General features: G+C 46.3%; 7 protein-coding genes across 12 annotated transcripts; 3 read left to right on the forward strand and 4 right to left on the reverse strand.

The window, feature by feature from the left end:
- Positions 1 to 14,766: 14,766 nt before the first annotated feature.
- On the reverse strand, positions 14,767 to 30,693 carry AREL1 (apoptosis resistant E3 ubiquitin protein ligase 1). Of its 3 annotated transcripts, none has more exons than XM_088529219.1 (19): positions 30,442 to 30,693; positions 29,140 to 29,199; positions 28,275 to 28,471; positions 26,295 to 26,532; positions 25,102 to 25,271; positions 24,833 to 25,016; positions 23,718 to 23,965; positions 22,772 to 22,849; positions 22,151 to 22,292; positions 21,629 to 21,750; positions 19,594 to 19,669; positions 18,496 to 18,605; positions 17,738 to 17,917; positions 17,441 to 17,566; positions 17,132 to 17,261; positions 16,982 to 17,040; positions 16,705 to 16,794; positions 16,072 to 16,247; positions 14,767 to 15,884 (listed from the first exon to the last, which is right to left on the reverse strand). In XM_088529219.1, exons 2-19 carry the CDS (start codon positions 29,153 to 29,155, stop codon positions 15,782 to 15,784), a joined length of 2,445 nt encoding a protein of 814 aa, XP_088385345.1. In that variant the 5' UTR covers positions 29,156 to 29,199; positions 30,442 to 30,693; the 3' UTR covers positions 14,767 to 15,781. The 3 variants fall into 3 exon arrangements, with proteins under 3 accessions (XP_088385345.1, XP_088385344.1, XP_088385347.1); XM_088529218.1 differs by having other exon boundaries at positions 28,245 to 28,471; XM_088529221.1 differs by lacking the exons at positions 26,295 to 26,532; positions 29,140 to 29,199; positions 30,442 to 30,693 and having other exon boundaries at positions 28,245 to 28,284.
- A 4,510-nt stretch (positions 30,694 to 35,203) lies between these two features.
- FCF1 (FCF1 rRNA-processing protein) lies at positions 35,204 to 38,125 on the forward strand. Its single transcript, XM_088529362.1, has 7 exons — positions 35,204 to 35,300; positions 35,409 to 35,483; positions 35,667 to 35,815; positions 36,208 to 36,280; positions 37,079 to 37,166; positions 37,574 to 37,668; positions 38,048 to 38,125. Exons 1-7 carry the CDS (start codon positions 35,266 to 35,268, stop codon positions 38,094 to 38,096), a joined length of 564 nt encoding a protein of 187 aa, XP_088385488.1. The 5' UTR covers positions 35,204 to 35,265; the 3' UTR covers positions 38,097 to 38,125.
- A 3,868-nt stretch (positions 38,126 to 41,993) lies between these two features.
- On the forward strand, positions 41,994 to 79,292 carry YLPM1 (YLP motif containing 1). 4 transcript variants are annotated; one of them, XM_088529228.1, is made up of 22 exons: positions 41,997 to 42,989; positions 47,767 to 48,009; positions 48,902 to 49,096; positions 49,948 to 50,690; positions 53,457 to 55,820; positions 58,416 to 58,521; positions 61,402 to 61,480; positions 61,559 to 61,645; positions 62,758 to 62,850; positions 63,241 to 63,424; positions 63,559 to 63,704; positions 64,096 to 64,250; positions 64,940 to 65,002; positions 65,364 to 65,483; positions 66,074 to 66,250; positions 66,447 to 66,530; positions 66,792 to 66,875; positions 68,175 to 68,261; positions 71,311 to 71,362; positions 76,512 to 76,642; positions 78,320 to 78,501; positions 78,881 to 79,292. In XM_088529228.1, exons 1-21 carry the CDS (start codon positions 42,036 to 42,038, stop codon positions 78,464 to 78,466), a joined length of 6,294 nt encoding a protein of 2,097 aa, XP_088385354.1. In that variant the 5' UTR covers positions 41,997 to 42,035; the 3' UTR covers positions 78,467 to 78,501; positions 78,881 to 79,292. The 4 variants fall into 4 exon arrangements, with proteins under 4 accessions (XP_088385356.1, XP_088385355.1, XP_088385354.1 ...); XM_088529227.1 differs by having other exon boundaries at positions 61,402 to 61,645; XM_088529230.1 differs by lacking the exons at positions 76,512 to 76,642; positions 78,320 to 78,501; positions 78,881 to 79,292 and adding an exon at positions 75,035 to 75,245 and having other exon boundaries at positions 41,994 to 42,989; positions 61,402 to 61,645.
- A 16,587-nt stretch (positions 79,293 to 95,879) lies between these two features.
- PROX2 (prospero homeobox 2) lies at positions 95,880 to 99,775 on the reverse strand. Its single transcript, XM_088529378.1, has 4 exons — positions 98,213 to 99,775; positions 97,410 to 97,550; positions 96,951 to 97,145; positions 95,880 to 96,065 (listed from the first exon to the last, which is right to left on the reverse strand). The coding sequence occupies exons 1-4, from the start codon at positions 99,773 to 99,775 to the stop codon at positions 95,880 to 95,882; spliced, it is 2,085 nt and encodes a 694-aa protein (XP_088385504.1).
- Positions 99,776 to 106,331: 6,556 nt separating this feature from the next.
- DLST (dihydrolipoamide S-succinyltransferase) lies at positions 106,332 to 120,288 on the forward strand. Its single transcript, XM_088529222.1, has 15 exons — positions 106,332 to 106,445; positions 109,624 to 109,657; positions 110,677 to 110,725; positions 111,548 to 111,603; positions 111,961 to 112,035; positions 112,170 to 112,225; positions 112,923 to 113,034; positions 113,850 to 114,005; positions 114,264 to 114,349; positions 115,014 to 115,111; positions 116,957 to 117,087; positions 117,624 to 117,697; positions 118,485 to 118,568; positions 119,109 to 119,276; positions 119,760 to 120,288. The coding sequence occupies exons 1-15, from the start codon at positions 106,377 to 106,379 to the stop codon at positions 119,892 to 119,894; spliced, it is 1,383 nt and encodes a 460-aa protein (XP_088385348.1). The 5' UTR covers positions 106,332 to 106,376; the 3' UTR covers positions 119,895 to 120,288.
- Positions 120,289 to 123,480: 3,192 nt separating this feature from the next.
- RPS6KL1 (ribosomal protein S6 kinase like 1) lies at positions 123,481 to 130,493 on the reverse strand. Its single transcript, XM_088529379.1, has 10 exons — positions 130,226 to 130,493; positions 129,978 to 130,102; positions 129,076 to 129,168; positions 128,221 to 128,268; positions 127,294 to 127,426; positions 125,034 to 125,882; positions 124,187 to 124,276; positions 123,951 to 124,033; positions 123,677 to 123,772; positions 123,481 to 123,591 (listed from the first exon to the last, which is right to left on the reverse strand). The coding sequence occupies exons 1-10, from the start codon at positions 130,491 to 130,493 to the stop codon at positions 123,481 to 123,483; spliced, it is 1,896 nt and encodes a 631-aa protein (XP_088385505.1).
- A 2,481-nt stretch (positions 130,494 to 132,974) lies between these two features.
- Positions 132,975 to 136,709, reverse strand: PGF (placental growth factor). Its single transcript, XM_088529380.1, has 5 exons — positions 136,644 to 136,709; positions 135,430 to 135,472; positions 134,813 to 135,009; positions 133,430 to 133,509; positions 132,975 to 132,990 (listed from the first exon to the last, which is right to left on the reverse strand). The coding sequence occupies exons 1-5, from the start codon at positions 136,707 to 136,709 to the stop codon at positions 132,975 to 132,977; spliced, it is 402 nt and encodes a 133-aa protein (XP_088385506.1).
- Between the last annotated feature and the right edge of the window lie 2,330 nt (positions 136,710 to 139,039).

Genomic DNA, 139,039 nt, shown 5'->3' on the forward strand with positions numbered 1-139,039 from the left:
CTCACAACAGCCAGCACTTTGTTCGAGGACTGAATCAATACTTCCTCCCAGTGGAAAGTGCATTTTCAAGGTGACAAAGATCAAGTGTGTTCTTCCCAAAGCTATGGATTTTCCTTTGCCTCTTAATCTAGGCAGAGATTTCATAGCCTGCAAGGGCCTTAAACATAGTATGGATGAGCAGAAAAGGACAGCATTTGGGGCGCATTAGGTACAAATGGGGAAAGAGAACATCTTTCCTTTACTACACATCTTTGGGGCACCAGCAATGAAGCACAGTAACAAACACAACCCCACCAGCTACTCCATAGTTATTTTACAAAATAACCCTACCATTGCCACCATCAATTCAGGTCTAATGACAAAGATGATCTAGTGGTTGTTGGCATTTAACTTCCACCTTACTTTATGGCCCTACCTTCTTTAAGGAAGATTGGAAGCAAAACAGCTTCACCCTTACATTGCCTGAAGGCAGGCGTGTTCCAGCAGCTCAGTGTGGAGCATGTCTGCACAACACACACGGTTCCAGGGTCACCCTCCTTTGCCCCGGAGCCCTCCCATACCAGGAGGCTCAGCTAGTGCCAGTCGCAGCCACACACACAGCTCTCCTGCGAGAGGCAGGACGGGTGAGGGAAAGTGCCCTTGCGTGGCGCTTCTGGCTGCTCTGCCTCTGCTGAGGTGATGTCCTAGTGAGAGTGCACAGTGGACTTGAGCAGAGCACAGTGACCCAGCGTGGGCTTGAGCACAGCACAATGACCCAGCATGTTCAGATATCTTTCCTGCAGCAACCTACCCCCAGAACATAGGCACAAGCCTGTCAGAAGCTGAGGCTTTGCTGAACTGGGGTGCCAGGTGGGAAGGAATTTCTGCAAGGCAGAGTCCTCCTTTCTGACCCACAGCTTGCAAGGCAGAGGACAAGGCTGGCAGGCAGCAGTAGGGCAGGAATGTTTTTTTCAGATGCTCCTCTGCTGTCTGGGGCACCACAAGCACAATCAAAGCAAAGGCTGTGCTCCCTCAAACTGCAAGGCACCTCTCCCTGCTGCTGCCCGACGTAGGCAGCCTTGCTAGCAGCCAGCACCAGCATATGCCTCTGCACGTCTTCCCTTCCGCCCATGGGCAAAGGCTGGAGACGCAGGGTGCTCCCCTCCCCGGCCTGGCCACGCAGCTGTCAGCGTGTGGAGCACAACCGGGAGCGAGCTGGGCAGCTGGCTGCACCTGCTGCTGTCCCCCTCCCCTCTTCTCCACCCTTGGCTTCCCTGGCTGTCCCTGTGTCCCAGGCCAGCTGCGGCTCCCGGGCCTCATCCTGCTGCAAGGCAGGTCGTGAAGGACATCACCTGGGCAGTTGGCCCAGGGTGGAGGCACCAATCTCTTTTAGGTCTCCTTCCTCACCACAGTCAGGGCCAATGGGCAGAACAGGCCACAAGGCTGAGTCGAGGAGGGAACAGGCTCCTGTTGTCCTTGGCTCACCAGCAGGCAGACACATTTTCCCCCTGTCCCTGTGCACGCTGGTCGTTGCAGAGCTGCTGAATAGAGAGGAAAGATCGCCTGTGATGAGCACAGACCAGGGTGCTGCTGGCCTTCTTTGATTCAAGGGCGCATTGCTGGCTCATGTCCAGCTTGCTGCCCAACAAGACTCTCAGATCCTTTTCTGCAAAGCTGCTCTGCAGATGGTCAGAACCAGCCTATACCAGTGCATGGAATTATTCCTCCCCAGGTGCAGGACTTTGCACTTCCCTTTCGTGAACTTCATGAGGCTCCTGTCAGCCCATTTCTCCAGCCCGGAGGTGCTCCCAGAGTTGTCTTTTGGAGACGCTTCTGGCATCCCAGCAAGCAGGTGATTTCCAGGATTCAGGGCCAGGCATGGAGAAGGAGTGGTCACACAAAGCAGATTAAGCTCTTAACCCACATAATCTTCCCACGTTCACCTCAGTGTAGACAGAAACCAGGAGGAAGATGCTCCTCTGCCCTGAAATATCATGCAGAGGAGCATCTTTTTCCTTAAGTCAGAAAACAGGCAGGCAGCTGAACTTGCACAGGTGAAATCTGTCACGAATGTTCATGACAGAAGTGACACAAGTGCCATCAGAGTTAATCCCTTTCTAAACAGAACAACAAGAAGGATAATCAGCATTGGTCAAACCAAGTTGGCATACAGTGGACTTTCCTTCATTTTACAGGGAAGGAGAGCCTGTCTCCTAGGCCAAGGCTGTATGTTGGGGTAAGCATGGATGGGGCAGGCTTGTGGATGGCACAGGCTTATGGATTTGGCCACAGCTAGAGGAGCTGCAGGTGCCATTACCTCAGGGACATTGCATCTGCACCATGATCCAAGGGCCTGCGCAGTACTCAACTGAATTTCCAGTGTTCCATCCTACTGGGGTCCTCCCAGGCCAGCACCAGCAGTAGCACCCAAGTTACAGGGCTATGTTATATTGGTTCATGGTTCATACACAGGATTCATGGGGGATGCCCCCTCATGAGTACTGACCACACAAACAGAACAGTAGTAGACCTGGTGCTTGCTGTTCCCTTCCCTTTCTTGCTTTCTGCTCAAAGCATCTGAAGAAGCATGTCATTTGACAGGAAGACTTTCTTTCTTCAGAGTCAAGTGCCTTGGAAATTGAGGAGGAATAACTCCTATAGCCCCTCCAAAAACATCCAGACCCCACACAGCCTTTCCTACCCACCACTGCCCCAGGAGTCAGTGCAGACACATAAAGGTCCCAGGCCCACAGGGCTGTTTTCACTGATCAGTACCATTTTACCTTCCAGTGCTTTTCTGGTTCTAATTATCTCTGCAGAGCTGATGACACTTAGACATTTCATCTCCCTGGTGATTCTTTCTGGCACTTTAAGCCTGATTTATGTGATGTAACCATGGACATCCTAATCACCCATGCTCACCACTCACTTGTTAACACCCTGGCTGGCCATAGACCTGGATACTCCATTGCTTCCTGCAGGCAGATCCAAAGCAACCTGAACCTTTGTACCCACTGGAGTTAAACCCTACCCCTTTCCCTCTCATTAGCTGCTGATCATTAATCACAGCAGCTTCTTTTCACAGGGGAACAACTTCAACAGACCCAAACCTGCCTCGGCAGCTGGCAAGCTAAATCCCAGAGGCAGGCACTGAGCAAGGGCAAATCCAGTTAGCAGCTGTCAGATAACGCTACCAATAACCCCAGCCTGGTCATTAACCCAAGCTGCTCAAAGGGCAGACCTCATGTCCCTCCCAGACCCAGCAGGATGCTTTGAGGAAGGGAAGTGGCCTCTTCTTCACCCTCACCGTCTCTTACCAGAAATGGTTCAGACACACAACAGCTTAGGATCTAAACAGCTCTTTACACTTATCACTGCCTGTCCTCAGAGGCAAATCCAAATCCGAAGTACAGCACATGTATATCTGTTTGCAATACCTCATTGGAGGAATTAAAGAGTGATGATGATACTGTGCTCAGGATACAATGACAACTCTTTCCATCTAGCCGAAAAAGACAGAGTCCAAGGTTGGTCCAGATTACTAAATGGTGCTAGAGCTTCAAGCTGGGCAGGGTACCAAACATTACCATAGAGCCCCTCCATACGGCCCCTAGACATCTTCGCATCTGCAGGCCTGATGACCTTTCCAAGCTTCTCTTAACCATCCTGCTATTCTCTTTCATAATATTTCTCACTCCTTATCCTCACTGCCTGCACAGGCTTTTGAGCAGGGGCGATTTCTCAACAACACATCTATGTCGTAGCTACAGGTACAGTTCGGATACAAAGGCATCTGAACTGCATCTGCAAGGCAAATATTACACCACTGCATTGCACTAGGACACGTGTTTCACTCATGTTTTTGGAAAAGGGACTGTCCAAGTCAACCACTACTCTTCCCTGGAGAAGAACCATGCCCATGCTGAGCACTGTACCGTAAGCTGGATATCCCTCATGTCCCCTCTCAGAAACCTTTGCAGCAGTCGCCTTCAGCCAGGATTGCAGAGGAAGAGGTTCAAAAAAGGGCAGCTGGACAGGAGCCCTGCTCACTAGGCAGGCCTTTATGTATCAGCCACAGAATTTGCATCTAAAGCCGCTGACAAATGAGGTGGAAGAGAAGTCTGGAGCTTGGGGCAAGTCTCATCATGGTTTGAGTTCTGACTCCAGAAAGCTGGCACGGCCTGGCAAGCAATACAAAACTCACCTCTCCCAAACACCATTGCTGGGCTGAAACTTTTGGGGCCAAGTGTGCATCCTTGCACCTCCTTTCCCACTAGGGCTAAAAGAACTATGGATAAGGAAAGAACTCTCTCTGCCCACCTTCCCAAAGCCAAATTTCTGCATCCAGGATGTGACAGGGGTCAAGGCAGCATCTGCCCTAACTGGCTTTCATTTTTTTGCAGCAACTGAACAAACTTCCCCCAACTTGTAGGCTCCAAGACCCCACCAACCTACCATGTAGAGCATAAGCATTTCTCAGCTCTCACCCTGTGAGCCCCCTGATAATGCAGGTGCCCCTTCCTGTTTTGCTCACTGCACTGGGGCAGGCTCTCTTCCAGCTGGATGCCATCCAGAGTCTCAGCTGAAATCTGAAAATCTGAGCATGTGGCGCTCATAGGAGTGAGAGACGGGCCATGAAAATCAAGGCTCAGGCACTGCAAGAACCCATTACTATGCATGTCAGTGCAAGAGGTACTACTGGGTCACATCTTTCTATTACTATAACTTCAGAGATTTCCTTCGTTCCATCTGCCTCTCCACCATCTGCTGAGGCGACTGCAGGGGAGAGGAGTCTTGCAAGGGTCACTCTTGGGCCAACGCAGATGGAAAGAACCTGCTGTAAACATTTTGCTAGAGACAGGCCAGACAGCTGCGACATGCCCCGCAGCTCTCCGGCCCTGCCGACGACTCGCTGGATTGTCCCGCGCGCAGAAAGTACCAGGAGCCTCACAGTCTGGCTCACAACTGCACGCACTGCCCTGGAGGCTCGCTCGGAGTGACTAAGAGTCTGCAGCTGGACGAAGGAGTGAATTAACAAGCTGTTTAAGTCCTTCATCTGAGGCCTGAACAAACAGTTGCTGCCTGGAATTGGTCTCTCCACCTCCTGGGGTACCATCCGGGCCCGCAGTGTGTTTTCACAGCATTTCCCAAGGTGGTGAAGCAGCAGCACCTTTGTTTACCACACAGCCTCGAGAGCCTTCTCCTCCCTCAGCGTCTTTGAACCACCTCCAGACTTCTCAACCCTGCAGGCCTCCAACCTGGCCCACTGCGGACCTAATTAACTTCCTTGTTCATTTACGGTCTTTTGTCACTAAAGTAATTGGTGCACAGTGGGAGCAGATCTGCCTGTTCCTCAAGTGTGCTCACGTGGACCTGAGCACTGAGTCTCACAAGCGGGGACGCCCTCTCCCACCTGCACAGGGTGCACATGCTGTTCCTCTCCCTTACAGCCACTTCAGAATCTGTACAGAGAGCGCATTGCCATCCTCTTTCCAGGAAGCTGTCTAAAGCAGCTTTGCAGCCATCAGAAAAACACCAGAGTCTTCAGTATGACACCCCTGAACTCAAGCAAGGGGGTCTGGCTGGAGCAGAGGTTGCACTGTAATCCTGTCTCTCATGCTAGCACTGGGAACCATGTGGCAGTTTCTCTGTGTTACGTCTTTTTGCTGGGCTCATGCATACACACATGAGCACTCAGAAGCCTCCAGCTCAGCAGGCAAGCTGGTAGACACACATTGAACACCAGGCATAGTGGCAATGTCACAGAAGTTTCTCCCCCGCTGATACCCACACACTAAATGGCCAGAGCTCAGGTTTGCCCACAGCTCATCAGAACACTTTGTCAATGCTCTGTTATCCCCATATTCCCTCTTGTCCCTGGCCTCAGTGGGACAGAGAAGAGCAGAGAGTGGCAGGGTCCTTCACAGAGGGATGGCTGGGCTGGATTGCCTCAAGACTCTAGGACCAAACACCAGCATTTCCTCAACCTTTGGAAATCTCCCTTGCCTTTGCTCCTTGGCATTCCCATGCTGGGGGTAGGGATCCAAATGAACATGTTTGTACTGTTGTTCTTAATGCTGTGTTGTGTAACACAGAGGGAAGTGACTGCACCGGGGACCCCAGCTGAGAACAGAGACTTTAATCCTGCTGCCCAGGGAAAACTTGGAAAAAATATCTACATCTGTTCTGCTGCATTAGGCTCATGGCTCAGAGGCTGACAGCTGACCCTGGCTGTTCATGATGCCAAGGTACAGCCCTTGCCAGACAGTGCCAGGGTATATTACCATGACTGATAGGAAACACAAAAGGCAGCCAGAGAAAACTGGGGAAGGAGCCCTCCTCATGCGGCTTCCTAGAGAGGAAGGAAAGCGCATCAGAGCACAGGGTAAACAGAGCAGTGAAGAAAGAAGGCTTGCATAGAACAGAAGGGTCAGTCAAGAGGCAAAAGCTGGGCAGGAGCTCCTGAAGAACTGAGTGCCTCCCCTCACATGCTCACTGTGGATGATGAGGTACAGGCAGAGACTCCTCCAAAGGAGAGGAGCCAGAGAAGAAATCCCTGCTGCATCCACGATGGTGCTCACCTGGGTGATGTGTTTCAACAGAGAACCCTCAGCTCACTGAACCTGCACTAAGCTGAGGCTATGGTGGAAAAATAAAATGCTTTTGTATCTACCAAGATCTGTGGCTCAGGGAAGGCATGGGGCAGATGTTGGTCCCTTAGAGCCCTAAATCTTCCAGCTCTAAAACTTGTAAAAACACAGGTGTGGGGTTCACTGCCCCAATATTGCAACATAGCTCCCTCCAGGCTCAGATTTGACGATTGTTTCACATCCATCCAACAGTTCAAAGAGGGATATGTGGGAAATTACCTTTTTCAGCAAACAGCACTAGCAAAATTTGGCTAAGACAGCAGTTAACGTGTAGATGCTCTAGAAGCATGCCAATGAAGTCCTCATCATATTTAATCAGGGTCTAAATGAATACAGCACCCACTTGCAACACAGTTTGTGTACTGGGCCCACAGGGCAAAAGGGAGAGCCCCCTTCTCTGTGGTTCTTTACAACCACACCAGGATACAGGGGGTGGTCCTTCCCTAGAGGAGAGAAGATTTCTGCAAAGTCGTTAACATCCTATTCTGTGAAGGATCCGTCTGTTCCTTATCCAAGTACTAAATTAGCTCAATCCTAATTAGCATGAGATTTGTGACAGGATTAGAGCAGATTCTGCCTTCCTCTTCCTGCTTAGGACCAACGGCTGCCAAACACCCCTCCAGGTCAGCATCCTGCACCAAGCAGCGGCGAGCTTCAAGGGAGGCAACGGGAAGCGGAGAGAAAGTCTTGTTCTGAACTTGTCAATCAGAAGCAGCCTTTGGCCCTGAAGCAGGCAGGTTTGTTTGCTTTTTTATTTAACCATGGATGTTTTCATTATCCACATACATGCCAGTCTTTCATCCTCCTAAGCTCTTGCCAGAATCCTCAACCCATCTGTGGAACAGAGCTTTCATGAGCCATGGTCTTGTTGCCTTTCAAGCCCTGTTGGCTGTTGCTTTGAGCTTGTTTGACAAGACAAAGGGATCAGGAGGAGCTGTTTCCTCTGCACTCTTTGCCTTTCCATAAGCCTCTGCTCCAGTATCCCAGCCTTTCATCAGATTCAATCCAGGCCTCTATCCATCTCCACAGGCTGCCTCAGAAGCAGTTCCCCTCCTCCCCCAATCCTAGAGCCCAGCACTGAACCAAGCACTTGGGGATCCGAGATGAGCGTGCAGCCAAGAAACACAGCCAGCCAGTCAATTTCTGAGCCATAAGCATTCAGAAATCAGTTCAATCTGATGAAGCACTAGAATATGCAGGTTCCTCCTAGGTCCAGCCTCACCAGTTCCACAACTCTTTGCCACCTTCCACCCTGTGGTGTTGCTGTTTAACCCGGTATCTTTCCCTCTGCTCTTTACGCTGTCTGAGAGCAGATCTGTCAAGGTCAGCATCACAGGGCCACAGCTGGCATAGCAGCACCAAGTGAATTACACCTCACTAATGTGTTTGGTATGCAGCTCCACTGAAACTCTGCCACTTCTCACTTAAATCACAGCTGGCCCTGCTCAGGAGGAACTGGAGGGGCTGAGGCAGAGCAGGGCCAGCTTCTAGAAAGACGGTCTCACAAAGCCTTCCCAAGCCATGGGACACTGAAGCTGCTCGCCAAAATATGCGAGATAAACTGGGTCAAATCTGCTCCATTCGAAAATCATTCGAGGGCAGAGATGGTCCAAGCCAGGTACAGTCTGTGCAGGGTCCAACTATTCTGAGTTGTCCCCTCAGTATTGTAACAGGGTGCTAAATTCCCTCCTGGCCCGAAACCACACTGCTCCAGTCATCTCCTCCTCCAGCTTCTCCAGGTTCATGCCAATTTCCACTCCCCCAGGCTCTCTGGAAAGGTAAGCGGTGGTATAGTTAGCAGAAAAACTCATTTAGTCAGAAGCCCTAAAGAGAAAATATTAGCTCTGTGTATGCGCTCAATTATGCTTTCCTGGTCCATGCATTAAAATCCCCTCTTCTCTTTCAAACTGATGAATAACCTGTGTCTCAAAACCTGAGGGAATATTTCTAATCTGGTTAGTCTTAATGCTCTTTGTTCAAAGTAAACACATCATGATTACTTACCTATTTGTCCCAAGTCTCCCGAGAAAGCTCTGTGGGTTAATGTTACATATGTAAATCATGCATTCTAAACTGTCTGTTGGAAAACAAAAAGGGAAGAGGGAGAGATGCAACAAGGACTTGCCATGGGCTCTAGGTGTCCCTGCTTGAGCAGGGGGATTGCACTAAATGATCTCTAGAGGTCTCTTCCAACCTCAACCATTCTTTGATTCTGTGACTTGTGCTGAACCAGAGGATGCTTCCTAAATGCTCACTTCCCATATGCCTCAATTTGGGGTTTAGAAGCACAGCAGGAAAATCTGCCAACCAAGCCACCCACTAGATCAAGAACTCTGCTGAAGAAAATACCTGACAACAGAAACCCAACCTTCAGGGTTTCAGGAGCGTTGAAGTTGGCCACCCTCGCTCCAGAGCGGCTCAAATTGAATGACGCTCCCCCTCTGGTGGCCAACTGGCCGCAGTTAGCTTCTGTCAGCAGAGCAGGGCTGCTGCATGGCTATCTGCCCCGGCGCTGGGTCACCTGGAGCACCCCTGAGGACACACACGGACTGTGCACAGGGCTCTTGGACGTCTCACCTCAGAGCACAGAGTGAAGGCAGGGAGCACAACAGAACGAGGCACCAGCCTGCATGTCAGGAACATCTTCTAAAACAAGTGACAGGGAAATGCTGGATGTTCTGATAATGAATCTTAACTTGCCAGCCATAGGGGGCATCTATGCTAGGTCCTCTATTGTTAATAGTATTAACAACACAGCAGCAGGACCCCACATCTTTGTACCAGCAACTATGCAACCTCCGAACAAAGAGGCCACAGGCAGAGCACAACGGATGAACAGGAAGAGGGGGAGTAGGAGGAAGCAAGACAAGGTGGTCAGCATGAGAGCGATCCAGGGAGTAGCTGTCAACAGGTGAGGAAATGCAGCACAAAGGCAACAGCTCAGTGTCTTATTTTTCAAGACACCAAGAAGATATTTTTGTACTATTACCTTTAGCTTTAACAGTTACTACAATTGCTACCAAAGCATTACACATTGCTCCCAAATATTGGAAGGGCCTAGGAGAGGGAAGGTCATGCACTATTGCTGACTGCTTTAATCACACAGACGAGGGAGAAGAGCCTGCCAGTTTTCCAAGTAGGAGTCTGAATCTGAGACCTCCACAAATCTAAGATAGCTCTAAACAGCAAACCACTTCTCCAGACAAATCTGAAACCCCTAGAGCTGGTTTCATCATCCTCCAAAGTGAATGTAGAGAATTGTATTTCCTTGTGTTTCTTCATCACTGCTGTTAAGTGGCACTGTCTCATCTTCAGGCAACCTCACACTTCAGCTACAGAAGCACAAGAAAGCTCTAAGCAGCCATTCATTCTGGTAAGAGATGAGATTTTTAAGATTACTCGCAAAATTGCATCAGTTGACAGAACTTCAGCATTATGTTAGCATAAATCCCTGAAATTAAGGGATGGGTAAGGGCCAACACTATTCTCACAGCTTATCAGAAAACTGCCTCAAGAGGGAGAGAAGAATTTGCTTTTGGCCACTGCAGTCGCTCCTTGCAAAACCCACCCAATCTTATTCTGGCCTTCACATGCCTGGAGCAACATTAGGCCAGTTCCAGTTTCTCTATCCTTCATCTGGTAGAAAAGCTCCACTTCCCTTGTCTGCATTCACTGCAGCTTTATACCAAGAGCAGCTTGGCCCTCAGCCTCACACCCCACTTCCAGCCCAGTGTGCAATTGCCCACACCCCAACTTACTTTGGAGCACAGCATCCCTGCAGAAGGGTAGCTGGAAAAAAATGACTAGAAATTTTGGGTGAGCTTCAGCTACAGCTGTTTTGTTTTATTGCTAAAAAAAGTTATAGTAAATTAAATCTAAAAATGAACAAGTCCAAGCAGTAACACCTCCCTCCTACAATCAAGTTTCGTGCTCTTGAAAGCATGAGATTAAGGCTTCTCACACACTCAATAAAAACAAAACAACAAAAACAACCACACATACGCACGCAAACAAACAAGAACAGTTTAACAGCAGGATTCTAGAGTCTCAGATTCTGCACTGTAAGGTGCAGATGCCAAAGCTGGCTGAGGTTCTGGAGGACTTCACTCTTTCCCGTAAGTGGTTTCCCGTTATAGTTCCCATAATCACATGTGCAAACATTTTTTGGCCTCATGTGCCAGGTCACTAAGACACAAGATGGTAACAGACATCAAAATCATACAAAACCTAGAAAGTTCACTAGGGGAACAAAGAGTCACTGCCTAGTTCAACTGACCAACTCAGCCATAACATTATGAAAGTGAGAAGAAATCTTATCCAAATAAAGCGTCATTTTCCCAAATGCTGCACTCCAGATTTCTGAAGACGTTCTCTCAGTAGTTTCAGGCAAACAGCTTAGCAGAGGAACTGACTGTGCCAAAAATCCAGTTCCCCAAACAGCACAACTACCTTGAAACATCTCAGGTCAAATGTCTGTGTGTGCAGCCGCAGATCCTACGACATGAGGCTACTACTTGCTATTGCTGAAGCTGCAAGTTGGGGCATGCAGGATTGCAGCACGTAAAGCATAGGCATGATTCCTCCCTTCACCCTGAGTCCATGCAAACACAGGTACCAGGATAAGCAGAGGCTGTGAAGCCAGCAATGGGTCACTACATCTCCAAGACATCTAGGGAAGTGGTGAGCAGCATAGAGGACAGAGAGCAGGGGCAGCAAGATGGTGTCTCTTGCTCCACGCTCCACAAAGTGGGGCAAAAACTTTAGAACTGAATAATCACCAGGCTGAGCTCTCCTGCACACCCAAACTGATAGCGTTTCTGAAAGCTCCAGCCTTCGCTTGGCCCCCTTCCCGCGAATACTACTCATGGCATGTCAAAACACGTCCACGTGATTTGTATCATAAGGAGTGTAACAATTCCTCTGTATCATTCCGCTCATGCCAGGTTTGCAGACAAGTCATCCAGCTTTTAATGCCCTGACCTTAGCTCTAGCACTCTAGACTTACAATCTCCAAGATGTTCAGGGGACCTCAAGACTTGAGGCTCTGGACACGTTGCATCACTCACTATTCTCTACCTGACCTTTGGCTTCGCTGAACCAGCTTCCAAATATTACAACCCAGCACAACGCCACAGAGACAATCCCTGAGACTCACATAAACTGTTCGCTCTCTTCTTTAGCCAGCATTCACAGCTTGAAAGCAAGAAGCAAGGCAAGATGCTGATTTCATAATATGCAAGAACATCTGCCTCGTTGCACAGTGGAACACATACAAAGAGCTGCTGCTACAACGACTGAAGAGGGGCTCAATCTTTGTACAGTCCAGGAAACAAAACATGTTTGCGCAGCTTTCTAGGCAGCAATGCTAACAGACATAAGATCATGCTCCAGACTCTTCTCAAGTTTAGAAGATAGGATTTTAATTCTTAAGCCACAAAGAAAATAAGTCAAAAAAGTCAAAGGAAAACCAATGATAAATTCAGAGATTTTCATCAGAGCTGGGAACAGCCCAGAGAATCACAGCAATTTGATACTGCCCCCAATGGCAACCAGCTGTCAATTTATAACTACTTACTTGGGTGTTTCAGCAGAAACTTGCAGGTACCTTGTTTCCAGCCTCGTACAACTTCACAGACAGAAAGGATTCAAAAGCCCCCTCTTCTGGCTTCCTCTAACCCTCCTGACAATACCGCAGAATACAGCGGTACCAACACCTTCAGCTCAAACTAAGAGACAGGCATTACACAGCGGTATTAGAAAAGCTATTCCACCAACTGCATTATTCACTTATACTGGTTACAAGTCAACCCGTTAAAAGCTCTTGCCTGTTTTCCAGCCTACGGCACAAAACGCTCTGAGCAGGCGGCGAGCCCAGCAGAGACCCCCTGGCTCCCTGGGAGGCCCCTCGGGTGGCCGGGGCGGCTCTCGCCCCTGGAGGAGGCCAGCTCCGGGAGGGCCCCTGCCCTCCCGCGGCACCACCAGCCCCCTACAACTGCCCTCTCTACTTGCCCCCAAGAATTCCGAGCCAAGAAGGTTTTTAAATATTTTATTTATTATACAAACTATTTACAAAATCAGCTACTACAACCACAGGCTTCCAAGTTTCAGCTGAATCCTGACAGAAATTCACCAGAGGGAACTCCGATCTGGCCTGAACCACCCACAGCTCCTGGTTTCTGAAAGCATGCAACGTAGCCCACAGAGGCAGGCCGAGGCCAGGCCATTTGCACCTCCAAACAGCTTCAGGAAACATGGAATCTGTCCGAGATGGTAACAGGATCCCAAAGCTTTCTACAGAAGTGCCTCTATTAAGTGGGAATAAAGGATCAAAAAAAAAAAAAAAAAAAAGAAAAAAGAAAAAGTAGCAAGCTTCTGCCAGAAGAAACATACAGTACAGGTGACCACAGCGCATCCCTGCTGCCGGCCTAAGGACAGCACAATGAGCAAACACGCTGGAGCAGGTACAGAGCTAAACACAAATTTAGAAACGTTGTGATAGAGTCCAGGAACGTGGGACCAGCTACAGACCTGTGGAAAAAATATAGATGGGTTTCTTTGATTAAGAGCATCCATCACAACTCTGACTGTGCTTGCGTTACAAAGAAAATCCTTGGCATCTCTGTAGCTGCTGAGAAGTGGTGTGGAAGTTGCTGGCTGCAACACGTTGTAAAACATTTAGGAGCTCTTTCAAGTCAAGGAAGTCTGTCCACCGCCCACCTACTTTGCCCAAAGAGAAACAACAGTCCGGCTCAAAGGAAGAGGGGAGAAGATTCCTGAGGAAGATGCCATCAGCTGAGTCTGCCACTGCCACAGGGCTGGAAACATCCTCGCCAGGTAAAACTGCAGCAGGAGGCTGCACCAGGGGGGCAGCATCAAGCGATGCCTCCCAGAGAGGGGGGTTCAGCCATGCATCGCTGTCCCCCCTTGGTCCCTGGAGATGCAGTGAGGTGGTGGCACAGAGAACACAGGAGCTGTAACTGTACTGACCACACCAGCCTTCCCCAGAGTAAATAAAATGGTACCACACTCTTTACCTGAAGGAGGCTGGGACTTTACAGAAAGGAGCCCATGCTTAAAAAATTAGAAAGAAAAGGGGAGCACAGCCACTACCGAGGTGAACTGTCAGAGCACAACCGTGGCACCTCCCGAGCTGACAAGTCTCCCAGCACCATGGTGCCAAAGAGGGAACGAATTCACAAGACTAAGAAATGCCCCTGAGTAGTCTCAGCTGGCTGTTTTTTTGGCACCATAATGGCTTATTATTTTTGTACAGAAGTGACACATATAGCCCAAGAATAGCTAAGATGCTGTCTTAAAAAAGAGATTTTCTAGATGTAGAATGTTTCCCCAAACTCCTAGTCAATTCAGCTAGGCTATACTGAGGAAGCACACACAGTCATCTTAAATCTATACCATGCAGCAGTCTGCCTGGAAGAGCTCAAGCACAGAAGAAAAAGGGGCTGAAGAGGATGATGTAACTTTTCATCTAACATAGTATTCTAAAATTAGCTCAGAGATGCCGGTTTGAGACCCCATTCTGGAAAAAAAACCCTGTACCTCTGTAATCCAGTAAAGCTTTATGTTGCTAACATGGCAGCAGCAATGCAGGTTTCTCATGCTTGCCAGCTGCCAATAGCGCTTTGGCTCCTGGGACCGCTGAAAACCTAAAGATCTCCTTGGACTTTGCTTTACCGAAGAACCCATCAAGATTGACAGACACCCCTTCCCTTTATATCCTTGGGAAGGACTGACCAGACTGCCAGCAATAACACCCCCCAACCATAAGTTTCTCATGCAGGTTTGCCCACCCTGCTCCCCACAAGCCAGACGACTGCAGTGTGATGCACTACCCAGGCAGGATTCCCTGTGGGCGAAGGTCTAGTTAGCACTCTGTGCCAGACAGCCAGCAGCACGGGATGGAACAGCAAGAAAGGAGAGCTTGAGAAAGAGAAGGTAGGAGATCAAGAGGAGAGGAATCCAGCTGCTCTCCAGGCACCAACATCCCCCTCTGGAAACTGCCTGAAATCCAGTAGAGAAAGAGAAGCCTCAGGCTACCACATGACAGAGGTAGAAGCCAAGACCCTGTGGGATGCCAGGGTGGAGGTACCATGTTCGACCCAGTATCACTCCCCCATCTGCACTTCAGCACAAAGACAAGCCCAGTGCACATTGGAGCTGCTCACAGACCTACCACTGTTACTACATCCGTACATACCCTGAAGGTGAACATGGGATAGGCATTCGTGCTCAGCACTGAGGGATCACACTCATGCCCATCCCCTCTCTCCTGAGGAAGGGAAAGGAAGGCAAGGCCATGGGACATCTTCCTGTGCAACTTCATAAAAACGCTGTCAGATACATTCAGTGGAGGAGAAATTCTTCCAGTTCATTTGCAGAAGCTCATTACCAGCCACTGCTGGAGAAGGACGCTTCTGCTGCTGGACCCTGGTGGAGGTAGTATAGAATCACTGTCAGGGCCAGCACTTGCGCTCTGATGAGACTGTTCCCCGCTTTGGGTTACTTTCTCCAGGAGGTGCTGACCATTTTTGACCTCTGGCAGAGGCAACAGAGAGCAACATCCAGAGCAAGAAGGAGGAAATCCAGAAAAACAGGTGCTGAAAGGAAGGACAACCATGTACCTCTCACAAGCCATTCAGTTAGGTGAGCTATTAGGGAGCATCACAGGGGCACTTGAGCCAAAGCATGGAAAATTACTAAGGCTTCTCACAAGCCAGGTTTCCAGCAGCGCTCCAAACTGGTCTTCCCCCTTCCTCCCAGCCCGCTAGAATAAAGGCAGCTCAGCAGATCTTCGGCACCTCAGTGCAATTTCTGCTCATGGGCTTCATCATCTCATGATAGGAAGTGTGTTCAAGATGCAGGGAAATCCAGTGCAATACCTTCCTTATGGATGCACCACAGTGCTTTTGCTGTTCAACACTGAACCAAAAGGGGAATGAGGGAAAGGAAAAAAAAATGAGCTCTTGGTAAGATATTGTGGATAGGGAAAGGCCACATGATACCTTCTGGATGACAGATTCCTTTACATGTGCTCCACCTCCATTGCCCATGTGAAGGGAAGCAGAAGCAGCAGATTTTACCTTGGCCTGGCCATGAGGAGCCAGGAGACTGAGTAGACTCCTGGAAAGGAGAAATCACAGCATGCCAAAGCCCTCACAACCCTCACTGATAGCTAGCTGCAGCATCTTGTGCACTTCTTCATAGGAGTCGTAAGTTGGGAGGCACAACTGGTTAAAACTGGAAGAGAAAAAAGAAAAAATCCATATAGACTAGACCTGATAAACCATCCCCATCAGCTGCTTGCAAAACAGGCTGACAAGACAGCCACACACATTATATTTTATACACTTCTTACTCACCACAACCAGCTAGTGGTGGCTTCCCAAAGCAAAGGCAGGAAGTTCCTGCAGCCTGGGGTACTTACCAAGTGTGGGCTGTCGGCAATGTACTGTGGGTCGGCGCTGCAATGATCTGGAAAGACGGGCAGAGTGCAGCGAATCCTCCTGGGGGCAGCTGGGAGGAACCAGTTGTGAACTGCAGGAGTCTGGCCAGCTCTTCCTGTGTGAAACTGGAGACCACAGTCCAAAACCACCTCATGACCTGTTCAAAAACAAGAAAGGCAAAGCCAGATCAGATAAACAAACTTGTTCTCCAATCCGTTTTCATCTTAAATGTTTTGGGAATTTCCATTATTTTTCTAAATGAACCTGGCTGCAGTCGCAGGTGCTCCCCTTCCAATCCCACACCACTGTGAAAAGCAGGAATGGGGGCAATCACAGGGTAAAAACTTAGGCTACTACCTTAAGAGTGTCTACCACACTACTTACTCCCAGTACTCCATCTCCATCAGGGTTGCATTCATGATCTTAAAAGCATCCCTCAGAGACAAGCATATCACCAAGAATATCGACTTGATTGGCATAACTCCCACCAGTTCCTCTTGATTCCCTGCTGAACTATTCTTAATGAGAGTTTTGCTGTCTTGCCTTAAAGAGAACACTGCTGTAGTAGGGCTAACTGATTTCTGCAAGCAGGAGGAAGAAACTCTTTCACTTACCTTCTCACGAAAATGCCAAGATCCTCCTACCACTACAGCATGCGCCTTGAAGTCGCAGACATTGATGTCCCCAGTACCACACATAAGCAACTGAAAGGCAAGGGACTGCAGTAAGAAGGTCAGAACCTCATGAAACACAGACACAGCTACTGTAAAAATAAATGCTAAAAGTGATTAAAGAAGAGACCATCTGGCTTTACTCCAAATCCAAAGAGCTCTTTATTTCTCAGAGAGGACAGTAAGCATAGGCAGGAATGCTAAGGAAGACAGAAATTACCTCTAGCTCATTCTCATCAAAGATAGCGAGGAGGTTCTCAGGAACAAGTTCATTAAGACCTGGAAGAGAGGAGGAGGAGGAGGAGAGATCAGGCGAGCAGCAGCCTCCAGGGCGTGAAGGCAGAGGAGCGGGGCGCACGCAGCACGTTACCTTTCAGGAAGTGATCCACTTCCTCCCTAACCTGATTAGCCAGCCTGTACTGCGCGAGCAGATTCAAATATAAGATTTTGTTTTCATTGGTTACAGGCACCTGAGCCCCTCCGGTCACAAGTTCAACAACCTGAAAAGAGGATATTACTTGACATGAGCAGGAAAAGTAGCATCCTCCAAACAAATTCCCTACTGGAATGAACCCTCCTTGCTATTGTACAGAATAAGCTCACTCTTCTGGGCCACAGGTGGAAGGGGCTTCCAGGCAGTAGGGGTTAAACTCTCTCACTTTCAGAACATCTCCCTCACCTTCTCTAGCTGTCCTGTTTTGCTGTACTTCTCTTCAGCAAAGACCAGATCCATCTCACTCACATCATTGTTCAGTATGAAACAAACCTTGGATTTATAGAATTCTGGGTCATCTGTTTCAAAATACTGAGAGAGAGGAAAAAAAAAAAAAAAAAGGGAAAAAAATATGGGGCAGAACGAAGAGAAAAAAAATTAATATACATGGCTAACCAGAATTCTGGATTTTTTCTACTAGAGCAGCATTTGGCCTCTCCCCACAAACCAACACAGGCTTCACACAAGGTGAGGAAGCCTTACCTTGTAGTGCATACGCAGCCCTATGATCTGGGCCAGGAAGGATCGGGTGAAACGAGCTCGCACCAGCTGCTTGTAAGCACCGCCCAGAGATGATTCATAAAGACACTTCCCCACCAGGCGGCCTGCAAATTCATACACTTTCAGCCGTAAATGGGGAGGACGCCCCGGGTTTGGATGAACCTGCAAAATGGAAGGGAATTAAAACATCCAAGCACCAGCAAGATTAGCACAAACAGCAGGAACAGCATCAGCTCAAGTTGCTACATTTCTCACACTGCCCAAGGTGCTATGGAGTAGTATTTCAGAGCCAAGCAGTAGAAATGAAACGCTCGAGCCTGCCTAGGAAGAATAAAAAAAATGCTTCACACGCACAGACCACAACTTGTGAGAGAAGAAATGGATTCTGAAAGATTCAGACCCTAACACAGACCCTGATGCCATCTTCTCTACTCAGAAATCCAACCCTGTTGGCTAACCAGCTGCCCTGTTCAGGCAGCTAATTCTCTGGTGCTTCAGTAGAGTAAGATGATCCGACAAAGCTTTGAGAAAGACACATGAAGGACTGACTCCAACTTTGGGGTTGGACTAGATGACCTCTAGAGGTCCCTTCCAACCTTAAGCATTCTATGATTCTATGACTGAGAAGACCTGCTAAAACAGGGGCAAGGTTGCAAACTTCTTAATGAATTTACCAGTTAGCTAGCAGCATGCCAACACACACAGTTTTGTCCAACCAGCATAGGAAACTGCAGACTCACCAGGGCCTGGTTGTTATCACTAAAACGGGTAAAGAGTTGATTGGTGGTATCAAATAACGCCTTACAGATGAGCTCAAACCACTCTCTGCGTGGACCTCCCCAGTCCAGAGCTACAAGGTAAAACAAGTATGGTCATACATGGCCCACAACTAGTGCTCAGTATTCTCCAGTCTTTGCCTAGATCAGCACTACTCAAATTATTATTTATTTTTTAAGGAGTTTGCTTCCACCAAAGGAATGCAAACACTGCAGCCAGCCTCTTTGCCAGGACTGGGCACCCTTCTGTGAAGCCTCTTGGCACTTTAAGGAAATATCATCCTGGCACAGTTCAGCTGTGGTTCAGATCCAACAACAACCAGACGTGAGCAGCCCCAGTCTTGGCCAGGGATATCAGAAAAACAAAGTCTTAGGCAAAGAACTATTGTTTCCGTTTCAATTCCAAAAATTCTTCCTACTGTTAAGCTATCTGTAAAGTAAACAGGCAGAAACATTTGCCTAATTCATTTTCCTGTAAGTACCTTTGTGTCACATTCTTGCCACTAACAGGATATTTTGTTCTCTCACATGACCTATGGTTTCATGTTCAGATTCTAAAAACAAGGCTAACTCAGCCTTGTTTTTATATAGTTTATATGAGCAGAACTTGTGTCGCTATGCTCATATAAGTAACTACACAAAGAATTTGCCCAACCTTCTTCTTCATGACATTCACTCTCTCTGTAGCAAGTAGCACCCTTTATCAACCTAACCACCATCTACAGGTGGTTTGGGGGAGAACCAGTTAGATACAGAGGAACAATGGCTTTGTAGAAAAAAACAAACAAACAAAAAACAAACAAACAAAAAAAAACAGGGTGCAGACTCAGGAACTCTAGGTTCTGCTTTCAAATCTATGTAAAGTGAGACAGAATAACACCAGACAGATAATTTATTAGCATTTATTAGCATGTGTGAGAAAGTGACAAGGCTGGAGGCTACAGTGAATTGAGGTACCACAAGAAATAACAATTTCAGACTATCAGACAACTCTCTACCATCTCTACCATCATTTTTTCTCCCCTCCCTTCCCAAGCATATTCATAAGAAATGTTAACTCACCTTCTTCATCCTGAAAAATCACTTCAAAGTTTTTGCTCCAGTCAGAAACTGAAAAATTCCGTATTGCTTTGAGAGACTGCAGAAAAAACAAAGGAAAGTAGCAAAAGTTATTACTGCTTGGCACCTAGGAATCAGTATGAAATCCTGCACATGCGGATGGGCAATTTAAGCAACACAAATCTGAATTAGAAAATCCTAGGGTCCAAGTTTTACTTATCTAAAGGCACAGAAGCCAGTTCCTCATTTTCTATTAAAAGAAATAGAAAAACATGATTCACATAAAAACAGTTAATCTTAAAAACCAGTATGTGGTTTAACAGCAGCTCAGATGTATCTCTCTCAAAGTTGCAGTGCAATATTGTTTACAATATTAAAATGCCTGTGGTAGGAGCAATTTTTGTAAAGCAGTATCTGACCACAAGTCAGATTTAAAATAGGAAATGCTCTTTTTTAGAGAACATTGGAAAATAACTTGAAGGATTCACGGAGAGAGGGGGGAGAGGGGGGAGAGGGGGGAGAGGGGGGAGAGGGGGGAGAGGGGGGAGAGGGGGGAGAGGGGGGAGAGGGGGGAGAGGGGGGAGAGGGGGGAGAGGGGGGAGAGGGGGGAGAGGGGGGAGAGGGGGGAGAGGGGGGAGAGGGGGGAGAGGGGGGAGAGGGGGGAGAGGGGGGAGAGGGGGGAGAGGGGGGAGAGGGGGGAGAGGGGGGAGAGGGGGGAGAGGGGGGAGAGGGGGGAGAGGGGGGAGAGGGGGGAGGAGAAGAAAAAAAATAAAAAAGGGAAAACGAACAAAACCTACTTCTGTTCTGATTCTGGGTTCCAAATTAAGAAAAAAGCAAAAACAATACGGCATTCCTGAAGAAAACACTTAGCTTTGACTAGCTGATCTTCAAATAAATTGGAACATCATGCTAGTCATTCCTTTATGCTAAACACGCTAGTCACATTCTTTGCATCTATCAATCTTGTAAACTAATGCTTACATTTATTAATTTAGCACTTAATTTATTTCATCTTAGTATGGTTTAACACTAGAGCTAACGATAGTGCACCGATTTCCAAAATAGCAAGGAAAAGAAGTCATGGAAATACTGTCACATGTGAAGTCATTTTGTAACAAGCTATTAACTGAAACAAAATCTTGTAAACAGTGTAATTTTGTACGTGCAGAAATTATTCCAAAATACAGATTTACTGAGTGTAAATCAAGGAAAATCCTAGCCAGTCCTGCCTCCCCCAGAAATGTTCTTTTCCATCTTTATGGCAATTCTATTATGAGACATGTGAAAACAATAATTCAGGACAACTGCATGTTCTGTGCATGCAGCATTTAGAATGTCAGTCAAGAGCTATATTATGAGTGTCTTTTTTCTTAAGTTCAGTTTAGGAAACACGTCAACTCAGGTCAGCTCCAGGGAAGACAACCCCAAGGCTCTACAGACTATTTTATCATGGCACAGATAGGCTTGTAGCAATGCTTCAGTGCAAGAGTTTCATGTATACTGCTTGGTATTATACGACACAAGAGTTCACCTCAGCTTTGTAGCAAAAACAGTAGAGAGGGACTTGAGAACTAGAAACTTAGTCTCGAGAGATACAGTCTGTCTCCTGGCCTCACGTAAAGTGGGGACAGGAAATTCTGTAGCCAGAGAATTTCTACTTTTATAGGTTATGCAAGCATGTAACAGAGACACCTCTCAGATTCCTTTACTCTCTGAAGTGTTGCTTAAACAATGTAAAAGAGCCAAAGCTTCCTAATTACTTACAGCTCAACCTGATCTTACTATCTGTAGAAAACAAACAGAGCATCCCACAGGTAAGGGCATTTGCCAGGCCTGAGCACAGAAGAGCTACCTTGTGATTTTTTTTCTTCTTCTTCCTGTTTCAAGGCTGACTCCAAGTGCCTGCCTCAAAACAAAATGATCAGACACTCTCAGCGTGGTCACCCTAGCACTTGTCAGTTTGGATTTCTTAGGCACAGAACAGAAAATAAAGAACGGAGGAAGCACTGGCCTTAGGTGACGTGACCCATGCACTCACCGACTCCAGCAGACAGTGACGGCTGACCTTGAGCGTGACCTTCGAATGAGGCCTTTTCATGTGCACCTGACGCAGCTCCCGCTGGAAGAAGTTCACCTTGTCCTGGAAGGTCTCTGAGCCTCCTGAGAACAGTGACAGCTGGGGTCAGGCCTGAGCTGCCAACATCCCACATGTCTAGGGGGCATTTCTAAGGCTAACTGCACAGCTCAGCTTTGTAATTCAGGATGAGTTTGTAACAGCAGGTTTGGGACAGAAGCCTCAAGGCAGCTGCCGTTAGTTTTGCAGACATTCAGCTGCTTACAGGGTGCATTCAAAGTTAGCAACAGGAAAGCCAAGCTGAAAAGGAATAGCTAGCATTATGAAATTCATTCACTGGGAGTGCCCTCAGTTGTGAAACATGAACTGCAAGAAGTACAGAATTCTCAGAGGTCATTCAGTGCTGACAATCTTCATTAATAAGGGAAAATAGCAGACTCGAGTGCTAACTTCCTGACTACTGCACCCACCTCCCAGCCTCTTTACCTATGTTTTTATGCAGAGAGCGAATGAAAGTGGCTGCCAAGATGTTCCTCTCCTTGCAGCTGAGCTCCACAGGGGGCTGGATCCCATCATCCACCACCAGTGTCAGTAGTTTGTGCACAGGGTCAGGACCAAGGTATGAGAACTAGCAGCAAAAAGATGCAAGAAAGGGAAAATCTATCATGCAGAAGGCACAGCATGTTCAGCAGACAGAGCAACACCACCTGCGCTCTCAGACTTCCTCTGCCCACCCATGCAATGCAGTTAACAGTAACACTGCTTTAAGCACTGAACTCCACTTGGCAGCCTGCCTCAAACCTCACTCCCTAGGCTAGGGTCTTCAGAGGGGACAGTCACAGCAGGAACATGGGGAAAACCGAAGAAATGCGAAAGGAATCAGGATTTACGCCTAAGATTGGAGGGAAAAAAGTCAAGAAGGGGTAGCACAGCTCATTCCTACTCATACATATTAGCAGCATTTAGGCACTAAGAGGGAATTCCAGAGTCTGAATCATACTCAGCAGAAAGTCACTTAGTGAGTATAAACCCTGATGAAGAGACTCACTCACAAGGACCAAAAGCCCACGACAGCAGCAGCAATGGTAGCTACACAGAGTGACTCACCTTTGTGCCAGGACACACTCTAAACGTGAAAAGGCGCCAAGGAATTATCTTCAGGTAGAACTCCTTTACTGAGAATTGCTGAGTAATCACAAGAAAAAGAAAATGTTGAAGGTCACATATGTACTTCAAGTATTTCCCTGAAACACAAACCCACTAGACAGACACCTCTTCCAACCCCAGGGGCAGGTTTCTGCTGATTTGTGTGGCATCTTCCTCTGGCATGATACATAAAAACCTTGAAAGGTGGCAACAGCGTACACAGAGCCCCAAACAACTTTTCAGTAAGATTTACTACAGACATCTGTGATGCATGTGGGATACCAGTGTGATAGACTATACAGCAGTAAGCCATGGTGTTCAGCAAAACACTTCTAGTCTCACTGGAGGAGTTCTCACTTGAGAAGTTGAATTCAGAACAAGATTGTAACACATTAACAAAAGGCTCTAGAAAAAGACACACGAAAAAATAATATCACCCTCCATCTATCAGAACTATTGCTATTACTTCCTGATTTTCAGAACAATAATTTCAAGCAATTTTTAGAAAACACCTGCAATTGCTAAATATGGAAGATTTGTGGAAATTTTAGTGTTCGCAGTATTTCTGCCAGAACAGACACCTACCAACTGTGGAACTGTTGTTTTCCACAGATTACTCTAAGACCAGATTTAAGCATCCTTAGACAAAACAGAAAAGCACTTTCTGCACAAGCCTGTTATATCTGCAATAACGGGAAACACAATCAGCAGCATTTCTCCAGAAAGTGAGCAAATATGAACAGCAGAATCTTAAGGAGATAATAGCATGGTAACATTCTGTCTGTCAAACTCTCTTTAGCCAAATCTGAACCATCTACATCTGGGTAAGATAAGGGAGACAAGGAAGCTCTATAGTTGCAGTGTATTTGGACCACATGTCCACGAGTCATAACTTTGTGTTCTTTACCTTAGGTGACACATAGCAGTACACTTTTTTGGGTTTCTTCACTTTCTCGGGAGTTTGGCTGTCAGAGGGAGAATCTTCATCCTCATCCTCGGTTGCCGTAGAAGAGCGGCGCTGGGAGGAGCTCAGGTGTGTGGGCGGGAGGTGCCACTGCGTGTTGGTGTAGCTGGAAGCATTGTACAGGTAGGCTTCAAAGTAAATGCTGACACCCGAGGTGGACACGTTGCGTTCTACAATGTTCTTTTCATTCTCTGTAGGAAATAGATAGAGAAAAGTTATATGCAACCAACTTAATTCAAGCAAGGACCAAAAGGCAAAGAAACCACAGAAGATCACTAAATTAGATTTAAAAACCCTCTACCTATCCAAAGGAAAATCCCGTCAAATTAATCTCTAAAGAGAACCCACGAGCAAGAATGCAGAAATTTCAAGACACTAGTTTCTCTGTCCTGGCTTCAGCAAATAGATGGTTCAAGGAGAGAAAAGAAAAAAAGAGAGAAAAAAAGCCATACAGAATACCCCTCTTTCTCTCAGAATATTAGCCCGAAGCCATAGCTATGTGACAGCCATATATGCTTTTGACTCACTCCTTGAGAAATCAGGAATCACAAAATGGTAAAACAATATATATCTTTCTCCACTCTTCTTCATCCATATAGCTTCAGGTACAATAAGCAATTGGCTCGCTCACTGTATGGCTCTGCTAAACCAAGGACTAGCAAGCAACACAATTTACTCATCTCAGAGGTAAATCCCCCAAGATAAAGGGGGACACATGTGGCTTGGATCTGCTACGGGAATAGAGAACATAAACTTTTAGCAAACTCTCTTGTCAGCAACAAATTCATTTAGATTGTTTATTTGTCTGCTTCAGGGATGGTTGTTCCCTCCAAAACCAAAATTGTCTGCCATTTCTCCACTCTTGTGCTGACCTGTGGACAGCAGCACACCCTGCAGATTGTTCCACGAGATGAGTATTTGAATGAATAGGCATTTTCTTTGAACAATTAAGCATGGCTAGCACACAGCAAAGCCACGTTCAGCTCTGCTGCATGAGTGTGCACAGGATTCTGCAGGATGGCACCTGGAGAACAAATACTGAGCAGCTCTTGACTCACCGCTTAGGACAATGATGTCAAAATCCCCATTGCTTATGGGCTGGTTCTGGTAGGAGATGCAGGCATGGAAACATCCCCTGCGGTGCAAGGTGAGTCGCAAGAACACTTGGCAAGTTTGCCGATTGGACACCACGGACTTCTCAAACAAAACATCCGAGCTCTCGTCATCTTCCTGAGGACCCAGCTAAACAGAAAAAACACATTCTTAGAGGCAGCAGTCTTCTGTAGCTCACGTGAAGACGAGCAGCAATGGGTAAGTTCCCACTCACCTCATGGATGGAGAGGCTGTAATTGTGCTCATCTATCAGGGACACAGAATTGCTGGTGGGATTGTCATACTCGTCTCGTGGAACAATCTGCAGGGTGTGCTGCTGTCCACAGGTCAGCACCAGAGTGGAGAAATGGCAGACAATTTTGGTTTTGGAGGGAACAACCATCCCTGAAGCAGACAAAAACAATTTAGAGTCAAACAGAGTCCCAGGTTCAGCTACAAAAAGGAAAGGAAAAGTAAATAGGTGCACAATACCCTATAAAATGGGTAAAATCTTAATACATTCTATGCCTTTGCATTCTAAAAAACAAAGTACCTAAGCAGTGAAACACACACTGTGGTGTGCAAAGTTTGCCTTGGGTCAGACACTGCATACCAATAAAGTGAATGCAGTTACTACCTCTAAAGAATGCTCTTTCCTCCATTCTAACCGCTAGTTTGAGATCTTGCTCCCACTGCTGGTACAGAAAGTAAAAGCCTGCTAAAATCCAAGACAGCTTGCAAATTCAGTGTCACACAAAACTTATACCAAAGGTTTTCTGAGCAGAATCTGACCTTCCTCTTTCCAAAGGGGTACCTTGGCAAGCTTTGCATCCATTCACAACACAATTTAATAGAGGTACTTTTAATGAACATGTACATGAAATATAAAAGATGATGATGATGTTCAAATAAAACAAAAATAGAGAACACAGATTTAAAATGGATACAAAGGAAACCTTTTCAAGACATATGTAAAGCGTATGCTCTAAGGTATCAACTACTTCAGAAGCTCAAAGGAAGACAGTAGTATTCAAAGAGAGTAACAGGCAACTCAAAAAGAGCATTTTTAATTAAATGTGTAAATAACTCAATGCTTTTACAAAAAGACATTCTCTGACTACTAGATGGATCGTAAAGAACTTAACACAAAAAGGAGAGCGCAATAAATGACTAGACGGCTTAAGAAACACTAATGACTTAGGCTGTAAAACAGTTTCTACTTTGCCATGTGTTGAGAATCACAAGCATGTTTTAACCATGAGTTTATTGCTAGGAACAACATATGGAAAGAGGAAAACGGTGAAGGGTAATCCCTTCCCTGCCACCTACCTATTTTAACTGGAATTAAAAAAAAAAAAAAAAAAAGCCTAACCGCCTGCAATACCTCCAAATCTGCATTAAATCATTACATGCCCCCCTAGACCTTACCTGGCTGAAACACCTTGTAGTAGGGACTGTAGGCCACATTCAAGCCACCGAGTTTTATAGTGATCTCATATCTCCCAGCCCTGCGCACAGTGAAGGCCACTTTCACCACATTGGAATTAGGCTCCTGAAGAACTTCCTGGGTTACAGGAATATCAATTGCTAGCTCCACATGGCAGATGTGAACTCGGAGCCCCACAGGCCGGTGAGCAGGGAAGGGCTGCCCATTCTTATAGAATAACTGCATGGGAAATGGAGAAGTCCAAATCAGCACAAATACGCAGTGCACAAAGAGAGAAAAAACGAGTTGTCTTGTAACAAAGACGCAAAAAGGGCTAGAACCCAGTTCAGCACAGGAGAAAAAGGGGAAAAAAGAGAGAGAAAAGAAAAGAGTCAGCTCTGTCACATGGGCTGTGTTCTCTCAAGTGAACAGGGCACAAGTGGGCATTGAACAACCTTGTCCTCTTTTGTGCTGCGGTTCAAATAAGTGACCCGTAAAGAACATGCCTCTAGGCCTTTCTTCCCTGCACTGTAAGTGCTTATCAAAACAGAAACCAATAGAAACCACTACCAAAAGGAGAAAAAGTAAAGCGACATTCTTACAGAGAAACAAGTAAGTTTTGTGCCTTTGTATCCAGCAAAACTCTGTAGAAACTCTCACCAATCTCTTATAGAAAATGGCGTGCAGGAGACACTAACCTAAGACAGTGATCCAGTCTGTGCTGATATGAAACAGCAGCGTGAAAACAATGTGTTAAACACAGTCACAGTCAGATCAAATACGAACTGATCTGACTAATTTGGGGAGGAATTACAAGGAGGTACTGGTTGAGGTGTAAGGCAAAGGAAAAAAAAAAAAAAAAAAAGGCCCTAAACACATAGCACTTCAGCTACCAGCCTGTGGACCAAATCCTGCTGGTTGTCAGCAAATGGCCTGCAGACAAGTTGCAAAAACTGCTACTGTTTCCTGCTCCTAAATAAAGGAGGACATAGGGCCTGAAGTAGCATGTGCTTTGATTGACAAGGAGAGTAGCTAGTGCATGCAACAGCTACTGCTGATGAATAAGGACTGAGCAAATGGGAGGCAAGCATGGAGTGGACGGGCAGATTTTTGGAGTTTCCAAGAGTGAAAATAGGCGAGTGGACAGAATAAGTGTAGACAGCAGGAACAGAACAAGTCCCTTTCCCCTTGGTTCTTTTTCACTGCTTGCAATGTGGACAGAACTCCTCCTCACTTGTATTAAGCTGAAGGGTTTTCCCCACCTTTCCAAGAAAGGTGGATGTAACAACTTAGATAAACTTTCCTTCTTACTTAGGTACTCTTTTGGGTAGGCTAGGTGGAAGGAAAAGCGCACGAGCCCAACAAAACCTATTCAGACTTTCTCCATATTGCTCCAAGCCCTCAGTATTCAGACTCCTCATGTTATTTGTATGCTTGCCCCATTTCCCTAGACTTGGCCTTTTAGGAATTCGAGGAAAGAAAGGTCCTTGACCAGCTTATCCTTATCACACAAAAAAATGCTCAGTTATGGGGGCACTCTTTTTCTGCAGGGATGGGGAACGGAGGGGCTGCAAGGCTTTGTAGTTCTTGTGTTGGTAAAATGCCCACTCCCAGCCTCCCAACTTCAGCTCCACAACCTGGACAGTGGTAACTGCTGAAGGCAAGGCCTGGCCAACTCACTCCCCAGAGAAGAAAGCAGCAGCCAGGATAACCCTGGCTCCCTCTTCAAAGGATTCTAAAGTGACAGAGATACAATTTTAAAGGAATGTGACTCTCAGGTGCACTCAGAGTTCTGCAACACACTTAGCGGAAGCAGAAGACATTAGCAGACAGCTTTCCTGCTCTTAGTCACATCCAGCTTGGCCCCAGTGCAAATTATCTGAAGAGCCTATCCCTAAGGTAGGCCTCTGTTCTACCCCCGAAGCTGCATGGAAACAGAAACATTCCCTTACATGCACTCGGAAGGCCATGCTATGGCCCACCTCATAGGGGTCCTTCCAATCCCAGGAGATTTTGCAGGACCGGGGATCCAGGTAGTTGCCTCGCACGTAGTCATAAATAGTTCGCTCCCCTCGGCGCTCCCGGTCCTCATGCTGAAGGAAGCTGACTATACGTGCGGCGAGCTCAAAGAAGAACTTAATGGTGAAGAAGAAGGCTACCACAGACACTGTGATCCCACCTGCAGCAAGAAGAGAACAGAGGGTGGTTACAGCAGCGTGGTTGAGTCAGAAACCAAGATCCCCTCTGCGTCAGCCCAAGATAACTTTCTTTTAATGACAATCTGCTTAACCACAAATTAGAAGTTTAATGCAGAAACCACTGAGCAAACACTTCTGGTGTGTTGTTACGCTAAAGTCAGGTTAGAGGATAACAAGAGTCCCTTAAAACTTTGGAAATAACTGCAAATTGAAGAAAAACAGATAAAGGTGGTACAGAATCTCAGGTACGGCCAATATACATCACAACATAAGTGTACAATTCCCACCAAATGACAAACTAGAACTACAGAGATCTTTTTATTTCAGGAAAAACAGATAATCACACAACCCTTGCACATTGCATTAAGACTGGGTTAAGAAGCATCATGGAGGCAATAAACCTGCACTAGCTCTCAAAAGAAAAAGGAAGGGAATGGTTTAGGAGTGAGGTCAATGGAAGGAGTTTGTCTGGGAATGAAAAGAACGGTGTACAGGCAGGTTGCCAGGTGGGGGCACAGTGCAGAAAGACAATTAACTTCATGTTTGTTAGGTAGACTCTAAACTAACACAAAAGCAAAAGCTTTTAAGAAACCCTTCTAAAGCCTATGGAGAGGCCCACAAAGACAGTGGCAGCCTTTCCTTCACTTACCAATAACGTAAAACATCAGGTCCCTTCGGTGAGACACACAGCCGAGGATCACAGCTGCATCTAGAACACAAAATAGGCCAAGTCCAGTCCAATGACTCTTCCTCAGACACATTGGCCTAAACTTAATTCACAATCCCTCAGACAAATGCCCTGGCCCTGCAACACCAGAAGTCTGAAATAAATTCCGCAACTCCTACTCCATTTTAAGTGTCACAGTGAATGCAGAGAACATCTATGTTCCTCTCCAAGGCCTACAGCATTATTTCATCAGGTTGTAAAACATGCGAAGAATTCGGCATGCTGCAAAGAATTTTCTCACCATCATGTTTCTTTTTCAAATTCAGCAGCCTGAAAGAAGGATGATACATGATCTACTGAAACCAGGAAGAGTGTGGCTGGGTTACTTGTTGCAGGATCATTGACTGCAACAGCAGCTGAAAGCCACCTATCCAAACTTTTATACCTACCGGATGTCAAAGATCACATCCTGTACCACAAAGGCAAATCACAGGCAGCAACCACCAAACAGAAAGAAACCGACCCTCAGCCAGCAACCTTAGAAGAAAAGCTACAGAATAAAAAGGGCTGTGGATAAGACCACTCTCGTGTGTTCAAAACAAGCAAAACCCATATAGGGCAGGGCTGAATATTTTTTTGCCCTGGAAGTCTAGTATAGAAAGTTTGAATGCAGCTGGAAAATGGTCCTCCTGTATTTCCCTACTCAAGTCTGCAATATGGAAACTGTCCTCATCTGCAATTCTAAAAGCCTGCGCCAGGCTCTCAGAAAGCCAAGAGGCCTTGGAGATGTGCACTGATCAAAGCACAAGCTAAAACCTTGTTCTCATATGCTATTAAGATCAGAGACACTAATCTAGAATCAAGTTCTCACTGAGGGGACCATTAAACAAACATGTAGTAAAAAGACTTACACCCACAACAACATGCTGTTTGATCAGACATAACTGACAGATGAGAAAAGAGCAACAGCAGTAGCAAGGAACGTGTGACAATCAGACAAACAATTTGGCATACATTCATGCATACAATATAGCCCATCACCTCAACATTCGCTTAGTGAGAAGCTACATTGTGCACGCAAGCTGTCTTTTTTTTTTTTTAATAAACACAAATGGAGAGTTACTCATCAGTTGTCTCAGCAGCAAACACCAGCATGCAGAACACTTAAGATGGGCATCTTCTTCTCATCAGTGGCCATCAGTTCCCAGCCCAGCAAATGCCCTTTGCTGGCCTTCAGTGACAGCTGCACATCTTCTATCCCTCTGACCAGAGGCAATCACATACCTTTATACAAGTGTCCATGTTCTAAAAGCCAAAAGGGGGGTATCCATTCTTCAGCATCCTTCCCATGTGTGCCCAGCACTGGGACTAATGTCAACAAGAGGAGGCCATAGATAAGTTCATCACAGATAAAGAGACTCCTGGGACTTGCATCACAGAATCATCGTTGAAGGGTGAGGTCCTGAGCACAGTAATTTTCTTCCTCTTTGTTGTGGAGGGCTGCAGCGATGCTTCCTGAAGCCTAACGTTTGCTGCCTTTCCTGGAAAAGGAAGAAAAGGAAACAGCGCTTGGACCTCTGCCTCGCTGTGCACAATTTAGCAAGTAGAAACATGCAAGAAGTGTAAAATGCAAGAGTCATCACCAGATGTCAAAGCCACAGGAGAGATACTGTAAAGACATTAAAATGTCATGAAGTGCTTGGCTTCACCTCAAACTCCACATGCCACAACCTCACTTCATTATATGGCTGCCTGAAACTGGCATGTTCAGAGTGGAACAAAATACCAGCTTACCTAGGGTTCAGCAGGCAGACAGTTTCCACAGAGTGAGCAAGTACCTGCGCGCTCTTCAAGAGGAGTGCTAAGGGTCAGGCACTGCTTGAAGCTTTCACACCCCGCAAAATAACATGTACTACCCCAATTCAGTGCCCAAGCTGATTTTGCTCAGATCTAGAGGACTATTTACAGTTAAGAATAGTAAATCTTCAAAAATTATTGTACTCCAAAGCATAAGAGAGAGATTTTCACTGCTGATGGTATTCAAAAAAACAGGCATCCTCATAAGGTGCTTCAGCTTCAGAGGCACCATTCACTATATTACAGTTACTGCCAAGAGTGAGACCCAAATCTAACAGCAAGGATTGAAACAACCCACAAAAATACAGGGCTTTTGCCAGACACAAGCCACAGAGCCTACCAGTCTGCATCTATTCATTCAGAAAACATATCATATAAAGGAGCAAGAACAAAATTAACAACAGGCCAAGGCTCAACACAGTGCCTTTCTGCAAAGAGAACCACCACTTCAGGGGATATAAGGGATGAGCTCCACTTGCCTACCAAGCCACATGGCATCTGCCGCTTTCTCCTTACTCGCCCATCACCCACCTCCCCCTCCGGAAGGTGCCTTCCTTCCTCTCCATCCATTAATCACACGGCGCCTGCTGCCTTCGCACACGTCCTCGCAGACACCAGGCCTCCTGGCTCACATGGAACCAACAGGCGAGGCCGTGCGGAGCTCATCAGCTGTGCTGCAGAAGAAGCCAGACTCCCGCTGTCTTTTCCTCCCTCTCGTCTCAGGATAATCCCACCTACTCTGCTATTTTCTTCTTTTCTTCTGTTGAGCAAACAGTCCCCAGGGCATAAACTCTCATTTTCTTTCTAAATGAAGGTTCAGGCTTCTGAACTCTCTCTAAATAAGTACCAAGAATCACAGACCTGTCCATTTCCTTGAAATATGAGTTATTTCAAAGAGTCTGTGCTACAACACTTATTTGTCCATCCTAAAAACCCCTGCTTGGAACTCTTCTCTGGCTTGGTCCTTCTGCAAAAGTTGTGCACCTCCTCCCTGCACATCAGAGGAATTTCACAGAATTTTACCACTGTGTGGGAATCTGTGAGACCTCCTTCCACATTTTAGAAAACCAGCCTCTTCATGTCACTGAATAAATATCAAAAAAAAAAAAAATCTACCCAAACTATTTCTGCTTTGGTCCATAACTCATTTTATAAAAGATGCAACAAATCAGAGTCTTTATTAGGACAAAAAAAGACCCACAGTTTTAACTCCAAGGCCTTTAAAGCCCATACAAACCTGGGTCACTATACTATGACTATAGAATTTCAGAACTAATTTGCTGCATCCATCCAACAAGGCATCTCACACAATCAGCACAGCAACTTCTCCCTTTATTATCTCTGCATGATAGGGTAGGCCAGGAGCCAAGACAGGTGGCCCCTGGGGCGAGGCGAGCACCACACGCACAGGCAGCTTCCTTCGAGCACTTATCCTGGCATCAGCTTCAAGGCTGCGCTGCCCCAACACTCCTAACTACGAAGAGCTGGTATCTAGGATATGCTGCCGTTCCCTTACCAGAGTGAAGATCTAAATTAAAATAGTATCAGTTCTAAGAACCACCAACTAACAATCTGGAAAACTAATTCTGAACAACAGCAATATAAGATGTCATCATAGTGAGGCAGAAAAAAAAAACGCATAGTTGTTTTACCGGTCTTAGTACCCTAGATGCAAAGACAGAGCAAGCGACGGCCTCCTGCCACCTGCAGAAAAACAGGGATCTGGAAAGCTTACTTTTGCTTTATCTCAAAAAGAACCACCTGCACATTTGGGATAAGCAGCATGGAATCATAGATTAAACTATATTAGTGCCACAAATTCTCAGATCAGCAAAGGAAATAAGGCCAGCAACAGGAATAAGTTTTGCTCATATTATGCATGCTGTGAAGGCAGAGGAACAGAAGGTAAAGCTCCAGAAAGCAGCCCAACACTAACTGTACTTAGGAAAGCAGCACAACCCAGCAATGGGTTATCCATGTGGCTACAGTTGCAGAGCCACACTACACTGAACAGATTTGACAAGGTCCCAGACAATCTTTAATGCCTCTTGTTTTATTGGGATGAATACTTTCTTTTTTCTCTCCCTTGACAATATCCAAAATAAAGACGACAAGATTAAATCCTTTTTACAGTTTGCCACTACCTCATAAAAACAGAGCAGAGATAATCTTTCATCTGTGAAGAGAACACCCTCTCTATCCGAATAGAGAAACATCCGCTACCAATGGCCACAGGAAAAAGACAAAAAATAAAAAGGCCCACTGTTTTCCTCACAGAAGTCAAACATGCAGAAATGGACAAACAAAAATGCCAATGGGAATCTAATTTTCAACAACACCCACAGAAGGTTTAAGAGTCAACTCAAAGGGCACTGGGCAGACTCCAATATCAGCTGTCAAGGACAAAAGCAACATCAGTGGCCAAGATCTACATGAACTGATCCGGCTTTCTCGGATCTGCCATACCCGTTCACGCAGTCCCAATACTGGTAACAGGGAAAAAAATATGGTAGACCACTGCCTAAAGCCTAAGATAAGGACCCTTCATCTAGCTGAACAACCCCTGAGGACTCTGAGCTCCTCTGCTCCTGAACACAGCAAGCCCGCCACACGGTAGCTTTCACGTTGGGCTTTTTCACTTCTTACTCTGGCACCAAACTGGCTTCCCAAGCCAGAGCAAAGTTCAGCCACTTGCTGCTGTATACATGGGTAGAGAGAGCAGGGCGTCCCCTCGATCACTTCTTTCACCAGAACCATTTAGGTTGCCTTGTCAGCACAGGCAGAGCTCCCTCAACTACGTTTCCTCACCCAATGCTTAAGTCCAGTGCTGTCTTCCAGGTGGCAAGTTCAGCCCTGCAGCCTCCTTGGAGCACCTCACAATCCGATTTTGCTCCTCGCCGCAGCTCAGCTGAGGACAGCATCTCAGTGAGAAACTCTTCCACTGTGTTGTTGCTCTCTGTGTTGCTGCTTTTTCTGACCAAGCAAAGACAACACTAGGTTGCATGTGAAAGACACCAACAGCAGCCACTTCTTACTAACCCCAGAAGCCTGAATAGGAAAGATACCACACTGAGACCTAGCTCGCTCTTCACTGTACAGGACACTGAAAACCAAGAGCCAAAGCCTAGTCCCAGAACCATAATATTTCCTTCTATGAGCAGGACAGATCTTTCAGGCTACACTGTGCCCTTAAAAAAAAAAAAAACACAGCCAAAGTTATGCTCATGTGTTCAGATCGCAGGTCCGGAGCATCCACACGAAGTACGGATAACAGCAGTGTACTGGTTTTTATGGAAAAGCTGATCAGCTAGAGCCAAGGTCCTACCAACCCAGGGCACGTTAGTTCTGCAGAAGCATGCCAGACACACAAGCAGAGACAAGAGGCTCCCAGCTCTGCAGGAGGAGGCAGGAAGGCGGCAGCGCAGGCAGCCAGCAGGGCAGGCGCTTCCCTGCAGCCCACACCAGCCGGGGACGACCCGCTGGGGCACCAGACCCCTCTCCTCTCTGCAGGAGACAGCGGCACTGCCGCAAAACCCAACTCTGCACCCCAAAGCGATTTAATACCTCCCCGAAACACGCGACGCCCAACCCACCGTGCAGAGCAGGGCTGGGCCCGGCGGCCGCTGCGGCCCCCCGAGGGCTGCAGGCGCCAGGGCCCGGGGCGGCGCCCGCTCCCCACGGCCGCTCCGCTGGGCTCCCTCCGGCACGGAAGGACCGAGCGCGGCCAGCCCGCGGCGCCGCGGAGCGGCCGGGAGGCGCAGCCTGCTGCGAGACTGCCCCCGGGGGGCTCCGCGGCCAGCGCCGGGCCGGGTCGAGGAGCAGCCCTTGGACCCTCCAGGGCGGCGGCACCGCGGACGCGGCACCCGCCACGCCGAGGGGAGCGGGGGCGAACGCGGAGGGAGGAGGGCAGCGCCGTGACCGAGGTGGCGGCGGCGCCGTTACCGGGGAGAGGCGGCGCCGTGACCGAGGCGACGGTGGCGGCGGCGTCCGGCCCGTCCTGCGCGCGACCGGCGCGGGCTCCCGCTGCCCGAGCCGGCGGCCGGAAGTGACGCCGCCAACGGGCCTTCCAGGTGGGGCCCTGTGACGTGCGTGCGGCGGCGGAAGCGGCGGTAGTGGCGGCGAGATGGTGAGCGGGGCGCGGGAACGGGAACGGGCCGTGGCGCGGGGGCCCGGGGGCTCGGGGGCCCCCGCGCTCACGGCAGCCGCGTGTCCTTGCAGGGCAAGCAGAAGAAGGCGCGGAAGTACGCGGTGATGAAGCGCATGATCAGCCTCCGCGACGAGCGCATGTGAGGGACGCGCACCGGGCCGCGAGCCCGCCGGGGGCAGCCGGGCCGGCCGGGCCTGCCCTCTCCCGGCGCCGCCGCCCCACGAGAGTCTTCTCTGCTCCCTTGCAGCAACGCGAAGGACCGCGCCAAGGGCCCTGTGAAGAAGAAGAAGGAGGATCCCAGCGCCATCAAGGAGCGGGAGGTGTAAGTGCGGCGGGGGGAGCCCCCACGTTGTGCTTGGGGCGTTTCTGAAAACGCAGCTGGGGCAGAGCAGGACGTGCTCGGTTTGCCTGCCCTCCGTGCCTGCTTTCAGTGTGTGCAGGCAGCAGGAATCAATATGGTGCCCATCACCATGAGCTGACACACATTCTGTGTCTTTTCCAACAGCCCTCAGCATCCCTCGTGTTTGTTCTTCCAGTACAACACACAGCTGGGCCCTCCCTATCACATCCTGGTTGATACCAACTTCATCAACTTCTCCATCAAAGCCAAGCTGGACCTGGTGCAGTCAATGATGGACTGTCTCTATGCCAAGTGTGAGTGTCTGCATCATTGCTGCTGCTTGTGGACCATGTGGTGCTGCAGATCCTTGCTAATCACAGAGCTTGCTTCCTTTGGCGCCTGACGGCTGTAACGCTGTCTCTGATTTCAGTCAAACAGTGGTCTTCAATACTAACCTCACAAACTTTAATAACTCAAAACTTTAATAACTTTAGAATCTAAACTCATCATTGCATGCTCAGCTACTCAGTGACTTTACATTCCATCACTTTGCATCCTTATCAGTTCTTACAAGTTTAAAACTAACCAATGTGCTACAGAGTTCAGTGACAGCTAGCAGCCCCTGGGCACGTGAGCAGTGCTGTAGAGCTCCATCAAAGGATACTACGTGGTTCTGATACAGGCTGTCAATGCTTTTCACATACAGGTATTCCCTGCATCACGGATTGTGTAATGGCTGAAATTGAGAAGTTAGGACAGAGGTATCGTGTGGCATTAAGGTAGGTGGAGCATGATTCTCCCTTTTTGTAGAAGCTACCATTCTAGTATGAAGAAGTGGAGTTTTCTCTGATAGTGCTTTTGTTCTAGAGGATTTTTTAGGTTGTTCCAGAGTCCCTGACTTGCCTTTTTTTTCTTTTCCTGGCTGTATGAAATCAGTATTAAGGCCTGTGATTCTATGATTCTATAATTCTAAATCTGAGACAGTTTTTCAAAACTAAGTGCTAGGTAAAAGTGTATAACAATAATATATATTATTATAACATATATTATATAATTTATAGATCTATAAATTGTATAACTATATATATAAAGTGTTCTTCCTGTAGTAGTAGGGAACATCTACTGATAATCTAGAACCAGATTATTCTGCGAGCTTTACAAACTGATCCAATGCAGTTTGTGCTCTCTTGCTCTACCAGTCACATATATTCTTTTTATTTAGACCAGTTGTGTGGTACAGTATCTAAGTGCAGCTCCATAGTAGCTTCCATGTGCCACTTTGGAGAGGAAGTGAAGTATCCCTGTATGTACAGTCTGAAAGATCAGGGACTAGAAGATATTCTAGATTTCACCATGGATAGTGTTTCTAATAAATTTTAGGCAAGAGCAAGGAACAGAACATTGTGGAGATTTTGAACCCAGCCTTTCAATCGATCATTTGCTCATCACTTAAGCACTTTTGTGCTTAAGAATTGCATACCATACATCTAAAAGGGGTGTTCCTGTCCCTCCGTACTGTGATAGTGTTCAGTTTTATTGCTCTGACTGCTGCAATGCTGCCTTATCTATTCCTCCAGAATTGCCAAAGATCCTCGATTTGAGCGCCTGCCTTGTATGCACAAAGGGACCTATGCAGATGACTGCTTGGTACAAAGGGTTACTCAGGTACTCCTGACAGTTCCTATGCTGTGCTAACACTCTAAATGGTACTGAACCCTCCCAACTACTGATAACTTAAAAACTTCCTGCAAAGAAAAGACTAAAATCCTCTTAAGAGGCAGTTTTAGTCCCTGTAGAAGAGCACGATGCTTGCATGAGAGAGTATCAAAGAGCTTCTAGAGTGCGAAGGGCCAGAGGGCTGTACAGCCTTTGGATATTTCTTGGATTCTTTTGATGGATGTTTCTAGTCTGCTGTGGAATTGTGGACATGGCATCCTGGCATGTCCTGGTAGTTTCTCCTGAAAGACTTGTACTCTGGTGCAACGTGAGCTAAGTGAATAGAAGCTTTTGCTCAGCTTTGTCTGCTCGCTAGTTCACTAGGGTTGAATCTGACTTGCCTCCTTTTTTTGCAGCACAAATGTTACATAGTGGCCACGGTGGATAAAGAGCTCAAGCGCAGAATACGAAAAATCCCAGGAGTGCCCATAATGTATATTTCCAGGCACAGGTAAGGGACCGCTCCCCGGAGGGAAGGTTGCTGGGTAGAAGTGTTGCCAGATAGGAGTTTCCTGCCTGCTTGTTCAAACTTTCTCTCTTGCTTTTTCAATAGCATGCAGTAATTTAAAAAGTCTCGTGTCTGCCTGAAGCAGACGTACGCTTGCAGTCACCATGATCACTTGCTTTGACTTGGAAAACTAGCTTCCTTGAGGCCTGTGTTTCCATGGGTTAGTTTTGCTTATCAGCCATGTCATCTGTATTATCAGGCAAATACATGGAACATGTTCCTGAGGAAAAAAATCTGGTTCTGTTCTCTTGGTAGCATTATGTACCCTCAGCTAAGAGACTCAAGAAGGTTGTCTTTATGGGTGTTCCCCTCTTTCTTACAGGTACAATATTGAGAGGATGCCAGATGATTATGGAGCTCCTCGATTCTAGCCTATCCAGCAAGCCATCATGCCAGCATAAGGGTCCTTCTGTTTCCAGATCTCCTGATATATTTTTTTTTCTGTGACTCTGCTCTTATGACTATGGGTGACACTGGACTGACTTGCCTTGATCTTCTAAGAAAAAGCCACTTGGAAGGCTCTGTTTTTATTCATGTTTTTTTTCTGACTGTACCTACGGGCCTACATCTGGGAAAAGGATATGAGAAAAGGGGGGCTGCAGGGCAAAGAGCGTGCCTGAATCCCTCTTCATTTTGGGATCATTGAGAAAAAAAAAGTCCTCTCAGCATCTTGAATTAAATATTGGCAATGGCTGAACTACAGCTGAATGTGGAATCACAAGTTTTGAACCTGCAGCAGGACAAGTATTCCTCTGCATTCTCCCCCAGAGGCAACCTGGAATCTGTGTTCTGGAGAAAAACAGTCAAGCCTGCACCAGTTGGTAACCCTCTCCTGGACCACTGGGCTGAAAGATTTTACTTGAAATTGATGGTCTCTTATTCAACTGTAGCTTAATACAGTGAGTGAAACTTGGTTAGTGTCCTGCTCAGATTCTTGAAACTCAGTGCATCGCTGTGCATCTAATAAAGTTTTCTCTTGCTTTTATAGGTTCTTACTACAACCATAATATGTCTTTGTACCTTAAATACAAGGTGTGTTGGTAAGGTAGCATCATCTCGCAGAATATTTGAGATGTACTGAACCAACTGGCAGCCTAGCCCTCTTCCTTACATGCACAGGTTGGTGGTAGGGAGTCTTTCTGGGATCGGGGACATTTTCCATCCTGTTTGCTTGGAACCTTCATGTCTAAAAGCCCCATCCCTTTCCATAGGTGTCATGAAAATGAAGGTGTCAAACTGTGAAAGGTGTTAATGTGGGCTGGGAGCAGAGTAGTTGGGTGAAATCAGAGTAGTGGCTGCAAGGAAAAAAAATATCTGTCTCATAGAGACCCTGGGCATTCACAGTAACAGGGGAAGGAGGAGAGAAAAGGGATGAAGAAACCGCATGGAGAAATGCTGTCAAAAAAAGAATATTTCAAAGCTGTATCATCTCTGTTCTCTCCAACGCATATTCTGCATTCTCCTGTCTTCTCCATTGCTATTTAATTTGCAAATCATCTTCCAGTCTCTGCTTCTCTGGGGGAAGGAGATTTGTTTCAAGCCTGGAAAACAAGACAGAATGAGGCTCACAGAGTATAGTGTGCTTCATGGCCAAGGAGAGGGAGTTAGTAGTAAAAAGGGAACTGAGAACTTACATTATTGGTGTATTTAAGAAAATTTCCAAACTTTAATAGAGCTTTAATTCTGTGATGCCTTACAATGGTGCAAACTACAGAGAACAGCTGGAAACAAACCTCTTCATGCCAGGCAGCATACAATGAAAATAACGACTGTTCTCCATTAATCATTTCCTGTATTTAGGCAATGCTCCAACATACTAGTAACTTTCCTGCAAACACCCTGCTTTTACAGATATTGCAGGAGATTTTGGGAACACATCAGACTTGCCCATGACACTACTATGTTGTTTCCTGCAGGCTCACCCATGCAGTAAATTAATCCCTGAAATGCATCGTACGGACACTTCCAACATGCACAAGTGCCTTTCAGGCTCTCATAGTTGAAGTTTTATCATTGAACTTTGACTCTGTATGTACTTCTATATTTTAAAATAAAAACAAAATTTTATCCTAACAAAGACTTACTTCTTTAAGTTGATTAGATCTGTGTAGCTAAATTTTCAAAATAATTCTAAGTTTAAAATACTTCTTCAGTACAGAGCTATCAAGGGTTACCTCTGTGTGAGCTTCATTTGTATTAAACTAAGTTGAAGGAGACTGGAAAGAAATTGATTGCTATTTGATAGAATTCTTTCTAACTTCTTTCTGCGAAGAGAATAAAGGCATAACAACATCATTAATTTGGGGAAAGTTTGTACTGGCAAAAATTCACAGAAAGCATTCTTACTGGATGGATTTCACCAAAATACACAAATGGAGCATGAACTGCATATAGGAGTCAAATAAAATACACTTATTTGCAAGGAATTTTAATTTAAGGAGTAAAACATTTATCTAAGTCTACCCTAGTCATTTTAGTAACAGGAGGAGAAAGCTGGAATAGAAGCAGGCTGGAAGATAAGCAGCAGAAAGTATTAACAGTGATTGAAACTGCAAGGAAAACCATGTATTTAGTGAAAATGTTACTCCCAAAATTAGTATAATCAGCTAGGAAAGACTGAAAAGCCCATGTATTAACAAGAAGAGCCTGGGCAGATGATGAACATAGACCAGGCAAGGACCACCCAGGTCATCAGGTCCATTCCCTGCAGTCTTAGTGAGCCCATATTCCACACACTTGGTTCACACAAAAGTATTTGCTCTGTGCACACCACAGCGTCCCAGCCTCAGATTACACTATGTTAAAGAGGGAAAGATGATCTGTTTAATGAAAGGACTTTAGTAAATGAGAAAGTCTGGATGTTCCTGCAACTGCAGAACTCTACCAGTCCAAATCAGAAGAGAAATTCCTTCCTGACCCAATTCTGGGAGTTGGTTTAAACCTGCAAACAAAAATATCCAAATTAGGTAGGCACTGGAAGGGAGAATATAATTTTTTTTTTTTTTTGGGGGGGGGAGTAGAAGTACAAGATTGCTGTATTATAATTAGTGTTAAACGTTATCAGAAAACTATTGCTAATGAAAATCATTGAGTTATGAAAAATGTGCCTAAGAGAAGTAACAGCTTTTTTTCACTGTACTGATCAACCACAGAAAAGAGCAAGAATAGTGTAGAAATTATTTTAGGAAATAACCCTGAATGAACTGACCAAAAATAACAACTAATTCTGCGTCAATCCGTGAGGAGGATAAGCCAAAGGACTTCCACAAGAAAGGACTTTCAAAAGCTTAGCCAATGAGTAAACCAGGCGAAAGGGCTTGGGGATGTAAGTGTTAAGAAAGCATAGGATTTGGGAAGGGGTCTAGAACCGTAGGCACTATCTGGAATTCATGTCTTACAGAGAAGCAAAGGATACTAAAGATTTTGTATTTAAATTGACTGCAAACCCTTCTGTAAGATTTGCTTACAGATGCGTGTTTGTGCATTGCAACTCCCCAGGATTTAACACAGTGAATACAAAGCCTGGTTTTCCACTACACCGGACAGTGCCTTTTTTTCTCTACCAGCCCATCCATCACTGACTTCCCCAACGCACATCTCATCCCACCGGCCACAGATCCTTAGTTTTCCAGCAGTGAACTTGGAAGAACTACTGCACCAATCCTCGTTATGCTGGGAAGGATGGCAAGCAGCAAAACAACACAGACGACAGGACGCAGCTGCGCTGCTGACCAGAACAGCAGCCGCAAAACTTTGTTGTCCAGCTGAGAACTGCCATTCAGGCGGCCCCGGCAGCTCCTCTGTCCTGCGCGCTCAGCGCGTGGCGCAGAGCTCTGTTCGGCGGCTGCAGAGCACAGGGGTGTGCCGGGCCTAAGCGCCGGACGGGGGAAGGCGGGAGAACCCTCTCGGCGCGGCGGCTCCGCTGGCTGCGCCAGTAATGGAGGAGGCACCTCCGCACGTCCCCCCGCCTCAACAAAATGTAGACCGCCCCGCCCCGGAGGGACGCTCTAGCAGCGGTCTCTTTGTCTTCCTCTCTTTTGTCTGTGCCGGGCGGGGGCGGTGCTTAGGCGGCGCTCTAGCCTCGCCTCCGCGCCTCTCTATGCTCCGCATGGCCGCTCTCGGCCCCGCCGGCAATGCCGGCACTCGCCCGGCAGGGGCCGCCGGCGGCGCCGCGCGGCGCTCTAGCGCCCGGCCCGCGCCTCTACTGCCCTAGAGGGCCGGCGCGCCTGGCCGCGCACGCGCCGTGCGCCGCACGCGCCGCCGCCACGGCCTGTGGAAGCGCCGCGCTCCGCTCCGCCGCGGCCCCCACCATGTACCCGGCCTGGGGCTTGTACGGGGCGGCGGGGCACTACCCGCCGCCGCCCACCTCCATCCCGCCGCCGCCGCTACCCATGCCGCCGCCCAGCGTACCGCCGCCCGCCGTGCCGCCCATGCCGCTGCCCAGCTACCCGCCGCCGGGCCCCGCGCCCCCCGCCGCGCCGCCACCCACCGGCGCCTCGGGCTTCCTGAGCCTGCAGGAGCAGCACCTGGCGCAGCTGCAGCAGCTCCAGCAGATGCACCAGAAGCAGCTCCAGTCCGTGCTGCTCGGGCCGCCGCCGGGGCCGCCGCCGCCGGGGCTGCCGCCGCCACCGCTACCCGCCTCCTTCGCCGAATGGCAGCAGCAGCAGCAGCCGCCACCGTCGGTGCCGCCGCCGCCGGTACGCAGCTACCAGAAGCAGTTCGCGCCTCGCGAGCCGCCCGCCCGCAAGGCGCCCGCCCGCGAGCGCGACGCGCAGGAGGCGCCCGGCGAGTGGGGCGAGCCCGTGCCCTCATCGCCGGTGCCCATGGACATGGAGCTGTCGTCGCCGCCGCAGTCGCCGCCGCCCGCCGCACAGCCCTACGCGCCGCCGGCGCAGCCCTACCTGCCGCCGCCGGCCGAGCCCGCCTTCCTGCCGCCCTCGCAGGCATCGCCGCCGCAGCCCCCGTACGCGGCGCGGGCCGCGCAGCCGCCCCCCAACTTCTCCGAGCCGCCGCCCGCCTACCTGGAGCCGCCGCCGGGCGCCGCGGCCGCCGCGCAGCCCTACCTGCCGCCCGCCGCCCCGTACGCCGCGCACCCGCAGCCCTACGTGCTGCCCGCGTCGCCCTCGCAGCCCAAGGCCTCGCAGCCGCCGTTCGCCGCCGCGCCCGCCTCGCAGGAGCCGCCGCCGGGCGCCGGGAAGGAGGCGGCCGCGGCGGGCGAGCCCCACGGCGCCCCGCCGCCCGACCCGGCCGCCATGACCCCGCAGGTGAGCGCCCCGCAGCCCCTGCCGCTTCCACCGACACCTTCATTCGCGTTTCCTCATGGGGTTGTGTTTCAGCGGTTTGCCCCTCAGGTGATTAGTGTAGAATTGCAAACAGTTTTACCTGGCTCAGGCACCAGTGCTAAAGTGTTTCTGCTGTAGCATTTAGTTGCTTTTTGCACAGTTTTTGGAAGTACGTTTTGAGCTAGCCGTGTTTGACTTTGATCTTCCTGTGTAAACTTTTAAGCGGCTTTGAGGGCAGTAGTCTGAAATGCTTTCGGGGTGAAAATCAGTGTTTTTATCTTTAACACTCAGTGCTTTTATGTCTGCGCTGAGGCCTGAAGGTCTGCAGATGTTCACAGGCTTAACTTCATGAAGACAAGTTGTTCTGCTGAACTTGATCTTACTGTTCATATTTGTTAGGTCAGGGCAATCCAGTTGCTTAAGGTAACACGTGCACAGAAGCAGGTGTGTTGGGGTCCGCAGCTCCACGTACAGCCGGTTCGGTTGCCTTGATCACCCAACTTTTGAGGCTGCCTTGTAGATATCCAGTTGCAAGAACAAAAGTGAAGTGCATATTCCAAAAAGTTAATAGACTCTAATTTTAAAAGTTTAAAATACGCTTCTTGCTGGCAACCTGATCCTAGGGTTCTGCTTTGAAGCCAAGTTTGCAAAAATCCCATAGCATCATTTCAAAACCACAGTTATTTTTAAATGCTTGGTCTGTGGGACATCTTTTAAATCACATCTGTACCATTATGCGAATACATACTCAGTGTTATCTTTTTAAATTCGCACCTTTCAGCTAATTCCTCCCAACTGAAGCGGTGCTTTTACTTCACCAACTTAATCCTATAAGGGGTTTTTGAGGTACCAGTTCCCAGTGATAGCAATGGGACTCATTCTTTTTTTTTTTTTTTTTTTTTTGATGATAAAACCAAAAGTTTGAGAGAAAGTAGAAAGCGATGTTAATTCAGTGTTGAGACTGCTTGCTGAATTCTTAAATTGTTAAGATTAAACAATAAACTGTCATTCTGTCCCTTTGCAGATATTTGTCATAAACTAGCCTGAAATTCCTTAAATGTTTAGATTTTTTTTTTGGTATATAATTGTTTCTCAACCAATCTCTTCTGCCCAGTGTAATCACAATTAATGTGTCATTGTACTGCACACATAGAATAGACACAATGGTAGCTGAAAAACATCACCTAAGTTTACATTCTCTGTTTTACGAGCGCTTATGCATAGAATTTAGGTCTTTTGATGACTTGTATGCTGATTTAAAAGGCCTGTGGTACTTTGGTTAGTTTAAAAGGTACTTAAAGAGTTACTTTAGGCCTAGAGTTACTTTATGGTTAGCTTTAAAGGCCCATGGTACTTTGCTGGAGACGTATTTGTTATAGAAGATTGATACGATTTTGTCTGTCTTTGAGTGTAATGAGAGACACAACTTTGGGCAGCAGATCCCTACACAGTAGGAACAGCAAAACCAAAGCTTAGCGGTGCCTTCTTACTAATGATTTTAAAAGCTGCATAGGGAAACATTGTCACTTCTGTCACTTTTAAGATGCTATTATCTTTTTTAATTGATAATAGAGATTGATACCCCTTCTTTTCATCTCATGGTAGCAGTTGCTACAGCCAAATAGTTCACTGTTTTTTCTCCTAGCATAGAAAATACTACATGATTTACTATTAGGTAATATTCTATTATTTCCCTTCCATGTCTAAAAATAATGTATCGTTCTCTGCCATAGCAGTAGTGAGAGTTCAGTGTAGTTTCCCATATGTCTATACAGTTCAAAGTCTTTCTCTACCCTTAAATAGATTTCTTTTTATAAGTGCTGCTAAAATGTCTGTGGTATCCTGCATTTGATATTTGTGTACCGCATGCTGCTGTTTGTTTAGAGTGGTAAACACACACATGGGTGGATGCATACTCATAAATATGTATTTTTATATATTTCTCTTAAAGCTACTTTAGCCTCACTACAACACATTTCAGCAACTGCTGAACTTTTTAAAGCCCTTTCTCTATTTTATGCGAGAGTGCTAAGCTGTTCTTTTACTGTCTTCATGGGGGAAGGACCTGTTGTCCCCAGAATAGACCTGTGTTACAGTCATCAGAGTCAGTGCTGAGAAACTAGGTCAGGATGAAGGTGGGTGCCCTTAGCCCACGGCACAGCAGTGTCCTGCCTTTTCCTTGGGCAGGCAGGAGTGGGAACAGGAGCCAGGAAAGGCTTGCAGGACTGAACAGAGGGGCAGTAGAGGAAACTACGTGATACTGTGATTCGAGTCTCTCTCCAGACTTGCATGAACTTTTAGTGTCACACAGAGACCCCTCTGTACTGAAATTCTCTAGTGGATCCGACTTGGCTGTTTCAGAGTTGCGTTTTTGATGGTCTCTCTCGTGGTTGGGAGCAGATAGCTCTGCGTTCAGTGTTTCCAGCTCAACCTCTGGTCAGCCAAAGGCAGAAGGCAGCATGTATTGGTAGTGATGTGTTACTTAGATTTTTGGGCTTTGGACTCAAAGAATGATGATCATACTGAGGAGCTCAGAAGCCCTCAGATAACTCCACTTTTCACCATCGGCAGTCTTCTGTGCTAATGCTTCCATTTTGTTCAAACTAAGTTGTAGAAATCTACTTTGTAGTTGTTTTTTCTTTTTTACATTTCTCCCTTTTTCAGTTAGAAACTGCTGCATATGTATTACTGACTTTATCTGCAGTGGAAAAAAATACATGACAGGGTGTATTATCAATGTGAAGGTTTTTGTGTGAGCCACTGGTCATATGATTTTCAGCCTTTTATCCATTTGTTAGAATGAGGAGGAAACAAAAGGGATGTGTGGATGATGAGAATTTCATGGCAACAGAGCAGGTGCTTCTCAGCCATTCATCTAGAAGCATCACGTCCAGCACCGTCATGTTAAATTACCTTCCAATGCCTTTTGGAAGGGATCATTGAATCCGCTTTGATAGAGCTGCGGATGGAAGTTGCTTCTTGGTGTTGGACATGGAAGTAGAGCTTATTACAGCACGTTCTTGGAGGCTTCCGAGAGGCTCCACGCTGAAGTGCAAGTGCACATATTCCACCCAAAGCTGTGAGAGCTTTTCTGACTCATATCTGTGTTGCAAAGACTCTTGGCAAAAGTTACTGTGGGATCAACATAAAATTAAGGATCACAGCCTCTCTTTTCATTTACCTCATCTCCAAGTTAGTTTTGCAGAAGTACTTTAAAAAAATAACGGCTGCATATTAAATTACGTCTACCAGGCTGTTTCCACTAGAAACCATCATTCCCATTTTGAGTACAAGGTCAGCTTTTGGGGGAAGTTTATGCTTAAAATACTTTTAAAACTTGTTTTAAGATAAATTGAATGGATCAAAAACAGAGTTTTGAGGAATCTCATCAGACAACACCTCCTAGTGTTATTATCACACTTAAGATATCCTCTTTTCTTGGTTTGTTTTATGTTTTTGAATGGACCTTCTATAGGTCGTTTCTTCCCTGTTCATGGGTGTGTGGAAAAGAAGAGCAGAGAGGATGTGAAAAATATGAAGCAGTCACAGAATCTTAAAGTCATTAGGCTTAACCTAAGAAGATAAGATGGTTAAACTGGGTCACACCAAATGTATGGCACTTACCTGTCTTGTCTTTGTCAGTGACTAGCGGTGACTAAAAGCAGGTGTCTAGAGAAGAGTTCAGTAATCAAGTGTATAGAGATACTTCCCTAGTATCCTCTAATAGCTTCTGTCTTAGTAACTGTCCTAATCACAACAGATGTCTTTATTTTAATACTTGTCAGTGCAATTCTGAAATTTTATGAAGAAGTATTCTGTGTTGGCTCAAGAGCTGCCTGCTGCTTGTTTGAATTTCTCTCGTTAGTCTTGTTTGACACCTGATAGTCCTTGTAGTGAACCATAGGTTCCTACTCAGATCTCTTGCTGGGCACCATCCTACAGGTGTTGAGATACTCTTCCTCCTTTAGTCTGTGGGTCTTTATGTTCGTAGAATCATTTGAAGTTCCTATTGTCTACCAGAAGTGCTTTTACTTCTGGCTTGAAATATTTTGAACTGATTGCTTGTTTCTTACATGGATAATTCTTTGGGCACAGTTATGTTTGTTCACCTTTTCACCTGTTAAATGAAGTTAATCCGAATTCAGATCATAAATAACTCTCAGTATTTTCTGTTTGCCAATTGCTTTGTTTTCAATAGCTTTTATTTCCCCCTGCCTTCCCGAATCTCTGCATCACAATTGATCTGTTGTCATTTTCACTCTACTTGATGTGTTAGTCTCTGCTCATATTCTGGTTTTTTTGCACATTTCTTCCTTATTATTGCTGTGTTGTTCATACTTTGTGCTCTCTGATTTCCCCTCATTTCACCTAATCTCGTAATACATGCATATGGAATACATATTTTAGGAATAAAAAGCGCAAAAAATAGTAATTGTATTACCTTTCACATGCTTGTAGTAATTTGGCTTATTATTAGCCATCTTTCTGCTTTTTATTATTGGTTTTGTACCTTTAAGCTCTTTGAGATAGAAACAAATTCTGCACTGTGTGCTCTGTCTCATATAGTGGTGTCTAAATGTTGATTAGGTCTTTTGACGTTCACTGAAATACTGATGATGATGAAGTGAGTTCTCCATCAGAACACGTATAAACACTTCTCTGGAATATGTCTCCTCCTCATGATTCCAGTGACTATCTTGAATTGATTTTCCTGTCTTTTCACATGAAAGCTGTCTAAGAATTTTTCTGTTTATTGTAGGAACAGCAGCAATACTGGTATCAGCAACACCTACTTAGCCTGCAGCAGAGGGCAAAAGCCCATGCTCAGGGGCAGCAGCAAATGAAAGGTACAGGGGTGGTAAAGGACACATCTGAGCAGAGAAAGTCTGAAGAAGGGAAAATGAGTGCTTCAGCGCAGCAGTCTGAACCGCCTCCACTAAGCGAGTCCCTGCCTCCATCCTCCAAAGAGGACGAGTCTTCTCTTACGTCCACTGAAACTCAGGTAGGCTTTGTAAGGATAAGGAGGTGCTGTTCCATACATTATGATAGCGGAGAAAACACAACAAGCTGGAAAATAATTCCATCAGTCTCGTGTATACACTTTAGTAATGTAATTTGGTAAAAGAATCTGAAAGCACGTTAATTAAGTCTGCACTAATTTAAAATAGTATATACCACTCGCATGTAGACTTACATAATCAACCACATACACACTGAGCTTGACTCGTGTTTTTTCCCAGCGTTGTCATATATGACTGCAAGAAATACATTTTGGATTATGAAATGCAAAATCAAGCATTCAGGAGTCAAGGAATGCTGTATTTTAGACATATTTTTTTTCTCCTTCCCTGGCAGTTTCTTTATTCTGTCTCCCCTTCTTTCTCTGTATTATAATTTGTCTGAAAGTCAAGAGCTTTGCACAGAATTTTTTTGTCAGTGTCCTTATGGACAGTTACAACATAGTGGATGGAGCTCTGGGGTCTGAACAGATTACTGTATGGTTATACATACCTTGTAGTATGTGCTCCACTAACACTGTGCAGCTTCCTACCATGTGGCACTTGAAGCTCATGCCTCATCATGAAAAAGTGCAGCTTTCTGCACTTACATTTACTGTGGGAAAAAACAGCAGATCTGCATTAGTCTCTTACCTGTAGGTAGCTTCTGTTTATATGAAATTCCAGTCAGCCTAACTTTTAGATCTCACTGTTCATATTAAAAATAAATGAAAGCAAAATCAATCTTCCAGCAGTTTTGGGTGGACAGAATAGTGAAATACAGAGTGGCAGAGTAACAAACACTCAGGACATAACTACTAACTGGATAGTGACGGAGCATTTTCTCTTCTGACAAAAGGGACTCTCCCTTTTTATAGTATTTGCCTTTTTCCTTAGCTCAATATTGAACCTCCTGATGACCCTGAGGAAGATTTGAGATTGCAGCAGTTGCAAGCAGCAGCAGCTCAGTGGCAGCAGCATCCCCATCACCGAGTTGGATTTCAGTATCAGAGAATAATGCAGAAGCATGCCCAGCTGCAGCAGATAGTACAACAGTATCAACAGATTATGCAACAGCCTCCACACTTACAGGTGAACCACTGAGGAGATAGCATTTGATAATACTTCCTGAATGAGCTAACACTCATGATCTGCTGAATAATCTGATGTTGTTGGCTCATTTGCTTAGCTGCTTCTTATGCATAGGCAAGAGTTTATATCCCCTTTTCCTATTCTTGCTCGACTTCAAAACAAAAGAAATAAACAAAGAGACACTGGTTGAAGCTTCTATAGGACAAGAAATATAAGACTTTGTGCTTGGCATAAGATTTTCAGATATACCTGGGTGATATAGGAAAAAGCTGAGTGTCGCAATATGCACACAACATTGAATTTGTTCAACTTTGAGTATTTTACTGCTGGAGAAATAATTCATTAAAAAAAAAAAGGTCAGGTAGTGAGACGATAGCATGGGTAGAGTGCCATTTTTTACAACATTATGCAGTACAAACATAATTATATATAATGGTGATGAAGTAAACATAGATGCCAAAAATGTCCAGTTATAATTGAGGAAATCACTGCCACGCTATTTTTGATGCAAATGATCAGTACAAATTAAAAAATGCTTGCTCTTAAGAGCAGGCTTAGATAAATGTATAACTATTAACAATCTTTAAGTGTTTAATTAGAAGTTGGTTGCTCCTCTGTTTGCATAAATTAGTATTAGATAGTTGAGTCATCTTTTTCTGGTTTGGGGGAATCTGTATGTTAAGCATTTCTTTGTAGCTTGGGCTGTTCCCTTGTTTTAAAAAATCTGTTAGAGTAAAATCTCAGATGAGATCAAGTCTGTGGAATATCAGTGCTTATATCTATGTGTAATGAAAGTTGTGCCCTCTTTGGAAAGAGGCTTCACTGAACAAATTCCCTCATTTTTGTTGCAGACAATGTCAGTGGACATGCAGCTGCGGCATTATGAGGCACAGCAGAAACAGTTCCAGCAGCTTCATAAAGATTGGGAGCGATCAATGAACCAACAGTGGCAGCATCAGCTTCAAACCTACCCTCATAAAGACCAGCTTCAGGAGTATGAAAAGCAGTGGAAAGCGTGGGATGAGCAGATGAAGGTGACTCAGTCTCATCTGCAGGAGAAAGTGAACTCACTCCAAAACCTGAAGACTCAGTACCCTGCAAATGTTTCGCTGCCACCTCCATTTGTTCCATATTCTCAGACTGCTCAAGGTGGCATTCCCATGATGCCTCCAACTTTACCTTCAACTACACCACCACTGGTTCCCCCACCTCTCTCCTCTGGGCCTCAGATGTCTAACTCCTCTGTCCCTTCAGGATCCAGTTCTCAAGGCAGTCAATCTACTGAGACACCAAGGCCAGCTCTGCTTCCCACCCCTGGTACCTATGCATCAAAAATAGCTAGTTCACCTGTATTTTCATCTTATCATTCTCAAGTAAGTTCATCTTTTGGCTCTTCAGACCATGGAAAGTCTCAAGTTCACCATAGTAAACAAACTGTCTCTATTTCATCTGAGCAAGGATCTGGGGAACTGAAAACCTCTTCTGCAGTGTCTTCAACACATGCACCTTCCATGCAGGATAAACCAGTGAGATCAGGGGGATTGCTTCCAGATCCTCCCAGAGGAGCACGTTTTGAAGGTCCCAGAGGTCCTAGGTAAGGGTGTTTTTTGTTTGGCTGATTTATACACGTTCCAGGCTGGGAGATTTTCAGTGATACATTAAGCAATTTGACTTGTCTTGTTCTCAGATCTCCCTGGTGCTGTGTGAAGTGCTTTTTTTTGTGGGTTTGTTTTAAAGGTGGGTTTGTTTTAAAGGTGTGTATGCCACACACCTTTATCGGTTTTTATCTTACTAAAGCAAAGGTAGATAAATAGTTGCTTTTCATGTGAGTATTACCTAGATAAATTTCTTTTTTTTCTTCTTCTTCTCCCCCCGCTCCTCACCTTTAGTAAAATGCCTAGGTGCACTGCTTCCATTCCATTCCCAAAGACATAATATCATAATATCCTTGTAGGCATATGATAATGCTTTAATATAGGCATGCTGAAAGAGATGCAGGAAGGTATTCAGCTGCATGTATACCTCAATATCATATTTAGTTATTGCGTTTACTATTTGCGTTTTAAAAACATATAGATTATTCTTGGCTTGCAGTACAGCATTGTGATTGTAGAAGGATGCGACAGGAAATGGGAATTTCAGAGCTGTGTACTTTTAATTTCTTCTATTGTGAGAGAGTTCTGCAGTTGTGTGACTGCCCTGCACACTTTCTGATAACAGAGAACTAGCACTTGTCTTCAGTAGAAATCAATGATTTTCTACATAGCATTCAAATAATTATCACTGAGATAAAGGGGGGAGAGCGAATGAAGATTTTAGCCTTAGCCTTAAGTTAGATTTTTTTTTTTTTGCCATTTTTTGGTTTTTATTACATCATGATGGTCTTGGTTTTGAAAGATAGAGATTTTGGGGTAGATAGAGTTCTATTCAAATTTTGATCTTTGTTTTCTTTGATGGGTGGCCTGCTGGCTTAATTTAAAGCTGCTCTAAAAGCCAGCATTTATGTGGCTTTTTATCTACTATAAGGTTTAATCCAAGATCATGGTTTTAGATTTTTTTTTTCGTGCTTGACACAATACCTGGCTGAAAAAAATATATCGCTCCATTAAATTATTTCTATATTTCATTCTACTAGATTCCACAATCATGTTTTCATGTTGTTTTATCTCCCTTCTCTTTTCTTACATAGTGATCCTTAGTGAATAATAGTTCATGAATTGCTAGTAATGTAAATGATTCCATTGTAACTTGAGGAATTTTCTTATCTCCCCATGGTTTAAAAAAGTGTTGCTTCTGGTCATGATGATTTTTCTGATGTGCAGTTCTTAGACTGTATTGATGATTTGCAACTGCATGTCATTTAGTATGTTGGTTTAGAGCACTATATTTTGTTACTCTAGAACCAAATTCATAGAAAGTACATGCAGTAGCTTTAGTTCTGAGCATGCTTACAGCTTTTAATTAACAGTGTATTTTGGCTGCATGACAAGGCTAAAACTTTGTCAAAGCCTTCCCAAACATCTCTTTACTATTTGTTCTCAATATAGGAATTATAAAAGAGCCCTAATCAATTTTTAATTGGTCTTAGATATTTTAATGTTAAGTGAATTTTCTGGTATCATGTCAGCTTAGAAGTCCTAGGGTAATGATTAGGCATATAAAATGACATTCCCCCACACCTTTTTAGCAACTAACATTTTTTGCCAAGAAGCTGTAAAAAATCTGCTTGAGCTAGCTGACCATGTTTCAGAGGTGAGGTTAGTGTCCAACCTTTTCTCCTATCTGCTCCTTCCATGCAAAAGTTGATCCTGCAAACATAATTTAAAAAAAGAAAAAAAAAACAACTAAGACATCATAGCACTGTACTTTGTAATTTCTTCTTTTTTCCCCTCGTATTCTTCTTGTTTTTTCTTCCTCATTCCAAATACAGGCAATTTGGTTATTAAAAAAATCAATTTCTACTTTGTTTTGAAATATTCATTTATTAGAATTATTAAAACTTTTTGAGGATGTATAAATAATCTCATTTTCTAAAATATTCACCAAAGCAGAAAATTCTACAGCGAGTCAACCGGTTTTGGTAACCAAGAAATAATGAATCAATATTCACCAAGACTCAACTGGATCCTAAACATCCAAGCAATTTGACTTCAGGCATATGTTCTGTATTTGGAATAAAATGAATTTGATTCTTTTAGCCTATAATGTAGATAAGTATTTGAAACGATGTTTAAAAACTGGATTTTTAACTAGCTGGCCCTTGTTAAACATATTTGCATAAATTATTCTTCATGCTGCTTTGCCTGACATTTCCCATAATAAGTCATAATAGTTATAGGTGATCTCAGGAGGCATTCAAAAACGATGCAATAGATATATGTTTTAGGTATGTTCTTTTGTTTGCCAGATTCTAGATCTGGGCAATACCTCTATTTGCTGCGCTTTCTGACAGGACTGGATTCACAGATTTTTGTGCTCATCGCTGTAGTTAAGCAGACTGGATGAACATTATCAAACCAGAAATTTGACAGGAGTTGCTGGGTTCCACTAAAGTTTTGTAAAACGAAAGTCGAATACATTTTTTTTTCTTCTCCAAATGAATTTGCTAACTGTCTTTTTAAGTCAAGTTTCAATGCCGAGATGTTTAAGGAAAGTTTCCTTGCCTTAAGAGTTGCATAGCCCACAACGGGCATAAACTGCTCTTCACTGGGCAGTGTTGAACTGACCACCATGTCTCTGTTACTGCACTAGTTCCATAGGATTTGATCCTAAGGCCTTTGGATATAAAAGTAATTTTCTAGGAAGAAGCTGCCTTTCTAAGATGCTCACTTGACTAAAATTATCATTATTTCATATGTAGGTTTGACGGCCCTCGAGGAAGAGGATATGATAAATTTGAAGGTTCAAGACAGAGGGGGCCTCGCTTTGACTCCCAGCGCTCAGAAGGGTACAGATCACGTTTTGACAGACATCATGCAGATGGACATTCTTCAAGTAGATGGGGGACTATTCCACGAGGACCAGCAGCACAATTTTATACTTCCTCAAATACATCATATGCACATGGGTCCCGACCTAGTGGTCCACGGTGGAGGGGACCCAGGCCTCCTTTTGGACAACAGCATTCACAAGCAGACTCACGATCAGAAAATAAAGAGCCTTTTGCAGACATCACTAGCAATCAGCAGGCTCTGACTCAAACTCAGTCTACTCCTGATACTAAAGGTACAGGTTCTGCGGAGCCCGGTGAGGACCTGACCAACACTGAACAGGAACCATGCAAAGCTGAAGTCAAAGAAACTATTTCAGACCCTCCTAAAAAGTGGACGTGGAGTTCACATGATCCTAACCAGCAAGCAGAAGAGTCCACGGTGACTACTTCACCCGTTCAGAACCAGAAACCAACATCCCTTTCTAATAATCCTGTAGCTTTGCAGTCGGGTATTACAAGAGCAGGAGGCACAGTAACCCCTGTAACAGGAGATCAGGATTTGAATTCCACAGACAGCGAGTTGCTCACTTCAGACAGTGGCCAGGGCCTGCCTGGACCAGAAGGCAGAGGGAAAGGGCAATATATGCATGAAGACAGAGGCAAGGGGCCAATAGGCAGAGGAAGAGGGCAGGGCAGAATGGACGATGGCCGTGGCCGAGGCTACGGAGATGGCCGCGGCTGGGGCATGGGCCGTGGCAGGGGCATGGGCGGCCGAGGGATGGGCAGGATGGACGGTGGCCGTGGGATGGGCAGGATGGACGGTGGCTGGGGAATGGGCAGGATGGATGATGGCCGCGGAAGGGGAATGGGCAGGATGGATGATGGCCGTGGCAGAGGGTATATATACAGAGGAAGAGGCCAGGGTAGGCAGGCGTCCTTCCGTGGCAGGGGCATGTTCAGGAGAGCAGGCAGCAGGGAGAGGATGCCGGAGGGGCGGTCAGGCAGCAGGGAGAGGATGCCAGATGGACGGTCAGGCAGCCGAGAGAGGGGACTGGGTGGACGGTCAGATAGCCGGGAGAGGGTCATGTCCAGCCGAGACAGAGAGCTTGCTGGGCGGCCAGGCAGCCGAGACAGGGGCCGGGCAGGGAGCCGGGAAAGAGGCCCTGTCAGGCGACCAGGGAGCCGGGAGAGGGAGCCCATGCGGCGGGCGGGCAGCCGGGAGAGGGAGCCCATGCGGCGGGCGGGCAGCCGGGAGAGGGGCCCTGTCCGGCGGGCGGGCAGCCGGGAGAGGGGCCCTGTCAGGCGGGCGGGCAGCCGGGAGAGGGGTCCTATCAGGAGGGCAGACAGCCGGGAAAGGGAAGCGGGTAGGGCTGACGTAGGCAATACGGATAAACCCTTTCACATGGAAGACGATTCAGACAAATTGCCTCCGTACCATCGAGATGATCCATTCAGGGGCTCTTGGAGTCATGAAGATGAGGGAATGCAGGAGGAATTTCCTTTGGATAGTCAAGATGCTCCTTTGGAGCATGAACGACTAGATGATTGGGAAAGAGAAGAATACTGGAGAGAGCACAACTCAGATTATCGTGATGATTCTGTAGATCACTATGACAAGGATGACAGGTTACCATCCCACCATTCAGCGCCACCACTATCTCCTCCGCCATTACCCTCTTTATCATCTGATCAGGACAGACGAGATTCATGGTGGGATGAATGGGAAAGGCCAAGGGAACGGGAACTAGCTAGAGATCTGGACAGGACTGGCAGATCCTCAGATGTTTATGATCAAGAAGCAGAGAGAGAATGGGATAGAGACTGGGACATGAGGCACATGGATGATAGAGAAATGGGGAATCGTGACATGGATATCCCCCCTCTACCACCTTTGCCACCTCTTCCACCTCTGGACAGATACCGTGAAGACAGGTGGAGGGAGGGTAGGGATAGGGATCATTATGACAGAGACCTCCGAGACAGGGGGGAGCTAAGGGTTCGAGAGTATCCAGAGAGATACGATACGTGGCGGGAGAAGCAAGACTACCTTCCTGAAAGGACAGACTGGGAGAGAGAACGATTGTCTGAGAGATGGTACCCAGATGACACAGACAGACTGCGACCTCTGGATGATCAGCTAGAGCCATCCCTTCCTCCACCTTCACATTCCTCTGATATGCTGGGAACAGATTCAAACCTGGAGTCTGAGCAGTCGCTGGGGGGAGTGATGGTCCTTAGCCAAAGACAGCATGAGATAATTCTGAAGGCTGCCCAAGAGCTCAAAATGCTTCGGTGAGTTGTCTCGAGTTATTTATTGCTATCACTTTTGCAGGAATAAAAAATTCTGAAGAGGGCTTTTTTTCTTTACCCATCTTGATAAATGCTACATTTATCTTAGAGTTTTGAGCTGGTATGCTTTGGTCATGTGTTACTATGCAGGAGGTAGTAATTTCTTTCTGGTCATCTTTATGATAAATGTTTGTTATGAAGCATTAGTATGTTATAATGGGTGTTAACACTCTTGTGTTCCTGATCTATCTTCCTCTTTCCTTCCAATGAAAATTAAACATTCTGCTTGACCAGGAATAGGTAAACTTTGATGTCCTAAGCTTTCCTTGGGTTGTGAATCCTCCCTACAATTTCAACTGCTAAATTGACAAATCAGTTGTATTGTAGCTTTAACCCGTTTTTCAGGCAATTTGGAAGCCAATGAAGTTTTCAAGGTCTTATCACGATTGAGCTACCTTTGAGATTCTCATCATCTCTTTTTAACTGTTGAGTATGTTCTCTTCATGCCTTTCTCAAAGAGCATTATACACATGCATAGGTAACACATTTATAGGTATTCTCTTGTTTCATTAAATTTCACATACGAAAAAAAATCAACAGTGTCCTGAAGCTCAGTAAAGTGGGGAATATAGGAAGGAAAATAACACATTCTTTCTAACCAGGTGTTTTCATCACTTTTGTTGCATGGGTATAGGTGCACTCAATGTGTTCATAAGAAAACTGGAAAGATAAATTTATTGCTCTATTTTCACTAAATGAGATATTTCAGGGGAGATTGTAAAGAAGAGAGGAAGCACCCCAGAGACAGAGGTTTGTATGGTTGAACCTCTTGATTAGTTATTGAGAGATAGCTAAGAATTGGTAACTAGAAAAGACAGGATTTCAACTTCACAGGCAAAGTACTTATGCTAAAGTAATGGTTTATTACAGTGAATGTTTACAATTGGTGTTATATTTAGCCATATGAAAAGATGCATTTTCCAATCTTACTGAAAATTTTGTTTTCAGACAAGTAAGAAAGCTAACCATCTGTACCATATGGAAGGTCTTAGTTGCACACAGAAGTGTAAGAAAAGTAACTTTAGGAGATAAGTTATTCAGAAGAATTTAATTCATTTCTGTAATTAGGTTGATTCGGCAAGTGTTAATAACAGCAAAACTTGTGTTATAAAGCAATATTTGTCAAATGCCTTGGATAAACGGATCATTTTCAACTTTCTGACTTTCTCATAAGTCCCTAGGTTGCCAGGCATGTTTTTTACTGTTTAATGCGATTGACTGCAAGCCAACACAACAAAGTGGATTGTAGTTTGGGAATCACTGCCTAAGTGCATCATTTATTAAGAGCTGAAATATTCAAACATAGAACCTAATAATGTATATATTATATATACTATATATAATGTGTGTGTATCTATATATGTAAAAAGAGGAAATATACACAAGATTACTGAATAATTTTTCTCCAATTTTAAATTTAATGTGAGCAGAGCAGTCTTTTAAATGGTTAAACTAACACTTCTTACCAGATCCTTGTAAGCGGCTGACCCTGTCTGAATGGTAGGAACAACTTGAAAGTAAGGAAACTGCTTAGAGTGTTTTTGACGTCAAGAGTTATATCAGTAACCCAGTACATAACTACTGTAACATCCTCATCTGCCTTTGCTTTTACTGTATTTTTGCAGCATACTCTGAGCTGCATGGTGAGTTCTGGATCCGTCCCTCCACGGGGAGGCAGGTGTTCGGAAGACCATGTGGAATACTGTTCACAGTTTCATTGTTTGCCTTTTGTGCTAAGGGGGCACTTGGGATTCCTGTCTGTGAGCTGAGTTTCCTCTGTGCTAAGCACTGGGCAGATGCACTGCTGGTTGTGGAGATCTCTGGTGTGCCCCGTACGCAGGCTCCCCTTCTTAGTTTTCTTTAGACACTGCTTCAATATACACAATTAATCTGAACAGAGAGATAGTAACAGTAACTAATGGAACAAAGAAGTAAAAGGAAGGGAAGAATATTGTGCAGAATTTCGTAATCTGGTGGTTTTATTATTCAGTGCTGGTCTTGCTCTCTGCTTCAAAGACTGTGTACAGTATATTAAATAGTATGTTAAACAAAAGATAATGCCAGTGCTTTGGTTTAAAATGTCAGAGTCCTGTGGTGTGCTTTGTTGGTGTCGCTATTGTCAGCATGTAACCCAGATCAAGTCAGTGAGAGAGCACATAGGCACACATCCCCATTGGCCTTCAGGACTGCAGAGGGTTTGGGCAGAAGCAGAAGTCCAGCTTTGCTCTTTCACGTCAGAGTGGAGTGGCTCTGGCCAAGCACAGCAGGAGAGCTAAATGTTTCAAAGAAATTTTATGATTGACAAACAAGACAGCTAGTGTTTTTAAATACCTCCATGGTTAGGTGGGTACAAACCCTGGACATTTCTGAATCATTGTGGTGACCATATAGAGACTGGCTAATTATTTTTTCTTGCTTGGACTTGGCCCTAAACACTACTGCACTATGTTGTTTTCACTGTGAATATTGATCTCCTTAATCTTTTGAGCTTTCATTTAAGCTACACACTGATAACGCTTCCTTGTGGTTCCTGTTCAGAGAGCAAAAAGAACAGCTACAGAAGTTGAAAGAGTTTGACCCTGACCTTTCAACACAGGACTCTCCTCGATCACAGAACACGAGCACAAGGCCAGGTGCCTTTCAGGTAATTTATTCTTATATTAAATTAATAACATGGGCAGCATCACTGTTAATGTGTATCTCAGATCCATTCTGCACTTTGATACTTTCCAACTCCAAAGAATGAAACTAAGCAAAGTGACTAAGATCCTAAGATCCTACTTAGAACTTAGTCAAATTTCACAGAACTGTGCTTTGATAAACCACAAACATATGTCAGACTCTTTTCTTTTTGTTGTCTCACTATTAATCATTTTCAGTCCTTAAAAACTTCCTCATATTGTCCTAAGCTTTAGCTCTCGGATGACAACACCCTCCTGAACTCTGCGGCTTTTTCTTTGGGTTGTTGCTCTATGGCTTTATTCTCCCTGGTCTGCTTCAGACCCTGTGTTATGAGAATGGCTAGTTTTCTAATCCTGATAGCACTGCTGCTGTTTTCATTGCTGGAATGTAGAGCATCCTCCAGGCAGGTGTAACAGATGTGTTAAATCATATGATAAGTGAGGACAGCTACCTCACTTCTGAAAATGACTTTTGGTGAAGTCTGTAAGTTGGGTTTCAGAAATCATCAGTTTGCAGATGAACTACTTAGTGGCATCCCTGAGCTATCTTGAAGAATTGTGCTTAAGGAAAATAGTGACTGGTCTCTTGAAGAAACTTCCATTACTAGAAGAAAGAAATCTAAATTCCAGTTCCTTCCATATTCTCTGAGGCATCTCTGTATGGAGTGAGTACTAAAAGAAAATCTTATCAAACCAGTCATATACTGGCCTTAGGGCTGCAACTCTGTGCTTAGCCTGCTTGCTGAAGCTGTAAGATAAGGGCCAGAAGTCATGCTTTCCCTCTGCTCCAGAAATCCTTGCAGACTTTCCAAGAGATACTTGCTGTACATGTCATGAAAGCAGAATTTCTGAGGGTCAAACTTCCCCATGGAATAACTCTTTAGCATTACTTTCAACCTCATCAGTCTTTTGATGAGAAAAAGTAACTTCATGCTTTCTTTAGATTTTCCACAGCCTTTGTTATTCATTCAGTCTTCCATGTCCTCTGAGTAGGACCTACTAGGAGCAGTGGCTCATGAGATCACAGAGGTAGGGTGATGCACAAGTGCATCAAAACAGGGTTCCAAAACAGGGTCATATGGCACATGAGAAGACCCTCCCACTCCCCACCTAACTAGATTCTGATATTGTGCTTGAATACAAGGTTGCTCTGCTTTTCTCCCTTTAATCTAAAAGCGCTCTTCTCCTTTAACAGCTTAAACAAGAAAGTTGAGGTCTTTACAGTTCTATCAGAAACTCACATATTTCCACCGAGAGTGCATTAACCTTTGCTTGTTGCTGCCTTTACTGGGAATTCTAGTTGCCCTCTGGAATATCATGAAGTGCATGGAGGCTTGTGTTTGTGTGCCTCCAGGATTTCCTCTTCTGTTGCGATGCAAGGTATTCCTCTACTGCCTACCTCTAGGGTCTTATCTCAGCTCCTCACATTTGGATTTTGATAAACCATACCTGATCAGAACTTGGGCTACCAGCAGAACTTGTGCTATCATCTTTACTCACATTTATAAATCCCTGCTCAAAGGAATAAGCCATTTTGTTAAATGTGTGTTGGAGGAGATTTCTGAATTGGTGCGCAGTCTTAAGTATTCTTCATCACATCTTAACTCCAGTGTTACTGAAAAATTTAGTCTTATAGATGCCTGCCCCTGATATTTACAGGCTTTGTTTGTCCTTCCCTCCAGAGAAATGGCATGCAGTGAATGAAGTGGATGACTCTTAGTTTTGCCTAGTTGAGCTCTTCCTTGTTTAGAGTGCCTATAAAGTAAAATAATGAAATAGGTTTGCTGTCAAGAACTGCTACTTCCCTTAGGAAGTGATTTTATTCCCCAGCTTTGGTATTCTATGTCGGACTATATCACCCATTGGCCTAGCTGTATTCAAACATCTATTATCTTTCTTGGGATTCCTGCCTTCACATTTCTGCCAGGACTTTGGCACGCTGCTGTGACGAGGTCTGTCTTGTATCTGCAGGTATTCTCCAATTTTGTTAGATGCTGCTAATATACAGGCAGCTGCCTGTAACTTGGGATCTGCTATGTTGCCAGAGGGATTCTTGTGACACAGTAGTTGGGGTTCCCTGAAGTGGTTTAAGGTTCCCTGAAGTGGTTTAATTTATGAAGGAGTATTTTTCTTTAGTGGGCAGCACCTGCGCATTGCTTACACTGGTCTGATGCGGATTTCATTAAAGAGCTTCCAGGTGATAGTGGTCTCTGGGTAATTTTTCTGGTGACTTCCGGAAAGAAGATGGCCCCCTCCATCCTTTTGTGTCTCCCCAAGCTGTCCTGCTTTTGGGCCTTTTCAGCGTCCTCACAGGCAGCAGGAGTCTTCGGGAATCAAACAGTAGACACTTTTGAACTGAGATAGGTCTTGAGAGCTCAGGTTGATAAGGTTGTTTTGAAGGAGAAAATAGTATTTGGGCTTTCATTTAGTGAATAATCATCACTTAATTCAGGCTGCCAGTTCTTGGAATAGGTCCTCCTAATTGTAGTACCTTGATGGAGGTACTAGGAAGAGCTAACTACAGTTACAGATTGCCACTGCTTTCTTACATAGGAAGAGAGAAAGTTAGTTTACATATCTATATCTAAAGTGCTTTCTGCATCTAGGTTTCTTCTCACCTATCTTCAGAGACACCAGTAGAAGCCCAAGCTATTAAACCTTCTCCTGCTGTTATTATAAAGCCTCCCGTGTTGTTCAGACAGCCCACCCCTGTGACAAGAACAACTGCCCCACTGACAAGGCCAACTACACCTGTGACAAGGCCATATACTCCAGTTTCTGCTCCAACTACAACCCCAAGTAATGGTCAGTCTTTAAAACCATCACCTTCTGCTGTGGAACAGGAACGCTGGGATGAGGATTCCTTCCATGGACTCTGGGACACAAATGAGGATAAAGGAACAAATATGGAGTATGAATTATGTAAGCAAGAATCAATGATGCCTCCACCAGTATCCTCTCCTGTGAAAGTACCTGCTGTTCACACCTCTGTTCCATCAGGTGTACCAGGATCACTTCCTCCAGTTATTCCACCAGTTCCTAAAGCACCTGTAATTCAGCAAACCGTGGATTATGGCCACGGGCGGGGTGAGTATCAGAATGTATTTATTGATCTGTAATAGAGAGCAAGTTAGATGTGATTGCTGCTTCCTAGTGTGCCACCCAAAGCATGCTGTAGCCTGCGAGCTGTATACCTCATGATCTAATGCTAAGCAACTCGATTTTAAGGAGTCAAAAAGCTCTCTTTGATTTCCCCAGCCTTGAGTTTAATGTTCGCTTCAAAGCTGTGAAAATGAGCTGTTTCATGTGGACTGAATGGTGTATAGCCACATCTGCTTCTAATAAACATTGGTTAAGGTGATCACTTCTGCATATTTAGATTTATATTGATAGTTTCTCTTACTCCATTTATAGCAGTATATGGAAATATCTCTGTTTAAAAGCTCTTTGGATTGTTATAGTTATTAGGTACAAAATAGTAACATAAAACAGACTGTGAATACTGTTGCTGTTATTTATATACTGCCTAATGTGTATGGGAGACCCTCCAAACAGGGAGGGAGACAGAGTTCCAGTTCTGAAGAACATGCACCTTAAACAGGTATTTAATGTTCAAGAGTGTTATCAAGGGTAAAATTTAACATTAACTTTTTGATGGAATACATTTCTTTCATTCTTACAGTACTTAACAAGAGTCATGTCATAAAGAAATTCTTGTATTGTGCACTGCTGTTTAGAGAGCTTTCTTCTCTCTGTAAAATGCCATAATGTGAATTAAAGCTGTATCAATGCAATTAAGTAGATATTTTACTGAAAACTGCTAGAAAAAAATGTGACTACTAGGAATCTAAGGGAGCATTTCAGTTAATATTAGTTCTGTGGGTTACTGAAACATTCATAGCCTTTTAGCATTTATAATCTAACTGTGCATGCTACCTGGAGTCCTTTTAAGAATAGAACTTCACCATTTTGGATAAAATGGTATGGATACTTGTGGACACACAGACCCACTTCAGACTTCTGATACCACAGTGTTCTGTGTTAATGTATGACCATTTGGCATTATCCAGTATGATAATTTTTGGTAAGTATTTCAGTTAATTTAAAATCCATTGAGCGATTGCTTTTCATGACAGAGCAAAGGAGATGGAAAAGGGATAATTTAAGACTCCTTAATTTTTCCAATTATTTTTAAACAGATATAACCACCAGTAAAGTGGAACAGATCCCATATGGGGAGAGGGTGACTCTGCGTCCAGAACCTCTGCCAGAGAGGCAAACATTTCAAAAAGGTAAGGAGTGCTTGACTAGCTCTCAGACAGCTAGGTAGCTCTTAAGAGAAGTTGGCAGGCACTAAAAGTGTATTTTAAAATAAGTAACTTTTTAAAGACAGAATTCAGAAGCCTATAAAGATAACACATGATATGGTTAAGAGAAGTACTGTGAGTAATGACTTCACCTTTTTAAAAATGCAGTGTGATAGTTTTAAGTAGAATTTCATGATACGGTTGTCTGTTACAGCTTGGAAAGTGATTCAGTGGCCAACTAAAGTTATTCTTGCCCTGTGTCATATATTTCTGTATATTTTCCTGCACTCCTGTTTGTTATTTTTTCCTTTAAAGAAGTTAAAATGTTCAGGATGTGTTTTACTAGTTTTGTTTTCTGTGGGGTTCTCCTGTCAGACCACCCCAACCAGCGTGATCGTTACAACAGAGAAAGGGATCGCGAGCCGTATTTTGAACGTCAAGGTAATTTAAACACAGATCACCGGGATTTCAAGAGAGAGCGGGAATTGCACAGAGACCGCGGTTCAGTGGACTATGAACGAGAGAGATTTGAAAAAGAGCGTCATCCTCGAGATGACAGGTATGTGGTCTTGGAATACTGTTAAAATCAGTCTGATTCAAGCTGTACTGGTTATCAGACTATCGGTTTTGACTGTGAGGCACATGGTCTTTATCTCTGGAATCCTAGAAATACCCGGAATACTCTTTTGGCAGGGTTCTTCCTACTACACCTACGAGGACTCAGTCTTACCGTGACAAGAAAGATCATCCCTCTTCCAGGAGAGGTGGTTTTGAAAGACCACCATATGAACGAAAGACAGACCGTCCAGCATATGAGCATGGGCCTTCCATGTTTGGAGGTATGGTTTCTCAGTCCAGAAGTCATATTATGAAAAATATGGACTCATGGATGGACTTAGGAGGAGATTGGTTCAATTGCAGTATTTCTTTTAGAGTATAACATTCAGGAAATTTTATTTGAGTAGTGCCATGCAGTTTTCTGTTTCTCCATAGTGATGAGATCAGGAAAGAAACAAATAGATATTCTGCTAAAAAAGAAAAAAAAAAAAAAGTCTTTGATTTGCGGTTGTTCCAGAATTAGAACTTTGAATTGTTTCAGGGAAACATCCATGAATCTCTCCTAAAATATTGAGCATTTGTTTAAAAAACCTTGACAGATGCTGAGTGTCTTAAATTTCTTATTTTACTTGAACTAAGAAAACTCTTCTGTCTAATCACTGAAATTTGAAGGTGATCGCAGAAATTACCCTGAGGAAAGGATTCCTATTTCTGCTCCATCAATGCCCCGCCAGCCACCACCTGCTCCACGAGTGGAAAGAAAGCCAGAATCTAAAAATGTAGATGATATTTTGAAGCCACCAGGACGTGACAGTAGGCCAGAGAGAGTGAGTATGCATTCTGAGCCCAGCAGTCGGTTTCTACAGGGTCTGTATTTAGATAACATTCTTGTTTGTGTAGGGTATTGGGAAGGTCTGCATTTGGGATAGCACTGGAAAGTCTGCTCATTCCTTTGCTTAATGCCTAGAGTTTTGTTGCGTATCTATAAGGAGTCCATAGGAGTAGTAAACCCTCTAGAAATGCTAGGATGAAATCCTTTTTAGTTGGTAGTATTTGTATATTTTATGTGCTTCTGAGAACTTCAGTTTAGGTTTTTAATGTATCAGAGGAAACATTTGGTTTTACAGAGAGTCTGAGGGTTTGCCTTCGCCGTAGGCGAAGATTCAAGATTCAAGATCTGAAGATTCAAGATTCAAGAATGAACAAGATTCAGGCTGTGAAATATTTAAACAAAATTTGTACAGTGAATTTTATCTGAAACATTTTTAGTTGCCGAGATGATTAACATCATGTACTGTTATTACTTCTGTGGAACTACTGCTGTTCATCACAGCCTGGTTTGTAAAACAGGCAGTGAGTGAGGCATGGAGCTGGCTTTGTGATATGCAAAAATTGTGAGCTCAGAGCAGATGATTTTCTAAAAGATTTTTTTTTTCTTTTTGCATTAGAGTTCCTTTAAAATATGTGGTATGTGCAGCACGTGCTCTTACTTTCTCTTATATGATCTTTGTTTCAGATTGTAATCATTATGCGGGGGTTGCCTGGCAGTGGAAAGACACATGTAGCAAAACTCATCAGGGTATGTAACCAGTTGTTCACTCTGTAGTGGTGCTTTCCTTTTGTGCTTGCTGCTTCTTATATTTCCTATCTGATTGTCCAATATGCAAAATAAGAAATTAAGTTAAACTTTTTGAAGAAACAAGATGAAGACCTGGAATTTCAGCCTGTGGTTATTTCATGTTCCATATCTCCATGTGACATGTGAATCCTCTTCACTAGTTGCAAGTATTAGGAATGCTACTTTCTTGTTTTGATTACAGAGCAGGTTAACTGCTCTGTGCTACAGGTATTTTGGGGATCCTTTGTAGCAGAATAGAATTTATACAGGTATGCAAGAGTGGAAGAGTATATGTTATTTGTTTGTTTTGCATTCTTCCCAGGATAAGGAAGTAGAGTGTGGAGGACCTGCACCAAGAGTGCTCAGTCTGGATGACTATTTCATCACTGAAGTAGAAAAAGAAGAGAGAGACCCAGATACAGGGAAAAAAGTGAAAAAGAAGGTACTTTTACGTTGCTTGTCTTGCTTATTTCTCAAGATATTCTGGAACAACACAGTGGCAATTAAAAATTTCAACCTATTGCTTTGAAAGTATGCAAAGGTTGTTTCCAGAACAAGTTAAATTAATTTATGGGCAGACTGTGCAGGTTCTTTAAAAATGACTTGGTGGATGGTTTTTCTCATACCAATATACTTTGGGCTCATGACATTCAGTAATTGAATCATAGAATCATTGAGGTTGCAAGGGACCTCTAGAGACCATCTAGTCCAACCCCCCTGCACACGCAGGGTCACCTAGAGCACGTGGCACAGGACTACGTCCAAGCAGGTTTTCAAGATCTCCAGAGAAGGAGATTCCACAGCCTCTCTTGGCAACCTGTTCCAGTGCTTTGTCACCCTCACTGTTAAGAAATTTTTCCTTAAATTCCTGTGGAACTTTGGTGCTTCAGTTTGCGGCCGTTTCCTCTAGTCCTGTTGCTGACCACCACTGAAAAGAAGCTGGCCCCACCCTACTCACTCCCTCCTTGAAGGTATTTATATGTCGGCATTTTAATATATGTCATCTTTCTTAACTCTTTTTCCTTGATTCAGGTGATGGAGTATGAGTATGAAGCTGAAATGGAAGAGACCTATCGTACCAGTATGTTCAAAACTTTCAAAAAAACCTTGGATGATGGTTTTTTCCCCTTCATTATCCTTGACGCTATCAACGACAGAGTGCGACATTTTGAACAGTTTTGGAGTGCAGCAAAAACTAAGGGTTTTGAGGTAATGGAACCAAGAAGACATATGATAGTATTTCTAAACTTAAACATAGTCCTTCCCGTATTCAAGAAAAATACTGTTGTCTACAATTAGAAATATATTAATCTCAAAATGTTCAACTGCAGAGAATATCAGCAGATAGAAAAATGGTTCTAAAATAGATTTAGAATAGATTTAATAATTGTGTTTCTCTTTCTAGGTATACTTAGCTGAAATGAGTGCAGATAACCAGACCTGTTCCAAGAGGAATATTCATGGACGCAAGTTAAAGGAAATTAACAGGGTAATCATTTACGTCTGGAGTCATAGGATTAATGTTAGGTTTCCTTGTACTTTCAGGATTGCCGTTGTAGGAAAGTGCTCATCCTCTTTAGACAACGTGATGCTTACACTTTTCTTTTAAGAAGAGCTGATAGCAATTTCATGGGATTGATTGAAATGACTTTTCTCAAGTCCAGTTGCATCTCATTCATGACCAGAAACCCAACAGTCCATAGATCTGTTATGTCTTTGGAGATGCTTTATTTTTGTATTTTTTTATTAGATGTCTGATCACTGGGAGGCAGCACCGCGTCACATGATGCGTCTGGACATTCGTTCTCTATTGCAAGATGCTGCTATTGAAGAGGTGAGTCTCTCTGTGCTTGTTGAGATAATCAACTATGTAGGTGTGATTATACTGAAAAAAATAAGTAGAGGATTGTTCTATATTACTGTCCTGTGTGTGTCCTATGTTGCTGTCCTATATTTGGCACTATACAAAGCCAGACTTCTGAAAAACATGAATGTTCTAATATCAATTACCCAAACACAGATTCGCATTAATTTTTTTTTTAGTTGCATTTTTTGGAGTCAATGCTTATTTCTCTTGGAGGAAGAGTTGAAGCTTCTGTGTTCTTTTCAACTTTTGAGTACTAGGAAAAAGAGTATTTTTACTCTCAGGAAACTTAGGACCCAGATTACTGGCTTATTTGAATCACAACTGGAAAATAGTCGATTAATTTTTTTATCATAATTAGAAAATAGTCATTTATTTAAGCATTAATTCCTCTGGGACCCTACTTTTAGAAATCTAGACTTGCTTCAGAGAATGAAGGAATAGATAAACAGCATGTAACTGAAGATATAAAAGTGTGCAACCTTTTTAATCCATTATTCTGTACACCTTGATATGTTAGCTTGCTATATTGTTGCCTTTCCTTTGACAGACATTTCTGGAGCTCTGGCAATAGACTAATCTGTAGATCATATATGTGTCATGGATGTAATAGAGCTGCATGTTAATGTCAGAACATAAACATTTTCTGTGCTGTGGCCATAGAAGCTGGTCTCCTGTTAAAGTAGAAAAACAGTTGACTTTTGCAAGTTTGTCATGAAGTCAGCAGATTATCTCTTAATCTACTGATTATTTGTATTGAAAATTAGTAATTTTAGAGAGAAGATCAAAAGGATCGGCTCTGAAGAAGACTTGGGGAGATGTAGATTTGTGTTTAATGTATGCATCAAGGTTTTACTAATGAAAGTATGTAGAATTTTCCAGGCCTTGGGAGTTTTAAGTATTCTATAATACATGCACGATATCAGAGGACATAAGTTTTGAAGTGTAATTGCGTGTGAAGCAAGGGGAGTGTCATACTGTTACAGACATTGGTAATGCAAAAAATGCATGTGAAGGAGGAGAATAAAATATTGCTACTCTCCCACACAATTTCTTATTTTAACAAAAAGAGATCCTGCTTCTGAAGGAAGCAAAAATGGCTCCTATATTCATACATGATGCATCATTGCACATATCTGAATGAGCCCTGTCATTCCATTTTCCTTTTCTGTTTGAGCTTGGAATCTTCTGCTTACTCTGTGATTAAAAAAAGATAATACTTATTAGTCGAGTAGTACAGCATATGTCTGTCTTTGTACTTTGGAATAGGTGGAGATGGAGGATTTTGATGCAAATATTGAAGACCAGAAAGAAGAAGCCAAGAAGGATACAACAGAGGAAGAAGAGAGTGAACTGGTAGGAGACACATCAACCATCTCTAACAAAATGTTTGTTAGTATGTCTGAGGAGAGTCTCAATTTTATAAATTCAATCCACTGCCATTCCTAGCAGTATGATGTTAATATACACATATCTAGTCATTTGTTTCTTACACATTTCTAAGAAAAATGATGTTTCAGAAGATAATCTGATTTTTTTTAATTATCTATGAATATATTCCACAAACAGCTTTTTAGTGGAACATGGCAAACATGCCTCTTGAACGCATCTATAAATTGCAATACCTAGCTCTTTTTTCAGATTATATAGAAGTGGAACATGGAAAGCAGCAGGTAAAAATATCAGGATGTCTAAGATCACACCAAGTGGAGGGATGGGAAGAATGGACAAAGGTTCCTTTAGCTTATTTCATTCCATGTGTCTAAAGAAATGTTCTCAACTGTCACACATCATGGCAACAGTTATGAAGAAACATGATTTTTTTGGCAAGCCTGCCTAATTTGGTTGTCATTAGCTATTTCAAAGTTGAGGGGTTAGTTCTTTTGGATAAATGAGGGTTAGAGAATTGCCCTGAGGTCTAGATTTTTCAGATGTATATTTAAGGGTCCACAAAGTCTTCCTAATTTAACTTTTTGGTGTGTGTTGGAGCTGCAAGCTGGTCAGTGCTTGATTGTGTTAGACATGTCAAGCCCTGGCGCCCACAATCAAGCAGTTAAATTCTGATCAACAAGAAGTAACCAAAAACTTCTGAGATAAACTAAGTCCATTTTCTTGATAAAAGTTTACTCTTCCTCGTGAGTAGCAGTATAGAAAAGAGTTGAAATACAGAATAAAAAATAAATCATGGGAAGAGTAGATTTTTAGTAAACTTTTTTTTTTTCCCTCTAATATGACTCTTTTATTCTCTTCACTAAATTATTCTTTGGCAGAGTACAATACTGTATGAAGTGTAATAAGGACACTTTAAAGATACATCCATATTTACAAGAATATGGCTGCTAGATTTTTATTTCCTGAAAATGAATTATATCTAAAATAGAAAGTTGTGTCTTTAGCTTTTGAGAGAAACATGTGCATGTATGTGTGTGTGTGTATGTGTGTTTTTATGGGTGTGGGGAGGATCCTAACGTTCAGCACATAAAACAAGTCAAGGAGAAAGCTTGGCGAAGAAAATGAAACACATTGTTAGTAACTAAAAGTAATCTACATGTAAATCTACATATAAAAATGGTTTCTATTCCGATTTGCAAGAGGTGAAAAATAGAAATGTCTGCTGTATATAATTTCTGCTATTCAGTCATGTGGCTAATTTCAGAGAGAATTATGTCAGACAGGAAGGTGGAATAGTACACTGTATTTGGTATCTGTTGCTTCGTTTTGCTGTGCTTCTCTTAATCACGTGGAAAAAGAGAGGTCTGAAGCTCCTGCCTTCTAGGAAATGTCCTTGAAAAATCCAGCTGTCTTGAACCAAGGCATTAAGTCTGAACCTTTTCTTACCCTGAACCTTTTCTTACTGGGATATTAATACAGATTCAGCACGCAGTAGGGAATTTCACACCATCAAAGTCACTCTTTTGTTGCTATTATCAACTCCTATAGGCTTGTTTGTAGTGTTCTGACAATTCTTTCTTTTCTGTGCTTGATGGTATGAATTATTGATGCATTTCACTTAGTGTTCTCACCAGTGTGCCGCACATCAGTTTGTACAATACAGACTTCTAGCTGTGGTTTAATTTTTATGTAGCTTGGTTTAAAAGTATAATATATGAAACATATATTCATTACAATGAAATATTGCAGTGCAAACTGTCTTAGTTCATATTAAATACATGCTTGATTTAAAATATAATAAATATTTTAGTCTGTGATAGTCTCAAATATGTGTGATAGAAAAATAATTGGAAGAGCAATGCTGAATATAAGCAAAAGCAGTGTGACTCGCTGGAATACAGATTACAGATTTAGAATTATACGGAATACAGATTACAGAATTGCAGATTTAGTAAGTCTTAGCATTTATTGATAGAAGTATATGTTAACTACAGTGGAGGTAGTCTCTAAGGAGAGCAGAACATTTAGTGTAGTAAAGCTCTCCAAATGAAGTGTGTTTTCTTTTTGCATTCTTAGAGTAGGTCTTTTCTCTGTTAAAAATCATTCATAATTGATGGCTTTGAATCTCATGGGGGTTCAGGTTCATTGTATTGGACTTTTCATTTGACTGCAGACGAACAAGTAGTTTCATGCCAAATTTCAACTGAAGTTAGTTATAAGTGATTGCTTTGTAAGGATCTACTTCTTCAAGATTATAGAATAAAAAGGTTACAAGAAAATATCTAAAATAATTATTTTCTTACCGAATTTAAGATCTTTATTTTTGTGTGCAATGAATAAATTCACTAAAGATGTTATATATAAAATGCATGATGATAGATTATTTCAAATGTTTAGAAAGAATCGTCGTTTGAACTATAGTAAAAAGATAATTCTAAAATGAACAGTAATGTTTAAATCACACTGATTCAGCAGATACTAACTCTTATTTAAGCTAGAAAAATAATTTTGTTTAGTTCTAGACTTAACCACGTATACAAAAATTTAGTAAGTTCATTTAAGAGGGTAGTTAAATGAAACTTGTGTGTACTAAATTGTTCTGGAAATACACTCTTAAAAATATGTGACTAACATAATCTTTACATTTGTACATATAAGCATTGAATAATGTCTGATAATTTGTGTTGCGTAACTGTACCACCTGGGATAGTGCAATCTAGTAACTGTGCACACAGTTTCAGTGCCATTGCTTTCATGTTTGGCTCAGTCTGGAGCTCTGTGTTTGCAAAGAGCACTTCTCTTGTAGTGATGTGCAAGGGCTTCCCACTGAATGGGAAGTGGATATAGAAGTTGTGAATTACTGAGTAACTTGTTTCCTTCATCTGATAACAAGAACTGTTCCTTACAAAAAGAAATATTTTAAGCTCCCATTTTAATGCTGTTTCCAATTCAAAAGTGATATGCATGTGTGTCTCTCTCTAATCCTCCGAGCTTCTCTCTGTGTATGATTTAGGGTTACATTCCGAAAAGCAAATGGGAGATGGACACTTCTGAGGCAAAGCTAGGTGGGTATTTATTTTTTTTCCTGTTTCTTACAGTTGGTATCTGATGATATTTGCAGAGCTTGAATTGACATTTCTACTGTACCTCCTTACGAAAAACAAATGTACTAATCTCATACACATGTATCTGAAACTATAAAAGCGTTTCTACAAAATGGCAATTTCTGTATTCTGCAGAAGCAAGGGAATTCCGATCTTTCTGACCATCACTGTGTGGTATACTCATTAATTGTTCTTCTGTAAGTTTTAGGAAATAATTTTGTCTCAGATTTTTAAAACGTCATATTTCTATTCTTTATTCATCTCCTCTCTGTTGTAAAAGGCCAAGAATTGACTTACATTACATTGCATTCTTATTCATACTGCATACATTTTTTTATACCTAAATCTTCAATAACGTCTTATGTTACTGAAGATGAGCACAATAGGGAATTGTATTGAAGGTATTTCTTGTTCTCCAAGACGTACAAGAAAAAAAAAGCCATACTTTGAAGTAGGTTCTGAACAATTTGTCTTTGTGTTTCTTTTCAGTAACTTAGATATTGAAAAGTTACAATTTGTTGTGCTTTTCAAAATTCTGGGAGAGTCCTAGGATTCTTTTAGTAGGACAAAAAATGGATTTACAAAATGAGTGTGAGGAGACTATTTTTGTTACTATTCTGTTCTGTTTATTGCTTTGGCTGCATGATACATAGGTGATACCATCAAAGTCAAAAGCAACTTTTGATGGAAATGCAGGCACCAGAGCCATGATGGAGTGTGTACATGTGTACAAGGAGTTTCCAGTCACTATGTATGTTTGTTAGTGAACAGTTATGGAACTAGTTCAAGATGCGTAACAGAATCTGTATAAGATTATTATTTCTGTCACTTTTAGGTTATATAACAAATATATCTGAATGCGACGCGGCATGTCTTAACTCCTTTACTCCTGCATGTGTAACACAGCCCTGTGTATCACTGCTTTCCAATAACCAAAATCACGGTTGCACAATAGGAATAGCACCAGAAGTTCTGGCTTATGTAAAAGAGCCCTTAATTACCTGCTGTTGACCACTTAGCTGCACCACCTCTTCTGCTGCTGTGCTCTTTTAAGTCATTTAAATGTTTATGAAGTATCTGGACTTCTTGACACCTGCGATAGCTTGTACTGCCAGAGGAGCCTTGTGCTCAGGGGATCAGGCATATCAAGCAACTAGGCAATTAAAGACAGAACTCACTGAGGATTTGTCTGACAAATTAGAGGTAATTACTCTGATATCTTAGCTTGTCATTTTTGTTTATACAGGAGATGATAGTACTAGAAAACTGTAGTGTTAAAGAATGTAAATATCTGATGTATTGTCTTGCATTCCAAATAACCTTGACTTTTCTTCGAATCCTGATTAACAGGAGCAAATACCTTCCACTATCTAGCGTGAACATTTTAAAGACATCCCATGTATTTTACAAATCTCACAAGAGTCCAAAGTATGTTCTAAAAATATTTACATTTTATGTGCAGTTCTTAGCTGCATGGCCTGTGTGGCTTATGTGGAAATTTACAGATAATTTTCCAAATTTCCCTGTCTTGAGATAAAATACTGCTAACAAATAGAAGCAAAGAATGGCACTGAGTTTCTTCCCATATCCATGACCTAGAAAGCATTTTTATTATAAATTATAAATACACAATGGAGAGTGTGCAGCACTGTCAGTCTTAATGCTAGAGTTAGTTACTTTCAAGGCTATTGCAATAATCTTTTAACAATCAGACCTCAATTAACAAGTTGAGTGTTAGCATTCTGCACATTATAGATATAAGTGTTGAGAAGATCTTTTCATTAAATTATTAAATCTGTATTTAAAGTTTTATTTGTATTATAACTACCCTCTAAAATCCTTTTTTTTTTCCAAATATATAGAACTACAGATTAAAAGTAAATTGTGATGGAATACACATTTTTAAAAAGCCTGACATCTCAATGTAATGAATATTGTTTCTTCAAAAAATGTTCTGCAAGGACAAACACCTTTTAGCTGGAAGTATGCATTATAAATACTTGCAGTCTGTGAGTAAGAATAATCACAATAGGATTTTGCATTTGGTAATTACAGCCCCTTTCAATAGGTGACCAATTAATATTATTTCATGAATGGCATATAAACTGTTAATATGCATTTGTCATTCCAAAGTAGAGTTATTTCCTGGGACCTGGCTTGCCCACTGTGTTTATTGTTCCATTCCCAAAGGATATGCATTTACAGAAGTAATATAAATCCAGTATAAAAGTAATTTAAATCCTATTGTACTTTTTTGAGTAGATATTGTTACAGGCAAGATTTTACTGATTGTAGTATGCCCCATAGAACACCTGGAAGCTGTGAGTTTTTAGCTCCGACGGTGACTTGGGACAATCGCTGTCCCTCAGAGCTCTTGCTCTAGTTCCCATTTACTTTGGCAGCAATGTGCATTCCCCTGAGTGTATGTGCTGGTATATCATTTCCTTATGTGTTGTGACTGCATGGCCACATTTCTATTTAAAATATAATCACTCCTGTTTCAGTCTGTGCCTGTGCATACTATACACAAGTTCTTTTATTTACATTTATCAGAAATAGACTAATGTTTCTAAAATCAGGCTTTATTTGAAGTGTTCAGCACAATACCCTCTGTCAAGATTAATTCCAGGCTGTACAACTTTTATGGATGGAGAAATGATCTCTGCCATAGCTGAAGTTTTGATACCATTGTAAAATTGGCTCTATAATACAATTAGCATTATACTAAAATCATAGTTTATTTTTTTATAAGAAGTACAAAATTTTGATTCATTTAGTTCAGTGTTTTGTTTTTGAAGAAGCAAAGCAGTGGACACTTTAAGTTGCTTTTATTATTAAAATTCTAAAGGTGAGTTGATGAATTTAAGTTTTGTGGATTTTCAAGAAAGCTGCTACTTCATTGTCTTTAACTTTGAAATGGTAAAATGATTTGTGTGATAGGTTTACAGTGATGATAGTCCATAAATATGCGCAAACACTAAGGTTACGAAATGACACTGTCTCATTTCAGAGAGGAAAAAAAACACTTTGAAAATAATGTTTTGTGCTAGACTTTTGACGTACACTTAGAGTGTGTTTGCTCTATGGCATGTGTACCACGTTAGTGTGGATGGAGGCAGATCTCTTTGGGAAGACAATACATCTTCAAGCACAAAAGGACATAAGCATGAAAAATAAATTCCATGCAGAGATAACAAACTGTTTAAAAATGGGACATGGGGGTATTTTCATACTCCAAAGGCCTCTTGAGCTTCCCTGTTTATATTTGAGTTACACATTTATTGGCATGATTTTGACTTGTGTGCAAGAGGAAGTGGGAGAGTGAATTCTTCCACGCTGGTGATGAGATGGATGCACTTGTATCATAGCATGTTACATCAGATGCTGCCTTCCAGCAAGGATGTGTCTGGGTGTATATAACTGTCAGCAGAGAGCTCCTGAATTTTTGGTTCTGCATGATCCTAAATGCTCCTCAGTGTGTTTGTAGCTCACTCTAACTGTGAAGTGTTCTGGGAACCCTTATGCTATGAATGGTCTCATTGATCGGTCTGTGAGTCATGCTGAAGAACTGTACAAGTACCTGTTATGCTGGAGTAACAGAAGGATATTCTGTACATGACTTTTGTCTTCTAGAGGAAGTGACGTCTTTCTGTGGAGATAGAGCTTCAAATTTGGCAGAATTAACTTAGAACAAAAGAAGAACCTTAACTGAGTCTTGCACAAGATACCATATAACAGATACAAATACTTTTGCGTGATTTTTCTTCAATGACGTTATTTTGGTGGAGGGGATTAATACATTTTCCTAGGAAAAACTCTGTATCTGTTCCAGTAGAATGGGGCAGAGATACGGCTCTTTAAATTTTTAAGAATCTATAAGGAGAAGTGACTTCACTATTTTACAGCGTTTAGATATTACTAGCATGTCTGCATCACCATTGCCTCACATCTCTGTTGTTATTCTCTCTCGCACATTAAGCAAAAAACTCATCTCTGAACTGTGTTTCTTTGAATGCATACTTTTGAACATCCTCTTCTGCTCTCCAGAAAATATGCTGCCTTTTATTTAGTTGTTTCAGAGGCCTTTTGTGGGCAAATTTAACTATGTCAGTGTTACTGTCATCAGTTGAAATGGTTTACAGAATGTACCTAACGATCTTACTATTCCCTCTGCATTTATTTAATTGTTGTTTTTTAAAAAATATTAGCATAAATCAACTACAGAAGCACTAGAGTTTATTCTGCATTGTAAAGCTGGTTTTCATTGTCATGCCATATTGTTCTTAATCTTACGATGAATAATTACTTCATCTCATTAGCAAAAGCAGTTTGCTACCTAATTTCAAGAAGATACTGTTTCTTCACCAAAAATAAGTATGCAAAGAGGAACAAAATTTTAGAACCTAGGAGTGGAATTGTTTCTCCTCGTGCTTTATTAGTTCAATAAGTAAAAGAAGAAAATGATGACTGTTGGACAAACTTCTCAGATATTTGTGACTGAGCTTTGGCATCGTGAAATGAAAGATTCTGAGTTTTTTTTTCAGTTCTGGAAGACTTTTTTGGTGGGGCAAGAGGAAAAGAGGATGGAGGAAGAAAGGGAGGTCAGGTCGGGGAGGAGTTGCTAAGCAGAAGAGTATCTCAAAAATTGGTCTTCAGTGCTTTTAATTATATGATCATCATTTATTCCCTGATATGTTGCATTTGATACAATATTTCTGGGAAGAAATGCTACTGCATTAGTATTGCGTTAAAGTACAGAACAGCTGCATTTGTGGTTCCTTAAACAGCTTTTTATAGCTGTGTTGTACTTGAGGACGGACTCCACATGGTATGAACATCCAGAAAAGCAAGGAAAAGCAAGTTTTTCTCCCTCATACAGAAACAAGATGGAGTGTTAATGCCACAGAGTTAATGTGAAAGATCAATAAAACTTGAAAATGGTGCTGAGTCTTCTCTAGTTTCTTTCAACTCTCATCATTCCACTTACCAAGGCAAGCTGGATGTACGAGTTGTGTTCATTCTTTTGAAAATATTACCACTCTTGCCTTTTTTGTAAGAATAATAGAAAAAAAAATCTCCTTTAACTCTGAGGCTCTGTGTTTGTTCACAGACAAGCTGGATGGTTTGCGGACTGGCGCTAAAAGGAAGCGTGACTGGGAAGCAATTGCCAGCAGAATGGAAGATTATCTACAGCTTCCAGATGACTATGATACACGTGCTTCTGAACCTGGAAAGAAGAGGGTAATAAATTTTCTAATGACTTGCTGTCTGTAAATAACCTGTTTGAAAGTCTCTGAGCAAGAGTTTGTATCAGGACACCTGGTGCCTGTGAATATAGGAATTTCATTCCCACTTCCTTTAGTTCTGCCATTCCATTATATTCTGTATTAATACTCTTTGAGAGCAGGGTCATCCAGAGGTAAACAGGTGATGTATTAATGAAATGTGAAATTAAAAATAACAAAAATTAACTATGTATGGCATGATTTTGAAATTGAGGAAGGTGCCATGCACAAATGACACACTTTAGAGGAACCTGAGAGTGTTGTTCTTATGTTGTGTTCTCTGATGAGATAGTATGATTATAGAATGCAGATTCTGAGAAATTATACTATTTTATTAATCTACCTTTTGTTAGGTATATTACAGCTATTGCATATTAAAACTTCTAAGAAGTGAAGCTTACACAGCTTATAGCTGGATTTGGGTCTTAAGATTTAAAATGAAACTGATCCGAATAACTTTGGTCTTCATGGTATAACACTTTTTTTAATGAATAGCTTAACTATTCATTAGTTAAGGAAAATTAGGAAATGCAATTTGTTGATTTTTGATGCTTGTTGATTTTTTTGATAAATTGAGTTAATTATCTATGTTTGATCTTTGCTTTGTATTGTCAAGAAAGCCTGGATAGTACTAGAGAGTAAGCATGAAGGGAATGGAGATACTAGATGTTTGTAGAAATAGTGATGGAGGAAGAAAGCAGGTATTGCTCATCAGTAGGAATGTCTGAGGAAATTCAGGTAGTGTGATGCTGACAAAAAATGAGTAATAAATCTGTGTGAATGGGAGTAAACAGGATGTCAAGGAAGAAGCCTGTTCCAGCTTTGTTTCAACTAGAGTGTAGCCCTTCATCATCACCTTCTCCCTTCCCCACTTTGATATCGGTGTTCGTGGATGAGGGAGTGACTGTAGCTGCTGGTACAGGATGAATGCAAGCTGTCTGCTTCATCGCAGAGTTGCACATGCAATGGCTGCAATTGTAATGATGCAAGTTAACAAATGGATGAAGTTACTTAACATGAACTAGTATTAGAAAAAAAAATAGAAATATATCACAGAAACTAGAGAATAAAATTCTGCCGTCATTAACTCATTCATTGCCAAAATATCCTTTGCAGTGATGTCCTCTAACTTGATAATCTACTTCTAGGTTTTTACATTGTGTAATCAAAAAACAAGTCTTATAGAAAATAAAGACAGGAGTTCAGTATGTGTTATATGCCCTCCTGTTTCAGTTCACTTAGGACTAAAATTCTGAGTTTTGCTACAGTACTGTACTTCAGTGAACAATATATAAATCTTTGATCATTCTTCATGCAGAAAGTGCTGTTTTAAACAGAGAAGGAAGAGTGACAATTACACTTTGACTCTCAAAATTATAGCACAGAAATGGAGTATGTAATCATCTACTCCATTTTTCCCCTTCATAGAACACTCAGGCTATTAAAAATTTAAAAATAGTGTAACTGCTATAGTTTCCATCTTTATCTCTCAGAAAGAAAAAAAATGTTTATACTTACCTGACAGAATTAAAATGAGTACCAATTAAAATTCCTTTTTTCTCACCTGCAAAAGTCTTAGAAGCGTATCATAGTTTCTTAAGAGATTGTCCCACTGATAGTGTGTTTTCCGTAGGTGCGGTGGGCCGATCTAGAAGAAAAGAAAGATGCAGACAGGAAAAGGGCGATTGGTTTTGTGGTTGGACAAACAGATTGGGAGAAAATAACAGATGAAAGTGGTCATCTGGCTGAGAGAGCTCTCAATCGCACCAAGTATATATGAAAAAGTGGTTAAATGGATTTTTTGTGCCTTTTAAGGTAAATATTTATCTATCTTGTGTGCTTTTGGCTTTGGGTTTGGGGGATTTGTGGCAGGGAGGGAAGGGAGTGGGTTAAGAGGTTAGGATACAATTCATATAATGGTTAGAATTCTCCTAAACAAATTCCTTCATTTGGAGCTTTGTATACTAGGTGTCATCTGGGTACATGACAATCTATACTCTCCTGTATAGAATCTAAATATTAAAGGAGAAAGATCCCCAAACCTTGTTAACAAAGAGTATGTATTCTTTGTACAGGGATAGTTTAGCTGGGTGCCTAGTCTTGTCTAGTTCACATTGTGCTTTTACTGTATCTTAACTCTGACTATTTTAATTGCAGTTTTATTTGGTGTAACTAACGTTTCCTTTCTTTACAGGCCATTTGCTCTGAGGAGAAGTGAACCAAGGTGTCATGAGCATCTTGCATGGGTCATGTCACTCCCACTTTCACAGTTTTTTGTTTCTGTTGTTACTTTAGTTTCAGCAATTTTCTTGAGATATTGGCAGATAACCATTGCCCTCAAAGAAAACAAAAAAAGATCCCACTGCTCCTAAATAAGAGAGACAGTTTCCTTTTTAATATTTTTGGAGGGGAGGGAAGGGGAGGGCCTGTAGTTTTAGCTGATGTTTGTAGGATAAAGTGGAAGGATTAGACAGAGGATGTTAGCTCCACTGTACTGTCACAGATTGTCTACCACTTTTGCTTTGTGGCCGTTCTCGTTTTATACTGTATGTACCTTGTAGCTTATTGTATTAGGAAGCAGAACAATAAATTTCACTATAAACCCAGTTTTCTTGGTGGACCATATAGCATGGTTTTTGTTTGACGTTTTAAATGTGGTCTGTGTTCACATGTTGACAGTGCTCAAAGCTGTCCTCACCTGGATGAGTGCTGTGCTCGTATTCCAGAATGTGTCCTGTCCTCTGGATTTATCACTTGCTCTGCCTCTTGTAGTCAGCTGCATTAAGGCCTGTGATTTTGTTGGCCTTTAGTAGTGATACCCCTCTCCTCTTGAAGAACAGGCATGATTATGTTTCTGCATCTTAGCGTCTTGGTTTCCATTGCTACATTAAGTAGAAATTTTGTTGGATGGCACTGAAATGCTCAAGGCAGTAGTGAATGTGAAACATTTTTTTAATGCTAAATGGGAAAACAAGTACTACAGAGTTCTCTGGAGAGCCTAGAAAATTCACTTTCTTCTCACTATGTCTTGTAGTCAACACTGTTCCCTGTCAGGGCATTTCATTATATTCATAAGTCAAGTCTACTGTCTCACAGAGAAATATCGTTAAAAGAAGCAACAATGACTAAAAGTTCTACCCATTAGTTCTGCCAGTACATGTGTCCAGCTGTAAAAAAAAAAAAAAAAAGATTAACCGTCCACACTATGAAAAGTGCTATTCTTTAGATATGTTGGCATACCACTTCTGCACAGCATCACAGGTTGGCAATGAAGTCTTGGGGTTTTTGTCCTTTCAGGTTTTGAAGCAAAGAACTTGTGTTGACAGTGTCATAACAAGGCAAGGTGTTTACATCTGAAAATAATTGTTGTGTTATTGGTTGAATGAAATATTTCTGCTGATCTTTTTTATGGAAAGAAAATGAAGTCTTGAATTTCCTTCTTTCTATTTTTTTGTTGCTCTGCTGAGTGATTACATTGCAAATTATTTCTAGGCTGATTAATCAGCAAATATTGATGTGTTTATCATTTATGCAGTTACAGGAGAGCCATGATGCTAATGATTTTTTTTTTAACCATTCTAATGTGTTTCAGTTTGTTTGACATTTCTCAGTTTCTGATGCATGATGACAGGTCCTTGGCAAAAGAGAAGAGTATCTGAATTTGTATCATACTTAATATAAGAGAAACAAACTCTTTGAACACAACGTTTTTAAAACAAAAGGTAATAAATTTGCTTTTTGTGTGTGTGCAAGTATACTATTATGTGCATATTTTTAGGAAATCAGAGACCTTTTGTACTGTTATGGAGATCAAGTGAGTTCACCTCAAAGAAGCTGCTCTATTATGTATGTACTGAATGGCTTTCAGTTTATCATGAGTTGTCCATAACTAAATCTGAGTTCTTGTGGCTTGCCATTGTTATGGCTTGCTGGTATTTCTTGACCATTTTTTAAAAACTGATTTTTGTTTTGACTCTACTTTTGGTAATGTAAGACTTCCTTTCTAGGGTAAGTAATATTTCTGGAGCATGAAAATGGATACTATGTAACAAAGGTGATAATGTCTGCTGTCTTTAACAGTTTGGAAAAAGTCCCACTCAGTTTCTTTCTGTGATGAACATACAATTAAAGAGAGATAGACAGTGAATACACAGAGTTGTACTTTATTATGATAATAGAGAAAAAGTACCAATTTTCAAATTTAGAACAGAATTTTGGTTATAAAGACATACTGTTGCAGACTGTCAGAACAGGCTGCAGTTGTTTGGTTTTTCTGCCTGCCTGCTTTTGACGCCTGATCACTTTCATTTCTGTAGTACCTAAAATCATTCAGTGCTCTTTGCTCTCTGTTTCAGTTCCCTTGAGTGTCTAGCAGGTAGGTGCATGATGGGAAGTGGGTCTCAAAAATGATGCCAAAGCTACCACTTACAACAGATTCCACAAATTTTAGTCCTTCAGAGAGTGAAAAAAAAAATGGAGCAAAAGTAAGAAATTGATCATTGTTACTGGAGAACTGAGAGTATCTGGTAATATTGTGCTTGGTTAATCGTCAAGAAGTTAGTAATCGGTGATTGCTTTTTTTGTGTGGAAAACCACTATAGCCTCTAACAGGATTTGATCCCGATTTAAATCTTAATCATCATCTGTTCACAGCTGTTGGGGTTACAGTCTCGCAGCACTGAACTTAAAAAAAAAAATTACTGGCTTTCACTGATAAGTAAATAGTAAAATCAGCCCCCACCTCTCCCAGGTGGTCATTCACCTTTGACTATGCATGTCGTTTTAACTTGAGATTGGACTGTTCATGTTCAGCACATCACAGTTACACATGAAACATAAATAAAAATCAGCTGCTGCATAATTTAGCAGCTTCCTCTTGAGCAAAATTGACTGTTAAAAGAATATTTTGTATAAATTACCATTGCCTATAGCAGTTCCATTTTTCTCAAGACCCTTTGCTTTGTAAGAATACTGAAACTATTTACACAGAGAATTAATGTGCTTTTTACAAGGGAACATGCAACCCATGGACGTTTATAAACAGCAAAGATTTGCTGCCGGTCTGTGAATAAAGCTTAGTCGTCATCTTCAGTCATCTCGTATGTTTTGCTGCAGAATTGCTCATTAAGCATGGTGATCTGACTGTAGTATAACAGGAGTAAAGTTATAGCATAGAACACTGTATCAGATTTAGAAATTCCTTTTTTTTTTTTTTCCTTTAAATACATGCATCAATATGGGTAAACAACTTGCCTTGCATTATCAGTTCCCTAGCCTTACAAGGGAAGAACTGCTACTGGTGCCTGTTTGACTTTCCTTTTTGATCCATCAGGTAGGACTTGGTATTTCGGGGATTTGCTTCAGTCATCTCTGTGTACCCTGTTCATTAAACTCTGTTCTTTAACCTGTCTACTGGTGAGCATTTTGCTGTAACTGCTGATCTGTAAGACATTGCTTTAGCTATTTTTCTGAAGCTTTTTGATTGTGAACAATCATTTAGATGCATCTGGTTAGGATTTCAGTAGTTATTTTTATGAAAAGGTTGAATTGAAAATTTGAATTTTAATGTTATGCTACGAATGTTATGAAACAAATTTATTAAGCTACACCCCCAAAATCCACATCTAATCCAGCTGTTGGATAAAATTTATGAGGAATTGGGAATTTTAAGTTATATTAAAACGTATAGTTTTTGCAGAAGAACAGTCTTTGGCATTAGTATGTTTTTAAATTAGAGGGAAGACAATGACCTTTTAAGCCAATATCTGGGGTTTTTTGGGGGGGAGGGGGGGACTTGTTCTGTTTTTGTTTTTTGTTTTGCTTTGCTTTGTTTTGTTTTTTTCTGATTTAGGACTTCAATACTGACTCTAAGATCCTTTAAGAAAGGAATGAGGTATTTTAGCTTGTGGAACAGATTGTTGTGATCAGAATGGGTTTTGTTGTTACCCAAATAAAACTATTCTCTGTAAATACTCCTTCACTATTAAAGCGCATTTCATTGTGGATATTTTCATGTCCATTAGACACAATTTTCCATAGCATCTTGTGCCATTTTGTTAGCAATGGTGCTGTCCATGATATTATGAAAACCCGCACAAGACTGAACAAAACTCAAAACCTGAAGAAAAGATTGTTGATCTCAGATGGGGACAAAGTGTCCTTTTTTGCTGTGAAGCTTCTAAAGTATTTGGCAGTGTGTATCCTAGCTAACTGTGATTTAACCAAACAGAAACCCACAAACTGTGTTTTCAATTGTTGTAACTTGGTGTGCAGGAGCTGGGAAGTGGAAGCAATGCTGAATATTTTCATTGCATGTGGAAGGCACATATGGGCTGCAGCCGCAGGAGGGCAAGTACTAATGAGTAGACTTTTTTTTTTTTTTGGTGTATGCTTCTCTTCATTACTTATTGTTTCCCAGTTTATTTCTGAGAAACAAGGCCTCAATATGGAATTTGAGATCAAGAGATGACTGGGGGTCAAGCCATATCCAGGACAGCCTTCATTCTCTGGGTTAAAGTATTGGAGGAGTAGAAATGGCTCTCTCATTTGAGATGACCCTTCTGCACTGTTTATCGTAAGTGGATAAAACATAATTTAAGTTTTCATAACATGGTGCAAGATTGATTATACTTAATTTTCTTAATAGTAGAAATGAGAAAGAACAGAAATTCCCTAGAATTTAAACAAGAGCTACATAATTCTTTTTATACTATACTTTGAGTCGCTAGAGCAGTCTTCATTATTCTCATCAAAACTGAGTAAAAATCGTTTACTGGTTCACCCATTTTTACAGGTGAGAGTCAGAATCTTACAGCATTGTAATGGAACAGTGAGTGATTATTCTGATTTCTGTTTAAGATTAATCTCTTTTCATTGTGAAACTACTTCATTCATATCAATGAGATGTTCTAGTAATTGCTGTTTCTTTCTGCCACTTCCAAACTTGCATAGTACAGGATCTGCAACCAGACGTCTTGAATCTTCTCTTTCTAATGTGCACAGAGTGGACAATCAGTAGTGACTTAATATTTCCTTTAGGTGGATTGTCGCTTTCTAGATGATTTATACTGTTTGGAAGCAGAATATGCTCTTCAGTTCGTAGTTTTATTTAAACCAGGTAAGCGCAAGTACTGTTACCAAACAAAAAAAAAAACAGCAAGATATACCAAAAACGGGAAGACAACCAAAGATGTTAGAAAAAAAGCCTGCTTTTTCTGTTCTGTACTAGGTTTCTACTTGGGAATCTTTTGTCTCTTTAAATTTTAGGATTTAAAAGTTGAATACGGAAAAATTCTAAAGCCGCATGGAGGAAAATAGCACACTGTCATTTCTTACATTTTTCTGGCTTGTGGAAGCCTCGGATCTGTTTTTGGAGTTAACCTTTGTCTAAGATTTGTCTTCTAGAATGTGAAACACTCCAATATTTCTCCATCCACTTCCATTGTATTTGTGTAATGGGACAAAATATGTTTCCTTAATTGATCTATGTAAGAGCATATGAGTAGATACCTTTACACAAGCAATTTCTGGCGCACTAGGATAGCATCTGAAACTCTGCTCTAACTAATATATTCAGATATGATGCTTCAGTTAGTGCTGTTGGGCAGGTACATGAAGACTGCAAGCCAGTTATCACTTCAGTTCCTGAAACTTTGCTGGCTTTGAAGTGTAACTGTAGAGTCCCTTAAAAAAAAAAAAAAAAAAAAAAGCGAATAGCAGGAATACCATTAATTTTACTGTCGTTAGCTGGAATTTGTCTGGCATGGCAAGAACTTGTGAGCAACCTCAGCAAATGGCTGCCTATACATTTGTCAATGAGAATCAGAAATAATCCCTACTACTTTAGTCATTGAGCAAATTGATTTTTGAAAGCAGTTCATCTTGGAAAAAAAAATGTTAAGGGTGATCTGAAAATACTTTAACTGAATAACACTTTAAAGTCATAAACCATTAACAGATTGTGTGTTAAATGGAACATTGTAAAACAATGGAAATATCTTTCAAAAACTCAGATTTCTTTTGTTTAAATGTTAGACTGTTCCATTTCTTCTCTGAGGGTTAACACAGAACTAGAGCAGGCTTGTATTTCTTCCCACTTCAGAATGTAAATGAGTTTACCTTACAAGTAAAATGCAAAGCTCCTTTTGACAGGTAGGTAATGCAGACAGTGACTTCATTTGGTACAAACACAGTATGTTAATGCTTTGGATCCTAGAAAACACCTAATTATTATCCTTTTATTCTGTTTTCATAAATCTGATCCATAGTAAAAATGGAACTTGTTTGATCTCTGTTGTTGATCCGGGTGATAGCTCCTGGTTTTTGGCAATACTATGTTATTGTTAGAAGCATAGAAACACATCTTTACTGATTGAACACCTACACTGTTTCCATTTATTATTCATCTGTGGGTGCTCGGAGCATCTGTGTAAGTGATCAGCCCTTAATGGTATTTTTCTAGGTGCTTGTTTTTCTGTTTCCTTTGAAATGAGGTAGCCAAATTCTTTCTTTGTACAAGACATGGATGGATCAACTCGTCCAGTAGCAGATCTCATTGTCATCTTTAATTATATCGCATAGAAATGAAGATTTTTAGATAATGGCAACCAGATGGCACTGAAGCTTGGATTTCACATGAGGATTAAACTGGAAAAAGTTTGAAATATTTTCCACTATAATTGAATTCTTGTGGTTTCGTATTGCCTAATACATTTTTAAACCATTAACTTTTACTTCATGAAAGGAAAAGTCACCACTTTTCCATGGAAAAAACATTCAGGAATTAACATTGGAGTGTTCTGTAGAATATCGCTTGCAGGCCACAGTCAAGATATTTATTCCATTGAGCCTACATCCTGCATAAAGATCATAAGTCTGTCTTAGAGAGAGACATCAAAATTAAATGCTTTTTTAAATCTTGCTAATAAAATATTGACAACTACTGACATCTAATGGGAAACAGAATTTAATATGCTAGTCACTGCTTTTGGATTGTAAAGTCTTTAGGATAAATTCTGTCAAGAAATAATTTCTTTTAAATCTTCTTCCCGGGTTTTTAGTGGATTTCCTGTTTCTGTGTTTTGTTTTTTCCCTTTGAATGGTGGATAAATATTCAAATCACAATAGTAAAGATACTTCTAATCTAATTTCAAGGTAAATCATATTAATGAATGGATTTTTGTTATTTCATATTTGAAGAGACAACATTTTGCTCATAAGAGCTGCAAGATCAAATCTCACATGAGATTACATCGGATAGAAGCAGCACATGAATTAGCAACTGCAAATGCAGTTGAGGCTAGAAGGACTCCTTACCGCCTTTAACAATCACATATTAAGACATATATGTTTTAAATTCATCATCATCATGGGAATCTCAACCATGGACAAAACCAAACTGTTTCCATGGGATTATACCAAGAAGAAAAACTTTGTTCCAGCTAAGGAACTTCAGCACTTGAAGCTGATCAAAGACACCGCCAAGAGCTCTCACAAAGAAATGCCTTTGAAGCACTAATAAAAACTTGAGAATAATTTTGATTCAATGCACAGTTTATTCATGATAGTGCAAATTTGCTCTAAGCTCTTTACACTAAAGTAGAAACATGAATACCCTTTTCCAAAGACTTTACATACTTCTTTAGGAGGAATATGAGGTTTGGGAGATACAAATCTCCTTTCTCCCAACAGACATTGAGAACCTGCTGTATGGTTGAAGGGATGGTCCTGAAGTAAATTCAGAGGTAAACTTCCTCACTGTTGCTTGTAAGTGTGCCTGCTTCAGTCTCATTGCAGTGTATATGTGTTTAAGTCATCCTTGGAATAACATAAAAATCTGAAAAGCTAGGTTCAGCTGGGGAAATCGGAAGTGACCGGCTCTGAGCAAGCTTGGGGAATTGATGAAACTCCTGACCATCAATGATAAATATTTCTCTGTGCCAGCTCCTGTGTCAGTTGTGCTCAGTACTGAGTTGCAGAAGATCTGCTCCTGCTGGTAGAGCTCCAGGTGGCGGTGGCATTGCTACTAGCTGGGAGGGAAACAAGGCTGCCGCTTTCCAGCAGATAAAAACCTTCCCATAGAGCCCATGCTTCTCTCCTTTCTAAACTAGACTTAGAAAGTGCTGTGTTGACTTAGTGTGCTGTGTTGAAGGAAATGAGGTTCGAACTACTGCATTTTGCTAAATCAGAAAATGCTGACTGTATTGCATTGCCACTTGGTGCTCTGCTTTGATAGTTTATTGGAATTTTAAGATAAAGTCAGTCTTGACTTTTGTTTTTAAAGCTACAGTTGTCCTGGAAATGCCTCTCTCAAGGGCTGTCCGGCACTCTGCCCTGTTGCAGTACCTTGGTTGTGAGCATTCACGGGCAGTTAGAGGGTCTTGGAGAGAACCATCTCAATAGTGTGTTAGCTGAACAGTCTCCTATTTCTCAAGGCACTTGGTGAAATTTCTTGCTTCATCCAGATGTTTCCTATCATTATCTGACCTTTTTGGTGACAAGTTCTGTAAAAAGAGAATTTGTTAGCTATGTTGTTGCTGGCGTGGGTATTTTTTTTTTATTCCCAATAAAAAAGAATTTAAGATACAGGCATTATTTATAAATCTGCAGAACTGATATGTAGTCCAGGGTTGGTAGCGAGGCAACCACATTTGCACGGGACTATAGTTTAATTATGTGCTTCATCTGGGTATTTTCATAGACTTTTTTATTCTGAGCAACGTTTCCTTGGAAAATAGGATTTTGTTCGTCTGTGGGTTTGTTTTTTTGTTGTTGTTGTTTTTTGTTTTTAATTATTATTTGGCTGGAGCAGAGTCCTAGGGGTAGTGACTTTAGATATGCCGCTTCTTCTATATTAGGATATTTATTTTTTCTGAGAAAGGTACATAGTGGGTTATTTCTTGTAGTACTTATTAATTTTCCTTCTCTAGTCTATTTTGGCAGTTACCTTGTCTTAATTTGTCTTCGTCTACATGCATCAAGATCAATGAAATCCTTTTACAACTGTGGAGGCTACTTGTTATCTTAGATGTGTCAGAGATTTTTTTTTCCTTTATGATAATTAAATTGAATGATTCCTCCCCTTTTATTTTTCTTAATTTTGTAGCACAGATCATGACCAAAAGCACGCAGCATCTCTTAAGTATGTTATATACAACTTCAGTGAATGTGTGATGCTGAAATCACTTGTCTTTATGTTCAGTTCTCCAGCTGGATTAGTTCCTCCCAACACAGATCTCTACACGACTTCCAGGGCCTTCTACACTTTTATTTTTCAAATGTCAGTCCAGTCCTTGATTTTTTTTTCCCCCTTCTGTATTTCAGTATTAAGTCATGTAGACCTGAAGAGCGTGGGGTTCCTTAGAGCTCTTAAGTGTACAGGCAGAGTACACACAAATCACTTTTACCTTTTCATAGACTAATGAACATGATCTTTACCTTGGGATTTACCCTTGTGTGTCCGTGCTTTTGCATTTTGCAGAGGGGTTGGGAGATGCTGTGTGTTAATGGGATGCAGCCTAATGAGTGATGGTTTTCTACTGTCTGCTGTGGATTCGTGTGCTGGGGCACGCTGGCCGCGTGGAGCTCCGGTGTGGCCACACATATCGATAGCATATTTGTGTGCTAAATCCTTGCAGAACAGAATGAGTTGTCATGACGTGGGATTTTCCCTGTACTTCTTCAGTCCTGTTTAAGTGTCAGACAGCAAAACTGGTAGACACTGGGGAGATTTCTTCATAAAACCCATCTCCCTCTTAATATCAGTGCCTTTTTAATTTGTACCAGAGTTTAGGGCTATTGTATGCAATTTTTTCTTGTATAGAATTGGAGTGGGGGTATGCTGCTTGTTGGGGGTTTGTTCATCCCACCCATTCATACTTGCACATCCCTCTTCCAGCTTGCCTTAATTGTTGTTACTTTATATGTCTGAGAATCCTTTTTTAACATTAGCTTTCAGCATGTACTGCAGTATTTTGAGCACTTAACTCAGTGGTTTACTTTCAGCAGAAAAAGACAGTGGACCCCTGTGAACACATGACCATTCAGTAATATATTGAATGAAGACATTTAACCTGACACCTGAAGGCTTATAAGCAAAGCTCTTCCGAGCTGAGGAACAGAGCTTTCCAGATGTCTCCATTCACAAGGCCCCGGGCTCACTGCAGCATGTCCTAAGGGACAGTGCAAAGGCCAGTAATTTTACAGAAAAAAACCTTTGGGGCATGGCACTGCTTTCAGCTGATGTCGGTGCCATGCATCCCAGGAGCACCTTCCTTCCACACTGGTTCCAGCGTTTGCGAAGAGGAGCTGCTTTGCAGAAGATGGGTGCTGCTGCTGCCCCAGAAAACAGCTCCTTCCGTGAAGGCGCAGCCGGGTGCTTCGTTGTGGCTGATGTTACAGGGCGTACAGTATCCAGAGAGGTAGGATCCTCTGGTGGGAACTGCCAGCCTTGCTGGCTGCCCTGAGCTGCCTCCTTCATTTGGCATAAAGAAGCAGATCTTCAGCACGGTAGTTAGGCTTTTCCAACCTGGATGTTGGCCTGTGGCTTATGGCACAGCCAAAAGCTAAAACTTTTTTGCTTAACTAGTGAATTTGTCTTGAGGCAAATGGTTGTGGACATGTGCGGTGACCTCAGAAAATGATACCATCGGGAGATGGTGGGAATTATTGGGAGCATACCAGTGTATGTAGACTGTAGGCTGTTATCAGGGAATAGGATGGGACACTGCTGTTTCTCTGTGCTAATGACATAGGTGCTCCCTTCTGCTGAATCATGTGCTGCTGCTTTATGGGAAGGAGCTTAGAACAACTCAGGAGAAAGGGTCTGCAGTTTGGTCTTGGTTATTGGAGAGTTCACATGACAGCAACTCCTTCAGCACTAAATACAGCTTATCAGACTTTCTGTGCCATTGCACTCTTCTCCACAGTAGCTGTTCAAACCCTGCTGTTCAGAAGATAATTCTTTCCAATGTAAAGTGGCCTCATCTAAAATGAAAAGCAAGCATCTAATTAATGTACTTCATATCTGCAAGCATTTTTGTTACCTGATTTCCTTGACACTTGAAGTGCAGAAATTGCATTGCACCCAGAATCTAACTGCATAGCAAGTACAGCAGATGCTTGTGCAAGAAACTGAGCAGTCTTGGAGTACAGTGTTAACAGACATGTCTCTGGTTAAGTGCTAACACATGGGTGAGTACAGAGATGTCACTCCTTTACTTGCAATTAATATTTAAAGCTCTGTGAAGTTCCTGAAATGGAACATTTGCAGATCAGACAGTCCTCCTTTGGCCTGGCTTTTTACAGCCCCGGGAAGCCAAGGAGGATTACCTAACATTCCTCACAGAGATGACGTTTCCTCTTCTAGATGCTGCTCAGATGCTGCTGCTCTCTAGGTCCTGTTCACACCAGACCAGTCGCTTCTCAGTTTCAACAGCTGTTCAGAGCACGCGCAGATAGTCTGATTATACTGGTCAGCACTAAGTACATTTTTAATAGTTCTTACAAAGAGATTGATATGGTCTTCTAGATGGTATTGTTTATTCATTAGCCAGAAATGGTGATGGGATTCCTTTGAAGCTCCGGGGTTAGGAATAGTTGCAGAGTAATGGTTTATTTGAAGTGGCAACATGATGAAGAAAAATACCCCAAAGGACTTTTAACCCAAGCAGGAACAGCAACAGTTGTTCACCGTGAGCTGTTGGGGCTTGCTTTCTACTCAAAGGTTATTTGCTGAGTTCTTGGAGAGGACACTGGAGCAAAAAGTGCACCACATCCTTTGCCACCTTCAAAGTACCACGCTCAGGATACCACCTTCCACACAATAAATATATAAATTAAAAAAAAAAAAAAAAAAAAAAAAAAGCTCTGGGCTATGGACTTGTAAGACAAAAATAAGACTCTTCTGCTATTTGGCCGTAATGGTCACAGGTGCTTTGTAAATATAACATTTGTAAACATGACTAGGTTGTATTCTGCTTTGTAAAGATTCTTCAAAAGGAGGGAACACAATGACTTTTGTAAGTATTATTTCTGCACTGCTTTTGTGCCTGAAGTGATTTATTTGAAAGGAGCCTTGATAATTGCTTTTGCCTGAACACAGACTGTGCTACCAGTTATGAGTACACAGGAGATGTGCACGTGCATAGGGAGGGCCTCATCTTTCCCTTGACCCTGAATGTGTTTCCAAATTTTGTCCTTGCTTCTTCTTTTTTCTTGTTCGCATGACTGCAAGTTAGAAATGGAAAGCAGTTGACTGTTTAGTTGCTTCGTTTTCACTCTGAGAACCAAATTAGGATTGTGTGTGTATACATGTATATATTATACACCTAAGTCAGCTTTAAAAGCAATACTTTTTTTTTCTCTTTTTTATAATTTATGTACTTCATGTGAAGTTGAGAAATTTCCACATATGTGCTTTGGGAAATCCTGTAAAACGTTTGCTTTAAAAAAAAAAAAAAAAGTTTCAGCTGTTTTGCTCTATATACTCTTTCTCATACTCCCCTTAAAGCTTTTCAGTTTACCTCTTGCTAGTAGTTTCTTAATTTTTATGATTGCTTCAAGAGAAAAAAAAGATTGATCCTGTCAGTCAAAAGAGCCAGCTTGTAAGAACACCCGTGTTTATCTTGTGGAACAGACAATAATAAAAGCTGTAGGTGCCGGAGCAGTAAGCAACACCAGGGAAGCTGCTGGTTTGACTCATGCAGACTAGGCTTGTTGCTCTGTTGCTACAGTTAAATTATAATAATGGGAACAGCCCCAGGAAGTGCTTGTGGTGCCCATTTACTGGAATAGCACAACTAGGAAGAACATTTGGCCCTAATTGGATAAGGGTAGATGTACTCAGGATGGGCCAGAACATTGTATCAAGGAGAAACGAGGTGAAACTGCGGAAGGAAACGGGCAGGCTCTTCAGAAGCGCTGGTGTCAGAGGAATAGCGAGGAGTGGAGCTGCGCGAGCTCGGAGGGAGGCGGCGCCCTGTGAGAGACGCCCAGCGCCAGGCCGCACAACGCGCTGCTGTGCTCAGGGGTCTGTCTGGGAGGTCCTCGTGTGGAGTTTCATCCTTGAGGCGCTTCTCCAGAGTTCTTGATCTCCCCCTGAAGAGGGTCATGAGGGGAAAGTAGTGCGACCAGGCCTGCCACATGGGGCAGTTTTGCACAGGGGAGCCAGGGGAAGGGGTGGCTGTTCCAGCTGAAAAGGGACTGTGGGTCTCCCAAATGTGTTATTTCTTGCTGCAGGCTGAATTCATCTGTCCTTCTGGTGTGTGCTTTGGGCAGCAAGTGCTGCTGAGGTTTCATGAGCAAGGGCCCCTGGCTCACCATGGGATGTTTATTTGAAAAGAGCCGCTATACCTGAGATACATGTCTGAAGGAAGCTCCCATTCAAGAACATCTTGATCTGGGAGTCTCCAGGACTGGCTCAGTCACTGCAGACATGACTGAACCATTGACAGCAGTAAAGGAGAAGGAGAGATGTTTTACTGCGTGTCAGAGTTTCCCCCCCCCCCAGGCTATTACTCACACCACACTGGATGAATATTCAGAAGGACCTTTCTTAAGCTCTAATTAGCTGTACTCTTAATGGCTCTGGGGACCCACCAGCTTAGTGAATGTGGTTACATCTCCCTCTTTTGGCTACCACAGGACAGTGACAGCCTGGAGTCAGGAAAACTGTGGGGGGTTTTTTGGTTTTGTTTGTTTGTTTGTTTGCTTAGCAATCTATATTTGCTGTTATTTAGCTATGGGGACTGTTATGTTGCTGCGATAGAGTATAACTCTAATTGGATATATAGAAGGTTAGCTCTAAAGACTTGTTCCTAGAGGAGATGGTTAGTGATGTCTGTGAGGTTTTTTCTGCATACTACAGACATTAGGACAGCGGCAAAGAAGGGATTTTTAAGGCAGATGAATTAGCAGTACGTGAGCACAATACTCCCGTTCCTTCCTAGGGCAACTACTGGAAAACAGTGAAGCAACCTAAGTGATGCATGAGGTGGCTCATGGTTGCTATGTGGTAGCACCTCTTCCTTTTCCCTCAGCCCTTCAAGTGTACACACTTTGTCACTAGAAATATGCCTGGGATTGGCAGCTATTGTTTGAACAATCTGCTGTATTTTGGGCACTGCTGGAATATAGGCCATAGCCTGAACAGCACAACCAGTGAAACTTCAATTTCTTATGAATTCATACCCTGTTTCTCTTGGGCATTGGACTCCATCATCCCTAGAGCAACCCCAGGAGTGCCCAAGACCCACTGGGACCCATTGGATGTGCTGCTTTCTCCTAATTCCCCCTGCCGCTGCCAATGCCCCCACCTGCCTGGGTGGGGGGAAGCCAGCGTCTCCTTCTCCCTCTCCTCCTGCCAGCTGCTTCTCTGCAAGGCGCTCACAGGAGCACGGGAGTCCCTGGGGCCACTCCAGTGCTGCCTACCCATGCTGTGCAAGCCTGTCACTGCATGCCCTTGCCCTGGCTCTGGCAGGTGAGCCCCTCGAGAAGGGGGGAGCTGTGCACGGGCTGCTCTCTGTGCTGAGCATGCTGCTCCACATCTCTTAAGAGGCGGTGTGAAGCACAGCTCTGTAATTCCTATTTCCTTGCAGCCATATGGCAAATACAGTAGCAGAGACTTGCAGCATTGCCTTGCCCTCAGCCCCCCACCCTGCAGTTTTATTGGCACCGGGAACCTATATGTTAGCAGAAGAAGAAAGCGAATTGGCTGGACAAGAAGCTGCTCCCTTACGGACTGTGCAGGCAAAGGTCTTGTTTTGCAGGCCCTGTTCAGTAAAGTATTGCTCCAATAGGATGTGGTCCATGTCTTCCATGCCCTAGCTGTGTAGCTGCAACCAAAAGCCTTTAATGTAATGCATGCCTTGAGCCAGGCTACCACCTCTTTTTCCAGTGATGTTAGTTTTGTTTTCTCTCAGGGAACCTGCTGCATTACTTGGGCTCTGAGATGGTTATTGCGTGCAGGAAAATAGACATTTCCTTACAGGAGCCCTAGGCAGCCCTTTCCTAGATGACATGCATGTGAATCTGGGGTCCACAACCTTCAGGATGTGCTTCCCTCTGCCCCTGAGCCCTCTTTCTGATCCTCCTCATGGCCATCATGTAGTGGGTGCCCAGAATGGCTTTGCATGCCTCTTCCTGACGGCCTGTCACGAATCCAGCAGGAATGGGAATAGCAGGAACAAGGATATGGGAAGGCTTGGGGATGCGGTGGGTTTAGATGAGTGCATTGTTAGTAGGATTGCTCAGCTCTGCAAGAGCATCAGCAGGAGGGATAAGCCCCTGGCTACACGGCAAATCCTTTCCCAAAATAATGAAATTCCCAGACCAAATCTTTAGAGAGGAAGTTACCCAGTAGGTCTCTAGGGAGGTGAAGTGCTAATTTAAACTGTGCATTTATTTTTGAAAGGATTGAGTAATTTTAAAGCTAGGGTTATAAGATATACAAACTTCAAGAAATTAACTTAAGGACACAAACAGGAAATCTGGTTCACCACTCTCACAACAGCAAGGATCACGGTAAACCTGCCCATACTTAGTAGACACCATCCCATCCTAATATTTAGTTATCTCACATTCCCTTAAAACTGAAAACCTGCTGCCTGTGTGCGCTGCGTCCCCTGTGCTTGTCAGATGCTGGAGCCTGGAGTTCCCCACCCCGTGGAGCTAACTGTGCTCAAGTGTCTGGCTATCGCACGCCTTGAGTCCGTGAGAAAATTCCCAAGCTCCTCTCCATCCTCCCCTCTGCATCGAGGTGTAGTTGTTCGTATTGGGTTATGTGGCACCTGCCCTTGCGTTGCCTTCCTCACGCAGCTTTCTCAGGAACTTGCCCCTCTCCATGCAGCACGTTTCCTCCCTGCATCGCTTCCTGCTAGGACTGCAGCGCCTGTCATGCAAACCACGCCACCACGGATCACCTGGTGTACTAGTGGCCACTTGGTTCTGGTCATGCATAAGACAAATGTCTTTGTTTTTTCACGTCTATAGAAACAAAGTCGGTAGGCAAAGTTCGGAGGCAGAAAAGGGAGCTATCCCCTGCCCGTGTCCATGCAACCCCAGGAGCCGGTCAGAGGCATGTCTTGAGCAGCAACAGGTCTCTGCAGCCCAGCACTCACCTGGAGGATCCATGGCTGCGCATGGAGCAAGATCCAAATGGGAAATGGTGCTGCGATGAGTGCGCAGACTCGTGTCACCGGCCGTGTTCGCAACAGGAGGCCGCTCAGGCTCTGCGCGCCCCTCAGGTCGGGGCTGCCCGGGTCCAGGGCTGTGCTGCAGCGGTGCCGCTGAGGGGCTGCAGCGGGGGCAGAGCCTCTGCCTGGGTCTGGTCTGCTGGCCATGTCCATCCTGCTCCACAGCCAGTGCCTCTCCCTGCTCCTGAGCTAGCGGCACCATCGCTCGTGCTTGCATTGAGAAACCACCATGCTGATTCCTACAGGGATACCTGTGGTCCAGCTCATCAGCAGCAGGGATAGTCTGATATTAAAAAAGGCACAGGGGTATGGGGCTGGGAGATCCCACATGATGTGTGGCCCCCATGCAGCACGATGCGGGTGCCACTGCAGGCCCAGGGGAGGGGGCCATCAATGACAAACACTTTTATATCTCCAAGACAGGGTTAACCATCCTCACAGGGCGCTTGTAATGCTGGAATTCACCAAATGTTTTCTTTGGACATAGTCATATTATATGTGGACAGAAACCCAGGAATGCAACAGAACCGAGCACAGGACGTGGGGCTGCTGTGCCAAGAAAACTGCCCACTGCTAGGCCTGCTGCCTGCTTTACAAGCAGAAAGGCTGTTTGTGCTGGCTTGCAGCCCTCCAGACAAGGAGCAGGAAGGTCCCTTGCCCAGGGTCATGGAGAAAGCGAGGACAAGGCCAGAAGGAGATGTGATCTCTCAGGCTCCAGCCTGGAGACTTAATTCCCATCTGTCCCCTCCATGGCATGAGACCTTGCTGGTTTTGAGCAGCGGAGCAAAACATACAGCCTGAAAATCCTGGCACCTGGAGGCACCTAATGGACCTCACCCAAGGAGACCATGCTATAAGCCAGACTCAAAATAGTCTTAACATTGGGTGCTATACACAGTGCTCAAGCGGCACCCCAGCAGTATTCAGCACAGCCAGCCTCTCCCCTGCCCCTTGGCCCTGTTGTACAGTATTCCAAAAGCCTCAGGCCACCTCCATAGAGATTCAGCTCCTGAGCACTTCCTGGGAGCCGCCAGAAGATTTAAACGTTTCTGGAATGTCACTATCCAGTTTCGAAATGATCTTGTAAATGGGCTTCTTCCAGGAGGGGTCGGAGTCCTTGCCCGCCCTGACGGCGCTGAAGAACTCCTGCAGGGTCAGGCTGGCCACCTCCAGGAAGCGCGTGGGGACCTGCAAAGACACAGCGGGCACCGGAGGCTGTGGAGACCGTGGGCAGGCAGACCGCAGGAAATGGCCAGTCCCAGCCACCACACACCTCAGTCCTGCCAGCTCCCTCTTGAGGAACAGCTCAGGTTCTCCTGCACAGGGCCCGGCTCTTCGGTCCTTCAAGCTCCTATCCCTGAGCATGTTTCTCCATAGGAATATGAGGTGCCATCTCAATTACCCGCTCCAGTTTCAGAGGACCAGAAGATCCTAAGTTGTCCTGGAGTGCCTCTGATTTTCCTCTAAGTGCCACTGGGCACTTGCCAAATCTCTGCCCTCAGAGAGTGCCTTCAGGAGTATTGCAGGCTTTGCAGAGGGATTTGGCCCACTAGAATGATCAGTCACCCCTGAGATGTGGTCACTGCAGAGGGAAAATCTCCCTCCAAAGTAGGAAAATCAGAGAGGCTCATCAGCAGAGGACACTAGGAAATCCTTATATTGTTTTGGGTACACATCCCACCCCCTCGTCCCTTTGGCATAGCACAGGAAGGTGCAGAAGGCCTGACCCTTCCTGAAGTGCATGGCTTGCCTTTCAGGTGCCATACAGTCGGTTCAGACAGTCCCTTTGCCTTCCTGGCTACTGTGAGGAACAAGCCAGAGTTATCAGAGATCATGCTCTTCTTGTGCCCTAAAATCATTAAAAGCAGCTCTGAAAGAGAAGGGAAGTAGTTACAGCCACCACAGGGCTGACACGAGTGGGACCGCCTTCCTCTTCCCACCTCTGTGGTTTTGGTCAGCAGTATCCCTGAGGCTGGAGCTGCTCCTTCCCCAGATAAGAGTGCTAAAGGGTGCCCCATTCCCCACAACTGGGCTGGTTCGCCTGGCCTCTACCCTACAGCTGCCCCTTCTCACCTCAAAGTCATTCCCCTTGTTATAGTGCGTGTTGAGTGCATGGAAGAGCTCTGAGTCCCGCGAGACCCTCAGCACCTTGGCATCCACAACGCCCTCCAGCAGGGCCTGCCGGGCAAACTTCTCCACCTGGATGTAGTAGAATTCGCGGAAGTTGCTGAACCACTTGATGAGCTGGGAGGTGATGCAGCGGCTGAACTGCGAGCAGGTGGGACCAGGAGAGCAAGCGTTACGCAAGGCCCTTTCCTGCTGGCCCAGGTGAATAAAACACATGCACACACACACACACACAAAAAAAAAGAAAAATCTTTCCAAAGAAAATAAATGTGGAAATCCCCCCCACCCAAGGTGAGTTATGGGGGGTGCAGGTGGGAGAGCCCTCCAGCCCCATGCGCCTGAGCTGCACAGCATGGTACAGCACCAGCTCCTGCTCAGGAGCAGCCCCGTGCGACGCAGTTTTACCTGCACATCAAGGAAGTAGGTTTTCAGCAGAGTGGAACTGGGGTAGCGGGTGAAGAAAAACATCAGTTTGGCCTTCTTCAGGTGGCCGGGGGTCAGCGCCTCCTGGATGTACCTCAGAGTCAAGGAAAGTCTCCTCACAGCCTGTTAGGCTGGCAGAGGGCACCTGCCCTGGACTTCTACTTGTGGCAATGGCTCTCCATTGCCTGGCAATGGAGACAGAGTGGTGGTGAGGAATACTGCTCCCTTTGGCATCCCAGGGAAACCAGGGTCGAATGCTATGCCTTCTGGCATGGGAACAGGGATTTCTGAAAGACATTGACTCCCAGGGTAGGATCATGGGTCCACCATCATGACCCCAGAATAGGCCTGGGAGCTCCTAACTTCTATTCTGTGCTATTTTATAGCATCTAATTAGTTTGAAGAGCATCATTGCCCTTCCACAGTTTGCAGTCAACCATGTGGGAAGGAGAGGCAGGACTGGGGGAGCAGTGCTGGACAGGCATCCTGTGGCTGCCAGAAACATCAGGGGATTTGTTGTGTGAGGCAAGAGAGTTCTCTGGCAAAGCCATGTCCCAGTAAGCCTGCAGGAGGAACTGGACACAGAACCAAGCTGGAAGACCCTCACACCCTGACCCTTGAGAAGGACTCAGGTCAGGACATGGATGCTGTCAGCTAAGTTGCTTCTTGACCCTGCATGAAAGGCTCCTGCAGGGAACCCCCCCAGTTATGCAGGTATCCCGCACTACCCCTCACTCCAGAGTGTGTGCGAGGGGCCAGCAGTGTAGCAGAGGCAATCCTGGCACCTCCAGCTGCCAGCATCTCTCAGCCCCAAAGGATATATGGATGGAGGCGAAGGGCGCCCCATCCATCGCGGGCTGCAGCTCCCTGCAGCCTGCCCTGGCAGCTGGCAGCAGCGCCAGGCTGTCCACCTTGGCAGGGCTCAGCGTCAGGGGGTGCTGCTGCTGCCTCACGACCGATGACCTGAGTTTGATGGTTCCCCAGTGCAAGTCGAGGGACTCCGGAGGGCCCCCCTCTGCAGCAGAAGGGCTCCCACGAGAGCTGCTGCCCCAGGGGTTGTGCTGGCCATAGCCCAGCAGCTGGCTAAGGAGCTGATTGTCCTGAACAGGGCCTGTCATGCCCAGTGGATAAGCAGTACTAGCAAGCTGGCAGGGTTTTCTCACCCCTCTTGAATTGACGGGGCCAGGGTGAGAGTCTGGGCTCTTGTCTGAATCTCCTGACAGAGTCTTAGCCTGGGCTCCCCCAAGGGAATTCAGCATATCCTTGGGGGGAGGCTTAGGGAGAAGTTTTCTGCATTTCCCAGAAGCAAAATGCTCTCTCCTGTCTCCTTCCGTGGGCACTGGGAGACTGCAGTGCCACTGCAGGAGGTGGCCGGCCACCTTTGGCCACACAGTCTTCAGAACAGAGTCCACCGCCCGAGACGTGGCCCCAGCCAGCTCGTGCTTCAGCATCTCTGAGAGCACCGTGGCCTCTGAGGGCAGCCCACCTGTATTGCCTGCATCTTCCTCCTCCTCTGTCACCTCGGGGACATGCCTCCAGTAATGCATTTGGAGTGGGTCACTGGCCTCAGCGTCACTGTCCTTGTCCAGTCTGCCTCCAGATTCTCCATGTGGTAAATGTGCTTTCTCTGTCCCTTCCTGGATGTGAGCAACATCTCCAGGGTCACAGAACTGGAAGAACTTCTCCTGGAGCTGCCTCAGCTGCTGCTCTAAGACAAGGAGTTGCTCCTTCAGCTGCCGGCAGCCCTCCGCCTGGGAGCTACAGGCGCCAGCGATGGTCTGTCGGGCCCCCGCATCGCCCTGCTGCTGCTGCTGGGGCACCCTCGGCTTCCTCTTGTTCTCCCGTGGCGTCTCCATGTGGTGTCCACCACCTCTCTCCCTGCTGCTGTCCCATGTCAGGGGATTCGGTGGGAGGTTCATGCCTTGGATGATGCTCTCCACCCTGGCCCGCTTGGCTCGTAGGTGCTCGTTGGAGAGCCGGTCTCTGTCACTGGCACAAGGCAGGGGATGCAGGGCACAGTGCCCAGGGAGAGTCAGGGCTGGCTCTCCTTGCCCAGGAGACACACCATCCCCAAAGCCTTGAGGCAGGCCAACCACTTGGGAGGAAGGTAAAAGGATGTGAGGATCCAGGCCCCTGTTAACCACTGTGTGGCTGAGGAGGTGGGATATCAGGGACGCACTGGGGGAAGGCAACAAAGAGTCTTTTTGTAAACAGGGCTCCTTTTTCAATCCCTGGCCATGCCCTGACATGGCATGGTTTCCACCCTGTTCAGAGGCAGTCCTGTCATCCATTGCGTCCTCTTTCTCTCTGGAAACTGGATTGCTGACCTGCAGCAGGGTTGGGATCATTTCTGGTGGTGGCCTGATGGACTGGCAGGCTTCCTGGACATTTGATATTTCTGCTGGCTAGAGATGTGGAGCTGAAGAAAAAACAAGAAATGACACCAAGCAGAGCTAGGACAGCAGCTCTTCCCACACATAGATTTTTCTCCCAGAGTCCTAGGGCATCTCTGCTCACCTGCAAAATCTATTTCAGGGAACGACACATGCAGAAAGCTCCAGCCACTGCAAAATATGTGAGCAGATTGTCAGATGGTGCCTGGAGTTCGTATCAAATAGTCTGAGCTCTGGATGAGCTGCTTCCTACGTAGCCAGCGGTACCCAGGACAGTGGCACTGCTCAGAGCACTCTCAGCCCTCGAGATCACCCCTCCGGAGGGCTTAGAGCTCCATCTTGCTGCACCTCAGCCAGACCTTCTCCAGAAACACCACATTAGTATTAAAACACAAATATTAAAATACATGTATCAGGAAACAGGATCCTAGGAGTGCATGCAAGCCAAGGAAGTGCTCAGAGATGAGTAGAAATGGAGATCACCTTTGGCTAGGCTTCCCTGTAGGCTTGTGGACTCCAGTACAGGGGTGGTGAGCAGAGCCTGCTTCCTCACACACTTGGGCACAGGGGTTTTTAGGTGCTCCTGGGGGCTGGCAGGGTGCCCAGCTGCCGTGCACAGAGCACCCCTATCCTCAGAGGGCAGCGCTCCCTGTCTGAGAGCTGAAGGGGGAGAAAGGAGTCCCGGACTCTCTGCCTCCCGGGCATCCCCCAGCCCCTGCACAGCAGCAAAGGGACCTCATGTCTGTGAGCGGGAGCTCCCCTCTCCTGGGGCACAGCTGTGCAGACGCTGCCGCACGGGGCACTGCCCCATGGCACAGCTGCATCCCTGCTGCCACGGGTGCTGGGGGAGAAGCGGGCGCCTTTCCTTGAAGGGCAGAATTTGCAGATCCCACTTGCAGATGTGCCTGAGCAGCTACGTCATCGGTGAGGGCATTCACGGCACGTAGCAGCCAGGGCCTCGGCATGGCTCTGCCTGCTTCTGCCAACCCCAGCCCTGGCCACCAGAGCCCCAGGGACGCTGTGAGGGGCAGCAGTACTTGCTGGCCCAACATAGCCCCTCCTCAGGGCTAGCCAGAACACGCTGGTGGGAAGGGGCACGGCATGGCCAAAAGCTTTCAGGGATTCGGGAGCAGGGCAGGTGCGATGTGACCTGTTACCGGCAGGACATAAGGGATGCTCACGTTAACACAGCATGGCACTCCTCAGTGGTTATTAGAACACAAAATAACAGGCACAGGGCTGGGGGATTACCAGAGAAGAAGATAAACCATGGAGCCAGCAGCCGGCGGCTTGGGAATTGTCAGTCTGACTCCTGGCAGTGATGCACCCGCTCTACTCCCTCGTTCCCGCGGCTTCGCTGAAGAAGGAACAAAAAACTCATAAACTGTGTGATTATGGAATAATTATTCCCATGGGATGTTCCTTCCTCAACCACATTAATTAGTGGTGGATTTGCATCCTAGAAGAGGGTGTTATATTTCATTTCCAGACATCTTTAGTCCATCTTAAATATCTGAGACTTTTTTTTCTATACTCAGAAATATCTGACACTTTTCAACACTATTAATCTCCTATCCTCATGATCATCTCCTTCACAGTGAATCCAGAGGATAATGACACGCAAAAAATGTGTTTCCATTCACTGATTTTCATCATTTTTTTCTCTCTTTTTTTTTTTCTTTTGGAATAGCCCTCTATTCCAGGCAGTCTGCAAGTGTTATGCTACCTTTTCTAAACTGTGTATAGTTCTTTATCACTGCAATGTAGATCTAAGATTTATATCTGCCCTAAGTTACACAGCCCTATCATTTCAATGTCATTGAGTTCTCTTTCCCCCTTCTCCGTGATGCCTCCCTGAATCTTCTCTGCTTTTGCTCCAACCTTCACACAGAGAGTGCAGAAAACTGTCCTACACCCTGATGAGAGGACACTGTTGATTTAAATCTCTCTTTTTTATTTTATTTTTTTTTTTAAAAAACACAATCTCACACATTATATATCCCTCTTAACCCACTTCATTATGATCACCGGTTTTACTGAGCCGACTACTGACTATCCACCAGGAAAACTTGGATGCGCTGGGCTGCTTCCTGCAAGCTGTGCAGCAGCAAGGGCGGCCTTCCCCCAGCTGGCAAGGCCTAGCGCCAAGAGGATCGGTTGACCCTGACCCAGTCTCTTGCAAGAGACTTTTTGCGAGGCTAGTCAAAGTGTATCAGCTATTTTGCTGACCCTTGGGCAGTGTAAAGACTGAGCAAAAAACCCACCAGGCTTCCCATCCTACTCTGGTCAGCCAGTGCTTCCCTGCTGTGTCCATGCTGCCAAATGTACCTGAGAGCAGAGCGCAGCTGGGATGGCTGCAGGTCTTGGGGTCGCCCCCTCGATCCTGGACCGCTTCTCCAGGCCTTCATCTGCTTTTAGCAAAGCCATGTAGCAAAAGCAAGGTATTTCTATACATCATCCACTCTTAAGGCTTCCCACACAGCCAATCCCACTGTCACTTTCTGACATAGCACTTTGCTAGTGACAAACACCTTTGCTGGCACTTTGCTCTTTCGCAGTTCCTCATCTCACGCATGCTCAAAAGCGAGGACAGGGAGCTCACCAGCTCTTTACCCTGAAGCTCTCTAGCCCCAGAAACAAAGGCAATAGACTCTGCATAAACACAGGAGATTGCAATAAGCCTGCCCAAAAGTGCCACACCGGGATGTCCTGCCCCAGGCAAGTTGCTCCTGGGGACAGAGCCTTTTCCCTGCTGAACCTGCAGTCGTGTGCTCTGCTCCAGGCTCGTGCTGCCCACCTTCACCAGGACTATCTTCCAAAACACTAAAAAGACATCTAGGCTCCTCTTAACTGCAGGAAGAGACCAAGCAACAAAATGAAGCTACTCAGACAAGAAGTCGAGCATGCCCTCTCCGAAGGGCCATCACCCCAGGTGCTCCTCAGCAGGAGTCATGCACCGGGCAGTCTGCCACCTGCACGCACTGCAACCCCCCAAGCACTCCGAGCTCCTGGACCCCTCCGCTTGTAGCGAGGGCTGCCAGGACCCGAGCTGCCTCACGTCCCTGCCCCAGCAGGATGCGACACTCACCTGGGCTTGCCCGGGAGCGGAGGATGCGGTGCCCGGCAGGCACCACATCCCGGGCTGAGCGATCTGGGATGCCCCAGCGCCAGCCCAGCGTCACCTCCCTCTGTGCTCAGGCCCCTTAAAGAGGGAGTGGGGAGGCCGGAGGCAGCCAACCAGCAGGAAACAACTGCTGAATATGCAGATGGTGGCCCGGGAGGTCAGACACCTTCCTCACTGCTCTTGCGCCCACTCTGCTGCCTCCCAGCTTTGTAGGCACCAGGGCGGCTCCTTGCACCAGGCACATGAGCCCTGGTGTCGGAGCCGCCAGCAGAGGCGGACAGGCAAGGCTGCTGGGTGCTGTCCCACAAAGCTGGGCGCAGCAGGAGGCCGTTGCCGTGGGCCTGCAGAGCCGCGTGGCGTCGTGGACACGTCTCTTTGCAAGCAGGCTTGCCCAGCCCCTCTGTTCCTCACAGCTGCCGTTACACTTCCCCACACCAAAACAGTGCAACGCTCGCTGCTGCGTGGCCACGGTGATGCCTGTTCGGCTGCTGCCTCTGGAGTCTGAGGCTCGGCTGCCCCAGGGCAATGCAAAAAGGAGGCTGCTGAACACGGCTCTGGGGCCGGGTGAGGGGCAGGTCCCTGCAACAGGCAGCTCCAGGCAGCCACATCTGTGCCACCCTGCAGTGCTGCCCTACAAGACCTGAGGGCAGGCAGGGGCACCAGGCACCACCTGGAGAGGGTCGGGAAGATCAAACTTGGCCTCAAAACCCCACCCAGAACCCAGCATGGCACACAAGTCTTGCAAATATCCCGGGATAAAAGCAAGCCAGACCTGTAGGCAAGGAAGATGCCGCTCCCTGTGCCCCTCAACCTTCACTAAAGGTGCCCAGACGTTTCTAGTGTCCCAGGTACCGGGACATGGATGCATTTTGGCTGGCTGCCACATGCAGTAGCTGGAAAATGGAACGATGCAGGAAAATGGGCAAAATTTAGTATCATGGTTATTGCATAATCTTTTATAAACATTCTACAGCCATGGGAGCTGGCAGCTCTCACAGCTGATAAATTCATGTCCTGACCTCAGTGTGGGAATAATCTTTCTGCTCCAGGGGCATGTTTACAATGTGTTATGTGCTGGAGATGTGGGGCAGGTGGAATCTCCCTGGAGCAAGACAAAATCTGGCAGCTCGTGCCATTCCTAATGCTTGGTCTGATTTACCTCCACATACTTAATATTAACTCAGGGACGTTTGTTTTATTCACTCGGTAGGCAGGAGGCTGTGGTTAAAGGCAGTTTACATCTGGTGGTCTTGTTCAAGGATCTTAGCCCTCAGAAGACCGACCACAGAGAAATTCCTGGCAGAGAGCTGTTCTGGCTCAGTTGCCTTTTTTAAAGCAGTCAGCACATCTTCAAGGCCTCCTATTGATTTTCCTTCAACTATTTTTTTTTTATTCCAAGGATATTTGTTACACATTTACATTAGCAGACTATTTTGAAAATTACAGTACAACATATTAAGCAATGTCTATATTAAGGATGTGTGCATAATCTCAGCTTGACTCCTTGAGAGATGCCTGCTTGCCAGATGGCCTTTTATCTCTATCCCAAGCTAATTCCCAGGTTCTGCAATAGCTTCTTGGGGTTTTCTTCTGGTGACGGTTGCCCATCTGAAACTAGCCAGAAAGCAGAAGGTAGCTCAGGATTCACAAATCTCTCAGCACGTGGACCACACCTGAGGAACGGGGCTTTCATATGGACTTGTTTCTCTGTTTGCAGCTGTGAGATGACTTCCCTGCCCCTTTCAAATCATGTAATATCCCACTTGCTGGTGCTTATAGCAATATTATCAAGATCAGCCATCCCAATCCTGGGATTTTTCCAGGTAGGCAGGAAGACCACTAACACAGCATTCCTGCAGCAACATAACTTAAAATTAGAGTGCAGGGCGGGCCTGTGATACCTCACCCTTTGCTTTCAAATACCGGGAAACAGACAACACAGCTGAATTATCAAGTGCCTTGCAGTTGTCAGAAGGCGATGGTCCTTCAGAGGCGGCTTGTAGTGTTATCAGCTTAACTGCAAGGGGAACCTCACCCCGAGGCAGCGCACCGGCCGTGCCGGCAGCACATGAAGGTACTGGCAGCTGAGGCCCAAAGCCAAACCCAACCAGGTACCTGTCACCTGGCTCAGCAGGAGTGTGTGCAAGGTATTTTTCTTGGGTGGGATTCACTAGGAAGTCTCTATGGCAATTTTGTATATTGAATGCAGCAGCAGAATAGTTTATTGCAGCAGTTTCTGCAGGTGAAAACATATACATAGATCTCAAGGGCTGATGCTAGCCTGGTACTTTTCCTCAGCAATGGGCTGGACAGCGCTCTGGTCAAATTTGTGGATGACACCAAAGTGAGGGTGTGAGGGAGCAGTTTATAAGCTCCCATTTGGAGGGACCTTGGTAGCCTGGGGCAATGGGCTGACAGGATCCTCTCAAAGCATGAGAAATCACTGCAAAGGCCTGGGTCAGAATAACCCCATCCAGGGCAGGCTGGGGACTGGCTGCTTGGGAGCAGTTCTGCAGCAAAGGATCGGGTGTCCCTGGGGGACAACTTTAACACAGGACAGCAACATGTCCTCGCAGCAGTGACTGCCAGCAGCAGCCGGCAGCTTGGAGACAAGTGATTATTACCGTTGCAGGGTGCTTGTGAGGGCACATCCAGAACGCTCTGCCCAGTCTGGGGACCGCAGGATGAGACACCAACACACTGGAAGAGCCCAGCAAACAGTAGCTCCCCGGAGGCCCCGTCCCACCACGCGCACCCTGTCCCATCCCACTTGCTGGAGCTCAATGGCCACAGCGAGAGCTCCTCTCTGTTCCAGCACTCAAACCAGTGGCCATGAGACCTGGTCAGTCTCCAGCCTAGCTCTGTGCATGACGCAGAGCTGAGACTGCCTCCTCGCTCACCTGCAGCACAGAGGTTGCACAGGAGATGTTTGGGGTCTAAATGCCACCACTCCACTGCAGCCCCCTTGGCCTGGCGCAGCCTGATGGCCCCATCCCTGGGACCGCCTGGTGGCCCAGGCCTGCCCCACTGCCTGTCCCCACGTGTGTCCCTTTCCCTCCCTGTGTCCCAGCCCCTGTCCCCACGCCTGTTCCTGACTCATGGACTTCCCAGCCCCATCCCGACATGTGTCCCCGTTCCCAGGCGTGTCCCATCCCTGTCCCTCCCCGTGTCCCCGTTCCCAGGCATGTCCCAGCCCTGTCCCTCCCTGTGTTCCCAGGCGTGTCCCGCCGTGTCCCCGTCCCCACGCGTGTCCCATCCCTTTCCCTCCCCGTGTCCCCGTCCCCACGCGTGTCCCGCCCTGTCCCCCCCCCGCCCGCCATGGTGCGCCCCGCGCGCCGCCCCCCCGCAGCGCGCGGTGGGCCCGCCCTGGCGCACTTCCGCCTCGCGCGGGGCCTGGTTCCGGAGTCCGCGCGGGCCGCTCGCGCCGCCGCGATGCTGCTGCTGTGGCGGTCGCGCTGGCTGGGCCGCGCGCTGGGCCGCCCGCTGCGCGCCCTGCGCCAGGTACCGCCGCGGAGCGCGCCCGGCGCCGCGGAGCGCGACCGGGACGGACGGACGGAGGGAGGGAGGGGGCGCCGCCGCCGAGGACGGGCGGACGGGCGGCGCCAAGGGCACCGGGACGCGGCGGCGGCTGCGGCCCCGGGCGGAGCCGCCGCGGCCCGGCCCGTGCGGCCCCGCTCCGGGCTCGCCGCCGCCCCGGGCGCTGCGGGCAGAGCCGAGCCCGCAGGCCCGGCCCGGCCCGGCACGGCGCGCCGCCCGCCCGCTGGGTAGCGAGTGTCCTTGCTCGAGTATGTGCGTCTATACATACACGTATGGGCCGGGTCGGCGGTGAGAAGGGAGTCCTAGGGTTTTTGTATTTGTTTGGTTTTGAGCGTCCTGGAAAAGAGGTGAGTTTAGGAGTCACAGCATGGAGGTCGCTTGTATTCCCCTTGATTTTAGGGACATTGAAAATGAGTTTTGCTGACAGGATAGATACAGCTTTGCAAATGTAGAAGGAAGTGCCAGAATGTGGCAAACCTCTGGTGGGAGAAGTGAAATCAGGAGCCGTGTGGAGTTTGAGAGCGTAGGTTTGAGTCAGCAGGAAACAAACAGGGTAAAGAAGGGACACTTGGAATTTGATGATCTTGTAAAAAGGAGGCAGAGTAATGAACTGATAAATAGAAATCCAGAGCGTACATCAGGAACCAGCTTTAGAGCATGTTAGATGCTGTAGTGGGCAGCTCCAAGTGTTGAGAGACCTTCTGAAGAAGCCCAAAGAGAAGTGAGTAGCCTTGAAGAAGGTCAGTTAGATCAAGAGCTGTTTTTAGTTATTTGAGAATGAAGCTCTGTTTGTCTGGGAAAAGGTTTATAACAACCTTTGTTCCCTGCTCGATCCTCTCTGTGTGCTGGAGGAGTTATCAGCTCGTTGTCTTAGTTACAGCATCCGCTCGGCGATGCCATCCCTATCCTGTGGGCTGCAGGCTGCCTTCAGCCTCTGTATTCCATAATTTATTTCACTGTGTAGGGGCATAACAGGAGGTGACAGCTCCATAAGAAGTGTGGCCTAGGAAGCTGTTTTGCAGGCTGACTTTGGCATGAGAACAGTATTTCCCAATTCTGAGAAATCGTAACTTGGAGGGAAAAAGTTAATCACTTGGTATGTGAGTTGCTAGCAAATGTGACCATGGCTTATTTCTCTAAGGGAAGACTGAGTCTCCAAAGGGACCCAGAGTACTAATGTTAGTTAGTGAGACAGAGATTGTTTCCATTTTTACTGGAGAAGCTTCAGGATCAGTTGCAGAGCAGATTTAGGCAGGTGATGTGAGGAATAGATACAATCGTGGTGATCCCTTCAAGAAAAAGGGACTAGGAAACCCTGCTAGACGTCATTTTCAAGCTGCGTGTGCTGACATACTGTGGTTATAAGGGGAGGACATAAAGAAGCTCTGAAAAATGTAAGACAGAGGGACAGAAGAGGCAGTTTTGGTATCTTTTTATTAGTGGCTTCTGCCTCACATTAAACCACTATCTCTCTCTTCTTGCTTAAAAGGCAAAGGGTAGATAGCATAATACTAAATTTTCCTTAATATTGCAGCAGCTGTGGGACATAGACTTGGCACTTCTCATGGAAGAGATCTGCAGATGTGTTTTCTCCCAGGCATTTATTGTAGGACAGAGCTAAGCTTGCTGCCTTTTTTAAAAAAACAAAACAACAACAAAAAAACTTACAATTAATTGGTTCTGAATAAATAAAATTTACTGTTTCTTTCTCAGTCTGGGCCAGTTTAGGTTTACCTCTTCATAAAGCTTCTAGGAAAATATTAATATGCAGATATGCAGAAGGGAGCCAATGCTGCTTAATATTTTATTTGTAATTAACATCCTGTTAGGCAGGTTCTTTCCACTTTCTGAAGTTATCACAGATAAAACATACATGCTAAGGATCATGGTGCAAAGGCCCTTGGCCATATGGAGTTGAGTCTGTTGTACTCAGTTCAGGTTAGGGCAGCTTCTCCAGGAACCATATCGCAGTTATCCCAGGTGCCAACGCTGAAACCAGGTTAAGCTCGGCTGACTGTACATTAATATCTGAAAAGCCAAATAGGAGGATACAGTGAATGCATCAAGAAGTCTGGGTGGTTAAATTGCCAAGGTACCAATCCCAGACTTAATGTTCATTTTCACAAAATGAGCGTTTTGTGAATGTTTGTGGGATGTAATTTCTTCTACAACACTTAATTCTGTAGATTGCATGACAGTCTCCAACATCTCTTTGGCCCTTGATGTTCATGTTGTCTTCTCACGTGCATCTCCAGATGTTATTTTGGTGTTTTAGGATTAGTTATATCCCATGTTGCTGTTTCTAGCGAAACTGAAGTCAAGGTTTGTACACAAACACCATTCAGAAGCTGAAGATCTGACTAAAACAGTTTTGCCTCTTGTCTTGGCTACAGGATGAGGGTACTTTGAGCTGCTGTTGTTGCAATCCAGAGTTAACTGTGTTTCAGTCATAATTAAAGTGGCATTTTGGTATAGCTTGTAAATAGCTTTAGGTCTGATGCCAGTGGAAGCCAAGGAAAGAAATTGGAATATCTTTGAAGTGTGTTTGACTTCTGAGGAATGTTATGCTGAGTTAGAGGTGCAGTCAATGATTATGTGGGTATTAAATGAAAGGTCACCAGGAGGTGGAATTCCTGTCTCGCTGAAGGCAATAGGAATTCTGCCTTTGAGGGAAAATCTTCCCTTCACCAAGTTCAAAGGCTTCACAGCCTTAAACAAACAATACAGTGCTGTATGTTGGATTTCATGACTTAAGGAGTAAACATATTGAAACACTTTTTCATTGTGCCCAGTACCCTTGGGCCTCTCATTCATAGTAAATTTTAATGAATGGGCCTTTAGAAATCTCTTCCCTCTTAAAGAGAAACATTGGCATGAGAAGGTCAGAACAGGAGCTACAGCTGAAGAACAAGCATATCTGCAGGAAAGTATCCTGCAAGGAAGAAAGCAAGCAAAGAGCAGGGTAGTCTCAAACAGGCTTTGCCGTCTGCTTGTGTGTGCTTTAAGGTATTAACATGCCAGTAGTCTGGAGCATGAGAGGGATGGGTCCCAACCCTGCTCCTGGTCTTTTGGGGAAAAGCGAAATGCTCCTAGGGTGGTCTGTGTTTTTTGCAAGACTGATGGTTCCTCTCCTCTCTGACAGGGGAATTGCACACTGGCAGGATGCTCGCTGTCTGGTGAGTCTTGCGCTTTTATCTGGTTTCAAAGTATCTAGAGAGAATAGAGCTGTTGTGGAAACTGATGATAGGTTTAATGCGGGGTTATTGCTATCGTACAATGAAGAAACAGCTGGTGAAATGAGCTGTGTGCTTCTCTGTGGATGTTTCACTTGCCTAATCTAAATGCTGCTGAACCATTCGGTTAAAATGAAGATTACACTGTGCTGCTGCCTGTGAATTTCAAGCATTGCACTGATTGAGACACATGCTGGTGCAGGGAATAGCTCTCTAATAATTCTTGGAAAATGGTGGGTGAATGTTAAATCAAATGGAGCATACTTTTGAACTGCTCTTCTGTGCTTAAAATGGATTTTCCCCAAAGCTGCTTTTCTTTCTGTTTTTTTTTTTTTTTTTTTTTCTTAGCAATACTGTCTTTATATGTCAGTACAGCAGTTACTCCTGATCCTGCTTTGAGGAACAGATTAAAACCGGTTACCTTTTCCAGCTGTTACAATAGCAGCATTAACTCTTTAATTGGAGATGGTGTCAGTCATAGAACCCTTTAAAAAAAAAAAAAAAAAAGTCAAGTGGGAAAATGGTTCTCCTGCAAGGTTTGTGTAATTGAGATAATTATGTGCTCTGATTGCTGTGCTGATTCCCTTGCAGATCAGTTTGGAAAGATGCCCAGTGCCCTTATAGAGGCAAAGGACAGGAGTTCAGAGTGTGATAAAAGTTGCCATGTCAGGGCATAGGAGCTGTATGAGAAGGGGCAGGGGATATGTAAAAATCTGGGGCTGAATCTCATCTGTCTGAATTTTGAAAAAGAAATGTCCCTGGGCCATGGAGTGGACAGAGAAGAGAGATGAGGGCAACTTGCTACTCTGCCCTACACTCTATTTTCAATGTGTTTTTCCTTTGCTGTCCACACGCTTTGGGGGTGGACAGTGGTGTCCTTTGTGCTGTTTTTCCTGTCACAGACCATTGGGTCTGTATGGCTGGATAATGGTCCTGTGGGGTAACGCTGTTCTCCATTGCAGGTGTGGCTGGGAACCAGGGCCTGGCTTACACCAACAGCAGGAAGCTTGTGTAAGTATCCACACGTGTAGGAGCTGCTCTAGGCTTGGTCAGATTTAGGGAGTGGGAGGCAGGATCGGTTCAGCCATCGTGAAATCCCTGTGCACATCATGGGAGCTTGAAGCTGGTCCTAGTGAAATAAGCTCTGTTTGGAATCGGGTATTGAGGCAGGGAAGGGATAGAAATGAGGAGTCAGGTGGTAAATTCATCTTTATCCTTTACCTGACTGCAAATCTTGTTTGTTTTAATATTTAATGATGGCTTCCAAGCAGGAATTCTGTTGGATGTGTGAAAATGTGATCTTTTGTAGAAGATGGCTCAGGCAACTCATGTTCATGTGGCAAAATTTGCATTGTGGAAGTTGTGAAGATATTTTCGCAAATAAAATCTTTTCTTCCCTCTCATCCATGAGAGCATGAGATGCTGGAGTGTTTGGTCCAAGTGTTGTAGTCTGTGTTAGAAGAAATGATAAAGCAGCAATGCTTCTGTTTTCCAAGTGGAAAGTTTCCAGTGGGTGTATACTTTGTAATGTTTGGGATTGCTACTTCCTGTGAAGGGCTATGATAGAGAGAAGTAGCTGATTTCTGGAGGGGTTGCCATCATTTCCCAAGCATTTGTAACGCTTTCTCTTTTTGGAATAGTCTAGCAACTCCTGCTGAGATGACAGTCCCTGTATAGAGGCTAAAAAACTGTTTGCAGCGCTACTCTTAGGTGTAGGGTAGGCTGCCTGTACATTACAGCAAATGTAAAGTGTGCTTTAGGTGGGGGCTGGCAGCCCCCAGGGGAACCTGCATTTTCTCTTCTGTGTCCCATTCTTTTCCTTTCTCTTTGCAGAGTAAATAGCTCCAGTGTCTTCACTGTTCGCTACTTCAGAACCACTGCAGTACATAGTAAGTAAAGAGTCTGGAGTTGGTGGGATGGCTCTCATGCTACTTTTTGCTGTCCTGATAAAGGCTGAAGTTTCCGTCTTTGGTCTAGTCTCACTGATGTCCCTCCTCAAGGGATGGCTGAGGGTTTATGTCCCTAGGGCATAAAGGTTTTGTCTGGCATTCCTGCAGCAGTGCAGCTTCAAATCAGATGTGAATTTATTTTGCGTTTAAATGTTAATCAGTGTAGAAGCAAGAAGGCCAGCATTTTATGTTGTTGACCACCCCCTTCCAGGAGAGTCCTGGTAACAAGACTGAAGCGGTGCATGTGTTTTGAGCTCTGACTGCATTCCAGGCTGTCTGTCTGTCAATCTCTCACAGGGGATGACGTGGTTACAGTGAACACACCAGCCTTTGCAGAGTCAGTCACAGAAGGAGATGTCAGGTGGGAGAAAGGTAGGTAGTTGTTTCCTGGCTGCTGTTCTCAGCACCACTGCTGCTGCACTGGTGTTGTGGGAGCCTGCTGTGGGTTAAGGGGGGAGGCCAGAGCACGCCGCCCTCCTCACAGTGCTCTCATATCTGTCATTCAGCTGTTGGAGACACAGTGGCGGAAGATGAAGTGGTGTGTGAGATTGAAACAGACAAGGTAGGCGTTTTATGGACCAAAACTTTCTCTGGTTCTCTAGTGAGTAGCCTGTATGGCTCCTCTCATTCTGAGAGCACCTCGAGCCTGCAGGCCCAGCCTGTGTCTCCTGCTCCACTCATGGAGAAAAACTGTTCTCATGTAGTGTGAATGCTGGCTGTGCATTAAGTGAGAGTTTGTCGTTAAACTCTCCTCATGCCTTTGATGGTGCTGATGTTTTTGCAAGATGCAGTTCTAGTTCATGCATCTTTCCAGTTTAGGGGCTCTAAGCTGGGAAACCCATTTGTTTTTAAACAGGAGAAAACTGCAGTGCCAGAAGTCATCTTCATGTTGTTTTAAAGTTAGCCTGTACGTTTATTTACTACCCAAAGGAACCTTAAGCTGTAAAGTTCTTGCTAAAGCTCCCTGCCAAGTTCTGTTTCCAGTGTTGCTGTCAGGAAGATGCTGGCAGCAAGTCAGTTCTGGACTGTGCCCTGGAGCAGGAAGATCAGGCTACACATCACACTGCCAGCTACAGAAACTTCTAAGTTTTGGCACAAAAAATCTGGTGGAGGCTATGAAAAATGGTGGAAATGGTGTGAGACAGAGCTGCTTCCAGTGCCAAATTACAGTGCACATCTGTGCGTACTGGCATCTTCTCTTGGGCACTTTTTTCTATGCAGTGGCTGAGGGCAGGATTCACAGATTTTCCTTTTTGCAGACATCAGTGCAAGTTCCAGCCCCAGCAGCTGGTGTGATTGAAGCCCTTCTGGTACCCGATGGTGGCAAGGTGGAAGGGGGCACCCCTCTCTTCAAACTCAGGAAAACTGGAGGTGAGTCAGAAATGTATAATTAGCTCAGGCTTTCTTGTTTCCTCAAGCCTTTTCCTGATGATAGAAGCAAAGTGTTTGGGGGAATCCTGAAGCAGGCTACATGTGTTCTCCATCTGTCTCTGCAGTTGGAATCATAGAATCGTATTTGCTCATTAGAGAAGTGTAATTTTAGTTGATGTAATGGGGAGCTTTCCCTTTTTTGCTTCTGGAGGAAATTGCAGCACTAAGCTAAAACTAATTTTTGAGAATTCCCTTGATACAACTCTCCATTCTAGCTGTTTCTCTTCAGCGTCCAGTCTCCTGCAAGGTAAGGAGACTTTGTGAGTTGAAGAAATAAAACAAGGGGGTGTAGGCTCTGTGGTGGATGGTTATGAGCAGACATGCCATCAGAAAGTCACTTCTTGAAATATCCAAGCTCTCCAACAACAGCTGGGAGCAAAGCAGAAAGGATGAGGAACAGTTTGCTATATGTGCACAAATGAAATGGGAAAACTAAATATGAACAAAGTGAGCTGTAAAACAAGAAGTTTTTTTTGCATGTGCCTGTATGGTATCGATAGTTTCTCCTTTGTTCTTCTGCAAGCTTCAGCATGCTCCAATATGCTAAAAGGAGTAAAACGTGTCAGTGTTGCCTTCACCATGGCAGCCGCTGAAGGTGGCTCCTGTCAGTTCTGTAGTGTTGAACACCTAAGGGCAGTCTGATGTCAGAAGTCAATTTTCACCCTCTGGTGAAAGGACTTGAGATTCCTGGCAGTGGAGGCTCCAGTTGCATCTTGTGGCTGCCCTTGCAAGGGTTTTTCCTCCTTGTGTTTCAGCTGCTCCTGCCAAGGCCAAACCAGCGGCAGCTCCTCCTCCTCCTGCAGTCCCCGAACCTGTAGCTGCTGCTGCTCCCCCTGCTGCTGCAGCACCAATTCCTACTACAATGCCACCAGTGCCCCCGGTGTCAGCTCAGCCCATGGACAGCAAGCCAGGTGAGGCAACAACCATCCAAGGGTTTCCCTGCCTGGGGAGGATATGTGAAGTTACAAGTAGCAAACAGCTGTGGTCTCTGTGCTTTGGGCTGGAGAACTTAGCTGTGCCCAGAGCCTACCCAGCCCGATTCAAGGCCGCTCACACGAGGTGGTACACAAGTGAGGGGCTCGAGTGGTTCATCTACCCCAAGGTGTTGTGGTCAGGCTCGGGCTTTTCTGTGGTTGATGCCTTTTGACAGATGTGTTCTTTACTCTCAGTGTCTGCGGTGAAGCCGGCTGCAGCTCCAGCGGCAGCCCCTCCTGGGGAGGCAGTGCCCAGCAAAGGTGCCAGATCAGAACATAGGGTAAGCTGCAGGAACAGGGGCCTCACCAACTGCTGGGTAACAACTTGTTCTGGGATAAACCTTGGGCTTTCTGGATATGTCTGTATCTACATGTTCACATCCAACTCAGTGGGGCTGTGACAGGTGGGGAAATGCTCCATGTGAGGGTACCAGTTAGGGGATAGGGTGGAAGAAGAGCCAACTCTGACACAGGTCATTTTGAGACAAAAGTTTTGTCTTGAGCTCCAGTGACTGAGTGCAGAGGGCTCAGTGTGTTCTGCTCGGTCTGTCTCCAGCCCTTAGCAAAGAGCTGCTACACCTGCCTAACACATTGAAAGAATGTGGCTAAGCAGCTTGGAGTAAGCAGTGATAGGAGTATTTCCTGATGACTGTTCTTAGCCTTGTGCTGGAAACCTACCTATGCCAGGAGTTACCAGGAATATATGTCTGAAGTAACTCTATCTCTGTCTGATTAAGCTCTTCCTTTCAAGGGAACTATTTTTCGAGTTTGGTGACTCTGTAATAAAATCAGCTCCTCCAGCTGTCATCGCTCTCAGGGAGACCTAGAGTGAAAACAGTCCTAGACACCCACTGCTAGTCAGAGAGGTGGGAAGAGAGGCCCTCTGATATTCCTGTGTTTTTTATTCCTTGAATGAACTTGAGACACCTTCTACTCTTTTTTCAGGTGAAAATGAACAGGATGCGTCAGCGTATTGCTCAGCGCCTGAAAGAGGCTCAAAATACTTGTGCCATGCTGACCACTTTCAATGAAATCGATATGAGGTGAGCATCAGACCTCTTCCCCCTTTTGCTGGTAGAAAGAGATACAGGCAGTCATCTTAAATAGAAGCCAAGAGCTTGCTCGTTCTCCTTGGGGAATTTGGCCCGATGTTTTGGGGACCTCTTAGACGTACTGCTTCTGTGCAGCTTGCTCAGGGTTGTTGGTGTTGCAGGGTGAGGGGTGTTTAACTTCCTCATGCCTTGTCACTCCTTGGATGTCCCCTGCTGTTCATAAAAGTGAGCCACCTCATTCCTCATCTGTGCAGCTCTTGTGTGAGGACTGCTAAGTGCCGAGCAGAGGAGCAGCTGTGATGGGTGTCACTTGTGTCCTAGCTGCTAGGAGACACCAGCATGTAGCACCTGCTTTCAGCCCCCCTCCAGGTTACTGCTTTTGGAGGTGGGCAGAGCTGGCCTCCTGTGAGCTGCTTCCCCTGGCTGCAACAGCCTTTCAGGGGAGCTTTGCGCAGGTCTGAGGCCCATGTGTGCAGGTGGTGCAGCCTTCCTGAGGCAGAGCGGCCTCCCTCACAGCTCCCTCCGCGGGGTGGGGGTCTCCTCACACGCAAGTGCTTGCATGGACTGAGTGCACTAATGGCTTTGGAGGGTGGGCAGCTTATGTTACAGTGCATTAAGGGGAAATTGTGCCCAAATCAAATTGCCCTGTGAAATCCTATTCTGCTCCTTAAGACAAAACATGTAAATATTTGGGTCTCAGAACAATAAGGTTGGCAAAATAGTCTTGATTGGAGGGGAAGTGCTACAGCTTTATCTCCTCTCAGAGGCTTATTTTGGTGTCGCTTTACGCTGGCTGTGGGCTCTCGTTGCATCTGATAATCTGTTTTGGATCGACTGCTGTGCTGTTGACTTGTGAGGGCCTGTGCTGGGGCCTCGTGCTCCCCATGGGGGTCAGTGTCTGAAAGGAGGAAGCCTTAATGAGCCCGTCTCTTAGCAAACCTCGTCCTCTTTGCTGCAGTCCTTGCGTCTTGGGAGGCTTTAATTTCTTTGGACAGTAATCCTAGCCCTAAACAAGGTTAGGCACAGGAAAACAAACACTTTAAACCATGGAGACCCCTGCCCCTTGCTGAAACTCTCCTCAAAGACTTTAGGTCTCTGAAGGGGGGAGGACTGGACAGTGCAATTCCACAACAACTGGTATTAGCCCAGAATAGACAGAGCTCGTAGCCACAGGCTTTTCTGTAAACATCTGCAGTCTGATAAACAAGCAGTGGGGAAACACTGCTCTGGTTGAGGACTGTGGGTCCCCTCTCTATAGCCTCAGGGAGGTTTCTTTCATGTGCAATGTACTCCCAAAGCTACAGTAGTGTGCCAGAGGCTTTGGTGTGCCATCCGCCGCTGGACTCGCATGGTGGTGAAGCCTCCTGCCACAGTCACCACCTGCATCTTCTCTGCTCTGGGTATTTCCCCTGTCCTCGCTCTGCTGGGGCTGCCCAGCCATGCTGGGGCCTTACTGCCCCGAGTGTCGTTGTCTGTGGTATTGTTAGCAGTGGCTTCAGGGAGTCACCGAGCACCTCTGCAACGTCAGGTCTATGCAGGAAATAAGTCGCAGCCCATCTCGCTTTTGTGCCTGGCCGCATGGCCACGCGGGTTACCCTTGTCCTGCCGCGCTCGTGGGCCGGTACCGACTCCTGTGCATCGCTTGGCAGGGGCCTTAGAGCCTCTCGGCCTGTTCCATCTCCACCTGTGTTTGGAGGATTTCCCAGCAGGCTGGGCATTTGCCAGGTGCTGGTGGTGCTCTGCAATCCTTGGGTCTGACACTGAAGTTCCTTACAAAGCAAGTGACTAGTCTTTCCTTGGGCTGTCTGGTGACCTGTGTTGTCCTATGTTTTGCAGTAACATTCGGGAGATGAGAGCCCAACACAAGGATCCCTTCCTGAAGAAACACAACCTGAAGCTGGGTTTCATGTCAGCTTTTGTGAAAGCTGCAGCTTTTGCTCTGCAAGACCAGCCTGTCGTGAATGCAGGTGAGCAGTGGCCCTTGCTGGGGATTTGTGAACCAGGGCAGAGCTTACAGTTTTCACAAGCCAGTCACAGAATCACAGGGCAAAGGAGAACAAAGCCCTATGGGCTGCAGCTGGTTTTCCTAATGCCACCTACGTAGGCAGAGGACAGCATGCCAAGAGGGGCACTGTTAGGGAGGGAGTGCGAGGCCAGTGGGTAACTTGGTGTTCACCCAGTCCGTATCAGGCACAGCCCTGCTGGGTGGCATGCAAAAACTGCTGGAGGTGTCCTATGATTTCTGGGGTGTCTTAGCTGGTGCTCTAAGCCGAAAGAGGAGACCAGCCAGGGCAGTGTCTGAGGGGACTCAGCTCCCTGGCCAGTGTTTCCTCTTTCTCTGTCCTGGCCTTTTTCCCACAGGGGCAGCAAGGGCTTGCTTTTTTTCTGGAGCTACATGTAAGCTAGAGATGAACAAGTTTTTATGACTCTGTGACTACATCTGGCCTGCTGAGATTTTGTTCTTGGGTACTCTATGTGTAACACGGCCTCTTTCCTCTCCTAGTGATTGACGATACGACCAAAGAGATTGTGTACAGGGACTACGTGGACATCAGCGTTGCCGTCGCGACTCCCCGCGTGAGTGTGTGCTTTGGTCGTGCTTCCTGCAGCCCCGGTGGGGCTGGCCACGTGTTCTGAGGCACCGCGGCTGCGAGCGGCACCACAGCGGGACACAGCGAGGGGGCTGGCCTCCCTGATGAGAGGGCTGATTTGCTGTGGGCTGCTGGAGCAGGGTGGGGCAGAAGATGGAAGATTGTGAATATTCTGCCATATTCTGTAGATCCTAGTAGTTAGTGGGAAAGCTGAAGTTAGAGGAAACTCCTTTTTTTTTTTTTTCCTTTTTTCTTTTTTTTTTTCCTTTTTCCCCCCTCCTCTTGAAGCCATGGGGATGTGGCATAGATTGAGCAAGCTTTATATGTCCTGCCTTTTGGCTAACCTTGCTGCACTGTGGCACCGTATCTGTAAGATACGTTGCTGCTTCAAAGGGCTGTTCCTGGTCATGTTGCTCACGGAACAGAGATACGGACTCCACTCCTCTTGTGGGGAGAGAGGTGGCAGCTGAACCCTGCCCAGTGCCTCCCCTGAGCTTGCAAAGGTGGAGCTGGGTTCCAGACAGACCCAGCTGATTTGAGGTGATGGGTTCATGGGCAAATAGGTTATTGTTGGACCCGTGCTGGCCCTTTGTGTGCATGATGCCAGGTTGCCTGGCAGGCTGCCAGGCACGAGGCAGCTGCACCAGCCACCCGCTCTGGGCCGAGCAGGAGGCAGGAACTTGCTGAGCCAAGACCAGGCTGCTGCCCACTAACAGTTACCCCTGTTTGTCACTGCAGTCAATTTGCTGATCGTGCACTTTGCTTCCCCTTAGGGTCTTGTGGTGCCTGTCGTTAGGAATGTAGAAAACATGAACTTTGCTGACATAGAACGTGCTATCCATGAGTTGGGGGAGAAGGTAAGAAAAGCTGGGGTTGTTTTTGTAAAAAGCTTGGAGGAGCGGAGAGAATTGAGGCTGCTGAATATGCTTGAACCAGTTCAGTCCCTTGGTGGTGTCATCTCTGATCTCTAGCCCACTGAACAGTGGTGTGGGGTGTGATCCATTCCAGCTGGAGCTGTGTCCCTGCCTTACAGGACAAATCTACCCACTTGTAGCCCTTCCAGGAGATGTCCCATGCTGCTCTAGTGGTGCAGTGTGTCTTTGCCTTGTCTCTGGAGGCCAGGGCTGAGCAGTCCTGGGATAGAAGTCCCTGTGTCTGTCTCCTGCAAAAGCAAGAGTTAGAAGCTAAGACAAGAGAATCCTGCCCCAAAGACAAAGTAATTTTTTCAGTTTTAAAGACAGGATGCATTTCAAAGTAATCCATTCTTTCACATGAGCAGATTAGTAAGTGAAGCTGTTGCCATCAGCAGTTATTCCTGGAGAGGGCGAACATCCAAGCTGTTGTACTTTGCCTTCTGGGATTTGTCAGAGCAGCTTTCTAAGACCTTACTCTTCTAGGCACGGAAGAATGAACTGGCCATCGAAGACATGGATGGTGGAACTTTCACAATCAGCAACGGAGGGGTTTTTGGTTCCCTCTTTGGGACACCTATCATTAACCCACCCCAGTCGGCCATCTTAGGCATGCACGCAATCTTCGACAGGCCTGTGGCCGTGGGAGGCAAAGTAAGTGGGGGGAGTTTTGGAAAGGGGAAGGGCTCTCTGGGATGACGGCTGTAGTCTGCATGTTTTCATCTGTGGGCTGGTGCCACCTCCTGAAAGGCTGTCCTGTGGGGAGCTGGGGCAAGCAGATGAAGGGCAGCTTTGCTGGCAGTGAGGCTTACCTGAGGTGTGCAGGGAGCCTTGCCCCCTACCCAAGTGGGAGAGCTGGATAAACTGCTTAGGTCTGGGGAAGAGCGGGTGCTGGCGCTCTGGTCTTCATGCTGGGGAACAGAACCTAAAGGGAGGAGGGTCCTGCAAGCAAGGCAGACCTGGCCAGGGCGTTCAGCCCCTGGGTGAACGGGTGGGTGTGCAGTCCCACCAGCTAAGACACACCTGAGAGACCATCGTTGGGAGGAAATGCCAAACAGGGCAGACCCAGTTTTTCCCCAGAAGCGCCGGGGGCAGCAGTAGGGCCGAGCTCACCGACGCCTCTCGCCGCTCCCGCAGATCGAGGTGCGGCCCATGATGTACGTGGCGCTCACGTACGACCACCGGCTCATCGACGGCAGAGAGGCCGTGACCTTCCTGCGCAAGATCAAGGCGGCGGTGGAGGATCCCCGCGTGCTGCTGCTCGACCTGTAGAGCGGCCGAACCCCCACACCACCCACCCAGGGCCACAGCACCAGCAGGGGCTACGCAGGGCATTTGAGAGCTGCCAGGGGTCATTCCAGCCTCCCTCCCCTGTGACCGGATGTGTCCCAGAGGGAATCCTAGGGATAGCTCCTACCTCCTTTCCTGTTCTGCTTAAAGAAGGGTCAGTTCCTCACTAGCACTGCTATACAGTGGATCAACTACTGAATGGCACTGCCTTTCCACGGCCAGCTGTATGGCGTTCTCTCCCTCACAGCACCAAACTGTCACCTCTAGCTTGTCCTATACCACTGGAAGCTGCTTGCTGCTGCTGTGCTAGGGTATCTTTCCCTGCCCCTCCGAGGCAGGTTCAGCTTTATTTCCTAGTACTGAGGTTCTTGGGAGGGAGAGGAAAGGAAAGGCTGCTACTGTTCTCTCCCTCTCTTGCCTGAGAATATTTCATCCTCATGGGCCCTGCTGCGAGCAGCGTGGGGCGCCCAGGCTGCCGCAGCAGCAGGGCTGAGGTTGGTGCCTCTGCCTAGTTACACTCCCCCTGCAGACAGGAACACAACGCTCACAGCTTCTGTGCTTTCCCTTGGAGCTCTCTTTTCTATCACAGCCGGGTGGGCAGAGTCTGGGGTCTCTGTGGAGGTAGCACTGTCCCCAGGGCCACAACCCTTTCACTATTACGTGTCCAACACTGGGGAAGAAGCAGCCCCCTGCAGCTGTCCTTGGATCACAGCTCACTGCCGGTGGGTGAAACTGTTGGCTTCCTGCGTGCAAAGGCTTGGCCTGCTGCTGGCAGAGGCAGGCAGGCTGGGCCATGTCCTTAAGGGAATGTGTATATTCCAGCCCAGGGTGGCTGGGTTGGGGGTGGGGGGCAGTCCTTAATCCAATAGCGCACATATGTATTGGGGAGTGAGGGGGTTGCTAGTGCCTGCAGAGTCTATTACCCTCTACACAGAACTTGTAACTAAAATATTTAACACAGCGGATTTTAAATGAAATAAAACTGGGCAACGATTGAGAGGTGGGGTGTGTTTAAGGAGGCAAGCACGAGGTCCTGTGCACACGCTTGGGCCCCAGCAGCAACCCTAGCTTAGGGTAAAAAGCCTCTCCTTGGGTGGTGAGGGAAAAAAGGAAACAGGAGCAGGGTGTTTCCCTAGATGCTGCTAAACTGAAGCTTTTCTGGTTCTGAACACTCTTGCTCTTAAGCCCTCTTTGGCACTGAATTGCCTCTTCCCAGTAACAAGGATTTTCAGGACTGGAAAGAATCCCTTTCTTGGTCTGGTACTCTAGGCAGCAGGGAAATCCCAGCATTTACTAAATGGGATGGAAGCCAAAAGGAAGAGCCAGAAGAGGCTGGTTCAGTTATGGAGCTGAAACCAGGTCAGTCTATCCTGATAAAAACAGGAGTGCATTAACTCTAAATCATAAATGTGAGGGGGGAAAAAATGAGGATGTGAACTTTGCAAAGGGAGAAAGGAGGTTAGGGAAAAAAATCGAGAGTAAAGGAGAAAGTGGCTCGGGCTGGCATGTGGTGCTGAGTCCATTTCCCAAAGGAGCAGTGCTTGTTCCTGAAATAATTTCTGGAGCTGTGTAGGGTTTTTCCAGCTCTGTCATCAACTTCAGGGAAGGGTTTGCACTTCCCAGTTCCAAGTGAAGGCAGCTGCTTTTAGCAAAGGTGGTGATGCTGAAGACCGGGAATGAGTATTTTCTAGCAGTGGTTCGTCCCCTTCCTGGCAGCTCTGGCCCATTATGGCCCTTGGACCTTCCCTGATCTGTGCAGAATTGGACCAAGGGAAAAGGCTTTTTAAAAAAGGAAAATTGTCCCATGCTCCAGAGAAAGAAGTTTTAGCTGCTCTTGCCTGAAGCTATGGAGTTGGTGGTGCTGGTGTTATGGAGCGCTGCTTGCACCTGTCTGCCATGCATGTTCAGAAGGGAGAGGGCCCATCTCACCCATGTGAAAGAGCGGGGCAAGGCCCTGCCTGCGTTCCAGCTAGAGCTCCAGAAAATGCGGGAAGAGCCTGGCTCTTAAAAGGAGGCACCAGAGCCAGCTGTGATGGTTCCTGCTGGCGCTCCATGCAGGAGGGCTGCAGAGCGGCTCTGCTGGAGCCGGCGCAAGGACGCTCCTGCTGAGAGCCCAGGCGTCGCAGGCTGCCTTAGGAAAAGCACCACGCTTCCCGCTCCAGCACATCCTGCTCTGTTCAGCGTTAGCTGTTCTTCCCCTGCTCCCCATCCTCCTGCTTTCACCTCCTCCAGACAGCTGCTCTTTCCAGGTGGATGCTGCCTTCGCTAACCTGGAGCTGGTGTTCTGGGCTCTGCTTCCCTCTGGTGGCCGGAGAGCCGAGGGGAGGTGGCAGGAGGGGGGTATGGTTGCTGTCAGCACAGAGACACGGGAAGCAGCCTCAGCCCAGGGTCACGCCTTACATGTGCACTTTCTCATCATTCATCCTTTCAAGCCCTTGCTGCGTGTCCTGCGAGGAACCCTTGCGCTCAGCACACAGCAACCTCAGCGAGACCAGCCTGCTTCCCTGCTAGCAGAAGGGGCCACCCAAGAAGAGCAGCACAATGTGGGCACCAGGCGGCTACAGACTGAACAGGGGCCAACAGCGAAGCGTTAGAATCAATTACAGGCCCTGTGGCTTTCCCCAAGGAAAATCCATCCTGGTGCGGAAGCCGAATCCTTTCCCAGACTCAGGCTTGAAGCAGGCAGCGTGGAGGGTGCCCAGGCCATCCTTGCCCCGGTCTGACCCAGGGCATGGCTGGCAGTGGGGCTGGCACAAAGGGCTCCAGGCCACCTCTGCTGCTGGCACCAGGTCGCTTCCTGTTCCCCCCTTTGCAGCAAGCAGAGCCCCAGCTCCAGCCCCGGGGCGCCCACGCAGGGTTAAGAGCCAGAGCCGGGACCCTGCTGGACTCAGCATGCTGGGCTGCAGGGCAGCTAGCCCAGGGCAGGAACAAAAGCAGACTGCTGCGAGCGGGGACTCGAGCTTTATTCTGTGCAGCCAGCCACCGAGAAAAGCCAGGGGGTAACTCCATCCCCCTCCCTGCAGCTCCCTACAGCAGGAATTATCCACACACATGCAGCCGATGAATGGCACAAGGGACAGGCTTGGGGACCAGCCCACAGGGCTCAGAGGAAACGCACTTGGAAGCCAGAAAACGTAATGGGGGGATCAACTCAGGTAGCAGCAGATACAAAACCCCAAAGGATGGAGTCCCACCGCACGGAGCAAAGCAGAGGAATGGACATGGGTGCCTGGCAGGAAGCCCCAGAAGGGGAGTGTGGCCTCTCCTTGGGAGTCAGAAAGGCTGGTGCACCTATGGCGCAATGTGTGAGACCAGGAATAACTGGGTGGGAAAAGAGAGCTTGTCCCTGGCCACAGCCTGCTCAGAGATGCTAACAGAAACACAAGCAGCGATGGAAGAACATTTAAGGCTGCAAAAAACCTCATGCACCCCCCCGCCCCACCCAAGGGCAGCCCTTGCAGCCCAGACCTCCCCGCAGGCAGAGCTCCCTGTGCCCCAGGCTCACAGGTTCCCAGCAGCAGCTGCCCCCAGGAAGGGTCCCTGAGGCCCCCCCACCCTCCCCCCCCACCTAGCCCCCCAGCTTGTTCCACTGGATGGTGCTGAAGAAGGAATGGGACTTGAGCTTCGCAATTCCACCTCCTCCTGAGCCCAAGCGCCGCCTCGGGCTGTGCTGCAGGAGCTGCAGAGAAATGGGATGGGAAGATGGAGACACGGGAAAGCAGCCACCCAGACTGGGCCCCCCCACCAACACGCAGCCTCCTCACCTCGGTGAGCAGTGACACAGCTGCCAGGCTGAGGCCCTCGGGCAGGTACAGCTGGGTGTGAGGTTGAATCCCTGAAGGGTGGTTTTGGGACAGGGGCTGCAGGAGGCAGAGGGTGATAGTGAGAAAAGGCACTGAGCAGGGCAATAACATCCTGCTAAGATTTCACCACCACCCAACCCCACCTAGCATGGTAGAACTTAACACCCCAGTACAGGCAGGAGCTCATCCAGCCTGGTTCCCACCACCAGCACCACACAGCTCATCTGCCTCTTACCACTCCTGTCAGCAGCTCATACAGCAGAGACCCAAAGCTCCAGCAGTCAGCAGCTTCCGTCAGCTCAGAAACACCCCCCACCTCTGCAGGAAGAGCCAGAGGAGAGTCAGAGCTTGGCGGCAGGGCAGTCCATGGGCACCCGGACCCGTGGTGCTGGAGCCTGCCCGGCTCCGCTGGTCTCACCGCATGCAGGATCTGCCCCCGCCCCATGCCCAGGGCAGGAGCAGGTCCCTTACCTGGGGCGCCGTAGAGCTCCTCCAGCGCCCGGCTGCTGCACCGCGGCTCCACCTCTGCCCACTGGCCGAAGAAGGTGAGGCGGACGTGACCTGCAGAGCGCAACAGGCCAGGGAAGCTGAGCACAAACTAGGGCCTCCAGCAGGAACACGGCCCTACACCACACTCCCCTCCAGCCGGAGGCAGGGATGCCGCCAGGAGCAGCCAGGGTGCTGGGCCAGGCCATACCCTGCGCACGGGGGCTGTGCTCCCCACAGCACCCGCCACTGCCCCAGCTGCCTCCAGGCACCTGCTGCTGGTGGCTCTGCTTAGAGGGGGTTCAAGCTCATCACCCCGGGCAGACTGCAGTGAGGAGAGGCGCTGCCACGGGGAAAGGTTGGCGCTAGCTTGCCCCATTCTAGCCCGTTGATCAGGGGCTTGCACTCAAAGGCTTTTATGCACGGCAACAACTCAGGGCTTCAGGGGAAGGACAGGCTCAGGAACACCCAGGCAGGCAGTAACTACAGCCAGGGGCAAACCGCATTTTCACTAACCTCACACACAGTTTAGCTGGTCTCAGGCTCCCTGTGCTGGGATTTCCCAGCCAACCAGACCCCACATGGGAGCAGATGCATCACATTCCTGTGGCTGTGGCCCCTATTCTCCCTCTGCAGGGAGATTTCTTGCAATAAGCTCTTGAAAACCCCCGACATGGACCACACTTCCATGCTCAGAGCCATCCAAAACTCCCCAGTCTGCCTCCCTCCCCCAAAGCACATTGAAGAGAATCTCCTGGAAACGGGGCAGCCAGGAGTCTCCCAGCCCGCTGCCCTCCCTTCTCCTCAGGGCAGAGCCTTGGGCACCACGTACCAGCCGTATCAAGTAGCACGTTCCTGGGGTTGAGGTCCCGGCACAATACACCCTGCTGGTGAAGTCCCTCCAAGGCCAAGAGGATTTCAGCCGCCCACAGCTGGACCTGCTCCTCCTTCACAGCCCAGGCTCTCTGGGTATGGCCACAGGGAGCCAGAGACCTGCACTGCGCAGACACTGGCTCCTCTCCATGAGGGCCACCGGCCATGCTTGCCCTGCACGCAGGCTCCTGCACCGCAGCGTCAGGCCTGCCTGAACTGCGCCTGGCAATTCCTGCACAGAGCTGCTTCCCTCCCGGGGCAGCCACGAGCGACTGAGCCCAGGGCGCTTCCGACACTTGACAAAACGGAGCCTCCTCCTTTCCTGGACAGCCTCCTATCCCCGTCTTGGGCATACGGGGAAGCCCTTGGCCAGCAAACGGCCTGGGATCCTGCTGGGAGGCTGCCCTCTGTGACACAGTGTCTTCACCCTCGCTGCTGGTTAGAGAGTCGCAGGGGCACGGGGCCAGGCCCTGGTCGCTGGGGTGGCTGGAGGCCTTGGTTGATGCTGCTGGAACACGGTCCATGACGCCGGGCAGAGCTGGACGCCGGACGCTGGCAGGGGGCTCCTCCCGAGGGGCGGAGGGGTCAGGCTTTCCCAACAGGCGACGCTTTGCAGAGCCCAGGGGGCCCCTGCCAGTCTGAGCAGAGCAGAGGCAGTCTCTGTTGCTCCCACAGGAGCTTTCCTCTGTCTCCTCTCTGCCACAGTCCCTCAGGGATGGAATGTGCTTGGAAGGCAGGGAGCCAGAGCCATCAGAGGAACCCTGCTGGACACAGTACTTGGAGCGGAGGTGAGACCACAGCATCTCTCCTGGAAAGTGAGAAGATAAAGTGCTGGGTAGAAAGCATTCCAGGTTCCCCGCTGCGAGCACTGCCTGTCCAGGCACAGGCCACAGCCTGCACGCTTTGCATTGCACAGAATCACAAAAGGGCTGAGGTTGGAAGGGTCTTCTGGAGATCTTCTAGTCCAACGCCCCTGCTCAAGCAGGGACACATTCGACTAGGCCTTATTTTTTTCTGAAGAAAAACAGAAGTTCATGCAGAATATCCCCAAACGCTACAAACACCGATGTCACTGAACCCCATACTGCTCCGTGACCCAGCACAAGAGCAGCTCACCCTGCTCTCCTTCAGCAGCCTTTTGTTACCCCTTCTGCACAGCCTCATTGATACCAGCCACATCACTTTCATGTCACAGTCCAGCCACATATTCCCACACGCCCCTGATCCTGCAGCCATCCCTGCTCTCCCGAGAGCATTTCCCCCCTACCCGCCAGCACCAGCGCTGCCAGACAGAGCCCATGGCGCAGACCAGGGCACCAGGCCAGGGCTGAGTCAGAGCAGCCAGCCCAGAGCTCTCTGCCAGGCTGCCGGCAAGCTCACAGACCCGCTCATCACAAGGGGCCGTCTCGTTACACTCGGCTGCCAACTGCTTCCTGCAAATTCATTGCACAGCAACGCACGAGATGCTGAGCACACGTCACAGTGTGTTTGTCATTAATGGACTTCACTTGCTGCTTCCTACCCACCCACTCACCTGGCAGAGAGCAAAGAAACTCCTCACTCTTAGCAGCTTCCCCTTTTCACTCTTCTTTACCCAGAACCCTACGTTCTCCCTATCCTTTGTTCCTTGATCCACCATCTCTTCTTTGGTTTAGTCTCAAAAATCTAGTGTAGCCTCTTCTTTTTCAATCAGTTACAATGACCGCCTCATTCTAAATGTCCAAGTGAACTACCTCACCCGGATCTTCTTTTCCATCACCTTGCTGACATAGCCAGCAAACTGTGCCAGCAATAAAGAGACTTTTTTCTTTCCAAAAACCCTTTGCTGGTTTGCTTCCATCATCTCTCTGACCATGCCAGAAGGTGCCAGACCACATCACCTTCCCTACAGCAAGGTATGATTATATTATGACAGCCTCAGGACTCGATGAGGCTAAAGCCAGTTTCCACATCTGCCTCCTCCCCCTACAAACCTCTCTCTCTTAGGTCTCCATTGCTCCATTTCTAGCTCACTTGCTCCGTCAGCTCTTACCAAAACTCCTGAAGCCTCAATGAAGGTTAGTGGCTCCTTCCAGCCACCTTTCCAAGGAGGAGCACTTATACTGCCACTATAGAAAACAATCCTAGACCAGCAGGAGAAACATATTTGAGATCAAAAGGAAAGGAGCTTGACAGCAGGATGCTGTGTGGACAGGAAGCAAGTACAACAAAGCACTCACCCTGCACATGCTCCAGGTGGAGGAAGATGGAGTCCTCACTCACGTAGTAGCACAGCAGCTTGACCATGAAGGGGACTCCATGAGGAATGATGGTCTGCCGCTCACGAGCCTCAACATAGGATTTGGGGAGGCTCTAGGGAGGTAAATGGAAGTGGGTTTGCATCAGGATAGGTGCTTGGGCTCCTTGGAACCTAGCACCCGTCAGGGCAGAGGCCAGCTGGGAAGATCTGTTGGTAAGTGCCCTCTGACAAGCCCCATGGATGTCCTCCCCATGTCACTCACAGTGACTCCATCTGGGAAAGCTGAAGCTCATGCTTAGACAAATCTCTCAGGCCCTAGTACCCGGTTGTGGCTCTCCATCTCCAACAATGGAGAGTTCTGCCAGCGCACAACACTCCACCTGCAAGCCACAGTGCTGCTCCGAGCAGTGGCCATGCCCCGCAGCTGCACCAGCTCAAACTCTGACTCAACACATTACTTCAAACTGCCTCCCTCTACTTTTCCCTGTGGAACTGACATGTCTCCCTGTCATGCCAGCCTCCTTGTCCAGTTACTGAAGTCCTTAAGTTTTAGCAAACAGCTGGTCTAAATGCACTGGGAGTAACGCAGGTGTAAGGCTTGGGTTGCACCGTTACAAGGTTGAGGCCCACCAGAGCAAGAGAGGAAGCACAGCTCAGGCTTACAGGAAGGAGGAGAGCTGCTTCCCCTTTCACTGGAGACGGCTGAGGGACGCGAGTGAACACAAAATATCAGATCACAGAGGGCTTAGAGGAAAGTTGATGTTCGTATAGCCTTCCTTTGCTGAGCCACATTTAAAAGGTGCTAAACAGTATTCCCCACTCAGCCTTATTGGCTGGAAGACACCTCTCCCTCAGGATCACCCAAAGGTGATGATGACAGATGAGCTGTGAAGCTGGCAACACTCACCTTAAGTATAAAAGTCCCACCAGTGTCTGGATCTTGGACTATCTGCACCTATGAGCAGTATACACAGCACATGTCAAGAACGGTGACTGTTCTCATCCCAACTCACAGCCTGGAGTAATGGCCCAGATTTAACTCTGGAAATAAACTAAACTTCACTTAACTACCAGAGTTTGGTGTTGCTCAAACCTTATTCTTGAAATATCAAGCACAGAGTTAGCCACGAAGTCAGGGATTAGGGACTTAACCAAAGAGGCGACTACCACACCATTTTTTGCTCCCTTCACCAAGGACATATTCATCCAGCTCCTTCTGGGCTCTGTATGCTGTGCCGAGTTGCCCGCTCGGGCCTCAACAAGTTGTGAGAATTACCTTAGTCCTGACAAACTGGATGTGTGATGCATGGAAGGGAACGATGAATCTGTGCATGAGTGGAGATGGTAAGCCTGGCATCTTCACTCCAAGACCATGAACTATAACTAGTTTATCTGCGCAGAAAGCTTGTCTTCTACTGAAGTCCAGCCTATCGGTAGACACCTACCATGACAGGATCTAGACATTCAGATTGATTCTCTACATTGGAAAGGAATGGAGGTGTCAGCTTCTTTGCAAGTATCTTGGGAGCTTTAAGAACCACAAATAATGGGCACATCAACAGACTTCTCATCTGACAAAAGGACTCCTACCCTCCCCTGAGGGTCTTCCTTAGTGGGAATGATTTGGATGAAAGCCCTCATGCTCTTTGGTGAGCACAATCAAGGGCAGTCACCTGCATCCAAGCTAGTAAGACCTTTCAGGCTACAATTGGCTTGGTCCAGCTCCCACTCACGCTCTCCTGGCTGCAGACATAGTCGTTACCTTATCAATCACTCCCACAACCTTACACCGTCTCAGGTTCTCCACTGCTGAGCTTAGTGTCCTGATTGGCCGGAAGCGCAGGCTGCTGTAACCCTGCAAGAGAAAATACAATTAAACTAAACTAAAATGAAATAATATAAACATATAATAAAGATGAGGCACTTAGAGATGTTAGGCAGTTGCCATTCTCTCATCCTCCTCCTCACCAGTGCTTCCTCAGGCCCTTACCCTGTCCTGCCCCATGTGGTCCCACAATGGTGTGTGAGCTGCAGTTTTCTTTGCTGAACACAGCTTGTTTTCCATACAGATGGGAACAATTAGAGGAAGAAAACATTTCAACATCTAATAAGACGGATGCCCCTGTTGGTTTCCGTCCCATCAAAATGTCCATTTTTTTACTATTAAGAATGATGATAAGAAGCTACACAACACACCTGCAAGAGTCCTGGAAATGCCACGGACAGCCTGGACACAGCTCAACCCTTCAGTCCAGACAAGGAAAAGAGCTGCCACCAAGACTCCCCCGGAGGCTAGTGACAGTCTGGCACTTTCTGCACCCCCCCAGGACATCTGGCCACTTGTGCACAGGGGGGTCAGAAGGTTCACTGTGGATGTGTTACCACCCTGAGGTGCCTCTCCACCGCTTTTTCCCAGACCACGGGGCCATCGCTATTACACCCCAACAGTTCCATATTTCCTGGGATAAGAATCCCAAGCGTATCAAGCTGCGACCCAGCTCTCCCATGCACAGCAGACACACGGTTACTGCACGGGCTCAGGGAGCACCAGCACGTGCTGGTCTGGCTTCCACCTCCGGACCTGGCCAGGTCAGCCCCAAGGAGACTGAGCTGACCCTCGGAGAGGGCAGAGCCAGGAGGCCGCATCCAGCCCCAGCCCCTCACCGTGTCCGCGGGGCTGCCGCTCCCCAGGCTCCGCTGGAGGTGGCAGTTGAAGATCTCCTCCGCGCGCCTCAGGTACTGCGTTATCTTCCGCTTCACGGCCTCGCGACGCTCCTTATTGGGGTCAACTGCGGGTGAGAGAGCAGGTGCCCATGGGGGTCCCCCCATCCCCACGCCGCCCCATGGCTCCCCTCCCGCCTCCCGCCGGGGCGCCTTGTCCGCCCGCCATGGCGCGGGGCCGCCCCGCGCACCCTGCACGCCGCGCAGCAGCACGTCCACGCCGTTCTGGTAGTGCTTGAAGGCCTCCTCGTAGTCCTCGCTCACGTCGCGCTCCAGCGCCAGGCGCAGCTGCCGCGCCGCCTCCACCAGGTAGTCGCGCCGCCCGCCGCCGGGCCCCTCGGCGCCACCCGGCGACACGCGGCCCCGCAGCTGCCCCAGGTAGGCGCGGGCATGCGCGCGTGCCCGCGAGCCCGGCTCGGCGTCCGGCGCCGCGCGCTCGCGGCTCCCCCTGCCGCTCATGGCCCCGCGCCGCCCGCGGCATCACCGCCCTCCTCCGTGCGCCGCGGGCCCGGCCGCGCGGCGGGGCAGCCCCCGGGAGCGCGCGCCCGCCGCCAACGCCGCTTCCCGCTCCGCCCTGGCCCCGCGGCGGGGGCGCGCGCGGCGGGCGGGCGCGCGCCCGGTGCGGCGGGGGTGCCGCGGGCGCGCTCATTGGCTGCGCGTGAGCTCATGCCTCGCCCTTAAAGGCGCCGCAGCCCCGCGCCGAGCCCCCGCCGCGGTCCCCGCGCGTCCCCGCGGCCCAGGGGCGGCCCGAGCGCGGGGCAGCAGCCGCGGGACGTGCCCGCGCACCCGCGGTACCCGTTAGGTAGCGCAGGGCTTGACTGGAGCTGAGCGTCAAGAATCCTACGCCCATGGCTATCCCTAAGGGTATTTTCTGGCATACTCGAGAGTCTTGAGCTGTTTCTCATCATGCTTTTGAAAATAAGGTGTAAATTTAAAATACTGTAATCTTTCTTACTGTAACTAATTTAGGAACTTTTTTTTTTAGTTTCTGTCGATAACCATAGATAACGTCAATCACAGATCTTACCTGTGTATTTATCACTATTACTCTTTATCACTTTATTAATTTCATTGATATTATAATTTTAATATTTCATTAGTATTCTTGGTTTATCATAATCATTATTCAACATAAATTCTCTTTAATTAATAAAACTTTCATTCTTTAAATACTGGGTTTACAACCCTATTTACTTTCTCCTATAACAAATAATTAGTTCTGTTTTAAATAATCTTTTCATCTACCTATATCTAAAAGGTCCTACTTGTTCCCTGATAACCTATTTAACACAACAGGATTTGCAATTGGGTTATGATACCTCTTTTACATATATCTTTCCCCATCTCATTTAATTAATGAGTACAGATTCGTTTCTTAATTGCCTGTTGCAAAGGAATGCTGTTGTCCCTCTAATCTGGGGCTCTCAGTTGGCCATTTTACTAACTCTTGCTGACTCATTTGGTTATACAAACTTAATTCAAATAAGTGGAGCAGGAAATGTTGGTACAAGTGCATTAAGCCCCAGCAAAATAACAGTGTAGTCCGGAGCCCAACTTAACCAATACTACTCACATGGAAAAGCTTGTCAGCTTAACCCAGCAGCACATGTTCCTGGGGGCTTTCTGTTTTGTTTTGTTTGTTTTCTTGGAAAGCCAGCTCTACAGGGCCCTCTAGGTCACCGCAATTATTAGCAAAGGAGGTTTGCTGAATCAGGAATGATTGACCAATTATGGCTCGGGCAAATTTATTTACTGCATCTGTGGAATGGTCATTCCAGGTCCAAATAACATCCATTTTGGAAAGGTGACAGGTGCCTGTAAAGAAAGAAAAAGTAAAATGAAATCACAATGATACCACGTCAGACCGAAGGAAGACTAATATCTGTTACCAAGAGGTAGACATCTGCATCTTTGCCTTTCCTCTGTTAATCTGTGGGCTTGCCCCCGTTCAACAGGAAATGTTTCTAAAAAGGCAATTTTGCTTTGACTAAAGCTGGCTCCGTGTTGTGCCATGGCAGCTGTGCCAGCTGGGGACAGCTCGCTGAGGAAGTCCTGGCTTGCCAGGGGACTAATTCTGGCAGGCCTCAGCCTTCCCCGGGCAGACAGACCTCACTAGAGCAACCAGATGGCCCTTGAACTCAGAGGGCCCAGGGCCAGGCCAGGATGCCCAAAGGGAGCGTCCCTTTGGCCCTGTCCTGCTGCTGCAGATCCTGCCAGCTTTGGTGGCAGGGAACTCCCTGGCTCAGCTCACCTCTGTCAGAGCTGGCCGATCTGCCAACAACGAAATAGAAAAGTAGCAGCCATGCCTCCTGCTCAGCCCAGCATCCAACAGCGAGACAAACACTCCCGTTCTTACGAAAGCCGGTTCCTTGGGGAGTGGAAAAGCCTAACTTTGCTTAGGGGACAGTCCTGGTAAAATTTATTTGGGTCTATTTTCTTAGTCATCCCACTGACCAAACATGATACATTTTCTTTGTTCTTTTTTCTTTTTCTTTTTTTTTCCTTTCATGACACTAATAGGCTCTGGGCAGCATTTTTTTAAGTGCTTCACCACAAGACAAAGCAACCCAAGATACCTTTTCTCAGAAATTTCAGTACTGATTCGTGTTGCTCGGTATTAGAGACATGGCCGACATTTTTGCCATTTATTCGAGCAATACTAACCTAAAAGAAGTTTGTTTTTCTGCCCAGCTCATTTACACTTCATAGTGTCTAGGGCCTTTCTACTTCTACAAAAGCCCAGGCTCTGCTTCCGCAGGAGAAGAATCTGAACAGGCAGGAATTGAGCCAAGGCCCTGGATAAAAGCACAGACTCTGATAATGCAACTCACCTTCTTGACTTCAGCTGATGGCTCTAGGCCTGGAAGCAATAGGAGCACAGTTAAAATAAAAAATGCTGCATAAGGGACCTGTAAAGTTTGGATAGTAGGGGTAATAGCACTAGAGGAAGTGGAGTCTGCAACAGGGAAGGAAACAAAACTTAAGTGACTTTATTGTCAAATACATGCCTCGTATTTAAAGAGTTTTATTGCTTTTGTTAAACCAGTGCGTCCTGGGGAAGTGAAGGGAGATTCCGGAAACCAGTGATTTGACAGGTCAGCGTGTCCATGAACAGACACCAAAGGAAGCCAAAGGAAGGGGTATTCATTTTGGGAGTCTGCAGTGGCCTCCTAGGGCTCACTGGGGAGTGGAGCTTTGCAGAGATGAGTGGGGCTGAATTTGGGAAATGCTGGGTTCCCTTACTCCTCAACAGTCACAGGCAACAGGGGACCATGAGCGCCAGGACTGCTGCTGAGAGCAGCTCCCCACAGGAGCCCGGGAGGAGGGGGGGAGGCAGCTCCATGGCTGCAGGCACGGGCAGCCGTGGGGCAGAGCAAAGCACAGTACATCCCTACCTGCATTCACACTGCTTGTGCGCCAGGAAGTCCATTTTGACCATGGTGCGCTTTCTGATCCCTGGAGAAATCTTCACGAGCTGGAGGGGTAACAGCAGTCACTCCCTAGCAGTGCAGGGCCAGCCTTTTTGCTAGGACTGCAGGGAAGATTTTGGACAGGGCTATGGGAGGCCAGCTCCCCAGGCCTGGGGAATAGAAAGCTGAATGACACCTCTCCTCACTGCTTTAGGAGGGTTTCTGCTTTGTGCCACAGCAGTCCTGCACACCACCACACCCCCTTGCCGACATCCGCATCAGCCTCTGGGTTTGAACTGGCAAGGGCTCGAGCCATAGCTGCGGTCAGCAAGGCGGATGGGATAAGGAGGGGAAGCACAGAAAGGGGGGAGCCGGAGTCATCACCCTTTGGTACCCCGAAGGACTGGCCTCTGAGGAGGAGCCTCATGAAGGGAGAATATCAGACATGATCTCTGAGGCCCATTAACCTCTGGACTTCAAGTTTCCTATGGCTGTTCTGCCTGGAAGATGTTAAATTCTAGGATTATTATTAGACCAGCCTGCCAAAGAACCCATTGCCTTTGTGGTGGGGAGGGAACTTCCAAAGCAAAAACAACAAATACAAATAATGGGGAATGGAGTGAAAGCTGCCATTTTTTCTCACAATCTGCCTAAAATACCTGCATGAGGGCTGGCAGGAGCACAAAGCTCACTGGACACCGCAGATACTGCTCACTGAAATAAGCACAACTTTATAGGGATGAAGAATATTGTTAATTACAACAACAAGAGTTTAGGAACTCAATGCTTCTTTCTTTGCACTGAGATTCACAGGAAACCTGGAACAACATGCCTGGAAGAAGCAGGAGGAGGGGAGGCAGTGCTCAGCCAGTATCCCGGGATTGGGAAAGCCAGACGTTACCTTTAATGCCTCTCTAGGCTGATCTCCTCACCACCATTTCTGGAATACAGCCCCAGAATGACAAGATTTTTGCTCTAATGTAACGTGGAAGCCAGCTTGTGTTTCGTCTTCCCTGTATGCCTCTTTCCTAACCTTCTTGCTGTAGCTCTGGCTCTTTAAGCTTTTTTAAACAGACCTTTGCCCCGTAGTGCTGGGAGACGCAGAGAGCCGTCGCACACTGATAACCTGGTGGCGCCCTGCTCCCGTGAGGCAGCCCTTGCGCTCAAGGGCTGTGCACCAGGAGAAGGACGTGTGATCTGGTAGCTCCAGGGCTGTGGGGTTTGCTGCCTGCCCGCAGAGATTGGCATGGTGCTGTTCTGCTCACCAACGGCTTTGGGATGGACTCTCCCCCACCGTCCTTACAAGGCCACCAGTGAGCAGGTTCCCACAGCTGTGCCACAAGAGACCCTTACGAGCCTGCCTCTTACCTTCGTAGTGACCGTCTCCATCTCCACGGGTGTGCAGAATTTCCCTGTGTCTCCACAGCAGCCTCCACAGCGTTTCACGGCGACACAAGAGGGTTTGAAGATGTAGTTGGCCTCATCAGGGTACTCGGAGTAAACATCCACAGTTGTGAGGAAGGGCTGACAGTAGCTACTTTTGAAAACTTCCAAAAAAGGCACATCTGGAAGAAATGCAGAAGGACAAGCTGGCACTGGCCAGCCCTGCTCTCCCTCTCATGAACATAAGCCCCAGACTAGAAAGCTTCCAGGTGCCTCCCCAGCTGGCACGCCTGTATCCAGCTGCTCCTTCCCGTCCTGTCTCAACAGCCACGTCCCAGTGAGGACAGTGAATGAGTAGCAGGGCTATTTTTCACCCACAGATAAGGATAAACCCGGCTCTGGGAGGAGGCTTCCTCTTCCACCAAGCCGTTTGAAGCTTATACAGGCTCTGGAGACCCCAGAGATGGAGAAGCCACCTCCAGGTGCAACCCCCACCTCCCACCTGTGCTGGCGGGCAAGACTGTGGGGTAGCTTCACTCTGGGCTCCCACAGCACCAGAGCTGGGTCACCCACGCAGACAGGTAACGCAGGTAAGGACTCACCGTGCTCTCTCAGAGCAGCATCGTCATGCGGCTCGTCCTCCTGCTGGGGACGGAAGCACAGAGCAGTGAGTGGCAGGGCTGGCACTGCAGGTGGAGGGCAGGGAGATCCCTGGGTGCAGCTCAGCCCCTGCCACACGCCATCTTGACCCCCATATCACTGTCCATGACCGCCAGGAGAGTGTGATGTCCTGTGGGACATGCCTGGCTCCCCAGGGTGCTCTGGGGTGTCCCTTTGCTGACAGAGGACATTCCTCCTCACAGGAGATCACCCTTCCCAACCTCCCTGCTTTGGCACCAGACTATCGAGGCAAAGGGGTCCCATATGTCTTCCTACACTCCTTTTCACTCAGGCTGAGTCCCTCTGCAGAACTGGAAGACCCACATTTCATGTTTCTGCCTCCAAAACAGGATAAAACTGGCTGGTATTTATTATAGCCTGACATCAGTCTCTACTCTTGAACACAAGGCTGGGAAAAAAGGAAAAAAATTGAGTATTGGATCCAATACAGGGAGAAAAATGTGTATTAGATCCAGTTCTCAAAGAATTTTGATGCGACACCTTTACAGCCCCTCTCTACAGCTCTTCCAACATGTTCCTTTTTCACCTTAGCTCTGAAGAAGGTCTCCCAGCCAGCTCTCCCTGCAGGCAGGGAATGCCCTTGCCCAGCTTGACAGTGCTTCATGGTGCAGCTGGGTTGTTGTGCACACACTGCTTGCAGCTCGGTGCTTTCGTACTCGCTCAGGGCTTCATGCAGGGCCTCCCTGAGGGCCTGAGTGTTCCCTTGCTGCAGGCAGTAGATGCCCTCCTGGCATCTCCCCCCCGGCCGGCCAACAGCCCTGGGCTGCTGCACTGGCCTGTGGGACTCTGCTCACAGGTGCACTGGCCAGGGGAGCAGCTGCAGGCAGTGTCATCCCCAGGGCCAACAGCTCCGCTCCTCTTGGTGGAAGCTACCTGTGCACCCAGGTTTGGGCTGGCGCCGCTGCGGGCCTGGGAGAGCTCCTCATAACCCAAGCAATGCAAGCCCAAGCCCACGCCCAAGCAATGGGTTGTGTTTCAAGCCCTGCCATGAATTTTCCCCAGTGATGGCCACTTTGGAGCTGTCCCAGATGGACAAACTGCAGGCTGGGGTATGAGGGGGTTCTCATGGACCACCCAGGAGCCTCCCCTCCAGGCAGGAATGAGGGATGAGGCAGGGAAAGGAGCTGCTCCTCACCTGGGTGTATGATGCCTGCAGCAGCCCCAGGGTCACCAGAAGCATCAGGAAGGTGCTCAGACTCATCGGGTTCCCCTTGCTGGTGACGCCTCTGTGAATATCTCCTGAGCGCAGTCCTGGAGCCGGAGGTAGCTGTGACACCCGGTAATGCTGACCCCAAACGTCTTGTGCTGGTGGTGCCTCTTCTGTTCCTCCAGTGCCCCATCTGCTCCTCTTATGGGCTGCAGCAGGAGAGCTGCCCATGCCCACCCGGTCCCTCCCAGACACCCACGTCCCTCCTGCCCACGCACTGCTCCCAGCACATCCTGCGCCCTATGCTACATACCCACCTGGCTGCGGCAGCCTCAAACTCTGTGTTCCCCTTGCTGTGGGGTCTGCATGCCGCCTTGCACCACCACCACCCAACACTGAGGGCACTGCCGGGCGGATTGAGCGGGGTCACCCGTAGGAGCCTGCATGCCTATACCCTCTGGAACACTCAGGTGTATGGCCCTGTGCCCACATGTGCCTGGGCGCTGCTGGATCCTGCTGGGGAGCAGAGGGTCTTTGCTGGACGTGCTGTTCCCTGGCGAAAGCAGTCACACGTCCTCAGTGCTCCCCTGCAGTCCAGATGCGTGGGTGACTTTGGCAGCAGCAACGCAGCTCGTTGTCTTCAACCTGGCTCCATCAGGGGAACGCTCTGTCCCCTACCGCCCAGCGCAGAGGAGGGACAGAGGGACACGGAGCTGCATTTAGAAGCGGCAGACAGGGACTTGGTCATGTGCTGCCTCGCAGGCGCCGGGTACAGGCTGGGGGTGCACAGCCCCAGGCATTCCCAGAGGAAGTACTGGGCGTAGAGGGGCCTTTGTGAGAGAACCAGCTCTCTGCAGGCCTCAGCACTGAAAAAGGGGATTTCAGGCATCAATGGGGCAGGATTTGTCTAAACCAGCACAGAGGGAAACCTCGTAAAGAGCATCAGCCTGCCCGGCCAGTGAGAGACAATGTCCTTCAGGCTGCTGGGGTCACTCGCGTACCTAAGGCAGGAGATCGCAGCCCACCAACTCACCCCGCAGGGAGGCACAGGCAGATCCCAAGGGACGTGGGGTGGGATGTGACCATCCTCCAAGTCTGCTGGCTTCGAGGCTGCTCCACGCATGCTCCTGTGTGGGGCTGGCACAGGGTTGGGGGGCAGCACTGTGGGCACCGCATGTGATAACTGCTGGAAGAGCAGCTCTGAGGGAGGTGGTGGTGGCTCTGAACTGTATCAGGCACCCAGAGACAGATCCCATCCCTTTGGCACCAACCTTTCCACTGCATCTCTCCCATCTCTTTCTCTCCATCATGGACGCATGGTCCCACCCCCACAACCTGCTCCTCAGGCTCACACTACTCTGCAGCTGCAGATGCTGAGGGACAGGGAGGGGACAACACTAGATAACTGTGCAAGGCAGGGGCTCAGCTGTGCTGGCACTGTGTGCTTGCCCAAAGGTTCTCAGTGCTAAGTGATAGCCAAGAAGACTACACTGAGCACTGGATGGTATTAGGAAATGCCACTGGGCTTTATATACACACACACACACACACACAGAGGCACGCTAACAACCACTCTTTATATATATATATTTTTAATTAACATCCTTGCTTTTAAGTGGATTCCATTTGAAAGATTTAATATGATCATGGTAAATTTTGCAGAATAAAACCAAGACAGAAACCACCACTGTGGTCCTGCACGAATCCTTGTGCCCCTCAAGCTGCGGGCATAGCTCTCAGGACCTTCAGTGCACACCTCTGAGGCTGAAACAGCACACAGGAGGCAGGAGCCTGCATGGAGCAGGGAGCTGACCCAGGAAGGGCCAGAGGCGGGGAGCCATACGGCCTGTGCTGATGCAAGCGCGTGGGCAAGGGCGCAGGCAGTTCCCATTACCCACCCCACAAGCCATGAGGTGCTCCGTGACCCAAGTGGGTAGGCACTTAACACAAAGTTGTTAAGGCAGAGCACGTTTACTGGGAAACTCCGCCCCAGGACAGTGTGTAAATGGGCTCCAAGAGGCTCAGAGCAGGCATGCCCAGCACCTCATACAGGCCATGCTGCATGGTGACAGCACAGAGCTCACCCACCTCCAACACCCACCCCCAGCTTCCCCAGCAAGGGCCTGACCAGCCCCACATCCTCACGCTGCAGCCCCAGGGCCTGGTTGCTGGTGTCCTGGCTGGGCAAGAGCTTGGGGACATGGATGAAGAAAGGTAGAAACAAGGGCTTGGGCAAAGCTGGGACTACCCCCATCCTGGGGAAGCCATGGGGGTTGCCACAGCCCCAGGGAGGTGCCTCACACCTGGGGCAACCCCAAGGAAAAAGCAGGCTCCACAGCCACCCTGATGGAGGGACACCACCACCCCTCACAGCCCCAGAGGCT

Source organism: Tinamus guttatus, unplaced genomic scaffold (genome assembly GCF_059628265.1).
Source record: "Tinamus guttatus ecotype Peru unplaced genomic scaffold, ASM5962826v1 Tinamus_guttatus_pri_ptg000327l, whole genome shotgun sequence".
In the NCBI taxonomy this organism is placed as follows: domain Eukaryota; kingdom Metazoa; phylum Chordata; class Aves; order Tinamiformes; family Tinamidae; genus Tinamus; species Tinamus guttatus.

Excerpts from the sequence above, each read along its gene's own strand:
- AREL1 (XM_088529218.1), bottom strand. Across the intron at positions 23,966-24,832 it reads TGACATCATTGTCCTAAGCG|AGAATGAAAAGAACATTGTA; the intron begins GTGAGTCAAGAG and ends TATTTCCTACAG. Across the intron at positions 18,606-19,593 it reads GATTTTTCAGGATGAAGAAG|CTCTGGACTGGGGAGGTCCA; the intron begins GTGAGTTAACAT and ends TTTACCTTGTAG.
- FCF1 (XM_088529362.1), top strand. The coding sequence starts at position 35,266 with ATGAAGCGCATGATCAGCCTCCGCGACGAGCGCAT. Across the intron at positions 37,167-37,573 it reads TGGTACAAAGGGTTACTCAG|CACAAATGTTACATAGTGGC; the intron begins GTACTCCTGACA and ends CTTTTTTTGCAG. Across the intron at positions 37,669-38,047 it reads ATGTATATTTCCAGGCACAG|GTACAATATTGAGAGGATGC; the intron begins GTAAGGGACCGC and ends TCTTTCTTACAG.
- YLPM1 (XM_088529227.1), top strand. The coding sequence starts at position 42,036 with ATGTACCCGGCCTGGGGCTTGTACGGGGCGGCGGGGCACTACCCGCCG. Across the intron at positions 48,010-48,901 it reads TTACGTCCACTGAAACTCAG|CTCAATATTGAACCTCCTGA; the intron begins GTAGGCTTTGTA and ends CTTTTTCCTTAG. Across the intron at positions 65,003-65,363 it reads ATGTAGCAAAACTCATCAGG|GATAAGGAAGTAGAGTGTGG; the intron begins GTATGTAACCAG and ends CATTCTTCCCAG.
- PROX2 (XM_088529378.1), bottom strand. The coding sequence starts at position 99,775 with ATGATCCCAACCCTGCTGCAGGTCAGCAATCCAGTTTCCAGAGAGAAA. Across the intron at positions 97,551-98,212 it reads AGAGATGCTGGCAGCTGGAG|GCTGTGAGGAGACTTTCCTT; the intron begins GTGCCAGGATTG and ends CCAGCCTAACAG. Across the intron at positions 97,146-97,409 it reads CCTACTTCCTTGATGTGCAG|TTCAGCCGCTGCATCACCTC; the intron begins GTAAAACTGCGT and ends ACCTGCTCGCAG.
- DLST (XM_088529222.1), top strand. The coding sequence starts at position 106,377 with ATGCTGCTGCTGTGGCGGTCGCGCTGGCTGGGCCGCGCGCTGGGCCGC. Across the intron at positions 111,604-111,960 it reads CAGAACCACTGCAGTACATA|GGGATGACGTGGTTACAGTG; the intron begins GTAAGTAAAGAG and ends AATCTCTCACAG. Across the intron at positions 114,350-115,013 it reads GTGCCAGATCAGAACATAGG|GTGAAAATGAACAGGATGCG; the intron begins GTAAGCTGCAGG and ends CTCTTTTTTCAG.
- RPS6KL1 (XM_088529379.1), bottom strand. The coding sequence starts at position 130,493 with ATGAGCGGCAGGGGGAGCCGCGAGCGCGCGGCGCCGGACGCCGAGCCG. Across the intron at positions 124,034-124,186 it reads GGAGCTCTACGGCGCCCCAG|AGGTGGGGGGTGTTTCTGAG; the intron begins GTAAGGGACCTG and ends CTCTTCCTGCAG. Across the intron at positions 123,592-123,676 it reads CTGTGTCACTGCTCACCGAG|CTCCTGCAGCACAGCCCGAG; the intron begins GTGAGGAGGCTG and ends ATTTCTCTGCAG.
- PGF (XM_088529380.1), bottom strand. The coding sequence starts at position 136,709 with ATGAGTCTGAGCACCTTCCTGATGCTTCTGGTGACCCTGGGGCTGCTG. Across the intron at positions 135,473-136,643 it reads TGCAGGCATCATACACCCAG|CAGGAGGACGAGCCGCATGA; the intron begins GTGAGGAGCAGC and ends TTCCGTCCCCAG. Across the intron at positions 135,010-135,429 it reads TGCTGCTCTGAGAGAGCACG|ATGTGCCTTTTTTGGAAGTT; the intron begins GTGAGTCCTTAC and ends CATTTCTTCCAG.